The sequence below is a fragment of the Trachypithecus francoisi genome, unplaced genomic scaffold, assembly GCF_009764315.1.
Source record: "Trachypithecus francoisi isolate TF-2019V2 unplaced genomic scaffold, Tfra_2.0 Lachesis_group17, whole genome shotgun sequence".
In the NCBI taxonomy this organism is placed as follows: domain Eukaryota; kingdom Metazoa; phylum Chordata; class Mammalia; order Primates; family Cercopithecidae; genus Trachypithecus; species Trachypithecus francoisi.
In genome coordinates, this window is record NW_022681462.1 from 83,791,278 (window position 1) to 83,923,281 (window position 132,004).

The 132,004-nt window shown below is 44.8% G+C and overlaps 1 protein-coding gene across 1 annotated transcript; it reads right to left on the bottom strand.

The window, feature by feature from the left end:
- Positions 1-65,791: 65,791 nt before the first annotated feature.
- Positions 65,792-109,207, bottom strand: APOB (apolipoprotein B). Its single transcript, XM_033176393.1, is given in 31 exon segments — positions 65,792-67,311; positions 67,314-67,824; positions 68,767-68,938; positions 69,042-69,156; positions 69,561-71,426; positions 71,429-77,131; positions 77,648-78,021; positions 78,968-79,113; positions 79,592-79,779; positions 79,889-80,064; positions 80,961-81,171; positions 82,994-83,115; positions 83,726-83,908; positions 86,836-87,047; positions 87,525-87,692; positions 88,875-89,066; positions 92,112-92,288; positions 93,130-93,367; positions 93,617-93,828; positions 94,894-95,040; positions 95,153-95,270; positions 97,556-97,783; positions 98,501-98,720; positions 100,020-100,105; positions 100,787-100,911; positions 102,302-102,457; positions 103,151-103,304; positions 106,090-106,235; positions 107,507-107,622; positions 108,661-108,699; positions 109,010-109,207. Coding segments are annotated over 31 exon segments (13,662 nt in total). The 5' UTR covers positions 109,080-109,207; the 3' UTR covers positions 65,792-66,220.
- Between the last annotated feature and the right edge of the window lie 22,797 nt (positions 109,208-132,004).

Here is a 132,004-nt window from a genome sequence, read left to right on the forward strand (position 1 = left end):
TGTTCAACGCAGGAAAAACGAAGTGACTTTTTGACTCTCTCCATTCATCCAACCCCGATGCACTTTGTAACTGAGGGAAAATCTGTTATTCATAAAGAAAAACAAAGGATGATAAATTATATGACCTTATAAAATATATTAACATGAATCCACACCTTCTTCTGGATAATTGAATTTAGGGTGACACCAGCCAGAATCTGCTGCTTCTACAGGAATGCCAGTCTCCCTCTCTTGATTTTCATTCTTTTAGTACAATCTCACCAAGACCTGGCTAAGTCCAAGGGCCTCCATTGTCTCCAGGCCAGCACGTGTTGTAATCTTGTCCACAATTTCATTGCTCAGTCTGAGTTAGGAGCTTCATTAAAATGATATGTCTTTCTCAGAGGTGTAAATGACAAGCGACCTTCTAACAAAATGTGGCCTCATTAGATGACAGGAAGAATTAAATGTCACAACGCAGGATGGCAAGATTTTGGTATTTATGAAGGTCAAATCAAGGGTGAGTAATATAACAGAGTATTCCATTTAAAGTCAGACCAGTGTTCCTGGGAAACACTGCTGCTGCTGCTCTTTGGTGCTGTAAGAAATGGCTTTTCTGTAGGCTTTGCTTGTAGTGTAAGTCTGTGGGCTGTTTATGGTTTGCATGAAACAACCACCATATTTTAATTATAACTGGATGACTGGTCTGGGAAAACAAACTGGAAAATGTCCAGAAATAACTCATTTCTGCCAATGGTTTTAATCTTCCATTCTAACCAATTATTCATTGGTGAATCGGCATTTTGCCAAAGAAGAGGCTTCAGGAGACAGGCTGCTTTGCTCATCTGAGAATCCCAGTGATTTGGCTCTGTTGGACATCCTGTCTTTGCAGATCTTGTCTTTATCTCTTCAAGTAATAGGATGAGTCTGATTTTTAAAGCTAAGATCAGTGCAATTCACTGCACTGGGGCTACTCAGTGTAATGACGAAAGGACTTAGGGTTTATAGGAATTGGCATTCTGATTGACCAGATCCTAAGATCTGGAGGCTGTTGAAGCAAGAAGCAAGGGAGAATTGCGAGGATGAAGAATGCTGAAACACACAGGGGTGGTCCATTTCAGGTGGAAGGAGTTTGTCTTATTAAGCCCCCATCTTCCTGGGGACCCAGGAACATGGCCTCCATATAGGATTGTGTAGGTTATACACAAGTGCACCCAGTCAAAGGGATGAGTTGTGGGCAAGTTTTCACCTGTGTTCCAGTTGTTAAGCCCTGGGGCTAGGCTGCATCTATCCAGGGCTGGGCTTGGCAAACTGTGACCCATGAGTTAAATCAGGTCCACCACCTGGTTTTGAAAATAAAAAATATTTTAGAACTCAGGCCCATTTATTGATATGTTGCCTGTGGCAGCTTTTGTGCTACAGTGGCACAGTTGAGTAGTTGTGAAAGAGATCTTAGAGTCCCCAAGGTCTAAAGTATTTACTATCTGACCCTTAACAGAAAAAGTTTGCAGATAACTGATCGAGAGGTAGGGGCATCTTTTTTTAATTTGCAAAAGGCACTCCCTTCCTGCCAATTCCTGCCAATTCAGAGTTAGATCTTAAAGATAGGGTTGCATTTTTCTAATTTGCACAAAAGTGCCTCATGGGTTAGCAAGGCCTTACCGAGGAGATCCCAGGCATGTCCCTCACAGGGTGGAAGCCTCAGAGTAGCCAGGGCAGCTTGCATGGCCTCACCCCAGCCCACCGCAGGCTATTGCTGGACTCTGGAGCTGGTTCCAGGCAGTAGAAGAGCCACAGGCCTGTTGCTCAGAGAGGCTGTTCGGGGAGCCAGAGGCTGGTTGCTGCTGCTCCCAGAGGTAAAACAAAATGCTTTCCTTGTTCGTTTTCCAAATAACCATAAAAGAGAAGGTTTGTTTTTGAATCTTTGTCGCTGGCCACTTCATAAAGAAATGCGAACTGTCTCAAGACTTATCATCAGCCACTTGTTTACACAGCAGGGCTGATTGACACGGTTTCTTTTTCTGCGGTTTTTCTTCTAATCTAAAGTGAAATGTGAACTAGTGAATTCATGGAGTTCGCTTCACCTTTTGCAACCCAGAACTTGCAAGGGAGTGCTGTTGGTCCTTATTGCTGCCCGGTGACTGTTTTTACATGTGTGAACATTGTATGTCCTACTTAGATCTAGTTGCACCCACCTGAAAGGTCTGGCCAACAGTATCTGAAAACTCCAGGATCCCTTGTCCTCCCCAGGGAATCAATGGACCAAACAGGACCAGCGCTTTGTAGAACATGCACCTGGAAGGGAACTCAGAGTTGTCCTGTCTTTTGGAAGCACTGGAATCCCTCCCTGGGTTCAGATAGGAGTCAGCCCTAGTGAGGTACAGCAGCTTTCCCAAGGCCTCACAGAAGTTGGTGGTACCTCCTCTGGTCAGCCATCTGTGGGCAGGACTTGGAGTCCAGGCAGAGTTTTGTGGCAGGAAAGAGATCCCATGGTGGCCCGGATCTCAGGGAGTAGGGGCCTGGTGGGAATAATGGTGTCTATACTTTCAGCATGCCCAACACATGTAATCCCATTGGGTAGCCCCAACATCCTCTGAGGCTGACACTGCTTCCTCATATTCCATTAGTTGTTGTATATATTTTACAGATCATTTCAAATATGTCTATCTGGATGGAAGGGGATGATAAATCTAATGGCCTGTACATGTTAAAGGGACATTATAATGGGAAAAAAGCAAGCATAACAACAAAACCTCTAGTCTCATTAATGCCATACCCTATTTTTAAAAAGTTGACTGTGAGAAATCAGAACAGAAATGTGCTGGGTACAGACAAGGTCATGAGGACAGATCTAGGAGTCTGAGGTTTTGGGGGAGCTTGAATCAGGGATGAGAAGGCTCTTCTTAGAAAATAGTGCCACAAGGGGCTGCATCGCATGGGACAAAAGCCCAAAGCTGTTAGTTGCCTCTCATTGGAGGAGAGAGACATCAAGATGGGCAGCATCCAGAATCCACAAGGTATTTTCAGGCCACTTCCAAGGGCTGCAGCCACTCTCACCAGACCACAAGAAGACAGATTTGTCTTTTCTTTTCCTCCTGGTCTTGTGGCACCAGCCTGTTGTCCACAAGGTTGCGGGAGCCCTAGAGCTTGGCCTGGGTGTGTTATGCAGAACATGCACAGTACCAAGGTCTGTCTGGAGCCTGCTTTCTGCAGGACTTCATGCCATATTGCCACCTTGCCTCCCATATCTTCACCCCTCCCCACTCCATACAAATCCACATTACTCACAGAGACTCTGTACTGGCTACAGGAATCTTTTGTGGGAGGATGGTTGGCTCTTTTTCACTGGACATCTTCCTCATAACTGAGACACATCAACTAGCCTTGCTCAGCAAACGAATAAATTCCCCCAAAGTAAGTTGGGGGAGTGTCATTGATCTTAGGACACACTGAGTGGAGTGCGAGTGTGTGAGTGTGTGTGTGCATGCGTGTAACTTCCTCATGGGAACCTTGTTAGCCCTCTCTGCCTTCACTGGGCAGACTTGCATGCAGAAAGCAAGATGAAACATTTCAGTTGAAACGAGGCAGGGTTTGAGGCCTGGGAGAGAGAACCCTCGCACCTCTCCCTGAAGCCATGTCTCATTCTCTGAATCCCAGCTTTGGAAAAGGCTCTCATTTATTTGGGAATGTTTGTTGGGCTCCTGCCTTGCCTAGTGTCACAGGAGGGATTTGATGGTCTGTAAAGGCCTGTTCCTGCTTGCCAGTTTGTGGTTCAGGGACAGGTAGAAGATAACAAAAGTTTCTTACATTCAAGTTATGAAATCTTTATCAGAAGAACTCAAATTCTGTCCTAAGTTGACTTTCTCAGGTCTATATCACCAATCAGAAGCAATTCTTGAAGGAAGACTTGTCTATGCAGGGCCAGCAGTTGATAAGGATCTTAATTTCTCCTCCCTACTTATGCATCTCTCTTCCTGTGAGTTGGATGAATCATCTAGTTTTGGTGGAGACCACTTTGGCCAGGGCTCCACAGCACCAGAGCTGCAGTCTCTAGAGTCTGAGAGATAGCACTGAAGTTTTGTTCCTTTTTTTTAAGGGATAGACCCAGTCCCTGGGTTGTACCAGCTACAAGAAGGAGACTCTCAGGATTAATTTCACCTGAAATCAAAGCCAAGAACTCCAAGGGTGCCATCCTGTGCAGGGAGGGCCCAGCATGAACCCTGGTGCAGAGTGGGAAGGATCAAAACAGACTTCAGTCTTTCAGAAGGGATGGCACAGACTGGAGTCCTGTGTCATGGAGATTAACCTAGCCATGAAAAGCACAGATGTTTGCATGCTCCAAATCTTTTTCTGAGTCAGACCGTTTTACACAATGGATCCATGCTTTTCTCCCTCTGCAAATATGCTGTGAACTGATGAGTAGAGTCTTCCCACGTTTCCATTCCCCAAGCACTGCCTCTTCAGCTTCCCTCCTTTCTCAGGTCTTTTCCTCTTCTGGAAGTCTTCCCTGTCCATCCCAAGCCCTCACTGGTGTAAGCTCTCCCCTGTCTGAGTGCCCATCTTGGTGATGGGCATAGGAAATAGCCCAGCTTTGCTCTCAGACTTTTCTTAACTGAAGGCCTCTTCTCTCCTAAGCAACTGTCATCTGTAAGCTTGGTCAGTTTGGGGGAAACAAAGGACTTGGACCCAGGAAGTTACCCAGATAGATGGGGGCCAATAAAAGTGAGGCTGTGTATAAATTGGAACACTTCTTCAGGAACTCAGCACTGACTTGACCAGCTTAATTCAAAAGTGTGGCATGTGCCAGGTCTCAGCTGCTTGACAGATGGGTTCTTCCCAGCCTCCCAGGGCCTTCTGTCTTGCCATGGGTATGACAGAAGGTATTTTAGGTCCCAGGGCTACATCTTTGTTAACATCATTAGTATTTTCAAGAGGTTATTTGTAGCAACTGTTCAGCTTTTCCCCTAAATGACCGGACACCATGACCACACTTGCTTTTACCCCTGATTTCCTGTAGCCTCCGGGATTTTGGGGGCTGGCCAGAGTTTCCAGACACTCAGAGGGCTGTTGAGCACTGATGACTGGCTAGGACCAAAGGGCTCACAGAGAATATGAGGCGATGGGGGCCGGAGCATTTGTCCTTCTAAAGACCACATACATTTAATATTTAATCTCCAGATTGTGTTTTCTTATGCTATTGGACATCACCAAACATCTTTGAAAGCAAGAGCAAGATAAATATTAATCTCTTGCCATTTGTTATGAAGATTTCTCCCCTTCTTTCTTTGGGTTCAGTTTCTTCTGCTTTGGATAATGTCTGTGTAATTGAAGGACATCTGACTAATAAAAGAATGTTTCTCCCTGGAGCCCAGGATGATGAGTTCAAAGATAGTCTTTGCCAAGAGTACATAACTACTTAATGGCTGGCATAGGTGACAAGTGCTTAGTGATCTTACTGACAGAGGAACCCATTAGTCCCAGGAAGACGAAAAAGATCTAATTTGGCAAATACTCGTTTGGGTTTCACTCAGACGATGGGAAGATACCAGGACATATTGCCTGGGGAAAGGATGATTTTGGGGGGACTAGTCATGGTCCTTGGATTTCTTTGTGGGTAAGGAGAGGAAGTAGAATATGTGGCCCCAGAGGGCAGGGGTAGGACTGATAGGAGACTTGAAGAGAGGCTGATCTATCACCAATAGAAAGCAGAACTTCCCAATAATCAAAGGGCAGTGATACCTCCAGTCCTGGGGAAAGACAACAGAGGCTGGGGGAGTATTCATCAGTGATGTTTCAACAGAGTTTTCCTGTTAGGTAAGAGACCTAAAAAGCCAAACGTACAATAAAAACATGCAATCTGTTGACTCTGAGTAAAATAACACACACACACACACACACACCCGGTTTTAAACATTTTAATGGTATTGTGCATTTTTAGTGCAAAAATAATGAAGCAGGAGGATAGAGGAAAGAATGGTACAAATTTAGAAATTTGCAAGACATTTGATTATCATGTATCTTGTTAAAGAAGCAATGATTTTTCATCCAAGATTAGAGTAGTCCTAGCAATCTTGGTTAGAACTTGACCCTCTTTCTCAGCTTAAAGGAGAAGAGCTCCCCTTGGAACAGAGTCAAACCAGTCCTGATGGCTCCTGAAAGGAAGGGTTTACAAGCCAGGCCACTCTGGGAGACCAGGAAAGCTGGCTGAGGTCCCCTGTGTACCTGCCACCCACACATGCCTGCTCCGACGCGTATGATGGCAACTAGAAAAAGGGAGCCAGCAAGTGCCTCACTGCATGGTAGACCTCAACAGGTATCTCATGTCCTCCATCGTTCCCCACCCCACCTCCATCGTGTGTTTCTGCATCTCTTTGAGATAATGCTGGCTGCTGGGTTGCAGTCCCACCCTTTTGCTCCCGCTCAAAGGGCACACTCAGGCAACCCAATAATAAAAACAACTCGAAAGGAGACCAGCTGTACTTATAAATAAACATCCCAAGCACATTAATCTGCTGAAGGTTTTTATGAGGGGAAGCATAAAATTTCAAATAAAGGTCTAATGGGAAATATGTCCAAAATGTTGGAATTAGTGATGCTCTACAGTAGGGAACTGCCCAGATAGATCCATAAAACAGAATGTAACTAACAACTGATTCAGTTTTAAGACTCCGGCCCTCTTACTCCCACACCTGAGTTGTATATTTTATCTGAAGGGCTGTTTCATGTTCCATAATCGGCTCTGTTTGCAAGCAAGCTGTCAAAATTTTATGGCCTCAACTTTAAAGAGCAGGACATTTCTTTCCTGGAGAAGAAGGCTAATAGGAGGTAAAATGCAGGGATTATGGGCTCTCCCACAAATCCAGGCTAGCAGATGCTCCTCTTTCTGTAATCAAAATGAATATTTTCTTTGGACCTAGCTAGGAAGGCCCCTTTCAAATGTCCCTGGGACCAGGAGACATGTGCCAGGCCAGATAACAGTTTGGAAACAGATTGTGAGGGAAGCAGGTGTCTAGCTCTGAGTACCTGCTCCTTCAGCCATTCAGGACAGATAATTTTTTAAAAAATGATAGGCGATTTTCTTTTTTTAAGTGCAAAATAGGAGATGGCATATGGTTAGTCTTGCTCCCTGCCCTGCCCTTCACCTCTGTTAACAATCTGCTTTCTTCCTTCTTCTGGGGTGATACTGAGATGTGTTTGACATTTTTTTCTTCCTTAACTTCATATCTCAATGCCCCACCCTCAACCCCAAATAAGAGCCTTTGGAGCAGTGACAAGGACTTGGACTGGGGAGTTAAAATGGGTTCAAATCCCTACACTGCTGCTTACCAGCTCACCAAACAAGTCATTTATCTTCCATGTTCTCATGGGAGGAAAGAGGGAAAGACACCGACCTCACAGGCTAATTGTTGGCATTCCATGAAATGTCCCAGGCGGCAGCTGCTGCTTGAGCAGGACTAGGTTGCTGAGGTTCATAGTCCTGGCTCTACCACTGAATCCTTGATCTCTGAACAGACACACTCCCCTCCCTGAGTCTCAGTTTCCTCAGCTATAGAATAAGAATAACAACCCCTCACAGGGTTGTTAAGAGGATGAAAGGAAATATGTACAGAAAGTGTCTGTGGAGTGCCTGCCTCACAGTGGGAGCTCAACGAATATTTATTCTCCTTGCTGTTATTTAAGCAGAGATCAGGCTGTTTTGTAGTCTCACTCACCCAAGCACCACATGAGCTAAAGTCCAATAAAGGCAAAGCCAAGCCCTCCATACCCTCCTCACCTTGCTCATGATGAAGCCCTTGTTTAATTCCAGTTCCAGCCCATCTCTAACCTTGGGCTTGTTTCTCACTTCCAGGTCAGCTCACATGCGTTGGACTCTGCCTACAAGCTGGGTTCACCATGTGTGAGTGACTCAGCACTGTCTAAGGGTTTTGGCTTGGATCCCCCTAGCTGTATCCATCTCCTATACCTTAGACAGGGTCTTCCATGCTAGCTCCATCCCCTGCACCCCAGATACCAGCTCTGGTCTGCCCAGCTGCCCTCAGGGATGAGGGTGGGATCAACTTCAAGCCCTAATGGGAAGAATAATGATTCACGGTGGAGGGAGAGAAGTTCATCCTATATCTTCACCCCCCCCTCCCCACACTCCTATTCTGGAGTCCAAACGCTAGTTTCATCACCTGCTCTACTCACTGCAGTCTGACGTCAAGACAGAAGAAAACAAACAAAACGAACATACTTGCCAACAGCCATGGGAAGAACGATGGTACCAAAGCCAGTGCCAGTGTTATGATCTATTCCCAGTGCATTGTCTTGGTGGATCACCTTCCACTGACATCGACTCATCTCGGCATCTTTGTCCACATTGCCTGCCTTGTGCTAGCTCCTGTGGTTCTTCAGTTTCTCTTGATTTGGAAGGCACCATCTCCTGAGTGAGACTGAATTAGTGGGGAGTGGCTTCCATGGCCTAAACCTCTTTGTTCCTCTTGTATCTCCCACCACAGAGAAGAACCTTAATAAAGACCAAAGCGAGGAAGCCCAGGCCATGAAGAGAGGGCATGTTGGAGGTGCTCAGGCCAGCAGCCACAGTGGGGGCTCTCCGTCTCCTCCACTGCTAGACCTGTGAGTAAGAGGGCCTCCAGGATGTCTCTTGCTTCAGCCACTACCTGACCCACTGCATGAGGGACCTGAATGAGAACCCACTAGCTGAGTCCAGCCAACCCCTAGAAACATGAAGAATAACGATAACAAATGATCATCATTAAGTACTATCAGGCTGGGGTGGCTTGTTGAGCAGCAATAAATACCTGGGTCACTGATCACCTAAACAGCTCTTTGGCTAATGGCATAGTCACCAAAGTCACAAGTCATGCACCGTGGAGAGGCTTAAAGTGCCACTATTAGTTGGTGATGGGTGGTGGCTCCAGGTGGCAGCAGTACCCCTGCCTTGACTGCGTGCCAGGTCTCAGGACTGACAGGAACCTTGGGCTGTGGGATTCCTCTAGCTGGATCCCTGGCCTGGGGAGGCGTTGGCTGCCTGGCCCTTGTGGGGTGACCCACCCTTCCTTCTCCAGCAGAGCTGGGAAGATATCCAGGGCCAGCTGTGTGCTTTGGAAGGCTACTCCTCGGTTCCTCAGCTCTCTCCCCAGTGCAGGAGTATAGGATTAACCTCCAGTTTCACACCCTGGAACTCCAAGTACCATACAAGGTTCAGTGTTTTTCAGGTGCAAGTTCTTTATTTGGCTTTTAGAGAATGAGTGCAATAACAAGTTAGAAGATGCACGTCCTCAGGGGCTGAATCTGGGAATCACAAGAGTAAAGGGGTTTCCAGTTACCCTCTGGCTTGTGCTCAAAGTCCTCACTCTCCCTGAAGAATGGGTGTGAAGGCTCAGGCCACGCAATGGTCTGGGAATGGAGACTTGGAAGAGAGGACCGAGGTTCTTCAGAATTACAATACATGCCTTCAGCCAGCAAGCAGGTGGTCAGACAGAAAGGAAGGGAGAGGGAGCTGTAATGAGGCTGTGTGATAAGCTTGGTATGCTCTTTCAAGATGCATTGTGCAGCAGTTGTTGGCCTGTGCGTATCTATCAGCCCTGCTATGGGCTGAATGTCTGTGTCTTCTCCAAATTCATACGTTGATGTCCTAATCCTCAATATTATGGCATTTGGAGGTGTAACTTTTGGGAAGTAATTAGGTTCAGATAAGGTCATAAGAATGGAGCCTCCATGATAGGATTAGCACCTTTATAAGGATAGGAAGAGAGCAGAGCAGAGCATGCCTTCTCTCGGCCATGTGAGGATATAACACAAAGACAGCCACCTGCAAACCAGGAAGAGAGGCCTCATCACCTCACCATGCACTGAATCTGCCAGCACCTTGACCGTGGACTTCTCACCCTCCAGCACTGTGATAAATACATGTGTACTGTATAAGCCAGTGGTTCCCAAATTACCAGGGACAAGTTTTCCAGGGACAGAGGGTGGAGGAGTGGTTTTGGGATGATTCAAGTACATTACATTTATTGTGCACTTTATTTTATTATTATTACATTGTAATATACAATGAAATAATTATACAACTCACCATAATGTAGACTCAGTAGGAGCCCTGAGCTTGTTTTCCTGCAACTAGATGGTCCCATATGGGAGTGATGGGAGACAGTGACAGGTCATTAGGCATTAGATTCTCATAAGGAGCATGCAGCCGAGATCCCTTGCATGCACAGTTCACAATGTGGCAATGTGGTTCCTGCTCCTATGAGAATCAAATGCCACTGCTGATCTCACAGGAGGCGGAGCTCAGGTGGTAATGAGAGTGATGGGGAGTGGCTGTGAATACAGATGAAGCTTTGCTCACTCACCCACTGCTCACCTCCTGCTGTGCAGCTGGGTTCCTAACAGGTCATTGACTGGCACTGGTCCATGGCCCGGGGACTGGGGATCCCTGATTATAAGCTACCCAGTTTATATATTTTGTTATAGCAGCCTAAGAAAAGCCATAAGACCCTATTTTTACTTTGTCTTATAGGCGTGGAGGAAGCTAAGTGATCATCTCCTCCAGCCTGACCCTCTTATAGGTGACAATCCCTATGGCTTAGGGATGTGCCCAAGGTCAAACAGCTGGCAGGTGACAGAACACTCTCCACAGTGTATGTGGACTGCATGGAAAGATGTTAGTTTTTAAATCAGAAAGTCATTGGCTTTCACCGGTGGTTCATCAAGTCCATCTACAAGAGAAAAGGAGAGAACAGAGAAAATTACCCTGCAAATCCACCAAGCAAATCCATAAATGTATGGGTTTCCATAAAGGAAGGAGGGAATTTCTTGGTAGGGTTTTGCTTTCTATAGAGATTGGAAAGCCCTGGGTGTGTGCTTGGGATTCCAGGATACTTAGTAGAGACACAGCCTGAGACATAAATAACCATGTCCTTATGTAGCAGAGCTCAATTCCCTTGTAGCTTTTTAATTCACAAGAAACCCAATTTGAGCTCTGTAGACAGCCTACTTAAGTTCAAGTTCTGACTCTGGTACTACTAGCTGTGTGACCTTTGACAAGCTACTTAGCATCTCTGTGTCTCAGTTTCCTCACTGCTTATTCATTTATTCACCTGTAAAATGAATAATAGAAGTACTTACCTTACAAGATTGTCATGAGGATTTTATCTCACCCTCTCTCTTTCTCTATCTCTCTCTACCTGTCTTAGAGTCCTGGTTATTAATTGCAGTGTTATTTGCCATTTTATTTAGCTGAACTTTACTGTTCATTGTAACCAGCATTGGAGAGCTTATAGCCTGCAGAGGGTACACATATTTTGTTTTACTTTGTCGGCATGGGGTTTAACACAAATCTGAATTTGAATGTGTTTTGTGGGACACACGCTCTCTGGTTTGCCTTAGTTCCTTGACACTTATGTTACCAGTCAGGCTCTCTGTGGGCCCTTTTTTTTGCAGGTTTGTAACTTCTGGTCTATTAGGGAGTTAAATTGGACCAAAAGGACATAGCATTCATGGGTGCAAGATCTCTGGTAAAGGAAGTGACGAGTAAAGTCAGTGAAGCCATTTTTGTTGAGCAACATGGTAGGAGTGAAGCCATATCCCTTCCTCTTCTGCTGCTGCTGCACCCAGTGCCCATGACGGAAATGACAGGAGCCAGAAGAGTCTGCAAGCAGCGGCTGCCTGGGTGCAGAAACACACACGTGTGCACCCACATGCACACAGATGCTCCCTTGCCCACACAACGGCACCCCCAGCCCAGGGTGCTGCACTCTGCTGTGTGACTTCTTCAGTGCTCCTGTCTGATCCCTTGGTGGTGAAAGATATTCCTGCTCCCACACCGAGGTGCTCTGTCTTTTGGGCAGTCATCAGCTCCAGGCGTGGAGCTCTGGGGCTGGAGCTTCCTGCTGATGAATGACCCACCATGAGTAATTTCTCTTTGCTGTGGTTTCCTCTGAGGGTGATTTTTTCCAGATTCCAGTAGGACGGACAGGCTATTTCACCACTTGCCACAGTAGCTGGGAAGTGAATTGTCAGGAGGCAGTGGGCTTAAAGGCCCTTTGTCTTCATTGCTGGCTCTGAATTATACCGTATGGGAAGCAGCATATGCATGTCCCTTTCCTCAGATATGTCTGTCTCTTCCATAAGAATTTCATAAAAAGCCTCGCCTTTTAGTTGGCAACGTCTGTCCTTGTTTCGAATCTTTATTTTTTATTTTTTTGCACTTTTCTCTCCCATGTGCTTATTTTTGGCCTCTGGCTGCTCAAAACCCACCATCTTGATGGCCCACAAGGCCTGTCCTCTTCCCCCAAGCGCCTCAGTTCCAAAAGCTTCTTCTCCAATCAACCTGCACTTCTTCCCTTCCTTGATGGCAACAGATCCTGGTTAGGCTTCGGATAAAACTTACACTAAGCAGAGAAGGACAGATGGCCTACTTTACTCATCCTAAGGGTCCTTGTTAGAGATTGATCAATGGAATGGATCCTAATTAGGGAGGTTTTTGGTGGCAGAACCAAGTCCAGTCGACCCTTGAACAGTGTGGGGAGTTAGGGGCACTGACTTCGGCACAGTAAAAAACCCGCATATAATTTTTGACTACCTCACATCTTAACTGCTGATAGCTTACTGTTGACCAGAAGCTACCAATAACATACACAGTCAATTAACACATATTTTGTATGCTATATATATTATATAATGTATTCTTGCAATAAAGCTAGAGAAAAGAAAATGCTATTAAGCAAATCATACAGAGGAGAAAATACACGTACAGTACTGTAATGTAGTTATCAATACTGTAACTGATGTCTCCTGTTTACAAGATGAATTGTCTATCTGAAAGGCAGACAACACAGCTGCAGACCTCAATCTAGGGTACATATCAAGCAATTCAACTTTTTCTTGTCATGTCGTGATTTGTCTCTGCTTCTTGGGAGCGCTTCCAGCATCACCAGTGGCACTTCGTATGGGTCCCATGGTGTTATTCAAGGTTTATGGTATTGCACTAAACATGGTGAAAAATGTATGAGAACCGCAAGAGATCACTTGTTATTGCAATAGACAATTTACTGGAGAGATAACATTCTCACACGGAGATGAATAGCGTCACATGGCATTTTAAGCAGATTCTTGCAATACTTGGGGTCACCACAATAGCAACAGGTGGTGGCTGTGAAATTACAACAGTGGTACGATATGCACTACAGTTAATTTTATGCAGTTATGATTCAATATTGCACTTTACATTTGTTTACGCTTCTCTCCACTGCAAATGGTGTCATATACTGTCAGTAAGAGTTTGTGGGCATAAGTGTTGGTAAATTTTAATTTTTTATAATAAACTTGTGTCTATTTTATGGTAGTAAATTATAAGAGAGACTATTATCTACATATATTTTATACATTCATAATATACCTAACTTTTTCTTAATTTTTTCAAGATTTCTAGGCTATGCGGTTTGTCTGGGCGTTTTGTTCAATTTGTTGCAAATCTCCAAAAAGTTTTCTAGTATATGTGTTGAAAAGAATTTGTGCAGTTCAAACCCATGTTGTTTACGGGTCAACTGTGAAAGGAAGAAGCATGGGCAGAATAGATACAGGGTGGTGGGATGGAGGGGTTGGGTGGGCCTATAATCACAGCTGGTCTTGGGTTGCTGGAACACTTTCTAGAACCTTCTAAAACTCAAAGGCCACTCACACTGTAGCCAAACTTTGCTCATCTTCCCTCTGCACTTATGGCTCCTTTGGCCCGTCCTGGACTGGCTTCAGGAGAGGAAACTGGCTGTCCCTTGGAAGCTTCACTTTGGCTTGATTGTTGTGCCACCAGGAAGACACAGTATCCTGAGGCAAACACCCTGGTTTCCTGGTCATGCAGGACCCTTCTCCCACCTCCCTCGCCCAGCTAGGGCAAGCCAGGTCTAGTGAGAGCAAAGATGTTCTCATTCAATTTAGGGGCCTGGCAGCCAGATTTAATCTAACTAGGCTGAGGGAGGGAGTTGGAGATGGTCTTGGGCTTACCTGGGATGAGTTTTAATTCTACCCCCAGGATTCTCACTACTACGTGACTCAACCAGCATCTAACATATGCCATTTACTTATTTCTGATAATGTGTGTACATGGCATAAAATTCAAAGGACATAAAAGCATACGAAGCAAAAAGCAAGTCTCCCTCTCACCCTCATTCCCCCAGCTTATTTCTCCAAAGGCAACCTGTGTTACCAGTTTTTCATATAAACTTCTACAAGGCCTCTCTCCTTACCCAAGCATATATATTCTACTTTTTTAAACAAATGATAGCATTCTATACAAAAATTCTGTCTGTGTTTCACACAACTTGCAGTTCATTCCATGTTAGGACATAAGGAACTGCTTATATATATTATAATATAAATATATATTTATATAATATATATTTATATATTATATATAAATATAATTACAGTTCTGTAATATACAGAACTGTAATAATTACAGTTCTGTAATGTCTAAATATAATTACAGTTCTGTAATATTTCACTGTATTGATACATTTTAATTTATTGAATTAGTTCTCTATGGGTGTATATTTGGGTTGATTCCAGTCTTTTGCCTTTGTAAGAACAATGGTGCAATGATTATCACATATCACATGTCTTTAGAATAAATACCTTGATGTGGATTTGCTGGGTCAAAGTTATTGCCTTTGGGATTTTGACACCTATTTTGACACCTATTGACCAACCATCCTCTATAAAACTTGAGCCATCTTCTCAGCAACGCATGAAAATGCTAACTTCCCCACATATGTGTCAATGCAGTGTGGTGACAGGGCTTTTTAACTTTTGCCAATCTGATGGGTACATAATGATAGTTCACTGTGGTTTTAGTTTAGGTTTTCATATAATAAAGGAGGTTTTGTATTCTTCATGTATATTTGTGTGTGTATCTGAATTTCCCTTTCCTTGTACTGTCTGTTCATACCCTCCTACCATTTTTCTAATGTATTGTTGCTCATTTTCCTGCTTACTTGTTGGAACTTACTGAAAGAGAGAGGAGAATTCCCCTTCTTGATGTTTTATATTTCTTAATGAAAGGGCATCATTGAATGTAAGTCTTGTCCTCGTCTGGTCTCCTTCCCTTCCCTCACTCTGACTGTGAGCAGGAGAGGTAAATGATCTGATTGCAAGCTTGAGAGGAGGAAGCCTGTATACCTGCCTCGGCCCTTCCCTCTCCCTCCCTGCCCTTTGGGGCCTGCCTGCGGAGAATCTGTGCTCTTGGTGACCCTGGACTTATGACCTGGCCTGCAGGCATCTAGACTTACTTCATCCTGGGATCCAGTATGAGAGGACCTGTTCTGTACATGCCTAAATCACATGCTCAGGCAGATCCACCAGTAATAAAGCTGAGTTTGGGGTTCTGACTTGCCTACTGCCTTGTTGGTAGGGAATTTTGGCAGAAAAAGGGGATGCTATTTATTAGACCCCTCAAACCCTGATGGACTTTCTAAGTATTAAGGGAATTAATCTTTAACCTGTGATATACATTCCAACTATGTTTCCAGTTTTTCATTTATCTGTTCATTTGTTTTTTGGTGGTGTTCTCCTTTAAACGGAAATCTAGTGAAACTGATTAAGTTTACATTTCAGGGATATTGAGGTTTTGCATCATGCTTAAAAACACCTTTCTCGGCCGGGCTCGGTGGCTCAAGCCTGTAATCCCAGCACTCTGGGAGGCCGAGACGGGCAGATCACCAAGTCAGGAGATCGGGACCATCCTGGCTAACGCGGTGAAACCCTGTCTCTACTAAAAAATACAAAAAAACTAGCTGGGCGAGGTGGCGGGCGCCTGTAGTCCCAGCTACTCCGGAGGCTGAGGCAGGAGAATGGCGTAAACCCGGGGGGCGAAGCTTGCAGTGAGCCGAGATCCGGCCACGCACTCCAGCCTGGGCGACAGAGCGAGACTCCGTCTCAAAAAAATGCTAGATTATAGCATATATTTTCCTGTGTTTTCTTCAGGTAAGTGCCTGGCTCCATTTTTCATGTTTAAATTCTTGTGAGTTTCTTCCTGGTGTGGCATGATACAGGAAGCCTGGATTGATCCTAGGGGAAGGGGACTTGGGAGGTGGCGAAATAAGGAAAGACAAGGAAACACAGGGCCATGTGTCTTTTCTTGGGTCAGTGTTGGTTGGTGATGTGCAGTTGTGTCCAGGTGAAGCTTCTAGAGTTGACTGGGCACTTTGGCGGGCAGCTGCGGTCGGGAAGGAGGAAATGCAAAGCCCGAGTAGCCTCCCTTGGGGGCCCAGAAAAGGAAGGGCTCTCCGAACCCATTCTGTGAGTTGGGGTACCAGTAGGACTAAAGCCTAGGTCTCCTAACAACAGGCCTGGGGTTTGTTTTCTGGTCTCAGTGGAGTCTAAACCCACCTTGGTTCCAGTTGAGCCAGAAAGCTCAGGGGACAACATGCCCAGCTCCGAGACTGATGGGCCCCATCCCATGCCCTGTAAAGCCCTGCTGTGTGGCCTGGGCCTGGCCAACCTCAGACTCCTGCTATGACGACCAGAAAACCAAGGCCAGGCTGCGACCTGCGGCCTCTAAAAGGAAAGGGGTGATGTGCCTCCTCTATTCCGACTAAAATCGACAACAGGCTGCAAATGTGGGATCATTTAGAGAACAAAGTCTTCCTGTGTCGGGTGCTTGTTACTCTAAGTTCCTTTCACATGTTATAAAGGAACACACCTTCAGGGGAGCAGAGTTGATTGCTCGCCTCTCTCCCCTGAGCCCTGGGTACTCAATAGGCTGAAGAACAGGTGATGAGCAGCTTGGTGGGTGGCTTCTCACCTGTCTACTAGTAGGCCCCTTCTCTCCCCACCCGCCTGTCCCTGAATAAGAGATAATCCCTAACCTTTTTTTTTCCCCTAAGCATAATTAAACAGAGTTCTTTGGTTGCTCTCTGAAGCTTTTTGTGTAAATTAGTATGAGTCTGCATGAATGTGATAATGCCTTATTACAGGTGTTCACGTGCTGTGTGTATTAAGTCTTATATTTAAATTTTTTAATACATTTAAATTTTATGTCTGAAATCTTAAATTTTCTTTTCCAAATGCTGTGATCAATTTTGTGTGACCTCTGGTCATTCTTTCTTCCTTGCTATCTTCCTTTTCTGCTCAGATAGCCCTGACCAGTCTCCACCAAGGTCTCCATATACAGTTGCACAGGCTGTGCACTGCACAACTCCAGGGCGTACCATTGATTTTTCTATGGGCTGAAAGGTATCTTTGGAGTTGAGGATTATGGCAGCCCTGCTTCCTTCCATCCATCGTGTGGTCACAATTTACATAGTCTATTCTAATTCGTTTGTATAATTAATGACTCATAGGTTATATCCCAGAGCCACATGGAAGTGTTTTTGGGGTTACCTGCCGTTCTGTATTATCCATGCTTGACTCTCCCACTAATGCATGTGATTAAGAGTTACTCCTGCTCTCTCCGTTGATTGAATCAAGGGGAGAAGAGCAAAATGTCAGTACGAGAACAGACTAATACAGAGAGCAAGGAGGGTAGTGGTGAGCAGCAGTCAGGCCATGAAGACGGTATTAGAGCTGAGGTAAGGTCCAGGCTGCTGGGCAACCCTTTATGCTAGGAAGGGCCACTTTCCCCTACAGGGAGGAAATTTGTCTTTGTTTCTGCCCTGAACTTTAACTGTCTATTAAATGGGATTCTGTAACTTCCGGCCAGCTGCTTCTTCGGCCTATGCCTCAGTTTTTCCATCCAGAAAAATGGGGTGACACCTGCCATGCTAATATCAGAGAGCTCTTGTAAGAACCAGGCACATCGTGCTGAGGTCACGGTGAGCCAGCCCTACAGAGAGAGCTCAAGACTTCTGGGCTGAGGCTGAGGGATTGAGGCTTGGGAGCTCCTAGCTTGCATGCGTGCCTCTGCGTGTTGTGTATGATGTGGTGGAACTAGGCCCTGGGGTCATCCAACCTAGTGTGGCTTCAGGCATGTGTCTTGGATTACTGAGCCTCAGTGGGTGAGCAGATGACAGTATCCTGCTTTAGAGAATACGAAGAGGATTTGAATGCCTAATAGGAAAAGAATGGACCAAACATGCTACAAGAAATCCACAAAATGTCACTGGCATTGGCTGGCCTCCTCCCTCTCGTGTGTGTTGACAGGGCTTTGTAAATAGTCTGATTAAGTCCTGTCCTCTTGTGACCTAGAAATTCACAATTTGGGTTTAGGTTTGTTCCCGGGACTTAATGTGTTGGTTGGTTGCAGAGAGAAGCAAAGGGGACATGGAATAGTTTCTTGGACTCACATCAGAAAAACCCTGTAAACAGCTCGTTGGCCTTCAAGAACCCCATTCTGCACACACCAGCAAAGGTGCCCTACTTGGAGATCTGAAGCACCTGACGCTCTATGTCCTGTGGGTTTCCAGCCAGCCCATCAAACAGCCTGTAATCAGGGCTGAGGATGAAACTCCAAAGCCCTAGGAGATGTCACCCACCCCACCTGGGACATGCAAATCCACTCTTTAAATGCCCAGTCCGTTCTTTGCCTCTCAAAAGCAGCCATTCAACATCAAACCCTAAAACACTGAGTAAAAATGGAGGCCTTCAGTAGCAACTTTTAAATTTATTAGGTTTGTGCAAAGTGATTGCGGTTTTTGCTGTCAAAAATGATGGCAAAAACTACAATTACTTTGCAGCAACCCAATATGAACCATACTAATCTCAAACTCTATTTCATATCAACCCTTTCCCCCACAAAATACTAGTTTAGCTCCTATTTGCTGGTACCTCCAGGTGTTTTTGGCTCTCTTCACCCAGTTTACTCCCTCCACCCCCATATCTATCAGAACTTAAAGCTGAAAGGTTGAGGTGACACTAAGGGTTAAAGGCCAGTTGTCATCGTCTGTGATGGCCCCAAACAGTGTGTGAGGCTTGCAGGTTAGGATCCCTCCATCCCCAAAGCTCCCCGCTTGCCCCCGTGCCCCCAGGCACTGTCGCCTAGGGAGAAGGCAGATCTCTGACCCATAGATGCCCTTGCCTTCTGTTTCACCGCCTGCTTCCCCCTGGCCCATTTGCTGAGGACTGTGGGCTTCTGCACTTCAAGGGGAAATGGTTGAGGGGGGGGTCCCCTAGCCTGGCCCCTTAGTCTGGAAATAAATGGACAAAATTCCATTTTAGCTATAAAGCGGAGAAAGAAGGTATGTGCTCAAGACTCACATTTTGGGGACAGTTAATTTCCCAAATCATTCACTTTTTCCTGTAAAAACACACTAAAGCAGTAGTATAGGTATTTACTTACGTGAATTAATGTGACATCATTCAAAATTACTATGAGTTTGAGCTTACAACGTTTTGGACGTGAAAAAATAATCCCCTTCCCCGCCAGATAAGCATGACATATACTCCGCAATTAGAGTACAGGGTGAGAGAATCTGGGGACTGGAAGGAGTCTTTGAGTTTATTTTATAGATGAAGAAACTGAGGCCCAAGGAGGGGCACTGTTTGGCTCTAGCCAAAAGGCAAACTCATGATCTGGTGCCCTCAGGGCACCAGGCTCTTCGGGGGCCATCTCGCTGTTTCAGGAGGGCTCACTTATGAAATTGTCCAGGAAGTCGCTGTCTTCCATTTGAACGCTGCAAGTGGTTCGGACACAGACTGCCAGGGAGTCATGAGGGCCCAAGGATTTGCTGTTTCCTTAGATTTCTAGGTCACTTGGGGCACTCAGTCACTGGCTTGATCGTGGTAGAGAAAAGCTTGTGCTGACAAGCAGGCTATTTTTTTAGTTGTAGTTTTTCGAAGAACAAGAGAGAAGATGGGTCCCACTAGGAAGTAAGCGCTCAGTAAGTGTCTGACATTTGAGCCTTTGTGGATGAACCCCAGCAAATGGCAATGCCCACTGGGCAAGGAAAAGGCATGTGGTTGTGAAGCAGCAGAGGAGGCAGTAGGCTACCAACCAGTAAGCTGCCCAGAAATGGCTGAGAAAGCCCAGGAGGAGGAAAGCCCTGTGTAGGAAGCGGGAGTGGTTCTCCTCTACGCAGGTGCCTTGGGACCAGGCTTGGACCCAGAGCATCAGCCAGTTCCCAGCAGCGTGTGTGCTGTGTGTGTGTGTGTTGTGTGTTTGTAATGTTTGTGGTGTGTGTGTATATGTGCATGTGGTATATGACATGTGTGTAGTGTGTGTATGTGTGTGGTGTATGTGGTATGTGTATGTGTGTGTGTAATGTGCGGGTGTGGTGTGTGTATGTATGTGTGTATGGTGTGTGGTGTGTGTGGCGTATGTGTGTGATGTGTGTGTGTGTGGTGTGGTGTGTTCATGTGTGTGTGGTATCTTTGTGATGGGTGTGGGTGTGTTGTGTTCATATGTGTCTGCATGGTATCTGTGTGTGTGTATGTGGTGTAGGGTGTGCATGGTGTATTTTTATGTGGCATGTAGTGTGTGTATGTGTGGTGTGTCTGTGTGCGTGTGTGGTGTGTGATGTGTGTGACATGGGGTATAGTGTCTGTGTGGTGTGTGATGTGTGTGTGATATATGGTGTGGTGTGTGTGGTAAGTGATGTGTGTGTGATATGTGATGTGGTGTATGTGTGGTGTGTGATGTTTGTGTATGTGATATGTGGTGTGGTGTGGTGTATGTGGTGTGTTTGTGTGTGGTATATATGGTGTGTGTATGTCTCTGCAGGTGTGTGGTGTGGTGTGTGTTTGCTGTTTATGTGTGGGGTATGTGTGTGGTGTGTGTGTATGTGTGTGTGGGGTGTATGGGTGTGGGGTTTATGAGTGTGGGGTGTGTGTGTATGTGGTGTGTGTGCAATGTGTGGTGTATTTGTGTGGGAGTGTGTGTGCATGTGTGTGATGTGTGTGTGTGGTGTGTTTGTTGTGGTGTGTATGTGTGTGTACATGTGTGTGTGTATGTGGTATGGAGTGTTTGTGTGTGTTTGGTGTCTGAGTGGTGTCTTGGTGTGTATGTATGTGTGTGGGGGTGTATGGGTGTGGGATGTGTATTAGTCTGTTTTCACGCTACTGATAAAGACATACCAGAGACTGGGCAATTTGCAAAAGAAAGAGGTTTAATTGGACTTAGAGTTCCATGTGGCTGGGGAGGCCTCACAATCATGGCAGAAGGCAAGGAGGAGCAAGTCACAACTTACATGGATGGCAGCAGGCAAAGAGACAATGAGGAAGACGGAAAAATGGAAATCCCTGATAAAACCATCAGCTCTCATAAGACTTATTCACTACATGAGAACAGTGTGGAGGAAACTTCCCCTATGATTCAAGTATCTCCCACTGGGTCCCTCCCACAATATGCAGGAATTATGGGAGTACAATTCAAGATGAGATTTGGGTGAGGACACAGAGCCAAACCTTATTAGGGTGTGTGTGTGATGCGTATGTGGCATGTGTGTGTGTGTGTGGTGGTGTTTGTGTTTGTGTGTATATGTGTGATGTGATGTGTATGTATGTGGGGATATTTGTGTACATGTTTGTGTGGGGTGTGTGTGGTATGTGTGTGTGTGTGTGTGGTGTACATGGTGTGTGTACATGTATGTGTGGGTGTGGCGTGTGTGTATGTGTATGTATGTGTACATGTAGTGTGGTGTGTGTGTACGTATGTGTGTGATGCGTGTGGGGTGTGTTGGTACAGGGCAAGAAGACTTCCCTTGGCAATGGAAGGGACAGGGCATTTTGATGGGGCCATTTTGACATAGAGACATGTGGCAGTGGCCTTAAGAAAACACCATGAAATGCATAGATTTTCTTTTTTTAATTCCTAAGGAATGTGTGTAACAGTGCTCATCAGCACCCTTGCTCAGACACAGGTGAGGTGAGACTTGGGGACTAGGTAATAAAAGGGGTGTTACTCACATGTGTTAGTTAATAAAAACAAAACAAAAAAGACAATAGAAAACTGGAGTTTTGATATATCGGAAGGGACTCCATGCGGAAGTCGGCAGTCACAAACTGCGGCATCTAAATCTCTAGCGTCAGGCCTCAGCTTGCCAGCAGCTCTGGGGAAGTCCAGTTGAGAAGCTGCAGCCCAACAGCCCTCCTGGGCCCATTACCAACAGGCAGGTGCCCAGCAGCAGGGCTCTCACCTCCCTGCTCAGATCTCTGCACCCCACTTACCCCCATTAGGCCCTTGGTCCTTTACCACAGGACTCCATCTTCTGATTGATTTTTCCCTGGGGGCTTCAAGGTAGGCTGCGAGTTGGAAAGGCAGTTGTGGGGAAGACTTTGGACAGGCAGGTCAGCCTGGGTGTCCGAGGTTACTGTGGTGGTTAACCCTTCCTCTGCTGGCTGTAGGGCCACACAGATCTGATCCTTGGGTCCCATTTCTCCAAAATCAGCACTAGTGATATGTCCTGGGCCTTCAGCTGCTTCTGAATCTTGCAGATGCCTGAGAATGGCTGCCTGTAGGGATGTGTCCACATGGCCCAGCTGGGCTTGGGCTCCTGGAACTGGACAACAGAGGTCTTTATCTCAGGAAGGACTGCATTTGGGTAAAGTGATTGAGTCAGAGCAACAGGGCCTCAAATCAGCCTTGAGGCACTGGGAGTGTCTTAGTTCCCCTCCTAAGCATCCTAGGTCTTTGCTCTGGATTTGGTATATGATTAAAGAGCAGGAGAGGGCGTCCTTGCCATCAGACCTGGACTGCTGTTGCTGTTCCACTCCTTGGAGCTCTCTCATTCACTGGAACCATAAACCTGGCAGAGATACAGTGAGGAAGGAGGAGATAGGCACCAGCCAGAGCTGTCCAGGCTGGGGGACTGGCAGGCCGGGCAGGCCAGAGTGCCTGCGTGCAATAGGGGCATCATTCATACTTGCTGAATGGAAGAGAGCTGGTGAGGCAGCAGAGGGGCTTCTCAGGATTCCAGCGAGCTCTGCTCTGCTCAGGCACCAGGCTACACTGTGTGTGGAGGCCTGGTCTGCTGAAACGTATGCTTGCCCAGAAGCTGCTGTCTAACCTTCTCTGTCAGGGCACCAACTCCAGTGCCATAACCTGACACTGAAAGATTTGATCGTATTGCTTCTCATTCAAAAACCATTGCTGGGTCCCCGTTAGCTTCAACAGTGTTTCCTGGAGTACATACGAAGGGATGTTTGTCCCATGAGATGTTCCTTAGCAGTTGGCTTCAGTGGGCATGATTCCCTCTTGAGGATGCAACCCAAGGGCTCTGTGGAATCCTACAGGGGCGGAATGGGTTTCCTAAGCTTGACCATGGGACACTAGCACTCTGTCTTTTGTTCTCTTAACACCTGTTGCATATGGCAGAGTGTGGGGCATACTTTGGTAACAGTAGCCCATAGCATAAAAGCCAAAGTGGTCTTGCATTCAATAGATTATAAAATCTGGACTCAGTCTAAGGTTCTCGCCATCTTATCCCCTGCATTGCTCCTCCTTCCTGTGCCCCATGGTTCCCCTTCCCTGGGCATGCTATGTGTCATGGACTGAATCACGTCCTCCCAAATTCACATGTTGAAGCCCCTAGTTCATCAGAATGTGACTGTATTTGGAGACATTGCCTTTAAAGAGGTGATTAAGTTAAAATGAGGCTGTTAGGGTGGGCTCTAATCCAATATGATTGGTGTCCTTATAAGAAGAGCCAATTAGGACAAAGAAAGAGACAAGAGATATGCATGTACACTGAGGAAAGACCACAGGAGGACTCAGGAGAAGGTGGCCATCTGCAAGCGAAGGACAGAAGAACCAACCCTGTGACACTTTGATCTTGGGCTTCTAGACTTCAAAACTGGAAGTTTCTGTTGTTTAAACCCCCCAGTCTGCAGTACTCTGTGATGGCAGCCAGTGTGGATTGATCCCCTGTGCCATCCACTGCCCCACAAGGGTACTCTAGGACCCAAAGTGTTCCATCCCATAATATGTTTATGCTCCCTTCCTCCCGGGATGCTGTGCTTTGCCACCATATTTCTCTCTGCAAAAACCAAGCAAAACCACATAAAATAAAATATAATTCTGCCTGTCTTTTAAGGCCTCACTCAAATGCCTCCTCATCCAGTGAGCTCTCCCTGGTCAGTTCAGCTGAAGGGAGTGGTCTCTGTGCCTGCGGAAGGTCAGCTCACGCATCTCCCACTGCCCTCTGTTATGTGGAGTTGTGCGCAGTGACTCCTGCCACCACACTGCTGGTGTGGGCAGTGAATGTGTGGGCACCACATTCTTGGGGCAGAACTCATTTATGTCTCAGTTCCTAGCACGGTGCCTGCCACTTAGGAGGTGCTCTGTAATTATGTTCTGGATGCAATTAAAACTATGCCTCTGCAGGGCCTCGTGCCTGCCTGGTATCTTCCAGCTTTTGTGATGCCAGGACCCAGACTGCAGTCTCCACCCTGGCTGCTCAGGGAGTTGTGGAGTGGGGAGGTTCTGAGATGGGCCTTGAAGGGTACAGAAGAGGTGAAGTCACGTCTCAGTGACAGCGAGGAGCAGAGAGCTGCCTTATCTGAGTTTCCGTGTAACTGCATGTGTGTCTGACCTGAACACACAGGAACTCTGGGCCTTACACGTGGAGGGGACTGTACCCACACGATGAGGATGGAGACGGGCAGTCCGCCAGCAATCCGGGGCTCCTGGCTCTGCTCTCCAGGGAAGTTTCTTCCAGCGACCCCACTGGAGCTGGGAGGCGCAGACAACTGAGCACCAGGTGGAAGCTGGGACCTCCTTCTGGAGGCCTAGGCTGGGTCAGTGTGTGTGTCGTGCTGCCAGCACCCGAGCCACCGACCCCTCACGTGGGGTTTGTCAAGCGTCCCTGCGTCCCTGGCCTCCGGAAGAAGGGCCCCGGTGGGAGGGGAGCGTTGACACCCTCCCCTCTGATCTGAACACAGGTTTCTAATTTTCCAGTAATTTGCCCTTTCTCCCTCTCCCCGGTTGGCTTCCCTGTCACTTCATTTCCTGCCGTGTTCTCATCTTACAGCAAAGGTGAAGAGAGTTGACCTCTCCTTGCCCCAAAGCGGAATAAAATCCAGAACAGATTCTTGTGAATAAAAATAGGCTTGAATACCCTCAGCCAGCCACCTTGGGCTCTGCTCAGCCCATCTGGCCTGTGGAGATCTCTCACCACCCAGCCCACAGGGCAGAGCTGCGGAGGGCAGGCCGATAGCCAGCCAGAGCCAGAGCCAGAGCAGGCCCAGCCGGGGGCTGTTGGACAACTTTATCCTCTCACATGGGGGATGGCTGCCTTTGCCAGTGGACTAGGAAGGAAGATTGAAATGTCAGCACCTGGTGGGAAAAAAACAATTTCTGCTTAGAACATTTGGGAAAATTCCAAGAAGGAGGCAACTGATCCCCCTCCCCCTCCTAGCGGTTTCAAAGGGATTGTGGCTTCAGAGCCAGGCAGACCCCAGGTCTGGTTCTTGCTCTTTTGTGGTCAGCTGTGTTATCTAAAGTAAGAAACTTCATCTTGGGCTGGGTGTGATGGCTCACGCCTGTAATCCCAACACTTTGGGAGGCCGAGGAGGGCGGACCACGAGGTCAGGAGATCGAGACCATCCTGGCTAACACGGTGAAACCCCGTCTCTATTAAAAATACAAAAAAATTAGCTGGGCGTGGTGGTGGCACCTGTAGTCCCAGCTGCTCGGGAGTCTGAGGCAGGAGAATGGCGTGAACCCTGGAGGTGGAGCTTGCAGTGAGCGAGGCTCCATCTAAAAAAAAAAAAAAGAAACTTCATCTCTACGAACCTCAGTTTCGTCATCTGCAAAATGGAGATAAGGATGTAGATTCTGCAGGTAGACTGGGAGATGAGCAAGACAATCGCAGGTGTTCAGTGCAGGATCTACCTATGTGACCTTCTTCCCATTCAGGTTTCAGCTTAAACGCCAGAGGGGTGTGATGCCCCCTCTAAATGCAGTGGCCAGCTCTGGTCTGTCAGAGCGCCCTCTATTCCCTTTCCATGGTGGGATGTTTTCTTGTTTCTTTGTTTATGCGTGCTGTCTGGCTCCCGGTTCTAGCAGGAAAGACTGCCAGAGCAGGAACACTGCATTGGGGCACCCAGTGATGATGGCAGACAGAGGGCACTCGAGAAAGATTTATTTAAAAAGTGGGTGCAGAAATGACAGCTATTATTTTTATTGTGTCAGGGTAACTTTTTAAACATATGAGTTGGTGTTTTTACCTTTCCCTGTATTTTCCCAGTTTTCCATCCTGTTTCAAGCAGTTAGAGGCCCTGGGCATCCTTGTCTCAGGGGACGTTTGTGGTGGCTTAAAAACAAAAGTTGCTGCGAGGTATGCTTTCCTTCCTGGATTTTACTCCCAGAGAGTCTGAAACTATTGAAAAGATGGTGCTGGTTGTCTGGGAGGTTTGAGGAGAGAAAGAAAATGAGAGAGAAGGGGAGAGATTTTGGAAGAAACATGAAGAAAGAGGGACTTCCCATCTTCCTTCTCCTTTAATCCAAAAAAGATTTCTGGCAATGGGTGGAGCAGGAGGAGGGTCCGAGGGTTCTGTGAGCGGCAGCGGATGCCCACACACCCGTGAGACAGCATCCTGAGAAGGGAGCCAACATGCGGAGGAGATGGGGATCACACACTGAGCTTCCCCAGGGGTAGGAGTGGCACCAGAGCAACAGAATAGCCCGGTGTGACAGGCTTGTGGGCAGGGCCAGCTAGGGCTGGTGACCAATGGGCCTCCCTGGCACCCTGAGGCTGCTTACAACCCTGCAGAAGGCACAGCTCTAGAATGACAGAAACTCAATCAGGGCTTAGAATCAGAACTGAGTTCTACTCTCTGCTCTGCTTTATTTATTCAGAGTCCTTCAATGATGTGCCCTGGGCCGGTGTTTGGAGAAAGGCAAGGGTGGGTGTGAGCAGCAGCACTGCAGGTTCTGGACACCTCAGAGGCACAGCACTCCTGTACCTACCATCACTCCTGGGCTCAGGTCGGCTCTGCGCAGCCAGGTCTTCACACCAGGTGTACATTCCCTATCCCCCTACAAAAAGGTAGTAATTCTTTGTTTTTCTACAGCACAACTAAATCTAGTAGAAGGACTCTTACCACAGTTGATGTCTAATATCTGTTGCTTTTCACGGCTCCCTGTCCCTCATGGTCATGTGAGAACCCCAGGGCTCTGTGACTCAGGAGAAGTGTGGTAGAGCCCAGGGCTGCAGATGTGAATGGAGATGTGCACAGCTGTGGTTTCTGGCCCAGGCCATGTGGTTCATTAGAAGACAGCTGGTTTCACTGTCAGCCTTGTTCCTACTCTGCCAAGCTCTGCAAGGGGTGCTTCCAGGGTAGGCTCAGCCCTGATGCTTCTAGCCACATCTCCATGGCACCTCTGGCAGGTCCAGCTGCTCCCCGACTCTGTGTGCAAGTGGAATAGGGACCCTTCCGCCCTCCAGCCTCAGGATCCCACTCCCTAGAGGTGGGCCTCTTCCCCTTGTCCCTTGAAGAACCAGCTTCCAATTCCTTCCCAGCTAGGACAGAACCAGACAATTCTTCTTGTGGCCTTGGTTTTCCAAGAGAAGGTCACCTTTGTCTCACCTGGTGATGTCTTCCCTAAACCACAGAAGAGGATCACGAGTACTTGTTTCAGAGAAAATGACCAAAATCTGTCTTAGCTTCCCATCGCTGCTATAACAAATCACCACAACTTGTTGGCTTCAAAAAACACACATGGATCTTACAGTTCTGTAGAAGTTTGCAACGGGCTTCACTGGGCTAAAATTAAGGTGTTGGCAAGGCTGTATTCCTTTCTAGGACTGATGTAGTTGGACTCTGTGTCCCCACCCAAATCTCACATTGAACTGTAATCCTCAATGTTGCAGGAGGGGCCTGGTGGGAGGTAATTGGACCATGGGGGCAGATTTCCCACTTGCTGTTCTTGTAATAGTGAGTGAGTTCTCATGAGACCTGGTTGTTTAAAAGTAGATAGCCACCTTGCACCTCGATCTCTCTTGCTTCTTCTCTGGCTGTGTAAGATGTGCTTGTTTCCCCTTCACTTTCTGCCATGGTTGTAAGTTTCCTGAGGCCTCCCCAGCCATGTTTCCTGTGCAGCCAGAGGAACTGTGTCAATTAAAGCTCTTTTCTTTATAAATCACTCAGTCTCAGGTAGTTCTTTACAGCAATGTGAGAACAAGCTAATACAGGGATGAATTCATTCCTTTCCCTTTTCCACCTTCAAGCGCCTATATTCCTGGGGCCCTGGCCCCTTCCTTCATTTTTGAAGCCAGCAGCTGAGCATCACTCTAACCTGCTCATAAGAAAATGGCATTCTACTTGAGTAGCAGACAGGTGAACCAACAAATACAATTTCATGTGGTAAGCAAAGAATAGGTTCAGGAAAGAAGCATGGTCAAAAAAGGGCCCAGTACCCCGGGTGAGGCAGGGATGGGTTCTCAGAGGGCTGCTACTCGAGCCAAGGCTTGTCTGGTCCTCTATCAGACTGTGGAAAAACTTGAAGAAGTAATTGGGTATAACTCATCTTCTTATTTTCCTTGATGCTAAAATCACTGCTTTGCAATCTGTAGACACCGAATAAATATCACTTGCGATGAACCAGTTCTTTTCAATCTGAGTCATTTTTCTCTTCTGGGATACAGTTGCAGATGGGAGATGAGAGACCAGTGCCAAGCTAGAGGGCTGAGCTAGCATCCTCAGGGCAGAGCCCTAGCTTTAGAGCTTGGCAGATTTTCTTTATTGTCATACATTTTCTTCCCCTAGCAGAGATGAATTCCAGAATTGAGGCAGGAAGCTCTCTGTTTAGTTGTGGGACCTCACCAGGAATTCACCCCAGACATCAGGGAATTAGATTTAAAATCCCGCCCTTGCGTTTAAGCAGGGATTTAGTATCACTTGGGGGTTTATCATTGATAGATGTCTCCTCATTTGAGTTTCTTCATAAAATAACATGCGGGGAGCAAGGGAATGAAATTGAGCAAGTGAAATACTTGGCAAAGTCTCAGGAAAGACGTTAAAGTAGATCTATGAGCTGTGCCCCATGGCGGGGGAGTTGCTCCTGAGTCGGGAGGTGCATGGGTTGGCGGCAGGAGGAAGCGTCATGGAGGCTCTGTTTCTGAGCTCATGCATTGAGATTCCGGCCTCTAGTCAGAAATTCCCCTTGCAGCTTCTGCCTGGTCCAGCCCCTGAGCTGTGAGCATCTTCTGGTCCTCTTGCCTCAGATTGTTCCCCATTCACTCTTCCCATCTTCTCCTTCACACGAGCTTCAGGATCAAGACCCCACAGAGGTCTTGGAACTTGCAGGCTGCAGGAGAAGGCTGTGGATGTTTAAAACCACATGTCACCACCTCCTGGCAGGGGCTGGCTAAGGACAGGACTAAACTCTCAGTGGTGAGTTAATGTTTGGTGAGGGAATGAATGAAGGAATGACACAGGCAAAATGAAGCTAAATTATCTGTTGAGGTTATCTGTGGTACTTTCCCTGGGCCACGATTCTCCCTCTTAGATGGGAGGGACTCAGCTCCCTACACCCCTCCTAAGCTCTTGCAGGGCCTGTAGCACCCAGGGATAAAAGAGCAGTGGGCTGGGGCAGCCTACTTTCTTTGAGGAACCACTCTCCATGCCACCCTTTGAATCAGCACTGGTGGCCAATTAGTAGAGTATGATATGAGTAGTGGATGAAGACCTGTCTAGCACACACACACACACGCACACACACACACACACGAAGACAGAATTTAGAAATAAGGGTAAAAATTCTAAAAATTTAGAAATAAGGGTACAAATGCTTTGTAAAAATGTGCTGCAGTTTTGCACATGATAGTATACTAAAAGTGACTTGCAATGTTAAATGTATTTCTTACCATGGTTCAAGGTAAAAAAAAGTTAGAGCATCCAGCATCTCAGAATTGCTGAGGGCTCCCATGCTCCCTGGGGGGAGATGCTAAGGTCTGACCAGGCAACTTCAGTTGTAAAATAAAGATGCCTAACCATCCACAATGACCTCTTCCTGAGACCTTGGGGGCAAGTGGAGGAGGACTGGCTGGGAGTAAGAGGCCAGGGCTCTGAGCTTCTATCTGTGTGTACTCACTGTGAGCCTTGGGCACATTGCTAATCCCTCTTCCACCTGTTTTCTCTTCCAGTGTGGAGGTTACAGTGTGTCTGTGTGTACTGCTGCCCTCTGGTGGTGAGCTCTATACTTCACTGCAGCCACGCCATCCAGCTTGGGTTTGTTGATTGGCTTGTCGCTGTTCAGATTTTCCCATCTTCTTGTTCTCAGAAGGTAAGCCTTACCCCAGGTGGAGTAGCATCCCACATGTGTGATGTGAGTTTTCTGCAAAGGCCCCTGCTGTTCAAATGCCTTGCCTGGAGATACTCTCATGAGAGAATGTAAATGAAAGGTCATAGCTAATAGGGAACTACTTTGTAGCCAAAGTTTGATGAGGTCCACCTGCTTCAGGGTATGTAGCTGTATGCCAGGTACTCTGGATGCATCTGCCAGCTCTGAACAGTGTTTTATGAAGCTGTTGAGAGAGTGGGACTGGATGTTTAGAAAGAAGAGCTTGTCTTGTCACTTCCCTCAGCCCCTTCCTTTTTTGATGGTATCAGCACCTCTTTACACTTCCAGTTAAGACTCTAGTTAAATTCCCTTCAGTAGTTGACTCAACATTTTGCAAGAGGTAAGATAAGCGATTTTCCAAAAAAAAAAAAAAAAAACAATCTTACTTAGCCTGCTGCATTGTTCTAAGATTTATTTCTAGTAAGTCGAAGGGGGACTGAATGTCCCCTAGCATTATCCTGGGATTGATGAAGGTCAATTGTCCGCAGAAGTATGAACCTGAAGTCTCTCCAAGGTTAGAGGTTCATATTCATGGTCAATGCATCTTCAAATCCCCCATAGCAAATATCTTGGACCATTGCGTTTAATAGGTGCTTAATAATTGTGTGTTAAAAGGTTGAATGGATGAATGAACGAGTGGAGTCTCAGAAATGGCACTTCAGATGAAGTTTCTGAGCTATGAAGTAACAATGTACAGTGCACCATGCATGAAGCAGATTGGGCAAGGGAACTCCACTGTTACGTGGTAGGATTGGTTGGCCGGGAATCAAGTCAGGGTATTTAATCGGTTGAAAGACCCAAGTAAACATTTAGCAAAACTGGAGTCAAAGCACATTTCAAAACAATCATTTAGACTGTTAAGCTGCTATCTTACAGAGTTGGGGGCCTGAAGCAGGGAGTGTTTTATTTTTAAACAACCCGCTTCCCTTCTGACTTCAAGAATCCCCATGATGGTTTGGTTTTGAGGACATTACCAGTCAACCGCAGCCAAGAAGTGATTAGCAAATGCCTGCTCCATAGACATGGGTCTGACTTCTGGGCTGAGTTCAAAGTGGAGTTCTTAGTTTAATAATGATACAGCATTCGCTTTCCTTGAAAACTTCCTGTGCTGGAACCATTTTGAGAAAAACAGAAATAATCATGGAAGTTTGGAGGCGCAAATGAAGACGGGGAGAAAACATTACGTGCATCTTTGAGTACTTGTCCACAACCCTCACAATGCATCCTGGAGAAGATGTACCTCCCTTATTCTCTTGATAGGAGATGACCACTGTCTACAGTGAGGCAGAACAAAGCAGGGGCTTACTCCCTCCCCAATGCCAATCAATATGTTGAGAGCTGGCTCCAGTGCTCACAGAGCCATGGATCAGTGTTACTGCCTTGAAAATCGTTTGTTGCTGTGTCATTGAAAGGAATCTGATTACAGGTTTGAAAGAAATACTAGAATTCTACAAAATAACTTTGAGCGGCATTTCCCAAAATCATGGACAAGTACTGATAGTGGTTTGTGAAATGATTTTAGCTGAAACATAGATGAATATTTTTATTTTAATGGTTATGTATTAACACATATGGCAAATATATACAATTAACACACCTTACCTGTGATTTCATGAATAATTTTGCTTAGGGAAAGACCAAATAAACTAAGTAAAAATAATCAAAACAGAAAAGAAAAGACAAGAAAAGAAGGCATTTTAACTTAAAACCAATAATAGTAGATAGTAAAAACTGTGAAGCTGGTGCTTAAACAATGTGGTTCGGGGAACAGACTGAAAGAGCGCATTAAGTTTTTGCAGTACTATTAGGAGCAACTCTGCAGTATGATTCTGCAGTGACTTTTGGGACAAGTATTCAAAACTACTACCTCAGGAAGGCTCAGGCACTGTGGTTGCACAGGGAGGAAGCCTTGGGGCCATGGCCACTCCCTTCTTTTCATAGGGAACGTTTTGACAACAGAGTCTTTCTAGTGCCAAGTCTCTGTGCCCCACCAGTGAAGACCCCAGCAGGCAATGATGACTGTGCTTGGAGCCTCCACACTGGAAAGTGGGCTGTTTCCCAGACTTGAGCCCAGCAGCCCTCAGAGGGAAGTGGATATCCCCAAAGCCTTCCCCTCTGCCCACCTGCCAGTGCGAGACTTCCCACCAGTGCCATCAAACCCCCACAGTGCTTCAGAGTGTAGGCCAAGCTAACAGGTAAGTTTCCCGTGAACTCAGCCTCCTCTACCATCTGGGCATGCAGGCTAGAGCATGAGCCCCTGCTGCATCTCTTTCAGCATAGACATTTCTGAGGTTTTCCTGAAAGAGAAGTGGCCTGGGAGGGCATTTAAGAAGACAGCTTAACTGTCCAGGTTCCTTTTCTGTGGACCCTCATCCTGAATCTTGAATCTTGACCCAGGGAATTCACCCCAGCCTTGTGCTGGACTCCTTAGGGACAGAGATGGGACATGAGGTGTTGGCTCTGGGGGAAGCAAGTGGAAGTCTGATCTCACCAAGTGCTCTCCTAGAGAAGGAGCTCAAACCGTGCCCAGAGCTGGTGCTGGGATGCCATTTGGTGGTCTGGAAGTTGCTGATTGCTTTCTCTGTCACAAAGCCTTTGATTTCCACCGGCTGATATGTACACATGTGGGTATTCTTGGTGGCCTGGCCATTGAGCATAATTAAAAGAAATGATTGGCCTTCTCTTGATGCAAACATCTGGTTTTACTTGAAACAAGATGACTTAGCTGTTTCAGAAACATTCTTGTAACCCTGGATTCACATTTTCTTCTTAAAATATATATTTTCTCTGTTCGGAGAGTATGTTAATGTAAACACTCCGTGTAACTGACAACCGACAGTTTCAGAAGTACGTGGGGCTCCAAGCACCGGAGGAACCGCAAGAATGATTGCATTTTTGATTTGATCACTGGAAATCTGTTTCAACAGTCACTCTGATTTAAACAATTACTCCGATTTATACTCCAAACGCTGTAATTTGCAGAAAATGTAACCATGTGAGGACATTTTTGTAGAGTATGTCTTGGCAACTTTGTGTTGTTGTGATGTCATTCACTTCAGTTTTAAGGAAGCACAGAGAAAAGAGAAGAAGGAAAACAACGTCCTTTTTGATGTGCCTTCCTGACCTCCAGGGAAAATGTTCTCAAGTCTTCCTGGCTTACCACTCCTTACCGCTCCCAGCCCCAAGGCCAACACTGAAGGGATATGAATGACACTGAGGAGAGAAACCAGAGCCAAGACTTCCTGAAGGCCAACGAATTAAGTTCAAGAGTGGGGGCAGCTGGTTTTGTTATCCCGTCTGCTGTCTCTACAGTTAAGACAGGATAGGTGGGATGCCAGCTCTTGAATCATTCATCAAAGCCTAGGTTTGCAGAGCTGGAAGCCTAGTGGAGAGTGTGAGGTTTAATACCTTCATTGCCTACAAAGAAAGATCCAGATAGGTTAAAGAACACTGCAAAGGTTCTAGAGCAAGTTAGTGTTAGAGTCAGGGAAGGAACCAGCGCTCTGGTTTTCTGATTCTTTGCAAGATTGTAGCTATTGCCATGTGATTGCAAGTTGGTGCCATAATACGAACAGAGAAGGTGTCTCAGCAGAATAGGAACAGAAAGTCATAAATCAAAATAATTAGGTGGTACATATTTTGTAGGATGCAGCTTAAGGGAGCTAGCATAATGGAAGTATTAGTTCCATTTATACCCTGCCCTCCTCCAGCGAATCCAGCCAGGCTGATGCTGCTGGGGAAAGAGCCATGAGGGCGCAGAAGGCGCTTCTGCGGCTATGGGGGCAGAACGCCTCTGTGGATGGTCCCATAATTCTGAGTGGCAGCGGGGTGCTCAGCCCCTCTGATCACATCTTCCTCCACCATCTGTCCTCAACCTAGTCCCAGCCCCAGAGAACCACAAAGAAGTGGTTCTGTTTAAAGTGTATCTCCTTAACATCTGTGTGCTTCAGTTAGTTTTTCAGTATCTCCTTCAAATTGACTTATTTCTGCCCATTGCTGAGGAGCGGTGCACTGTTTCAAGTCCCAGCTCCACCTGTGATTTGCTGTGTGAACAAGAAGGCGTCTCGTTTCTTTGCTGTGCTTCAGTGCCCCCACCAGTTAAATGAAAGACAAGAGCAGAAAGTGCCAAAATCTCTTCCAGTTTCATCACTCTTGGAATCTGTGGCTCTATCATTTTGTGTATTTGTTTTTCTTATTTAAAAAGTGATACAGGCTCACGGTGACAATTTTTTCTACTTGAACCTCATACCTTGGGAACGTGAAGCTCTTCATGTGCATTGCCCCTTTCAGAGAGCTTTGGGGTACAGGGACACTCAGCCACAGGCGTGCCCCACAGCCTGGCACTCCTCCCTGGACTGTCCTGAACAACACTCTACCACGAAGGTGGGTGTCTTGCATGCTTCTGAATGATGGGACCTCTGCTAAATGATGGGAAGCCCATTAATTCCTCAGCGAACACAGGAGCTGCCACAGGCGGCACTCAAAAATTGTTCATTGGCCAGGCGCAGTGGCTCACGTCTGTAATCCAAGCACTTTGGGAGGCCGAGGTGGGTGGATCACCTGAGGTCAGGAGTTTGAGACCAGTCTGGCCAACATGGTGAAACCCCATCTCTACTAAAAATACAAAATTTAGCCAGGTGTGGTGGCTTGTGCCTGTAGTCCCAGCTATTTGGGAGGGTGAGACATGAGAGTCGCTTGAACCTGGGAGGCAGAGGTTGCAGTGAGCCGAGATGGTGCCACTGCACTCCAGCCTGGGTGTCAGAGTGAGACTGTGTCTCAAAAAAAAAAAAAAAAATTTGTTTGCTAAACAGCACTGGATTGGACATTTGACTAATATGTCATGCAACAACAAGTTTATCCATGCTAACCACACTGACAAAAGGCGTGGTTCTTTCTTTATTTTCCTAAAACTGATCTGATATTCCACATGAGCTCCTACTCACTGGGTAATATGGCAAAACAAAACCAAAGTTTGGTTCAATTCAATAATTCCAAATCGATTCCTTTATTTGAAGAGTTTCTTTAGGTAAATGCCCTGTCCTTCAGCCCTCCTCCCTTGCCCTTTATCTTACCCCACATGGCATTTGGGTGTGTGAGGAGGGAGGAACATGAGGCATTGGTGAGCTTCAGTTTCCAAGGCAGCGTCCCTTGGCCTGGTCACTGCTTGCCTTGCTGGCTTTGGTGGCTGAGGCCAGCAGTTGGCAAAGCTTGTAATTTTTACCTCTCTTTTCCTGGTTGTCCTCCCTGTCTGACTCAGGGTCTGCTGCCTTCCTCATCCAGCTCCAACCTAAGAGGTCCACCTCTGTGGTTACTGCTGCAGGGCCACTGTGCCACTTGCCATGTAGCCCACACAGACTGTCTGGCTCCCAACTCAGTTGCTGTACAATCTCCCTTGGAGGGCCTGTGAGAATGTCTTGGTCCTAGACATGCCACAAGGAAACATGGAGGCTCAGAGAAGATAACCCGCATTTCTGAGCTTCCCTCAGTGCTAGCACACAGCACAATTAGATTAACTTTGGTACGGTTGCCACCATGTTGGTGCACCAGTAGACTGCAAGGAACGTAATCCAGAATTTACAATGGGAAATAAGGCGAAAGCCTCTTCTTTTTGGCCTTTCTTTCCAAATTTCCAACATATTAGAACCCGCCCATCTCAGCCCCGGATTTTTCTGCATGCTCCTCCTTCTGTCCGTAGTCCTTCTGGACAAGAGGGATGGATTTCTGGCGTTATTTTCCTCCACAGAAATTCTCCCCCTAAATTGAGCAGCAAGTCTCACAGCCTATTTATATTACCAAAAAAGTTGCATGATCTGTTTTGTCAATGGATGTGTGGATCACTCTTTTACATTTATACGTATCCCCTGCCTAAGTCTCTACTCAGAAATCCAGATTTGAACATCCAATTGCTTTCTCAATCTTTCCACTTGATGTCTAATAGGAATTTCAACCTCAACATCACCAAATCAGACTGCTTTGCTTTGCTGTCCCTGCAACTTCATAGCCTCCCCCTGCTCCAGGCATTTTTCAACCTTGGTGAATGGCATTGTCATCTACTTAGTTGCTCAGGCCAAAAATTGAAGAATCATCCTTAACTCCTTTCTTCCTTTCACATCTCATGTCCAGTTCATCAGCACATCCCATTGGCTGTAACTTCAAAACATATTGTGAATCCAGAACCCTTCTCACCATGCTCACAGTTAGCATCGTATTCCAAGCTACCACCTCTGTCACTTGGACCACAGCTATGGCCTTTTAACTGGGATTCCTACTTCTTCTTTTGTCCCCACAGAGCAGAGGTTCTCATCCAGGAGCCATTTTGCCCCCCAGGAACCATTTGGCAATGTCTGGAAACATCTTCGGCTATCACTACTGAACAAAAGGGGGAGAAAGGCAATTGGCATCTAATGGATAGAAGCCAGGGATGCTGCTAAAAATTCTACTATGGACAGGACAGGGACAGCCCATCACAACAAAGAATTAACTGGCCCAAAATGTCAATAGTACCGAGCAACTGCCATGGAACTTATTTTCCCACCACAGGGAAAATCAGCCAGGGTGATTTTTCTTTCCAATTTTTTTTTTTTTTTTTTTTTAAGATGGGGTGTCGCTGTGTCACCCAGGCTGGAATGCAGTGGGGTGATCAGATCATAGCTCACTGGAGCCTTGAACTCCTGGTCTCAAGTGATCTTCCCACCTCAGCCTCCCATGTAGCTGGGACTACAGGCATGCACCACCATGCCCAGCTAATTTTTATTTTAATGTTTCTGTTGAAATGGGGTCTTGCTGTATTGTGCAGGCTGGTCTCAAACTCCTGGTCTTCTGAAGTGTAAATTAGGTTGTGTCACTCCAATGCTTGAAGGAATAAAGTTTTCTATTGCAATATGAATACAATTGAAATTATTTGCTTGTTACAAGGCCTTACAGGACCCACCCCCATCAACTTCTATTTTCTACTTCTCTATTCTGCTCATTTGCAATGTTCTGGCAGCACTGATCCTTCTTCTCTTCTCTAATTGCCTAAACTTCTTCCTGTCTTCAGGCCTTTGCACTTGCTGCTACTTCTGCCTGGAACACTGTTCTCCAGGCCTTTGCCTGGTTTCCGTCTTATAACTCTGGTCCCAGGTCAAACATTGCCTTCTCAGCGAGTCTTTCCGATCTTCCTATATTATCAGCCTCTTCTGCCCATTTCTCTGAAACACGCCCACCCACCACTGACTCAATTTTATCTTCCTCATTCCTTTTGTCAACAGCTAAGATTATCTTACTTTTGATTGTTTGTGGTTTGTCTTTCTTCCTTAAGTTTTTTGAGAATAGGACTCTTCTTTTGGAATAGTACGGAGAAGGGGCTTAATACATATTGCTGGCTGCTTGACTGATTGATGGTTAGTATGTGAATAGAAGCTAAAGTGATTTAGCACATCCTTTCTCTCTTGTCAATGCCTTGCTTTCAGGCCAATTGATTTACTGTGAAATCTTATTTCAGTAATATGAGCTGAATATTAACCCTCTATGCATTCCTGTTCTAGCAATGCTAGACACCCTGACCCCATCCCACTCAACAAATATGTGTCTTAGCTGGCTAAGAAATAGGTCATGTACAGGAAAATGCAAAAGAATAAAAATAGTTTTAAATTGTTATTTTTCAAAATAGTGCTCTGTTACAAGTGGAAACACACACAAGTGTTCATTTATTATGAAATGTAAAGAAAACATCGCTTTCTCCAAGAGGCAAACCCCACTCTCCCTTCTCTTCTCCCAGTGGGTGACAGGACCTGCCTTAGCTGCGTGGCCTGTTTGCACTGGCCCTGGTGGCTGAAAGATAGTCAGCTGCCCACTTCCCTGTGGCACAAATATTACCTAAGATTATCTCTGTACTGGTGAACAGGATTTATTTTCCTGCAAGTTAGCTGAGAAGACCAAATGCAGAAGTGCTGGATTCTCAGGAGCCATTTCAATAAACAGGCTGTTCTTTGCCAGTGTAGAAGCATCCTGAGGTTTCACCCACGCAACTAGGCGAGGCTGGGTGAGTGTGCTTTTTGTGCATTAGTGTGTATCACAGTGAGTGTGTGTGTACGGGCCTGTAAGTGTGCCTCAGGTGTATATCTGTGTCTACGAATACACCTCAGAGGCCAAAGATTGAAAATGGGAAAGGTCATTTTGTGGATCCCCCAGGGAAGGGCAGTGGGAGGAGCTCATTTCACAAATCTAGTGTTGGTCATGTGAACTAGTATCATGGGGACAGGCCAAAGTTATCTGTAGCTTTTTATAATTTATTTGCAAACAACCTAGGTTCAAATCCATTTTTTTGTTTGTTTTAGAAGAGCTAATGAATTTTTCTGAGCCTCAATTTCCTGATCTGAAAATTATCATTGAGAATTTATTTACAGTGGTCCCAGAACTATCAAAAGCTTACTACACACCACCATCAGATGCCTCCCGTGTCCTGCCCTTCCTGGCTGAGAAGCATCTGTGTTTTGCTGATTGTTCTGGGGTCTTTATTATCCAGACCGGGAAGTGTGTGTGAGGGTAAAACATGGAGGCTCACAGGGTTTCTATTACAAACGGTTGAAGAACAAGGACAAAGCCATAGGGGGAAGGTGGATGGGAGAAGGAGCCAAGACAGGCTCAGTTGGGGGCACTCTTCTTGCCACTCGGGATGAGGCAAGAGAGAGGATTTGGGGGCATCTGCCAAGATGTGAGACATGATAATAGAGGGAAATAGAAGAAGATGATTTCCAAAAGATTTTCTGCGTGTTAGGATGGTGACACCACTTAGGTATTTCCTCGAGGGACTGCAGTGCTGATTAATACTGTTCTCCTATCATTCTGGCAGCCAGACCAAGGTTTCTTTTCTGAGGCCTCTTATGAGAGGCCTAAGAAAACCAGACTTTATTCAAGTTAGAACCAATTTGTGCTGTTGTCGTGAGGGTTATATATGGATTAAGTGCTATTTTGTGTATAAATCTTTAGCTAAGGTTCTGGTAAACATTAATCACTAAATAAAATGACAATTTTTTTTTTTTTTGTACAAAGCTACAATTAGGATGCTAATCACTGTGTTGTTTCTCAAAAGACCAACCCGAGTCTTAAGTGTGCACACTGTCGTTTATTTATTTAACACTTTCTGTTTGCCACTTATTTAGTAACTGTTTTTTCTGATGTGGATTGTCCCTCAGCATCTCCCACCCCAGGTCCTGTTGGCTCACAGCTGCTCATGAATCTAAGACTAACTTATCAAGGTTTTCTTGAGATGCAGAGAAATGAATGCCTAGAGTTGAACCCCAGTTCTACCAGTTGGCAGCTGGTCACCCTGAGCCAGTTACTGAATCTTTTTCATGCCTCAACTTACTCATCTTTGAAATGGCAATATGAATGATGTCTGCCTCATAAAGATGCTATGAGCTTGAATGAGTTAATATTTAATTCTGCCTGGCATGTAGTGATTGCTATGTGAGGGTTTGTGGGGGTGATGATGGCAATGTGATAAGGAAGATGAAGATAACTCTCTTCTCTTGTGCCTGGCAGCATTCAGCACAGGCCTGGGCACAGAGCTATTCTGAAAAGATCTGCGAAGACTAGGAGGACCACTGGGAGGCCCATGTAATGCTGAACTGACTCATGTGGTAAAATTTCCAACAGCACAAGGGACAGTTTCTTTTTGGCTGTGAACTCTCATTCCTTCCTGGGAGTAGGCTGCCTATGTTATTGTGAGAATAACTAAAATATCTCTCGATCCAAATATTTGGAAGTTGTTGACCAGGGCGGTCAAAGGGCTGGGCAAGAATGGTTATGTCTCACTGCCAGGCTCTGTGTCCTGAGAACAGTGGTGAGAGCTAGCTTGCCAGGTTTCCTTGGTGGGGGAAAATTAAAAAGTTCCAAAAAGGCACTCCATGCCTGTGTCAGGAGGGGACTGGGCCCTGCTGGGGATGGACAGGGTGGGAGGAAATAAGCAGGGGGCCCATGGAGGGAGGTTGGATTCCCCTAGAACCCTTTTTGGGTCTTGAATTAAAGCAAGCTTAATCTAAATTCTCATTTTCTTCTTCAACGGACTTTTCCTAAATGTTATGGATTTTTGAGTCAAGAATTTGCTGGGTGGCTGGTGACCTTGTGGGAGAAAAGAAAGCATTCGAAGCATCTAGGCAAGAAGACGCTAGAGTAAGACCCAGGCCTGAGGTTGAGAACTGCAGTGGCCTTTCCCCAGGAAGGCTGTGTTCTGGTTCTTAGCCCCACAACAGCTGACTATAGAGAGGATCTGGCCTGTGAACAATCTGCAGGAGACACAGATTTCTAACTAACACTGACCTGAATTGATTAGAGAATTTACATGTATTATGTTGACTTCAGCTCTCTCTGGGGACCCAACACCCCTGCTATGGTCCAGTGACCCCAGCTACTTTGCTCAGAATTCCATTAGGGACTTTAACTTCTATGGAGTTGAGGTCTTCTATGGAGGGAAGATCTGAGGTATGTTCCCAGGAATGGCTGGTATAATCTCAACCTTAGACAGAATGGGTCACAAGGGAAATCCCAGAAAGAGGGATGAGAGAATTAAAAAAAAAAATCTCACATTCACAGGAAAGTCCAGGTGAAATGTATGGGACTGGAGGGAGGAGGAGGTTGACACTGACTTTTCTGAAGCAGAGTCTCTGGTCTGGTTAGCTTGAATGCAGCTTTGATCCCATTAGACAGTGAACAGGCAGGAGACATCCAACATTAAGTGCAATGAATCACATAACTTCATTCTAAAATCCAGGGGATCCTTTCTTGGCAAGAGAAGGCTCTGTCCTAAAGGGTTAGTGTGAGCCAACCTTAAGAATACAGTTTCTGGCTGGGCGCAGTGGCTCACGCCTTTAATCCCAGCATTTTGGAGGCTGAGGCAGGTGGATCACCTGAGATCGGGAGTTCAAGACCAGCCTGGCCAACACGGCAAAACCATATCTCCACTAAAAATACAAAAATTAGCTAGGTGTGGTGGTACATGCCTGTAATCCCAGTTACTTGGGAGGCTGAGGCACGAGAATCCCTGGAACTTGGGAGGTGGAGGTTGGAGTGAGCTGAAATGGCATCACTGTACTCCAGCCTGGGTTACAGAGTAAGACTCTGTCTCACAAAAAAAAAAAAAAAAAAAGAAAAGAAAAAAAGAAAAGAAAAGAATATAGTGTTCCTGGCTGCGACAGCCCTATGCCCTACAAGCTGCTCTCCAGGCGTTGCAGAGCTTTTGTTGGTATGGTTGGATATCTGTGGCATTTTGTGATCGACAACGATCCTGCTTGAGTAGTTTTCCATGGTAGCAGCAAGATATGTATACAGTGAGGAGTGGTCACAAATACCCAGGGGAGAAGTACAGGCTAAGTTGTGCCAGAGGCTCTCAAAATTTAAATTTTAAATGTGACTCAAAACAACAACTATTTGTTTACCTCATGATTCTGCAGATCAGCTATTTGGGCTGGGATCATCTGCGCAGAGCTCTGCTTGGTGGATTCTGGTTGGGTGCTCCCATGCATCTGCCATCAGAGACTGAACTGGTTGTCTAAAATGGCTCTGTGGGATGGCTCAACTCTGTTCCATGTGGTCTCTCATCCTCCATCTGGCCAATCTAGACTTTATTAAATGACAGTGGTGGTGGAATCCCAGGAGAGCAAGTGGAAACGTGCAAAGACTCTTGAGGCCCAGGCTTGGGACTTGGATGACGTCACACTCTCTGCATTCTATTATCTAAATCAAACCACGAAGTCAAGAAATACTTCTCGATGGGAGAGGCTGCAAAGAATTGTGGCAATTTTTTGCAATCGATCACAGGTGTCCTCTGTGCTTTTGTTAGCTTTAAGGATTTACTTCCAGCCTTTTGAAGTCCATCAAATCATTCACGAAAGGAAAACTGAGAAGAACCCCAGTATTTGAGAGATTATAAGAATTCATTTGTAATGTCAAAAATTTCCAAGACCCTCGGAATAGTTCATGGATTTCTACATGAACTCTAGAACCATACTCCTGGAGTTTGAAAGATTACTTAATAACTAAAAGTTCCTATACATTTGAGGAAGTTTTGAAATAAATTTGTATCTTTTAATCATAGCATCATCAGTATGCATTAATAGTAGTAGTTAGCATTCACATGAAATAAGATCTATTAAGGCTACAGGCATAGATTAATGTGCAAATAGCCTCGTGGGCCCTTTGCATTCATAATAGCTCTGAGGTATGATAAAGATCCAGAGCTCATAGGGTGGGAACCACTGTTCTAAACCAAATGAAGAACTGGCCTAATGTCATTGAATTTTGTGTATCTGTGTCCCCTTGGGCCATGGACACTTACATGTACTTTCCATTTGTGGAGACTGCACTAGAAACTGCCCTGGGTCCTTTATAAATCTCTTCTCTCTACTCCCAAATCATCTTTCCATCAAACCAACCAGTGAGGTCTGACATTCCACTATGGAAAAGTCACATCTCAAGTTTACAATTTCCAGGGTTAAGATGCAATTGTCCTGGGTGCAGGGGCACAGTGTGTGGTCACTAATGGTGGCTTACTCTGCAACCCCTCACTAGAGTAGGAAGGTAGAAGCAGTTCTGCTTGGCCACTGAACAGTGGTGGGAGTCCTCTCCCCAACTCTGGACTTCTGTTTTCTTGCAAAGAAATGAGAATTGAAAAGGCCCTTTTAGGAAGGTCAAGGCTGAAATGAGTGTCAATAAAGAGATGTGTTTTCCAGGGCCAGGCACAAATAAAAACTAGTTGTCTCTTTCTCCTTCATCTTTCTATTTGATCTTATTGTTCTGCCCCTCCCTAATCTCCTGGCAGTGGTAGAGCCACCTCCTCCACTGGAAAAACATTGGCTTTGAGAGGCACATCCCTGCTTCACATTTGGGGATCTGATAGCGAGTTTAATGCACTAGGAACCTGCAATTCCGGGACAGAGCATCCTAGTGAGTGCCTAGGGCCTAGTCACCCTGTGGCACAGCCTTCTTAGATACGCAGGGCGAAGCAGAGGCAGGAGACCACAGCAAAGGAGCCAGGAAAACAGCAGAAAAGAACTGGGGTCTCTGTTTCCATGGGCGTTCCCGTTTTCAGCTGGGTGTCTTGGTGGCCAAGCTACGCTTCTGCTCTTTGATGCAATGAGATACTCTGTTACTGTCCAAATCATCTCCCTTTTGACTTAGGGCCAGTTTGAGTGGCGTTGTTGTTGTTGTTGTTGTTTTTTCCTGGCAATCTTGATTAAGACACATTAACTGAACAAATTAAGACATATTCATTTGACGTTTGTGCATGCCAGGCTCTGGCAACTGCAATGCTGAAGCCATGGCCTCTGCTCTCCGACATAAAGTCTGGTACAGGAGACCAACACATGAACAGATAATTACAGTGTAGTGTGAAAATGTGGCATATGGGAGTCATGGGTTGATGAAGAGAAGAAAGCATGTAGACAGGAAAGAAGGAGTCAGATAGCTGGGTTTGATGGACCACCAGGGCTCAACAGAAGCAGTGAGATCACAAACAAGGAGCTGGGAAGCAGCCGTTCTCAGAACTGACGGGTAGGGGGGTTGGGTATTGCCCTGCTGTAGATGAAGGCAAGTGAAGGTGTTGAGAAGCTGAGGCCAGGTCAGCAGAGCTAGGTGATCCAGAGCTGCTCAGATAACTTTCTCAAGCTTGCTCTTGGCTCGTGACTGCTGAAGTACAGAGATCGGAACAGGTGTAATTTCATTTCCCATGTTTTCATCAAAGGCATACAGTTGAACAGTGGTCTCATCTGAACTGACAAAAGACCATCACCAATTTATAAAATAGCACCCTTTAAAACACTCCCACCAAATGTTCTCGATATTGAACAATAAGATTTTGGAATCAAAGCAAGGTAGAAACAGGCCTCTTTCATAAATGGTTTCCATCTTTGCTGCTTCACCTCCATCACTCACAGATACCCCTCACTTTATAAGCAAAGACAAATGTTTGGAAACAAGAATGAAAAATGGTAAAAACGTTCCTATGTTGGGACACTGTCATCATCCAACCACGTGACTTGGCCAGCATGCTGTCAGATGTTTAGGGCAGCAGTGGGACAAGCTCTGGAGGCTGCAGAGTGCGTCTCCCCAAGTGAGCAGCCACACTTCCAAAGTACGAGGCTGTTATGAAGACCTGGGAAATGAATCTCCAGCCCTCCTTGGAGAGTCCCACTTCTAATGCCACCTCTGTCAGCCAAACTCGTGTTAGCATCAGTTTATCATAAAATATGGAGCAGCCTGTAACTTTCATTTTTCTCTTTCAACTGGGTTATTAAAAGAGGCTTTAACATTTCCTCCAAAAATGCATTTCAGAGTTCACATTTCCTCCCGAGGGCCTGCTCTGAATGAAGACGCCTCATTTCAAGCTTTATTTAATCCAGGAAGTGCCTGGGAATCAGATAATGCCAGCAACAACCAGCAAGTTAAAAAAGCTGCTCTAAAGGGCTTCTTTGCTGCATTTCTGCTCTAAAGGACTTCTTCCTTATGCATTTAAGTTGGGGGGGTCATCTATAGAATGCTTACCTCCTGCTATCATCTGTATACCCATTATTCCTACTGCCACCACCGCCTGTGGCACCATCCCCACCATCACATCAGGATCATCACCACTGTGGACTCTATAGTCTTCCCTCTGTGACTTGCCCCATCATGGAAGGCTAATGAACATGAAGGACATACCATCTACAGGTCTGCATCCTTCCTCTCCCCCTCATTCTCCTGCAGAAACAGAAGCAGCTGAGCTTGGTCTAGAAACTCCCTGGGGTACCACATAGAATGAGCTTGTCCCCCTGGGAAGGGGATACGGGTTAGGAAGGTATAGGGCCCACCTTGCAAATAGAGGCTGACCAGCACTATCAACCCTTGAATGCAGCAGCTTCTTGTTGATTGGGGAGTCACGAGTACTGAACCCACGTTTCCTGGATCAAAAATGGAGTGACACATGTCCATTGATTGGGCCAATAGGACAAGGTGTTTAAATTTCAGCTTTCTTGGAAAATCTAGGATGTTAGGATATTGAGGAGAGGGTCAAGTAGAGTGAGTTCTGCTCCCAAGAAGACCATGGTGATTGCAGGCCTATGTGTGACTTCTCAGCTTTTGGATCTGGGTAAGTTACTAGTGGCAGGCCCTCTAGAGACTATTCAGAGGAGGCACCTGGCTGACTTCCTATTTCCTGTTGGAAACAAAGCTGTTCAGCTCATAGAGACGGAGTCCTGCCCAGGGAGATGGCGAGATTGTGTCCCTCTGAGCAGTAGTTCTCAATCAAGGGATTTTGTTCCCCAGGAAACATTTGGCAATGCCTAGAGACATTTCTAGTTTTCACTATTGGCGAAGAGATGCTGCCAGCCTCAGAGGCTGGGGATGCTGCTAAACATTCTAAAATGGAAATGGACAGGACAATAGGAAACTATCCAGCCCCAAAAAGTAAAACCAGGGGAGGGAGACTGAGGCAGTACTGGCTTCCCCACAGCCAAGGTCCTGGAACAACATAATTTGACAGCCAGCTTTGAAAATGGGAAGGAATTTACATAGAAAGAAGCCAAGCAAATAAAGAAGTTACAACAGAACCCTGTTTTTATAAGTGCCTGAAGGGCAGCTGGAAGGGCCTGGGTCTGGCCTCCCTGGGGCATTAAGAGGACATGAGTCTAATCAGCTTCCAGTGAGGTCTCTACCAAATGAGGGCCTGAACTCTGACTGATGCCTGGAGAGTTAGCCTCAAGGAGAGCTTTCTTCTCATCAAAAAGTCAAGTGGCTGGAAGACATGGCTTCTGGCACTACACACCCAGGAGCTGACTATTTTCAAGAGTAGGAGGTGTGTGGGAGGAGACTTAGGGATTTGGGTCTTCATGCATGATGAATAAATACCACCTCTGCACCCTGTAACCCCAGATTTCAGAGCCTGGCAGACTACATGCCCCACGGCAGATATTCTTGACTTGGCCAGGACAACGCAGCCCCTGCTGTGCCCTTCTTCTTAGCCACACAGACCCAGTGAAGGACTGGGTGTTACAAAGGGCAGTTTCCCTTTTCCTGGCCTTATACCTGGACAAGGAAAGGAGTCACCTTGTCATATGGTCTCAGCAGATGCAGAGTGCCCTGCTCCCACACCTGCCCTCCTCTTTGCTGCCTGAAAACCCTCTCCTACTCTAGGGAGGGTCAATGTCAGAAAGAAGACCGCTGGGAAAGACCCCAGTAGCTTATCCCTCCTCTGTTTCTGGCTATACCGCTTGGGTGAGATTTGAGAACACTGGCCCCTGAGGAATGTTATGTGGGCTCAGATTGTGAATTCTTTGAGTACAAGGTAGCGACTCAGTGTTATTTCACTTTGTATCTCCAAGCCCAGTGAGTCTAGGAAGGGTGATCTATATAAGATTGGATAGATGGATGGATGCATGGGTGGATTAGCAGAAGTGTGGATGGATGGATGGATGGATGGATGAATGGATCTGTAATGAAAGAATGAACAACTCTGCAAGCCACTTGTTAGCCACCTTCAGGATGTATGATATTTACCTCCTTTTCCTGGTAACCCCATCCCAGGAGTGTCTGTGGGTGAGAGGAAGGATTGAAATGGGAAGAGAAAGAGTGTCAGGAAGAGAGCCAAGGATGATGCTGGGCCATGGCCAATATTCCAGGATCGCTGGGACAGTGAACAGTTTTGAAGAAGTAAAAGTCTTCTTGGAGAATGATGCTGCTGCTGGCAAATGCCTCTGTGGGTTCCTGGGCCTGGGCCTGGTTGGAGGAGGCTGAGATGAGTGGGGCATGAGAGGTACATCCTAGTTGTGGAGTCAGGTCATGAGCGTGTAAAAAGTTAAATAGTCACACTAAGCTTTTGGCTCCGTTGAGGATTATTTTATGATAAGAAATAAAAATTACTCAGATGAACTGAGACAAAACAGAGGAATAAAGAGTAAGGACAGAGGACTGCTAAAGTGCTGCCAGGCCTCCTGGAATGTGGCAAACTATCAGGTGGTACTTGTCCATCTTTGTCCCTTTGTGTCCCTCTGGGATGGCATCGCTACCCTTCTCTGCTTCTTTCAGGTCAGGATCCTTCTCTGGGGCTTCCTCTGCAAGGAACTTCATTTCTGTGGTCTTAGAATTTCAGGATTTCAGCTCTTCCAGAATTTGGGTTTGCTCTGGAACCTAGTGTGACCCTAACTCTACATGACCTTTCTGTGCCAGTGCCTTAAACTTTTTGAGCTGTAGTTTCTGTATCTTTTAGTTCAAACTCTGGAGTGAGTAGGAAAAAGGAGAGAGATCAATTAGACTGACTTACCTTGATCATATGCTATCCCTCCCCTCCCACTACCAATCCCAGTCATGCAGGCCCACAGCTGGGGCTGTGTTGAAACATGAAAGGGACATGGGCAGTGGGGATATTTCACTGCAAGAGACACTGCAAATGCATGTTGAATGAGGGAGGGGAATTCCCAGGAGTTCTGGCTGACCTGTGACATGGCGGGAGGACTCCAAGGTGTGAAACTCATGAGATGGGGAGTATGGAGATTGGGAAGTTCACTAGGTTCAGGGGTTAGTGTTTGGGGGATAATGGGAAAGTTGGTTTGGGACTCACTGAGTTTGACAAACTCTTGAAATAGGCGCTTCATTCAATTGAGTGAAGTTTATGGGGCTGCAGAAGCTGCATGCACACTTCCCTCTGAGGGATGCTGGGATATAAGGATAGGGTTCCCAGGACAGACACCTGGGACAGGTGCTGTGGGATGCAGAGATGTAGATTTGAAAAGGTTAAACCACAATCACTCACTGTGAGTGGGGAAAGAATCAGGCCAGGTTTCCTCTAGTTTGGCCCCAGGAAACGTGTTCCGAGTTCCTTAAGACTGTTGAAATGGAGTCTGTTTGTTTTGGGAGCCCCCAAAAGACCTCCACTTATTAGGATCATCTGAAGTGTGGCTGGAAGCCCAGCTAACAATTGGGAAAAGCCTGGTTTCAAAGTCAATTCAGAGGTAAGAGGGTAACAACAAGGAAGAAGTCCAAGAGGCAGAGAGAGAGATGTTCAAGGAAACAGGGGAGCAGGGCAAGTTCTACAACCGTAAAGAAGAGCATGTGAGCTGCAGGGCCCTGGAGGAGAGGGAGAGTCCTAGGGGCTTGGAATCCAGTGACTTTTCAGGATGGGAGCCCAGGGTCACAGGTCACTGGGATTGTTCTCTAGGGTCTGGAGTGGTGTCGAAGACCAAGGTAACTCAGAGGGAAGATTGAGCCTATGACCTTCCTAACACTGTCCAGGAGGAACTCTGCGCTATACCAGATGAATCCAGTTTAACTCAGAAAATATTTTAGGGAATGAACTGGTATCAGGAAGAAAGCCAAAGGCACATTGAGCAGCTGTTTGTCTCCTGGAAAAATCCATCCAGTTCAGGTGACGACAATGAGGAGGGCAGAATGGGTGCAGCTTTTCCCCTGGTCTGGAAGTTCTTGGGCATCCAGCCCAGAAGCACCTGCACAGACACCAGCCCTGACTCTTTCCTGGCTCAAGCAACTCCCCAGGGCCCTGGACATGTAGGGGAAGCTGTAAGGAAAGTCTAGCTAGCAATGCCTGTTGGTGGTAATTGATCTGTCTGGAGGGTCAACGTGAATCATTAATTGAGAACTTATGACAAATCTCTGCATGTTATTATCTTGTATTTGCGTTTGAAAGTCATCCTCCTGGGCTGTGACGAAGGGGTATGCTCAATATAGAATTTCTGCTCTGGTTGAGAAAGTAGCTTTTGGCTGTGAAAGCGACAGACTGTCAATTGTCTGTGTTTCAGCCTTCACATTGCATTTCCTGCTCTGCTGTGAGGCAGTAATCAGCCACGCACCCCCTCTCAGTCTGCTCCGTGCTGATCAGAAACATTCCTGTCCCTCTGTCGAAGCCATGACAATTCTGTTGAGGCAGAGGCCTGGATTGGAGCCCCTCTGCTTCCCTGGCCAGGCAGAAGCTCCACCTGTGGAACTCAGCCCCAAAACTTTTTGGGAGAAGAACAAAAAGCAGTTCTGATTGATTGAGCAACTGAGGATTGCTGTGGCCCAAATCAATGCTTATTGTCATGGTGACGAGCTCAAGCCAGGAGTGACTGGGCCTGAAGTGGATGGCAGGGGATGGATGGAGAGTCTACAGACATAGCCTGGAGCAATTAAGACCACAGGTTCTGGAATTAGAGTTGCGTTCAAATCCCTGCTTCACCATTTACTAGCTGTGTGTCTTTGGGCAATTTGCTGAACCTCATTGGGTCTTGGTTTTCTCATTTGTCAAACGGGAATAATAACACCAACATCAGAGGGTTGCAGTAAAGATTAAATGGAAAAAATGCAGACAAAACACTGCTCCTAGAATGTACTCAAAAAGCATTAGCTTTCTTAGTGTCAACATTGCTGGTGCTACATTTGCACTCTGCTTGATTCTCAACGTCTAGTGTAGGCAGTACATGGAGGCAGAGAGAGCTAGCTGCTTGCTTTAAATAACATACGTGAAGAATCTGTCATGTTTTGGAGATACCAGCCAAAAAACATCTTATTTTCAGCCAAGCACTTTGTTTGTCCAGCTACAGAGTATGACCTGTTTATCAGAGACAAGGACACCCTAGTCCCATGTTTGTTACTTCTCAAGAAGTACAGCCGGGCGTGGCAGCTCACACCTGTGATCCCAGCACTTTGGGAGGCCGAGGTGGGCGGATCACAAGGTCAGGAGATTGAGACCATTCTGGCTAACACAGAGAAATCCCATTTCTACTAAAAATACAAAAAATTAGCTGGGCGTGGTGGCGGGCATCTGTAGTCCCAGCTGCTCGGGAGGCTGAGGCAGGAGAATGGCATGAACCCATGAGGTGGAGCTTGCAGTGAGCTGAGATCGTGCCACTGTGCTCTAGCTGGGCGACAGAACGAGACTCCATCTCAAAAAAAAAAAAAAAAAAAAAATACAGCCAGAGGAGAAAATGAAGTTGTGGCTTGGTTGCATCCCACGATACAGACATTTTCCTTTTTGATAGGCACATTCGCCTTTCCAGTGGCCCAGTAAAATACGCAGGAACTCAGAATCACTTATGGTCACCGGAGGAACTGATACCCTTTGAAAGAGGGTTGAGAACAATGTGAATGTTATGTGATATCTGCTATGCATAGAGTAGAAGGAGCAAACCAATTAACTAATGGAATATGGAGCATCTGGGGGAACTGCAGGGACTGGAAAAGCCAAGAAAAGCCACAAAATGATCCCCACGTGGATAGGAGTCTGCTGCTGAAGTGTAGCCAGAACTAAAACTCCAGTGGCTTTGACAAAATCTGGATCGTTCTCCCAAGTTCTCCTTATTTTTGTTCTAGGATGGGCACATCCCTCTTTGAACAGTTAAGTTCTTATATCAGAGCCCAAATGCCAACCTTTATTCCTCTCTTTCTGAAATCCTGAGACTCTGCCCAGGAAGGCTTTGCTTTCATGCTTTCTTCTGCAGCAGGTGCACCTGGAAGTAGCTCCTCCACTGAATTGCCAGCCCAGGCTAAGGACACTAAGCGTCAGCCAGACTTGAATCCTTGAGACAGGAGCAGACTTTTAGTGGGTGTCTAGCACATCCAGTGAAGGATCTCTGGGAAAGTTGTGCAATCCATGTCTTCCATGGATTGGGGCACACACTGCATAGGTTAGCCAGGAAGTAGTGCCTGGTAAGTGATTTAAAAATGTTTGTAAAGCAAAAAAACCAAATAAATGAATAATGAGTAGAAACAGGTGAGGCTTTCTTAGTGTCAACATTGCTGCAGGTCACATGAGCGGTTTGTTGAAGGCATAGACTACACAGCAGTCTTTGGATTGGCAGCTAAGAATTCTTTCCCTTTGTATGATTTGCTCTAACTCTTAGCTCAAAGCATGGGGGCTGCGAGAAATCACCAACAAAAGGAGGGTAGAAGAAAGAGGGAAGATCTGGTAAAGGCCAATGTTCTTTCTCAGCTCCTGTTTGATCTGGTCGGAAACAGATGCATTTGGACTCAGCCTGGGGAAGAAACCTCTGCTTAAAAGAGACAAGGTAGGCTAGGGAGACTCCTGGCTTCTCTACCACTCAAAAAAAAAAAAAAAAAAAAATTGGATGCAAGAATTTCCACTGCAAATTGCTGGTCACATGTATTCTCCATCTAGAAATCATTTGTTAATCAATGAGTGCAGTTTTTTTTCTTGGTATGTTGAATCACATCTGGAAATGATCTATCCCCATAAATGGATGCTCAGGAGATGATTACAAAATTCTGATTGTGCCCAAATGAGCATGGAAATGTTTAATAAGGAGCTGGGATCTTGGGATGCCTGTGAGGCACATTCTTGAATCCTCATGGTCTGGACCTCACTTTGGGCAAAAGAGACCAAGTGGAGGATTAGGGAAGTGCTGGTTCAGTTTCTGTTTCCCACTGTAGTGGGCAGCAGGAGTCCCCTGCTCCCCTGCTCGCCCTTCTCTGTCCATCTGGAGCCCTATTTTCTATTGCTTTTTTCCCAGGAAGGACGAAAGGCAGGGAGGAGAACATGGGGATGAAAAGCCTTGGCATCTCACAGAAACACCACGAGGATCTTGGCATGTGGGGACTGTGATTCTGTTTCACCCTTGGAGAGGTTGAGCCATGCTATAAATCTTTTTGAGCATACAGTCCCATAGCTCTGACTTGCTCAAGGTCATGTAACAAACTAGAGTCTGATTACTAGACTTCTAGTACGGTGCTTTTTGTGTGATGAGCTCTTTGGAACCCTCTGTCTCCTGAGCAGGTCCATGGAGTGGCTCTTCCTGTCATAGGACCAAACTATTGAAATTTGGAAGACACTGGGCGTATGCATGTGTGGGGGTGCATCTATTCATGTATGTGTCCATGCATGCATACATTTATGCAGATATGCGTATCTGCACGTGCATGTGTTTGTGTGTGTGTGTGCACAAGCCTGTGACTGTATGTAGGCATTTCTGCATTTCTGTGTCCTCCGTGTGCATGTGTTGGGCCAGGAGTCAATATAATGTGTACACCTACATGCCTGTGTCTATATGCTTCGGTTACCTTTACCAAGGGCCCTACTTAGGATGTTTAGTACCCAGCCTACCACAGTCACTGACCAATCAGAATAAACACTGTCAGTAACTCAGCATTGGCTGGAGTCCTGAGAGGCCAGAGGGTCCCATGGGAGAAGTCAGAATGACTGGGGTATGTGTGAGAGTCTGGGGAGCTTGGGGGCAGCCCCTATACACCAAGTGGTCCAAAAGTATTTCAATACTTTAATGGCTGGCATGGCCTTCCTCGTGCTATTTGGAAGAATATCAGTTCTTCTGTCCTCTGAAATAAACCTAGGTAAGCAATTAGGAAGATGTGTTCTGGTTAATGTTTGATTTTCAACAAAAGGACTGACACAATTGAATTTGACAAGTTAGAGTCCCTGTTGGCTCTAGACAAGTTATTTAATCCCCCTGAAAAATTGGGATGATCATACTCACCTTTGTATAAGTTGGTGTAAGGGTGAAATGAGCTTATACCCATACAGTGTGCCTGGCACGTGGAAGTTGTTACTATTATTGGTGTCATCAGTTTTATTATAAAATGGCACAGTGAATGTTTCCAGGTACGGTTTTGGAGATCACACAGATCTGGAGTTTATGTCTACTTGACTGTTCATAAGTTTTAGAAGTGAAGCTACTTAACCTTTCTGAGTCTCAGTTTCCCCATCTGTAAAATAAAGACACAGGATGTTACTATGCGTTTGTTGCAGCACCATGAACGTGACCTTACAAGAAGTGATCTAGAGCTGAGCTCTGTTAAATTACTCCTGATGATGATGGTGATGGTGGTGATGATACTATAGGGGCTCCCCTCTGAAGTCTGCCGAATCTGAAGGCCTTTAGAGATCACTTAGTCCTATTGTTTCTTTGCACAGATGAGACTCATGGGGTCTGTAGAGGTGTGACGGGGGCCTGACCTCAGGCCTCCCTGGGGCTGTGACCTGAGGGCCCACTGAGGCATGGGCAGCCTCCAGCTGGGAATGGCCTCCCCATGTTGCTGAGCCCTGGGCTGCACAGCAGACTTTGGGACTTGGAGAGAACATCAGTGCCGGATGATGTGCGTTTCATTACTTTCAATAGATGTGTAAGTTGTTGCTGACGACTGATAACTTGCTCCCGTTCACCACATGTGTGCTGTGGCAGACACCCTCCAGGGACCTGGGCTTCTAGTGACTTCAGGGTGGGAGAGGAGAAAAGAGGGCATCACTGGACCTTTTCCCTGGTGGATGGAACAGCAGCATGGCTTGTCCACGTTGGCAGGCTATGCTGGCCTGGTCCCCTGAGAAAACTCCTCCCCACATTTTGAGGCCTGAATATATGCTGCCCTTAAGCATGTATGGCAGAGGCAGGAACTCAACATAGACATAGGCCTCCCAGCATCAGGTACCAAACATGACAGAAACCTATTGCAACTTCAGGAGATGGTGAGAGAGGTAGAGGTGTTTGGTACTCAGGGATGATCAGATAAAAGCACTTAGACAGCATTTACATTGCATCAGATACTACTCTAAGGAGTTTACACAATGAACTTCTAAATCTTCACCAGAACCCTCTGAGGTAGTGCAATGATTATTCCCGTTTTATATATACAGAAGTGGAGGCACAGAACAGCTCCCTAACCTGTCCAAGGTTATCCCTAAGTGCACAAGAGAGCTGGAATTACAACTCAGGCAGTTGGGCCTGGAGTCTGTTCTTTCCATGTCCTCAGTTAGAGGCCGGGACAGAAGGACAAAGCCTCTTTCCCTTGGTGAGATTTGGGCTGAATGCTGGGAAACTGAGCATGGACGTTTTCTCCAGGCAAAGTGAACAGCCCTGGAGCAGCCACACTCAGTTGCCCGGTGAGCCCCTGGAGAACGCCAAGGCATCATCAATCACAGCGTGGTCCCTCCTGGGGACTGGCCCCGCCTCACCCTGCCTCTCCTCACTCACTTGCTGAGTTCTCACGGAGAAAGGGACGGGAAGGGAGCACAGACTTCCGTTGAAGCACAGGGTCATAGCATTCATGAGATGTGTGGTTGGGACCAACTCTGCCCTGAAGCTCATCACCAGGGTTATGTTGAGCCACGGTCAGGAGCTTGGGACCCCAGTCATGGGCTATGGAAGGGACAAGACCTGTGAAACCCAGGCCCAGCCAAGGGAGGGCACAGGACAAACTAAGAGGAGGAAAGAGGACAGTTGGCTTAGAGGGGAGGGAGGTCTGCAGGTTGGGAGATTGGGGGTCCCAGAGGAGGGGGCCTCTGGGAGCTTTTTTGGGGCAAGGAAGTGGGTGAAGAGGTGGCATGTCACTGAGAAAAGAAAGGGAAGGGTCTGGCTGCTGCCAAAGCCCTGGAGGCACATCTGCTGAGCCCTTTTCCCCAGATGTCAGAAGGGCTGGCTGCTGCTCAGGGGGCAGGGGTCCTGCCAGCTGGGGCTGGCCACAGAGCCCCTTCCTGTGTGCGGCGCTGAGCAGAGAGCAGTGTTGAGCTCATTTGCTTATCCTCGTGTGTTCACCTCCCCCAGCTCCTCTGTGTGCCCCCAAGGTTCATGATAGGCACTGGAGATGATGTATTGAGGGAATAAGAAAAACTAAGGAAAAGTGACCAGGGGTCTCCCTACTCTGACCTTACTGTCCCAGCAGAGCTTGCCTGGGGCAGAGGGTTGGCTGGAGGAGTTAAGTGTGGGCTTTACCAGCTCCCACAGATCTCTAAATTTGTGTCTGGGGGACACAGGACTATTTTGGTGGTGCTGCAGGAATGTGTCAGGAGGAAGCCTCAGCCCTGACCAGCACCTTTAACTCTTCAGCTTTCGGGGAAGGGCACTCCTGGTCCAGCCTTGGTTTACACTGACCTCAGTGTCTGATCCTCAAAGCAACACAGCAGAGTTTCCTGGGAGGCAGGCCATGGCAGGAAGAAGGCCCCCACCTGCTCCCCGAGGGAAGACACAGATCATCGGGGCCACCCTCTTTCCCCTTCCTCTTCAGAGTCTGCAAGTGACCAGAAAGGAGAGCTCATCAGGCTTTGCACACTCTGAAGGACTGTAAGTTTGGTTTTCTCTGTGTGAACAGCTGGAAAAGCCAGTGGAGAGTTCCCATCTCAGTGGGCATTGTGCTCCTTCCTCCTGGCCCTGAGCAGGCCTGGCCTCGCCCTAGCCTGAGCAGTGGCAGAGGAGAGGCCCAAGGGGCTGGATTCTCAGGGGTTTCCAGACCTGAAACTGAACCTTTCCTGGGGCTGTCTGACAGTCTCACCTCCAGCTCTCTGTTTCGTTCTGAACCACTCACATTACACTTTAGCACTTAATTCAACAGTCATTGAAAATATGCTGGTTTTCGTTTTTTCATCGTTTTGACCTAAGGTCGTGTCGGTGCCAATTTCCTTTAAAATAATTCCCTACCTGTGGGCCACTGGTGTGAAATCCCAGCGGCAGCTCCCGCCGACCCTCCCTCCATAATTCCACGGCCTCCCCTTGCTCACGCTCCCCTCGGGGTTCCTTGGCCTCTGTGTTTATACACTAATGTTTTTTCTCACACGTTCATTGTGCAGCTTTCCTTAATTTGGTGTCCCGCTGGGTGCCGGCAGGAAGCCACTCAAACATTATGTCAGTGATCTCAAAATTGAACCCCAGGGCTTTCTTCTGCCAGCAGATGTGTGGCACACTTTATTAACTCAAGTACCCACGAGTTGAAAATTTCATTAGTTTGAGGGGAGGGCTAAGTCCCATCAAGAGACCTGGTCTGGACAGATTCTTTGTGTCAACCTGACCCCTAGCAAAACGGATTATTGTTCTAAGTGAGACAAGTGACCTAATGTTCTGCCTATTATGCACACATGGTCTGTAACCTTTTAAAATACGAGTGTGGGAAAACAGCACATTCTGCCACATCCCTGACCAAACATTCCTGACAGGTGGCAGCCGGCCTCTTAGCAACGCCACCAGGAGCCTGGAGTTATCCAGGGGCCACGGTGGTTCCCTTAGGCCAGGTACAGGGTGGGGTCGGGAGACCACCTGCTGGGAGGAAGGAACCCATGCAGGCAGCGCTCAGGCTCCAGTGCCGCCCTGTGACAGGTCAGGGGACAGCCTTGCATGGGCCATGAGAGCCCACGTCCTATGCCTCCTTAGGGTGGGTCCCCGGACTTTACACCAGACTGGGAGACTCACAGGGAAGCAGTTTGCTTGCTGTGCAAAGAAAATTTTCCAAGCCTCCGTGCTGGGCACTGAGTGCAGCCACATCCCTGCACAAGGCCCCCTTCTCACCTGCTCACCCAGGCCCTCTCACACTACCTTGTTCCAAGTGGCCTGATATTCTGCCTGCTAGGCACACACAGTCTGTTCCCTTTTCAGGTACAAGTGGGGAAAAAGGACACTTTCTGTCACGTCCATTACCACAAATTCCTGACAGGTGGCAACCGGGCTCTGTGGAGAAAGGAGCAACGTGCTCAGCTGAGCTCAGCACCCTGAGGCCGCCTTAGCAAGGCCGGAGCCTGGCCTGTGGAGGAGACAGGTGTCCCAGCTGTGGCCCAGAAGTGTGCAAAGGTTGGGGATGAGAAGGTGGAAAGACTATGGGGTTGGGCAGGGAGGTGTAATCTCTGCTTGGAGCATGGCTGGAGGACAGCAGGAGGGACAGGGAAGTCCCCCAGGAAGGAGGGCCTGAGCAGGGCGTGAACAGGCCAGAGGAAGAGGGTGAGGAGGGGTTCTGGGAAGGAAGAGGGTGAGGAGGGGTTCTGGGAAGGAATGGGCCAAGGTGTGGGATTTGGGTGGAGTTTCGGGGGATGCGAAGCAGAGGCTGTGATCATGCACAGCACGCTTGCTCTGGACTGTGTTTCGGGCTCAGACACAGAGCAGTCCCTAGGCTGACAGACCCCACCATAGTGGGGACAGGCAACATTTTTCATGGTACCTCAGTCTCCAGTGGGCCTGTTGTGGGGATGCATCTTCTGCCAGACCCATCTCTTTTGGGGCAGATGAGAATTTCTGGAGATCCAGGGATGCAACCTTTAGGCCTGGGTTGGTTCTCCCCAGAGTCTCTGTGACCTGGCCTCCCAGAGAGCTGAGGGTAGGGCTGCACTGGCCCCTACCTTCTGACAGACACAAAGCAGAGCTGGTTGTAAAAACTTAATTAAATGAAATATTTTAACAAGAAATTCCTAGAACGGAATGCCTTGCTCATAAGCAAGCCATCACAGAAATAAAAGCTGACAGAAAGCGTGTGTTCTGTCCAGCAAGAGAAAGTTTCTGCAAGAAGCAAGATAGTGCAGAGAGCTGGCCTGTGCTGGACCAGTGGCTGAGCAAGCTGGCTCCTGGAGTCAAAGCCAGGCAGAGTCGGGACACAGCCCTGGGGATGTGACTACTTGGCTCAGGAATGCGTGAACTCCAGATCATAATTCATGCATTCCACAAACTCTTCCTGAGCACCTACTGTGTGCTGGGCAGTGTGCCAGGTTCTGGGCGTACAATGCCTTCAGCGTTCACTAGGTGCTCCTGTGAGAGGGCTATTTTGCAAGATGAAGAAATGGGGGCTTAGGGAAGTGATGCCACAGGGTACCACTGAGGCAGAGCTGGGTCAAGAACTCAGGTCTGCGAATCTTCAAGTCCAAGCTCTTTACCATCTGACCTACTCTTTACACCATAGCTCAGTCAGCAGAGGTGCTGAAGAGGAAACTCAACTGAGTTTGCAGGCTGCTAAATTGTGGCTGGCCCCATGCAAGGCCACCTCTGGGGCTGGAGTGTGCCCGCTGTACCTTCCTGGGGGGTTGCAACCAAATCCTGTCCTCACAGTGGACTGAGAGTGGACAGAGACACTCATTCCCATACTGAGGAAAGGGCCTGCAGATCAGAGTTTGTAGCTCGCCCAGTGGACTTCATGGAGGAGGTGGCACTTGAGAGGACCTTGAATGTTTCTGTAGAGAGTCAGGGAAGATGTGCCCCTACATAGGAGGGGAAAGGGAGTAAGACACTCCTGAGAGTGGGTAGCAGAGCATGGAGTGATGCTAAGTGGCAGGAGGAGCCTGCACTGGAGGCGAGAGTGCAGCCTGGCTTGGGGACTGACTCTCCAGGGAAATGTTGCCCTCTGCATGTGTCAGCAAGGATGAGGTAACAAACATCTCCTGCTCCCTTGCCCATCTCGTGTGAGTATGAGGAAAATGCATCACACGCACAAGCCAAGGAACTGGCTTGATATCTCCTGACTGATTATTTCCCAGGCTAGAAGGATTTCAGGAACAGCAGAGTCAAATCCTTCCTGCCACCCAGTGCCTTTGTCGCACACCATCTTCCAGTGGTCTCAGTAGGACTTGGCTCAGGACCAACCTAATTTTACAAAATTCTGTCAAAAACCCTGACATCTGCAAAGAAGACTCATTTTAGGTAAAATGGTTCACAGGGTAAGAGGAAACTTTGTTTTACAGGAATATTCTCCATCAGGTTCTCTTATGTTGTAAATTTCAAATATTCTTTGATTTATTCAAGGAAATGCCCAAACTTTACAGGATATGATGAGTGCGTAAAGTGAGACAGGGCTGTGTTTGGTTCAGAAATCAGCTTACAACAAGTGCCTCTTTTTTGCAGAAGAGAAATTGTCTTTACATTCTATCCCCTATGCTCCCCCAAGAACTCAGCCCCCTATTGCCCGGGGAGTCTGGAGAACGAAAAGGGAGTCTAGGGGTGGGCGAGTCCTATGTTTGGATGACTCTCTGCCTCCAGTATTATTGGGAAGTTGGGGTTGTGTGTGCACTCTGTCCCAGCATTGTGGCTTTGCCCCATTCACAGAGCTGAGGGGAGACCCTGCATCCCTGGCTTATCTCTGTACCTGTCATAGGAAAGAGTCAGCCCTGCATGGGCAGCGTGACCTGTGAGTGGGGAGGCAGGGTGCCCAGGACGGGGAAGCAGAGGTGGAGGCTAAACCCACGCAATAGAGCATGACAGCAAGCCAGTCAGCCTTGTGAAACTGCAGACCTTTCCATCTCCCATCCAAACCTTTTTCTGAGAGAACAAGCCTAGAAGTGCCACTTTAGTGTGTGTGCTTAGCCAGAGGACGGCAGCACACAACAGTGCTGAGTGAGTTGTCTCAGAGGCATCCATGAAGGGAATGATTGTTTTCAGGGAATCCCCAAGAGGAGGCCCTTCAGCTACCCAGCCACAGGGTGAGACATGGAGGAAAACTGACGAGACCTCAGGGGAAACCCCTTGGAAGGGCCTGGTTGATTTCAGTTTGGCCTGGGGAGTGACACAGGCAAGGACAACTGGATCAAGGCAAGCACATGGCCTGGGTGTGCTTCAGTAGGGATCAGAGGGGTCTTCAAGGACTGAGAGACATTCTTTGCTGGGTCTTGGAGGAGTTTTGTAGAGAGAATAAAAAGAAGCAGTCACAGAGGTGAAAAGCTTAGATGGTATAGGAGGACCCGGGCTCATTCAGTTCATCTGGAGCACGTTATTGTTCTCTGAGTTCCCATTTTACAGATGAAGTAACTGAGGAACAGAGAGGCGAAGTGACTGTCCCAGGACCCCATGGCTGGTGAGTGGCACACTTGGAACTCACACCCACGTCTCTCTCCCAAGTGTGTTCTGCGACCTCCTGTCTCTTCTGTCTTTATGATCCCAGGATCCCTATAAGTCCTCTTCATTTGGGTCCCTCCCAGACTGAACACCATGTCCAGCCTCCTACGGCAATGTCTTGTTTATTTCTCTGCCCTGAATGCTTAGGAGAATGCCTGGCCAAGAGAAGGGGCTTGATAAATAGCTGCTGAAGCAATAATTTTGCCTTGAAAAGGAGGAATTGATCTACCCAAAAATCTCAGGTGAAGAGGAAAAGGAAGCATGAAATAATTTAAGTGTTTCATAAAAACCATGCACTTAAAGGCTTTACTTTTTCCTCCTTTGTTTTACTTAATTAAATAAATAATATAACTAAGTCAATTAATAGCACCATAAGCACCTACAAACTCACCCCCTAGCATGAGAATGAGGGCATGAGGATCACCCACATTGACCCACGAGTCCTCACCCTCCCTTCCCTGCCTCTCCCCACCAGATCGTAACCTATCCTGAATGTCGAGTTTAGCATTCCCTGGCTTCAAAACTATAATCCTAGAAAACAAAGCGCTTTGTTCTCGATTTTAACTTTATTAAAAGAGTCTGGCAGCTGGGCTCGGTGGCTCACACCTGTAATCCCAGCACTTTGGGAGGCTGAGGTGGATGGATCATGAGGTCAGGAGATTGAGACCATCCTGGCCCATATGGTGAAACCCCATCTCTACTAAAACACAAAAGATTAGCTGGGCATGGTGGCACGTGCCAGTAATCTCAGCTACTCGGGAGGCTGAGGCAGGGGAATCGCTTGAACCCAGGTGGCGAAGGTTGCAGTGAGCCAAGATCCTGCCACTGCACTTCAGCCTGGTGACAGAGCAAGACTCCGTCTCAAACAAACAAACAAACAAAAAACTAAACCTAAAACAAAAACAAACAAAAACCAAAAGAGTCTGGCACTGCGTTTCATTTTCCAGGACTTGCATTCTTATTCTCTATTATGTTGTGGTCAGATTCCGCTATGTAGTTGAGTATAATTGTAATTGTACATCATTTATTTTGACTTCTGTCAATAGAAAACCATCGATGCATTCATTTGCTGTGTGCCAGGCTCCATGTATGTTACCTCATTTAATCTTTGTAACAACTCTGTAACATAAGAGGGGACCAATTTCTCCTCCTGCTCAGAGTCGCTCAACCTATTTTTCTCTCTTGATCTCCATTTTAATGATGAAACTGAAGGTTAGGAAACTCAAGTGACTTTTCTGAAGTTAAATAATTCATGAATGATGAAGCTTGAATTTGAGAGTGGGGACTTCTTTTGAGAGGAGGGAAGTATTGACTGCCTTGGTTCCCAACCTCAGCTCAACAGAGCTACAGGGCAGCGGTCAGCCCTCTCTATTGTTCTTTCCAGGATCATCCAGCATCCCATGTGATTACAGAAATGTTCTAATGACCCTAGCTCCAACCCCAGTGCAAAGGCTTTAGGTCTCCTGGAGCTATCCTGAGCTCCATTACTCTAGAAAGACCTTGGCACAAGCCTGGATGAGCCCCACCTGATGGAAAAGCAGAGGAATGGAGAGGGAATTGGTGGAGCTGAGCTATTGGTCCAGCTGTGCTTTCCTTAGGCACTGTTTCTGGGTTAGAATCTAAACTCTGGATGCCTCTGCCCACTGTGGTTTGGTGTTCGTGCTGCACAGCTGACAGCCCAAGCCACAGTTGAAAAACAAGTATGGGGACACAGGTCTGCAGTTCATGAACCAGTCCACCGTCAAGGCCTGAGTCATCTCTCTCACCCCAAGGATGGGCTTTGGTGGTGTCAGTCCAGGGAGTAAAATGGACATAAGTGTCATTGTTAGTGCCTAGTGCCCTGGCATTGTTGACCTGAAGCACTGTTCAGACCTGGGGAAGGCATGAGCCAGTCTATGTAGCCAGAGAAAGGCAGGGCCCTCTCCTTGTGGAAACATGTGCACCTACTCCACCAACTTTTATGAGGCTCTGGAATGTTATTTGTTGGTGACCACCCAACCATCCCACCAACAAATGGAGCACTCTGAAGGGAGTTATAGCTGACCTCTTAATGTGAAACAGCATACAAAGAGATGAGCTAAGAGGTAGGGTCTGTTTCTGCACATTTATCTCTGGTTATTAGACACTTTTAGAGGGAACATCTGTTTGTCCACTCTGGCTCCCATATTGCAGGCCCCATTTGAGGGCCAGCTTGGCCCCTTCTCTGACTGAATTGGGACTAAGTCATAAATTACAGTCAGAAGGGGACCTAGAATAGGGAGTTAGAGGGGGCTTTGCTCAACTCACCAAAAAAAAGGGGGAATTGAGCTATTCAACTGACCAGGCTTCAAGTGAAAAGCAGAAGAAAATGGAGGTAGCTCTGAAGACACCTGGTGGTGCTAAGTCCCATTGGACCCATTTCTTATCAGATTTATCCTGAGGACAGCACCACTACTCTAGGCGGGACCTGGGAGTCAAACAAAAGCACACAGCTTGATCATGCTTCTGAAGCCCCAGGGACCTGGGCTGGGCTCAATTATGTGATTTCTCCTTTGGTTGAAAACTTCAGATATTTGTTTAATGGGAGGAATATCTGTGTTTACAGCAGGACTTTCCACGTCACCTCACAGTATGTTCTTAGCAGATGTACCTGTTGACTTACTCCCAGGACAATAGGGCAATTAACAGTACAAAAGGAAAAACTCTTTGTTTTCTTGTTAGGTTTCTAAAGATACTTATACAAACATAAAATTAATGCAATTATTTGTTAAAATCCTCCTTTGTCCCTACTCCTTTGGATAATGTTTCTCTAGCCTGCATTTCCAACTGGCCTGCTAGATATCCCCGGTTAGACACATCATTGCAAATGGAAACTCACTATGTGATCCCATAGTCCCATTCCAGCTGTGATAGTGGATGAGTCCACGCCTTATACTAATAATCTCCCACTCAACACATTCCTCCCGTTTCTACTGAGGCTCCATAGTCCTTCAAGTTACACAGGTGCAGAATTTCCTAACTCTGAAGTCTGCTTTACTCATTCTTCCTTGTTCTTCTCTCTCCTACAACCCCTCCTCCAATCCCTGGCTTCAGTAACTTACCAAGGCAACTCCATTTCTAAGAGCTTTCACACCCATCCTCTATGTTTTACTCAGTCAGCCACCTGTTTCTGTCAATTCTGCCATCCCAATCTTCTTTTATCCTACCCTCCTCACCATTCCCAACCATAGGACTTGACTGAGGTACTCCTCATCTGTTACTTGGACCCTTACACAATCTCATAGATGTGGTTTGGGTCTGTGTCCTCATCCAAATCTCACGTCAAATTGTAATCCACAATGATGGAGGTGGGGCCTGGTGGGAGGTGACTGGATCATGGGGACAGATTTTCCTTTTGGTGCTGTTCTCACGATAGTGAGTGAGTTATCATGAGACCTGGTTGTTTAAAAGTGTGTAGCACCTCCCCATACTTCCTCCTGTTCCAGCCATGTAGGATGTAACTGCTTCCCCTTTGCTTTCTACCATGATTATAAGTTTCCTGAGGCCTCCCCAGTCATGATTCCTGTACTGCCTGAGGAACCATGAGCTGATTAAACCTCTTTTCTTTTTAAATTACCCAGTCTCGGTATTCCTTTATAGCAATGCTAGAATGGACTCATACACTCATATCCAGATTCACCCCATTACAATTCACTATCCATATGCTATCATATGTTGGTTTTCCTAAATCACAATGCATGTCACCCTTCTGCTCAAAAGCTCACTGGTTGTCCTTCAGCAAAGAGAGTGTCATCTTTTCACTCTGACATTCAAGCCCTCTACAGTACTACAGATCTGCCTTTCCAATCCTCTCTCCTTCTTACCTTTCCTGTGCTTTGGCTAAACTAGACAATCCAGTGTCCTTACAACACACCCATCTATCTTTCTTTACTCATCTTCTTCCTACATTGCCCTCTCTCCCTTATCTGTTTATTAAAGTCAACTTATATTCGAGATCCATTTCAACCTTTTCAATAAAAATCCCCCGATTCACAAACTTTCCTCTTTTAAATCCCTCATAGTGCTTTGTTTATATCCAACATGAGACAACACATTTCACTTTTGATAGACAAACGGGCAGATAGACCTCCAGGAACTTCATCTTATTGATCATCGTCTCCTCTACAGAGCTACTGCACAGTGCCTTACACATAGAGGTGTTTTATCAATGTTCATTGAACTGGACACGTAGCCCTGCCCCCATTCTTTCTTCTTGCCATAACCTCATTTTAATAATCATCTAATGATAATGACATTTTGTTTCTACAGGACATTAAAGGTTACAAAACTCACATATGTTATTTCAACTGATTTTCATGAAAAATTCTGCAAGGCAGGCAGAATAAATATTATCTCCATTTCATAGGTAAGATAACTGAAGCTTGCAGAAGTGAAATAAATTGCCCAAAGTACAAGCAAATAAAAAATGTGGCTATTAATGTAACCCAGAGAAGTATCCAGATATACAGTAGAAGACCAAAGAAGGGAGTAGGCAAAGTCCAAGCCCCTACAAGGATCCCTTCTTCTTCCAACCTCACTCAGTACAACAAAGACATTCTGAGCTCATCAGGGGCCCTTTGCATGAGGGACACTGGTCAAGGAACTGGGCAGTGGATACTATGTGACTGCACAATCATTTTGGATTTGTGGTGGCTGTTTTTTTTCCTTTCAACCCTAGATAGATATCAACAAATGAGCACTGGGAATCTTGGACTCCCTCTTTCCCTCCAAATTATGCCACAATTCCAGGCCTCCTTTCAGTTTGATTTTTGCTGCTTATAGCTCATCAGGGAAACTCTTGCAGAACTATTCCTGGAACTATTCCATGTGGTGCCCTGGGATTTGGGTCTAATTCCCTTGTTTCTCTCACTCTCAAAACTGACCCATCACTTATCTGCTCATTCATTTGCTTGCCCATCCATCCATCCATCCATCCATCCATCTATCCATCCATCCATCCATCCATTATCCAACAGACTTTCCTTGAGTACCAGATTCATATGCTACCATGTATTATAGCTCCCTAGACTCTTTCTTGCTCTTCAGTTCAGTACACAAGAATATTGTTAAGGCTATGTGTTTCCTTTTCCAGGTAATGCCTGTGCATTTTAACAGTGGGCTTCACCAAGAGAATGTGAAGCTTTATGAAAGAATGGTGGAGGCTGAAGTATTTTTGAATTAAAAAAGGAGGTCTTTTCCAAACAGACCTCACATAGGATTTGGGAGGTGGTGACCTCTGATTTCTTATTGCCCCCAAGTTACACTCTCCCTTTGCTCTTCAATGTCGTGGAAAAGAATGTGCTGTTTTGTATCTACCCTTGTCAGTGATATGAGTGCGAGTTTTGTTGCACAGGTTTTTTGCAGCTTTCTCTTTCTGGAGCTCAGCTTGGAGGCTCTGACTGGACATTTCCAATGTTTAAAATCAGAGTTTGAAGTGAGTGGATGTGGCAGGAGAAACCATTGGGTTTTTATTACACTTGGGATTGTTGGATATTACATTTGGAAAATTAAGGGTGCTTAAGAGCCTAAAGAGCATACATGTATGCTGGGTTGCAGAACTGTTAGGAATCTACATCTCCACCCCTCCTCTCCCGATCATACTTTCTTTGCCTTGAATGGATCCTGGCAGAGCTCCAGGGAGACATCTGGGGTCCTTATTGCCATGAAGCCCTTGGGGCTAGGACTTCCTAGCCATTCCTTCTCCACTCCTGGCAGGCTGAGTGAAATAAAGGACCTGTTGTTTCATCTCAAGGCCTACCCAAGAGCCTTGCCTTGCAAAGGCAGACTGTCAGTGAGGAAGACTATGCGGCACATGAAGACGCCAGAGGTGTTCCTCAGAATCAAAGTATGTACAAGCCTTTGTGAATATTTTTTCCTTCTCACTTGGCAAATCCAATTCCTGAGATCAATTACCACATCTTTTAAATTTTTCTCTCATCTTTTTAACTATTCATAAAATATTGAATTATAAAATATTTAATTATAAAAAAGACAATCACCTCATCTTTTAAAATATTTTTGCAAAATATTTCCCTTTACAATCTCTCTGCTTCCATTTTTATTCTGTAACTTAAATCACACTATATGTTCTAGAGGTTTTGCTGTGCCCGAACATTTGTGTCAATGCCCTCATTTCACTGTCTTTCAATACAAGTGAGCCACATTGAGTGGTATGATACACAATAAAGACTCCATTTATTTGTTCCTCCTCCCCCAAGTTTAGCAAAATAACTCAGATCCCGATTTTCTTTAACTTGCAAAAAATGCCATCCTTCTGAGTTCAGAGACCTTCAGAGCCCTGGTGCCAGCTTTGGTGCAGGTCCAATTCATATGTGTTTCTGCTTGTAGCCTACTGCCTACTGCAGGACTGGCTCACTGTATGGTTTTATCGATATAGGCAGTTTGAATTTTTTCTGTGCTATGTGAAAGTTCAATTGGAACAGAAGGATAAATGAAGACTGCTTTTAAAAAATTAGAGGATGATAGTAAGTTCTCCTGGAGCAAGCTTCACATAGGGGTTCATGAGTGTGGTTGATTGCAGCTTTTTCAGTAACTCCATGATGTATAGCAAAAATATGTGGTAGTTTTGAATGGACAGGTCAATCAATCTTTTGGATTCAGCAATAAATTTTTCATAGTAATCAGAGAGTTGGTCTGAAAAATTTTGCAGTTTATATCTAAACTGCTGATGGTAATCAGAAATTATTTCCTTCATCGCAATGGCCTGGCTTTTCATTATTTCCTGAGCAGTGGCAGAAAGCTCTGCAATCTTCTCTTTCCCTTTTCCATCTGGATCGGTAAGGATGCTAAGATATTCCTGAATATTTCTGTGCAGAAATTGCTCAACTTGACTTGAGAGTTGGGAAGTAAAGTCAGAGGCACTGACAATATATTCAGAATGGAAGTCCTTAAGAGCAACTAACAGGTTCTTGATCAGCCTGACTATCTTTTCTTCAAGTTCATAATATTTCACTGTCCAGCCGACTACACTTGGATCAAAATATTCTTCACGAAGGGCCATAATGTATTGATGGATCTGCTGTAACTCTTGAGAAGCTCCCTGAAGCTCGTTTTGAATAAATTCATTGAACTTATGAAGATTAAGGCATAGGTTTTCTTTCAACAATTTAAAAACATATGGGATATAATCGTTGAAAATTGTGTTGATCTCATCTTGGATATAATTAATAAGATAAGTAAATTTCATCTCTTTCAGCTGTTTAATGTTATCTTCTATTAGTTGGAAAATGAATTGTAAAAGGTCCTGAAGATTACGTAGCACCTCTGTGGTCTTGAGAGACTGAATGTCTTTAAATACCTCTTGGGCTTCTTTTGATAAAACTTTCAACCATTCCCTATACATTGAGATTACATCTATTAGTTTATGTCTCCTTAACTCAAAAGGAAGTGTAATCACTAGGTCTTGGAAATAGGAAAACAGTATTTCTGAACCATTGTGGACTTTCAGATATACCTGGGACAGTACCATACCTACCTCCCTTATGAACATAGTGCAAAGTTCCTCTCGAGTGTATGTCCCAGGTTTCCCTGGGAACTGGAATCGGGGAAGTTCAGAAAATCGATGAGTGAGTCAATCAGATGCTTGACTTTCATATGGAATTCTTGAGTAACTCGTACCAAGCCATCAAACACCTTATCCTTGAGTCCCTGGAAACTGGTTTCGCCTTCCTGAGTCAACAGTTCTTGGTACAGATTCTGGGCCTTGTCCTTCCACTCTTGGTAGGTCCCAGTGGTGCCACTGGCTGCTTTCCAGAACTGCAGGTCGATATCATCAATTTGCCTAATGGCCCCTTGATAAACCCATTCAGCATTGCTCTGCAGATTTCTTCTCAGCTTTGAAGACGCTTCTCTCAGGGTGAGTCCTGTGTGTTCCCAGTGGTACTTGTTGACATAATCATAAAGGGCCCCTGTGGCCTTAGGCACGTTGTCTTTCAGAGAGGTTAGCAAGCCAGAAGCTGCCTCCTCTTCCCAATTAACTTTGATCTGAATTTCCTCATCAGATTCCCGGAACCTCAACTCAGTTTTGAATATGGTGAGTTTTTTATCTGGAGAGGACTAAATGTAGAAAAAAAAAAAAAAGAACATGTTTTCAATTACTCCGATTACATAATATAGTACACTAAAACTTCATTAGCAGTTAAAAATAAAGATCAGAGAATCTTTCATATACTGAAAGGGATTTATCTTTCCTATGTCCGTTTGTGTGTTTTGTTTTATGGTTAAATAAGTCTACTGTTGTTAATTTCTCTTTATCACATGCCCCAGAGAGGATTTAAAAAAATGCTTAGTGTTTGGCATTTACATTGTGACACTTAACATTAAAACCTTCCTGGGACTGAAAACTGGAAGAGGAGGAGGAGGGGGAAGAGAAAGAAGAGGAGAGAGAAGAAGAGTCAGGAAATGACAGATAGGGAAAGAAGAAGCAGCAAAAAAGGCAAGTTGGAGCCCACCCTGCAGAGACCCAGAATCCCAATATCAGAACGCATTCTCCAAGCCTATGACAAACTTTTAGTAACAGTAATAGAACTATGTTTGGTCTTCTCCTCTAGTAACGTCACCATTGATTTGGCCCTGGCAGAGCTTGTAAGTGACATGAGAGGAGTTCGATGTATCTCATCTAGCAATTCTATTGTGGGGAAGAATTTTAAAGTTTTAAATACTTCAGAAACCACCACTCTCTGAAAAACAGACCCTGCATATCGCTGAGCTTTCCTATGATTTAGATGATGAGGTATAGCCCTCATCTTTCTGGATTTGTCCAGAATTAATAAATAACAGTGCTGATAGGATGTAATGTGTGCATCTAAAAATTAAAATCTATCAAGGACTCATTGTAATACTTTCTAGAGAATATTTCCTCAGAGAAGAAGCTGCTTACTGCCTGTCTTTCACCTAGTTTGGGGTATCACTGAATGAATATTTGCTCTTGAATTAAATGTATCTGCCCCAGTTCTCCACTCTCTCTTGGAGGCGTGTCACTCTTTAGGTGGTATTTACCTGAGGGCTGTAGTAGATGTTCCATTTGGAAAAATCCACATCCATGCCCATGGTACCTATGGCTGGGGAGGCTGCTGAAGTGGAGACGCCTTTCTTGTCTTTCTGGTAGCGCAGATGGAGATCGGTGAATGCTGGGCTTTTGATATCGAGGTGCACTTTTCTTTCCCATTCTCTGAAAGCAGAAAAACAGATGAGCCATCACGAAAGGGGTATGGAGATGATGAAAATCACTCTGAGTTTTCAAAAGGGGGAAAGTTTCAATAAAAGCTCCATACCGAAGTCCTTCGTATTTGCCATCTTCTTCATATTCTGCACTGAAGTCCCGGTGTGCAAATGTTCCTTTAGTCTTAGAGGCTAACATACCATCTTCGATTCTGTGTGTTCCCACAACTGTATAGGGGAGATTTTATATTTTATTAGATTCATAACAGTAAAACATAGACGTTTTCATTGTGAAAACCGGGAGAATTTTATCCTAACCAGATACTTCACTTATGTTTAAAATATGCAATGTACAGCTCATGGTTGTTTTAAAATAAATAGCTAAAAGACATTGTTAGTCCTAAAATAATTACATAAAAATTCATTTTCTTTAAAGCTGTTTGTCTTGAATGGCACTAGATTTTCTACAGTTTAGTTTTTACATGTAGGGTACACATGTATCTCCTTTCTTACTTAAAATTTTGTGATATTGAGTAATTGTACATCTACTCACAACTAAATACATAATTATTTACTCATAACTCTCATTGAAAATATACAGTATCTAGAAGAGGAGGCAGGATATTTCTTACCATTTAGTTTATATTCCAGGAACTGTATGGTTGAGCTGCACGTGGAATCCAGGACTGTTTCGACATGATCTGCTTTGTTTTTCAAACTGGCACTCCAAGTGGCATTGTACAGGGGAGAGTCTACCTCAAAGTGTGCAGTCAGTGCTTGAAAGGAAGGAATGAAAATTCCAGCAGGTACAGAGAACTTAATGGAGGGAATCTCAATAGTCTGCTCAGGCATGATGATGGTGGGCAACTCAAAGTCTGCGATCTTGTTGGCTACCGCATTTAGATCCAAAACAGCACTGCCAACTGAAACACTTTTTGGAAGTGTGAACTGGGACACAGTTAACTGAGATTCAGGCACGGTTATCTCAAAAAAGGGAATCAAGGAGTCTTCTGGTTGAGAATATTTTGTTAACACATCAACTTCAGGGAATTTTACCTCAGGGAGTGCTGGTAGATTGAGGGCAAATGATGAAGTTCTCAGCTTCTTATAGATTTTTATTTCTCTGAAGTCAAGTTTGTAGGATGGAACCTGAAGATCTGTAAATGGGACATGGAATGTAGGCATGACAAGAACTGAATTTAGATCATTTAGTTTCAGTCCAGGAATAATGAATTCATCAGCCAAAACTTTTACAGGGATGGAGAATGAATAGCCATTGGGGTTTTTGGTGTACACAAAGGCAGTTGAAACACGAAGATGCTGCCTCCTACCAATGCTGGTGGTTACATCCAGCTTTAGGAAGTCCCATAAGCTCTTGCCATAGACTGGTAGGATGATATTTTTGAGGAATCTTAGGTGTCCTTCTAAAGATCCTGCAATGTCAAGGTGTGCCTTTTCTTGGTCATTGGAAAGCTCAACATGGTTCTGGAAAGACCCAGAATGAACCCGGACTTCATTTTTCCATCTGATCTTCTGGTTCTTAGTGTTAGTGTTCAGGGCCACTTCCTGGCCAAGGTGGAGGATATCAAGGAAGGAATTGGGCTGACTTGCATGGACCTGAACAAAAGCTGACATTTCCCATGGAGAGAGTTCCAGGGTGGCTTTGCTTGTATGTTCTCCATTTGTGAAAAAGAGGCCCTCTAGCTTTAAGTGGTTTTTCATACTGTGCTCCCAGAGGGAATATATGCGTTGGAGAGTGGCTTCTCCAGCAAAATTTTCATTTACTTCAAGGTTCCAGATATCATCAATTTTGGAAGTGCCCTGCAGCTTCACTGAAGACCGTGTGCTTTTGGAATTCAAGTAAGTGTTGGCCTCACTGGCAATAGTTCCTGAATAATCCCGTGAAAGAACCGAACCCTTGACATCTCCTTTGGTAGATGACTCAATGGAAAAGTAAGAGGTGAGGCTTTCCAAGATGAGCTTATGGTCAACTGCCCCTTTAGCGGTAGAGTACAGCATTGAAGAATTGAAATCATACTTAAATTCCATGGAGGAAGAGACGGTAGGTTTTGACTTGGTATTTCCATTAAGTTCTTGCTTGAAATTAATTCTCAAAATTGGAATTTGGACTTTTGCAGTTGTTGCCACTGACGCTTCCATATTTTTCTTGGTTAAGCTCACAGTACTGTTATGACTACCCTCCACAAATTTGTTGCTCAGAGACAGAGCTGTGGCTAACTTCAATCCCCTTTTTCTCGTCAATCTTGTGGTGCCCTCTAATTTGTACTGCAGTGCGTCAATGACAGATGAAGACGAAGAAAGGAGATGAGCAACAATATCTGATTGGTTAAAAACTTCAGCATTGGTATTCAGTGAGATGACACTTGATTTAAAGGAGAAATCAAAGGTAATATTGCCCATGGCAGGAATAAAAATATGGCTTATGGTACACAATTCCTTGAAATCTGGAAGAGAAAGCTTGAGATTTCTAGGGACTGAAGGACTGGCAGTTCTAAGGATGGGAGGATTAATGTGTATGAAGGCACACGGATGTCAGAACCTAGGATGGTAAAACTAGGCATGCTGACTGCTTTTGGAATCACATAGCCAAATGCCAACATCTCTACAGTGAATGGAGACACTTCAACATTGACAACTGGAACAGTGTATCCAGGAATTTGAAAGGTCCTGGGGAGCTCGTCATGAGATTTTTCAGCTTTGTACTTATCAAACTTAATTTTTGCATCATTATAGGATTTGGTGACAAAATCTAATGCATTGTTTCTGGCTTTTTCAAAATGCTTGTCAAAGGATTTGATGTTCTGACTGGTAAACTCATAAAGCACAGCCAAAGGATTTGTGATGGAATGCCTGTGTTTGTTTTTCTTATACTGAGCTTTTACACTTAAATCAAATGATTGCTTTGTTGTTTTCAAGAATTCCTTCAAGCCTGTTTTTTCCCATAGAGAGAAATCTTTCAGTGGAGGAGTTGTGATTGTTGTGTAAGGCAGAGGCATTTCAGGAATTGTTAAAGGAATGCTTAAGAAATCCAGATTTGCTTCTCCATTTATTCCTACGTGGGCCTCCATAATGTTCTGGTTGTTTCCAGCAGAGAAATTTTGGTTGTACTTATACTGATTGAACCTAGTACTTACTTGCCAACTTGCTTGCTGGGCACTGGGACTCAGAAACAGTGCATAGTTATTCAGGAAGTCTATCTTCCCTGTTAACCTTAATGGAAAACTAACTTTCAAATTCCCTTCATTGTTTGTGGATGTCGTGATCTCAAATGGCTGGGCTGAAAAGAAAAGAGAATTTTTCAAAGTTCCAATAACCTTTCCATTTAAATGAGCATCATGCCTCCCAGTAAACTCTGCCTTCCCTTCTCCAAAAAGTGCCGTGCCTTTAGCAGTTAGAACACTGCGGCCCACATGCTGGGAATCAACTTGTGATTGAATTTCAAGTTTAGAAAAGTTGAGGGAGCCAGATTCATAAACCAAGTTTTGGTTTACTCTTAGGTGCTTGCTATTGATCTTATTGGACAGTCCAAAGGAAGTGAGGGGTCCTTCTATGGTGAAACTAATTTGTGATTCATGTGTTCCCTCATCTGAGAATCTGGGGCAGGCCCATTTCCATGACCCTTTTCCAGAAGAAGTCCATGCTATGTGGCCAGCTTCCAACAGTGTCTTGATCTCATTGCGCAGGTCAGCCTGACTAGAGAAGTCCAGTTTGGGGATGTTCAATTTGTGGAAGTACTTAGTGTTGCTATCCAGGGTAAGCTGATTGTTTATCTTGACAATCACTCCATTACTAAGCTCCAGTATATTTTTTTCCGTGTGTAAACTTGCCACTGTGTTTGATTTTCCCTCAACAGCATTTCCAAAAAACAGCATTTCACTCCCATGCTCTGTTCTCAGGTACTTGCTGGAGAACTTCACGAACTCCTTCAGAGCCAGCGGATTAATCTTAGGGTTTGAGAGTTGTGCATTTGCTTGAAAATCAAAATTGAGAACTTCTAATTTGGACTCTCCTTTGGCAGTGATGGAAGCTGCAATACCTGCTTCGTTTGCTGAAGTGGTTCCATTCCCTATGTCAGCATTCGCATCTAATGTGAAAAGAGGAGACTGGATTTTCAAAATACTATATAGCTTGCCAAAAGTAGGTACTTCAATTGGGTGTGAGATGTGGGGAAGCTGGAATTCTGGTATGTGAAGGTCAGGAACTTGAAAATCATTAAGGTTGAGATTTGGGATTACAAATTCTGGAATTGCGATTTCTGGTAAATGGAAGTCTGGCAGGGTGATTCTCGCTAGAGGAATGTCCTCCACCTTCAGATCCCTGAGATATACTTCTGGAATGGGCCACTGCAGCTCACTGTTCAGCATCTGGTCAATGGTTCTGATGATCTTTACTTTTATTTCTACAAAGTCAATTGTAAAGGAAGGAATGTGGAAGGTGTTAAGGATGGTAAATTCTGGTGTGGAAAACCTGGATGGGATTTTTATATCTTTTAACTCTTTGAAGTTTATCTGAACTGATGGAATCCTCAAATCTGTTAGGGGGACTATGAAATCAGGTGTCTGGAAGGTAGCTTTCTGAAGAGCCTGAAGACTGACTTCGAAGGCAGGCATGGTCCCAAGGATGGTCTTAATTTCAGGAACAGTGAACCCTTGCTCTACCAATGCTTTCACATGTTTAGCCCAATCTTGGATAGAATACTGCTCTGCAAAGTCAGTAAGGTTCTTAGCAGCAAGAGTCCACCAATCAGAAATGTAAGTGACAAGTGTGCTATAAACCTGGCCTACCAGAGACAGGTATCGTTGAAGTTCCTTCTCAATGTCCATTTGATATATTCGGTCTCGTGTATCTTCTAGGGTCTCTCGGAATTTGGCCTTCATGTGAGCCAAAGATGCTGAATTTAAAGCATCCTGTAACCAATCGATGATTAAGGTTATTTTGGTGTTCTGTAGGCTTTCCAGATACACTGCGACTGTGGCCTTGGTTTCCTCTAAAAACAGTTTTAATGCTTCAGCTTTTTGTGGTAGTTCCAGAGCCTGAATTTCACCATTGAGTCTCTGAGTCAGCTCATGAATTTTGTTATTTGTTTCATCTACAAACTGATGGTAATCAAATGACTTTAATTTCTTTATCAACATGTCAAGGAATTTGTTTACATCTTCAATGAATGTTTTAAAAGATAATTCATCAAGTTGCTTGACAGCATCATCAATAAATCCAACCAATTTCTCAAAGTAATCTTTTATCTTAACTTGTTGTAGGACATTGCTTAGCTTCTGAATAGTCTCCTTCAACTTGTATTGGTGGGCCAACTCTACTAATTTATCCATTAAAACCTGGATTTGTTGGTCTACTTCATACCTCTCAATTAACTCATGGACTTTGGCTCTGAAGGCATTGATTTTCTCAGCTACTTCAAAATCCCCAATAAGATTTATAACAAAGTGTTTGACATGCTCAAGAACATCATTTATTCTTTCAAATGAAATTGTAGTTCCTAATTGATCTAAAAGCACTCGAACATCAATAGCCTCAACCTGTTGTTTTAACTTTCCAGCTAGGTGCTGGATGTCTATATTCTGTATGTGTCTCTTAAGATGCTGCAGTTTTTCTTGTATCTGGATTCTGATTTGGTACTTAGTATCCACATTTTGAATCCAGGATGCAGTACTACTTCCAATTTTGTTAAAATCTATATTTTCAATAAACACATGTAGATCATGGATTGTTTTTACTAAATTTACACGGATATGATAGTGCTCATCAAGACTTTTTAATTTTTCAATGATTTGATCAATAATATTAGCAATAGCTATTTTCAAATCATGTAAATCATAATTATCTTTAATATACTGATCAAATTGTATCATATATGTCTGAAGTTGAGATAGTTTTTCATTAAAGTTGATTTTGGCATCATCTAATGCAATTTGTATATCATTTTCTGTAATTCTATACTTTTTTGTAAGAGCAGTCAGTTTCTCCTTGGCACGTGAAACTTGTCTCTCCCAATTGAATGAATTCAGATAATCATTAGCTTTCTGTGGGAGTTTTCCCAGGGCTGCTCTGTATTTTCTTACAAATTGATCAATATTGATGCGCTTCAGGTGTCTCTGCATGTTTTCCAGTACAACTATAATAGTTCGTTGATTCCTCTCAAAATATTCTTGCAAGGTCTCAAAAAATGGGAGGTTAATGGTGTGAACTTCTTGGTTTTTATCATACTTTACAAAAGCAACAATTGTAAATTCTTGGGGTTTCTCAACAGCATCTCTCATCTCTAAAGCATCAATGACATTGACGGGCTCACTGAGTAAAAGTGGCACTTCAATTGGGTAGTCTAGTAGAGTGAGGTCAGCCAGTGCTCGTCCACTAAGCTCCACACCAATTTTGTCTTTAGTGTTGTAAGCATCTAAGTCCTGGCTGTATTCATTGTTGTTAAATTGGGTCTTGAGTTTCCAGGTGCCTGTCTGCTCAGCTGGAGTAAGTAGGGCACTGACTTTGTGTTCAAGAGATGTACTGATGCTTTTCCTAGACATGAGATGATGACTCGTGGAGCCTTTGTAATCATGAGAGAAAGTAAATGCCAGAGGTTCTGCTTTCAACAGGAATTTGCTATACAGCTGCCCAGTATGTTCTCCCCAGAGAGCAAGTTTCCCGTTGCCATTTGTATGTGTATCAATGGTCATGGTAAATGGAGCCATTACAGAATGGAAGACATTGCTGAAATGCAATGAGTCTGAATTATAGTTTGTGCTAATGTCAATGGCTGAAGCCAGCCCAGCGATGTCTGTGTTGAGCCGATGGCTAAACTCCACACCCTGAACCTTAGCAACAGTGTCTGCTTTGTAGCTTGCTGATAAGGCAGCAGAAGAGATGGTATAGATGTGTTTTATTTCATTATTTTGGTAGGCTCCTTTTAGATTACCAGCCACATGCAGCTTCAGGGGCTCTAGCCGTAGTTTCCCATTGTTGGTCAGATCCAGAGCATTGTATTTCAGGTCATTGTTTAAAGTCGTTACCAGAGAATAGGGCTGTAGCTGTAAATTAAAAGTTTGCTTATAAAACTTGTCAGAGCTGTAAATGTTGTCAAGTTTTGAGGAGAAGTCCAGTGATAAGCCTGCAATGTTCAGACTGTTTGTGTGGTCAAATTTCATTTCAGCATATGAGCCCATCATGTCATTTGAGAGCTTAAGTCCTTCTCGACTGATCTTGAAGTTGAAAACGTTTTTGCTGTCAACACCCAGAATCATGGCCTGATAAGCACTTCCCAGTGATAGCTCTGTGAGGGCGGCTTTCCCATCTAGACTGAATTTTGCATTGTGTTCCCTGAAGCGGCCATTTGTTGTTAATTTCATAGACGCCCCAGAGAGGCCAAGCTCTGCATTCAGCTCGTTCTCCAGCACCAGGGGACTGTACTTCAAGTTGGTCGTTGCACTGGTAGATACTCCGTCTTGGCCAATCCTTAGTGTTGCCTTGTGAGCACCACTGTTAATTTTGTCAGTGCCCAAAATGTCAGCATTTAACTCAAGACCATGAGAATTTAGTGATCCAGAAAGTAGGCTGAAGAACCTCAATGACTCGTAATCGGCCTGATATTCGGAACGCAGCAGTGCATTTTGCTTAGAGAAGGTCATATCCATCTTGTTAGAAGTGGCAAAGTTCTTATACTTCCCATTGGTGTCAGATTTTAAAGTCAGCTCGTAGTTCTCGTACTTCAGAGAAGCAGTATTTTTAATGATGCCACTTTGCAGATCAGAGGTGGAGATCAGGGAGAGGGTTCCATCTTCATATTTTCCTGTTATCTGGTTGGTGCCTTGGAGGTAGGAGGAGTTAAATCTCAGGTTGGACTCTCCGTTGAGCCGGCCAGTATTAGGATCCCTCTGACAAGACAGGCCATATGTGCCTTTAGCATAGAATGAAGAGACTCTGAACTGCCCATCAATCTTGACTTCTTTGACAAACAAATGCTGTTCCTTTTTTGAGTCCAAATGAACTGAAGCAGACATCTGTGGTCCCCAGGAACTAGATGCATCGAATATTAGTAAACCTTTTGAGACTGGGTTGTTTCCAAGTTTTTCTACATGACTGAATTTGATATTCGAATCTAGAAATTTGTGGCGTAGAGATCCATCACATGATAGTGTGAACGTACTCTTGTGGTCATATGTTGCCTCTCCCGATCCTAACATAAAAATGAAAAGACATTAGTTAAATTAAACAATACATTTCCAGAGAAATCTCTATGTGAAAGTCTTTCAATAATAAAGTCCCATTTTTCTGGGCCAGTTGTGCAATAGACTCCTCTACCTGTAATGCAAACATAAAATCTGATAGCAAAAGGCACTCCTCCAGGAAGCCTTGCCTGACCACCACAGGCTTTGTTTAGGTTCCCTTGCTGAGTGCTTCTACTCTACCTTATACTTATATACTACACTCTATCTTAGCACCTCTTACACTGAATTGTAATTGCTGGCTTATCTGTCTACTTTCTGTTACTGCCTACTAGAATATTTAATACATGTGATATGTTTAATAAATATTTCTATTTGTTGAATAAAATAAAAGATTTAAAAGACTTCCAAGTAGCAAGGAAGATTATCTGCTAGAAAGCCAAAGTCCTTTCCTCCCTGGAGGAGGCTCTCCTCTTAGAGCCTGCCATGAACTAGCCCTGTGCATCCTTTACCTGAGCATAACTCACCTTGCACATTGTAGGAAAGCAGGTCAACCACAGAGTCAGCCTTGATGTGGTAACGAGCCCGAAGGCTGAAATGGTCTGTGCTGGTGTTGCCACCAGTGTAGGAGGTGGACCAGTTGTACAAGTTGCTGTAGACATTTGTGGACAGGTCTAGAACACCCAGGAGAGGCACCTGCAGTTGATACAACTTGGGAATGGTAAAAGTAGGGACTTGAAACTCCCGAGATGGCAGATGGAAATCCACAGACTTGAAGTGGAGGGCTGGTGTCCTAACAGTCTCTAACATCTTTAGATCTCTGGAGGATTTGCCACCAAAAGGCAAAGGAATCTCAACTTTCAAACTGTTCTTGTTCAAAATATATTTGACCCGGCCATCGCTGAAATTAACAACAAAGACAACATCCCCACAGTCAGACATCAGTCATTGAAAGTTCTCTGCCTCTGACCTTCACAGCAATATTGTTCCTGCCTCATTCCCGAAGCCACTCTGCACTTTTCCTTGTGCTACTCCTATGCCTGGACTCCTTTGCTCTTACCTCCACCTATCAAACACTCAAATCCTTACAAAGCTCTTCTAAGAGCCACTCATTATCATTACCATCCCACCTAAGTCATAGCCAATTTGCCTCATTCTTACAGTTACATAGTCCCTTGCACCTTTCTCAAAGAGCATGTCATAATTTTGCTTATGTAATTAATTATTTGTCATTTGTTGGTGTCTACATGGTATCTTTCTGAGAGAAAGGACTATATCTTATCCAATTTCTATCTTCTCACTGTACCTAGTCTAGCATTTTTCACATAGGGGATACTTGATACAAATTTGCTAAACTGAATTGAGGCAACTTGATTTGTGGAAAGAACATAGGTGTGGAATTCAGTAAGCCTGGGTTAAAGTATTTTCTCAGAATGCTGCCTCCATTTAGTGCTCAATGGCTGTTCTGACTCTCTGTAACTTAACAGTAAGCATGTAGTCAATAATGCCTCTAGCCATTCTGAATTCTTCACAGTCAGAGGGAGAATTTGCTTATAATGGAAGAAAGCTGAATTACCTTCCAATTCAGGTTGTATTGATAAAATATCTTAGGATGAAAGTACCAGAATCCTCCAATTACTTTCTTAGATTCTTCCTGACAGGGTTGGCATTCTCATGTTTACTAATGCAAAAATGCCACAGTGTTTGCACTACAGTTATTAATCTCCTTAAAATGCTTAAATTATTTCCCTTAAAAATTTAAATTCAAAAAATGTCTAAATCATACTATGTAAAATCTTTCATTTACTTTGCATGGTTCAAGAAGCTTTGCCAGTTTCTTCTTTTACCTTTTTAAGAAGAGGTTTTCTGGGATGTGGAAGTCTGGCAATCCCATGTTCTGGAGGTTCAACTCCTTCAGGCTATTGAGGTGGTCTTGCAAAGTCTGGGTATAAGGAAGACTCCCAGATGCCTTCTGAAGCCAAGAGTTCATTGCCTACAAAATGATAGGAGATTTTTAAGGTAATGGGCATGGATGAGCCTCAAAGAGCAATGAACATTAGGCACAAATCCAGATTTGACAAGTTAATTATTTAGCAGGACAATGCACTGAATGTTAAAAATACGTAACAGAAAATTATGAATCTTCATTGACAGTCACTGATCACTGCCCATATTTATAAAAGGAATGTCTAACATAGTCAGCCTCCTAGCTAGTGTCCTGAAGCTTCCTTTGATACCACCAGGCAAAGAACTGTTCTGCTTAGTAGCATCTCCTTGATATGTATCATATTCAGCTTTGTGTAACTGGATAACTACACATGTGTGAAAGTTTTTTTTCTTCCCAAGAATTCCCTGGGGGGCAGGAAGCATGCCTTATACATCTTTGGATACCTTCCTGCACCTAGCTCAGAGTTGAGGATGTAATTAGCACTTATACCCATGTATTTATTGACTGGCAGACTCATACTTACAACTATTAATCTGGAACCCATGTGCCGGAAAGTCATGTCTGTTTGAGGGACTCTGTGATCCAGGAGTCTATCAGCATACATATGTAAGCTCCTAGGATACTCAGAGAGATCCACAGGGAAATTGGAAGTCATTTTTTTGGTATCTACATTGGTGCCTGTGTTCCATTCAAATTCAATCTTCTCTTCATCTGAAAATACATAGGAAAGAGTTGTGAGTGGTACTAGGTCAGCCTGTAACCACAGGTCTCAACAGCTGCATTACTTTGGAAGTGCTCACACAGGGGAAGAGACACGTACCGTAACGCCACGCCACCCTCTTGGAAACTGTGGAGCCATAAGCTGTAGCAGATGAGTCCATTTGGAGGAGCAGTTTGGCAGGTGACCAGTGGGTGAGGATCTCACTTCTGGCTTCTGCTTGCAAACGGGGTATGGAAATAACACCTTTGATTTTTCCTTCTTCCTTTGTGTCAAAACTATGGTAAAGAAAATCAGTTGGCACCAGTGATTTTGTCCTTTCAAAGGAGATATGCAGGATTAAACAGAAGTTCCACTTGCGGTGATCAAAACCAGATACAAGGATGGTTCAGAGAAATGGTCACAGATCAAACTCATTAACTTCTGAAGCCAACATTCAGCACAAATTAAGGACTTTGCAAGCAGGTTTAGGAGAAAGAGAAGCTTTTTGAAAACTGAATCCCGTTCTGCTATTTACTAGCTCTATGACTTTGGCCAAATGATTTAAACCCTCTGAGCTACCATTTCCTTATCCATGAAACAGGTAGACTCACACTGATCTTGCAGTTTATTGTGAGGACTGAGATACTTTCTTTAAAGCACTCAGCACTGTGCTTGATACATGAATAGTAAGTGCCTGATAAATGGTAGGAAAATCCAACTGGACATGCACAGAGGCTTAAAATGTTGAGGGCTTGGCCGGGCACAGTGGCTCATGCCTGTAATTCCAGCACTTTGGGAGCCCAAGGCAGGTGGATCACGAGATCAGGAGATCGAGACCATCCTGGCCAATATGGTGAAACCCAGTCTACACTAAAAATACAAAAATTAGCTGGGTGTGGTGGCACACACCTGTAGTTCCAGCTCCTTGGGAGGCTGAGGCAGGAGAATCACTTGAACTCAGGAGGCAGAGGTTGCAGTGAGCCGAGATTGTGCCACTGCACTCCAGCCTGGTGACAGAGTGAGACTCCGTCTCAAAAAAAAAAAAAAAAAAGAAAATGTTAAGGGCTCTATCTGCCACTCTGATTGTAGACTGGGGTGAACATGGCTTGGTCAGGTATAAAGTAGAAGAGGAATAATGAAAAGAACCACCCAGGCCTGCAGTGCAGGTCAGATGACTCTCAGCCTTCCTTACCTTAGGTGGCCCATGAGGGTGACCTCAGTAATTTTCTTGTTCTGCATGTCCAGGGTGAGTCTGTAAGACTTTCTGCCCTCAGCAGATTCATCATTAACTCTGAGGATTGTTCCGAGGTCAACATCAAAATCCGGAATTTGGACTTCACTGGACAAGGTCATACTCTGCCGATTACATTTGAATGCCATGGTAGCCTCAGTCTGCTTCACACCTGGGCAAGCATATAAGAGAATCAAGAGATGTATGGTAGGAAGCTATGTTTTGGAAGGAAAGAGAGGAAAAGGTAGAGAAACTCCAAGGAATTAATGTACTTAAACAAAAACACAATTCAGGATTTTACTGAAAATTTTAAACTCAGTGGTATTCATCTATGCAAGTCTTTATGGATCGCCTATTATGAGCCTATTATGTGCTGGACACTGTTCTTGGCACTGGGGAGTCTTTGCTTTCATGGGGCTTGCCTTCTAGTGGGGGAGGTGTACAGGCAATAAACAAGTAACTTGCTCATGTCAGATGGTAATGAATGTTATGAAGAAGAGTAAAACTGGATACAAGGATAAAAGAAAGGGATAGAAGAAGTGTTATTTCATACTTGGTGGTCAGAGAAGTTCTCTCTGATAAGGGCACATGTGGGCAGAGATCAGAATGAAGAGAGGTTGGAGCTATGCTGAGTTCTGGGAGGAGCACATTCCAGGCAGAGGGCCAGGAATACAAAGGCCCTGAAATGGGGAGCACTTAGCTTGTTTGTGGAACAGCAAAGGCTCACAGTCCTTCTGGGCCAGGAAGACACGACATCCCTATATTACTTTCCATCCAAGATGCCTTTCCTGGTTCCTTGCTGCCCTTGCCCTGGGCTCTGTCTGCCCGACTCCCCCTTTCTTTGTAACAAGCTTCCCAGGCATCCTTGGATCCATAGGCTCGTCCATTTTATATCCTTTGTAAAACAATGTTTACCAAACACGATTTCCCCAGCATGCCCTGCTCCCCCAGTGCTTTCTCTCATGGGATTTTCTTCCTACTTTAATTTTGTGATACGCTATCCCTATATAAAAATTTTTCCAAAGAGAACACCTAAATTTGCCCCATTCCCTAAAACCTGCTCCTCCAGTAGCCCTTTCCATCTCAATAAATGGAAGCTCTGTTTTCCAGTTGCCCAGGCCAAAAACCTTAGGTTTGTCCTCATTCCCCTTTTCCTCTGACACTCAACATCCACTGTATCAGCAAATCTTGTCAGCCTAATCTTCGAAATATGGCCAGAATCCAACCCCTTCTCATATCTCCTCTACCATTGCCCTAATCCAAAACAGCACTGATTCCTGCCTGGATTATTGTGATAACCTACACAGTAGTTTCTCTGCCCTTGTCTCCCCATAGTCTTTTCTCAACATAAACATAAATCAAATCATGAGGACTCCCCAGTGGCTTTCATTTAATTCATAGGAAGAAGCCAAAGTTCTTACCATGGCCTATGAGGTCACCCTTCCTTCACCTCTCCGTATCTCTCTGTCCTCATCTTCTACCTCTTTTCTCCCTGGTCTTTCTGCTCCAGCCATACTGGCTTCCTTCCTTTCCTTGAAACATGGCAGCAATATGTCAGCCTCAGGGACTTTGCACCTGCTGGTCCCTCTGCCTGTAACAGTCTTACTACACTGCTTCTCTCCTTATCTCTGTTAGGTCTCCTTATACTCACTTTACCAGGGAGACTTTCCCTTATTATTCCAAATGCACTGCTTTCCCTGCCCTTCTTCCTCCCTCTTACTCCTAGCCTTCCCTAGACCAGTCTATGCTCTGTTTTCCTCCCCAGTACTGATCTGACACTCCAAATATTAACTTGTTTGGTTGTTCACTGTAACTTCCATGAAGGCAGAGACTCCATTATTCACTGTTCTAGCCCCAGGTCTTAAAATAGGACTGCCACTTATTGGGTACTCAGTTAATATTTGTTAAATAGGTTAAATTACATGTGTTCTCCTCATGAATTCTGAACCTGAGACTGCGAGCAGAGATGAAGCAGCTGTGTTTTGAATACTCACCTTCTGCTTGAGTTACAAACTTCAGGGTGTCCACCAAGGCTCCGTCCTCTCTCTGGAGCTCATAGGTTGCACTGACAGAATACTGCTCAACCTCTCCTGTAGGCCTCAGTTCCAGCTCTAATCTGAAGATGTTACAATGAAGACAGTGCATAATGTTAGAGCTTTCAAGGATGGAGATAATGTCCCCAAAACAATTCAGCCTCAAATGCAACAAAATTATGGTCCCTATTTTAACATTGTCTCTTGCCCTTAACTAAGATGATCTTTTTGATCCCTCAGTCCTACAAGAACCCAAGGCAAGGGCAGACACCAGGATTCCCAAGACTTTGGACAAGCAGAGCAGGAGTTGGCTGGTTGTTTCAGCAAAGCTGAGAACAAGCACTGGAACTTGGGGGCTGAAGACAGGGAGCCACCTAAGTATGGTGAAGGCTTCAGCCTCATTGATGGGCTCCAGGAAGTTCATAGCAATGGGTCTGGAGGCTCAGAAATATGGACACTGAATTAGGAGCAAATTGGGATCTGTGCTGTGATCCTGTCCTGTATACAAGGAAGCAAAAGGGGACACCCAACGTGTTGGCCAGAGGACCCTGCTTTAAATACCCAAAGATGGTGCAAACCCAGAAGGCTAGTGACAGGGGCTTACAACACAGAGCATTTTTTTCCTGTGCCATGCTAGGTGGCCATGATGTAGAAGGTGAGAAAATGCTGGGCCAGGCACTGAGCATCTCTAACCTGGTGTCCCCGGTCAGCGGATAGTAGGGGGCGGAGTCTGTGGAACTGGCGTTGGTGTAAGCGCTTGAGGTGCAGTAATTCAGGCCAGTAAAGAGCTGCTTGCAAACTGACAAGGACTGCCTGTTCTCGATGAGAGGTGGGATCACCTCTGTTTTGGTGGTAGAGACCAAATGTAACGTGTTGCTGGTGAAGAACAAAAATACCTGAGTTATTGCCAAGTCATGAATCAAAATGAACATCACAAATTCTCAGGGTGTAAATACCCCCTTATCCTTGTCTTCCCTCAGTCCACACCTATCTCTGTTTGATTTACTGGGAAACAACTAATATTAGAACATCAATATGACAAGACATGAGAGTGACTCTGGAGCTTCTGGCTGAGTTCTTTCCATCTGTTTCCTGTAATCCCCACAATAGTAGGCTTATGGTTCTCATTTTACAGAAGCAGAGGCTCAGAGATGTTAAGTTCACTGGGGCTGAACTTCAGTGTGCCCCTTCCTTCCTATGATGCAGGGCAAGAGAAACTGTCTCTTTCATATGAAATCCCCTACTCTCTACTGCTTCTTTCCACCTGCATTAAGCACACTCAAGTCTCTTCCCCTGTGCCCCTCACCTACGCTCCTTTCTTTCTTTTCTTGCTTTCTCTTGTCTTCCTCACCATCAACAGTTGTCTGCCTTTGCAGTCTCCACTTCCTCCCGATGTGCTGCACTAAACTGTGTTCTGATTGCTCATTCCATCTTCTGAAAATGCTTTCATCAATGTCTCTAATGCCCTCCTTGCTCCTACATCCAATGGGCATATTTAGATTTTATCTTCCTTGTCCTCCCAGAAGCCTTCAGTAGAGTTGCACACTCATGACCAGACTAAGACCCTGGAGCCTCTCACATCTGAAGAGATGATGGCACCTTCCTTCCAAGTGTGTCCTTAAAAACTTAGTATATGTAATAAAGTTCAACATTGGCCTGTTTTTTTCTAAGGATGCTTTCTTTGAAATAGCACATTTTCCTACAAGTATTGCTCCTCCAAGTTGGGGGTGCCATAAGACCAAGCTTTGCTGATGTGCTGGAGTCCTAATGCCAACTTTTGCCTACCCATGGGGTGATCTCCCCCATGGCTGCTCTTTGGCTTCTGCGACCTTTTGTGGCTTTGGTTCTCCTTCTGCTTCTCTGGTCACTTCTTCTAACTCATTGCTGGTTATTCCTCTTCTTCCTTTACATGTTCGTCTTCTCCATATTTCTCTCCTCATCTCTCATGTCTCACTCTACACCAGTTGCTGTTTAACCACAACAACCTCTGTATACTAATGATTCCCAAATCCATATGTGGAACCCAAGCCTCTTTACTGGGCTCAGATCCACAGGTCTATTTGCCACTAGATTTCTAAACTGGTTGTTTCATAGGACATCAAATGCAGCACATCCAAAACTGAATTTGTCACCTTCCTTGAAACCAGAAGCTCTCCCGCTATAGTTCTTATTTATGTGGAGGGCGCCTCCTTCCTCTTTTCTTCTTTCTTTTTCCCTGTCCCCATACCCAATTAATCACCCAGTACTTATGATTCTGCCTCTTAGAAAGTTCTAGAATCTGCTTACTCCTTTCTATCCCTGGCTTTCCTCCATTGCAGACCATTATCAGCTCTTAGCCACACAGGATCGTAAGAGATGCCCAATGGTCTCTTCGTGTCCAGCTGTGCCTCCTTCCCACCCATTTTCCACACTGGAGTCAGAGTATTTCTTCTAAAACACCACCCCTATCTTATTTCTGCTCCCCTCTTCAACTCCTGTGCCTTCAAAAGAGTCCAGACTCCTTAGGATGGCTTCCATGGTTGGGGATGGTCTCACCCCTGCCTACCTCTCCCTGTCATCTCTCACTTACGTTCCCTGAGCACCTTAAGCACTTCTTCCAGTTCCTTGAACCATATTCCTTTACCTTCAGGCCATTACCTGCTTTTCCTTTTGCCTGGAACACTCACTCCTTTCTCCTTTGTCTAAATGACTCTGACACAATCCTCAGTTATCAGGTCAAGTACACTTGCTTCAGAATGCATTCCCTGACTAGCACAGGTTACATGATATAAAATTTCATGGTATTCTAATACTTTCTATAACTTAGCCCTTACTCTATGATTACTGCTTGCTTTATTGTGTGTCTCCTTTATAAAATGTAAGCATTCAAAGGTCAGGGACCTTGCATGTCTCACTCAACATATATGGCACATATTAAGCAATTAAATATGCTATATTTGGCTTCTGTGAGACAGGGTCTTGCTCTGTCACCCAAGCTGGAGTGCAGTGGTGCAAGCATGGTTCACTGAAGGCTTGAACTCCTGGGCTCAATCGATCCTCCCATCTCAGTCTTCTGAGTAGCTGGAACTACAGGCATGTGCCACCATGTCTAGCTAATTTTGTTATTTTTTGTTTTGTAGAGATGGGGTTTTGCCATGTTGCCCAGGCTGCTCTCTGAACACCTGGGCTCAAGCGATCCATCCACCTGGGGCTCCCAAAGTGCTGGGATTACAGGCGTGAACCACTGTGGCTGGCCAATTAAATATTATTTTTGAATGAACACATGAATGTATCTAAAATATGAAAACTAAGGTAAATCAATGGTTGAGGGTACCACTTAAAATGGAACTCTCCATAAGAGTCTGTATCCCATTATCACGAGGTTAGGAGTTTCATGCTTTACCTACTGAGCTAGCTACCTCAAATCAATATGTTCTTAGGTAATTTTTGGGGTGAAAAATAATTCATTTCCCAAAGATGATCTCTCCGGAGCTATTGTTTCTTCATTCTCAAAACAAATAGATAACAAAAAATCACAAGTTAATAAAAACTAATTAAGCAGTAGGTCTTAATAAGTCTCAAAGCAGAAAGATAAAGGACAATTTAGTAAAATGTGGAAAGTAGAAGAAAGGTAATTATGTAGTTATGTAGTAAGTGTAGGCGAGAATTAAAATAGGTAACCCGGAATCTCTCCTCTCTATTTCTCTCCCACTTCCTCAGGACCTGAATGATCTCAATCAACTGTTTAGCCTAGCGAAATCCTGCAGATACATTCTCTGTTCTCTCTTTCAAACTGGCTAGGCAGACTTGGCTGAAAGAATTACCTTCCACTTAACAGCTTGACTGGTCTCTTTGGGGAAGGAATGATAAACTTCAGCTGCCCAGCTTTTAGGGCAACACGAGCCTCCAGGCCTGACTCGTGGAAGAAGTTGGTGTTCATCTGGACCCCGCTCCTAGCGAAGTCTGGAATGATGATGCCCATATTTGTCACAAACTCCACAGACACGGAGGGTTTTGCCACCAGTTCAGCCTGCATCTATAAGTCAGAAAACAACCCATTCAGATTCATTAAATACTTCAGTCCCCTGTCAGTCAGATCAACCACCTTTCTCACCTCCAGGCAAACACTTCCTGGATAACTCACACCTTTGGAAACATTACTGGGATTTGTTTGGAAGAAGGAAAGCAAGTTCTCAGTTCTCTAGAGTTGGACTACACTACCCAGAACTAGAAAGTACCTGAGTTAACAGGCAAAATCAGTTTAAAAAGATGATAGGAGTACTCATTTATTGAGAGAACTGAGTTCTTGTCTTGTGGCCATACCCCTACTGGAGCTAGTGAGGTGGTGCATTCTGGTGGAAGCTTAAAGTTTTTCATAAAAAATAATAAGATGATTACACTGATGATGCATTTTGTCTTGAACTGAAAACACATTTTAAAATGTGTTTTGACAAGATACCCACTCTGGAAGAAAATAATAACCTAAGAAATCAAAAGGCAAACAGAATCTTACATTGGCTACTTCCAGTTTCACTCCAGCCTTGATTCCAGGAGCAGTGACTCCAGATGAAGATATTTGCAACTGTAATCCAGCTCCAGTGGGGAGTTCAAAGGCATTCTCTATGAAGATGTAGTGAAGAAAAAAGTCGTTCTTTGAGCCCTTCCTGATGACCTCTCCAATCTATAGACCCAACAGGGGAGAGCAAATAAAAGTAAGTCTTTTTAAAGTCAGTTTTGTTAAATGCAACCTTCCATACATTGGAGAGTAATTTCTCTTTATCTAGAAAGGAAGGACTAGCATATTTTGATGAGCTGAATAGGTTGATAAATAAAGATCAAACTGATGTTTTTACCATTTTCAGTGAATCAGGATAGAAGAAAATTCACTAGATAAATATCATGTCATTTTCAATTAGATTCAGAAGGCTCTTAAGAATATTGCTGGGCCTCAGAGCTTTATGGACTTTAAGTATCATATATGCCATGGCTTAATTCTGGTGTTCTGGAGTCTGACTGTAAGTGAAGGTGTACTTGAAATATATTATGATAAAATCATTTTTTAAAATATCAGTTTGCATTGGGTTTTATTTTTTAAATAGTATTTCCATAAAATAGCTTGAGACCTGTTTTCTTAAAGTCAATATTTTTTTTAATCAAGCCACAGGAATACATTTATATATTTCCTTTTATTAATAAATTAATAATAAAAATTATAGCAATTTAGATAGTGAATTATAGTTTGCCAAATACTTTTTTTTATAATCATTATATCATTTCAACATTAAAAGGACCTTCAGGCCGGGTGCAGTGGCTCATGCCTGTTAGCCCAGCACTTTGGGAGGCCTAGGCTGGCAGATCAGTTGAGGTCAGGAGTGCGAAACCAGCCTGGCCTACATGGTGAAACCTTGTCTCTACTAAAAGTACACAGATTAGCTGGGCATGCTGGCGTGTGTCTGTAGTCCCAGCTACTTGGGAGGCTGAGGCAGGAGCATTGCTTGAACCCGGGAGGCAGAGTTGCAGTGAGCCGAGACTGCACCACTGCACTCCCGCCTGGGAGCAAGACTCCATCTCAAAAAATTAAAAAAATAAAAATAAAAATAAAAGGACCTTCAGCAAAGGTATACTGAACATTGTTTTCCAGATGAACAAATTAATGCTCTTAAAAATATAGCTAACATTATGAATAGCTTAATTTCTAAATGTTAACAGCTCCTTGTGATCCAAGAGTCATCTTCAGTGAAATTCAAGGTGAACCTGCATCTTTGAAGAAAGTACAAGCATCTTTTCTGTCTTGTGCAGTTGTGATCATAAGGGCGTCTGGGCGATCTAAAAAAACCAATGTCTGGTCTCATGGCTGACTTACCATCTGAGGGATCCCCTGCAGAGTGCGGGCACCCATCAGGAGCAGTTTTCCAAGGAGCTGGAGGTCATGGAGCTTGGCAAAGCCAAGCTCCTCTCCCAAGATGCGGAGGTAGGCTCTGGCTTCCGGGACTTCTTTGGATTTCAAATCTTCAATCAGCTTCTGAACACTGAACATCATTCCATTTACCATGTCCTGAGAGTTTAGTAATAAAATGGCCAGTGAGATGTCAGCAATGTCAAACACCTTTTAGTTCCCAATGTGGGACCTGTCTGCTGCAGCCAGGATGGGCCTAAAAAATGCTTCAGGTGAGGAACAGGGAGACACTGAAGTCCAGGCTAATTTCTCTAAACAGAGATGAAAGAACTAAGGTCTCGTCAGGGATAGTGGCACTCTAAAAGCTATTCTTAATTTAAAAATCTGTAGACATAGTAAGATGTGGTGGGGTGAGGGGAGGGGTCCCTGCTCTCCAGTATGCCAGGATCCTCAAGATTAGAAGATCCTCTGTCTCCCACCCATTCCCTGCTTAGCCTTCTCTTCTTTGACCAGTGAAGACTACAAAGTGTTTCTTTCTTTTTTTTTTTTTTTAAGGCAGAGTCTCGCTCTGTCACCCAGGCTGGAGTGCAGTGGCCGGATCTCAGCTCACTGCAAGCTCCGCCTCCTGGGTTCAGGCTATTCTCCTGTCTCAGCCTCCCGAGTAGCTGGGACTACAGGCGCCCGCCACCTCGCCCAGCTAGTTTTTTGTATTTTTTAGTAGAGACAGGGTTTCACCGTGTTAGCCAGGATGGTCTTGATCTTGTGACCTCGTGATCTGCCCGTTTCGGCCTCCCAAAGTGCTGGGATTACAGGCTTGAGCCACGGCGCCCGGCCCAAAGTATTTCTTAAGAAAATGTAGCTGCTATGTAAATTTACCAAAAGTTTGAAAAACACTTGATCCTAGACAAGTTCTTCTTAGAGAGAAGAAGAATCTCAGAGATGGATGCCCAGGCATTGGGGGAAAAAATAATGTGAAATTGACAGACTCAAAGCAGATCAAAGACCCTCGGCCTCAAGTGGGGGTCAGGAAATTAGAAGATGGAACTGGTGCTCAACAGTGAGCTTGGAGGGGTAAATTACTGCCTTGCTCTGCAAACTTGAATGTGCATACAAGTCACATGAGGTCTTGCTAAAATACAGCTTCTGATTCAGTAGATTGTGGGTGAAGCCTGAGAACCTGCATTTCTGACCAGACCACACATTGGGTAGCAAAAAATTCAAGAATAAGCTCCAGATCATACAGCCTATTTGCTCCATAAATAGGGGCTCATTACTAGCTTCAAAGTGGAATTTTGGTCTCATTTGCTAGTGCACTGATGGCAGTGAGCGCCAAAGAAAGCAGTTAATAATAATGAAAATATTAATTTAAAACTCGCAATAGTGTCTGCTTATTGAACAATCAATGCCCGCATCAGGCACTGCACTTGGAATTTTAGATGCCTTATTTCATTGTCTTTAAATAACCTTGTGAGGTTTGGACTATTATTAGTAGTCTGGGATGCAGACAGAAACAGATACACATAATATCAACCAACTTCCCCAAGTGCACACAATTTCAAGACAGGGAAGTTAGAATTAAATCCATGCCCAGAGTTCATACTTTTTTTTTTTTTAAAGACAGAGTCTCACACTGTCACCCGGGCTGGAGTATAACAGCATAATCTCGGCTCACTGCAACCTCCACCTCCTGGGTTCAAGCAATTCTCCTGCCTCAGCCTCCGAGTAACTGGGATTACAGGCGCCCACTATCATGCCTGGCTAGTTTTTTGTATTTTTAGTAGAGACAGGGTTTCACCGTGTTAGCCAGGATGGTCTTGATCTTGTGACCTCGTGATCTGCCCGTTTCGGCCTCCCAAAGTGCTGGGATTACAGGCTTGAGCCACGGCGCCCGGCCCAAAGTATTTCTTAAGAAAATGTAGCTGCTATGTAAATTTACCAAAAGTTTGAAAAACACTTGATCCTAGACAAGTTCTTCTTAGAGAGAAGAAGAATCTCAGAGATGGATGCCCAGGCATTGGGGGAAAAAATAATGTGAAATTGACAGACTCAAAGCAGATCAAAGACCCTCGGCCTCAAGTGGGGGTCAGGAAATTAGAAGATGGAACTGGTGCTCAACAGTGAGCTTGGAGGGGTAAATTACTGCCTTGCTCTGCAAACTTGAATGTGCATACAAGTCACATGAGGTCTTGCTAAAATACAGCTTCTGATTCAGTAGATTGTGGGTGAAGCCTGAGAACCTGCATTTCTGACCAGACCACACATTGGGTAGCAAAAAATTCAAGAATAAGCTCCAGATCATACAGCCTATTTGCTCCATAAATAGGGGCTCATTACTAGCTTCAAAGTGGAATTTTGGTCTCATTTGCTAGTGCACTGATGGCAGTGAGCGCCAAAGAAAGCAGTTAATAATAATGAAAATATTAATTTAAAACTCGCAATAGTGTCTGCTTATTGAACAATCAATGCCCGCATCAGGCACTGCACTTGGAATTTTAGATGCCTTATTTCATTGTCTTTAAATAACCTTGTGAGGTTTGGACTATTATTAGTAGTCTGGGATGCAGACAGAAACAGATACACATAATATCAACCAACTTCCCCAAGTGCACACAATTTCAAGACAGGGAAGTTAGAATTAAATCCATGCCCAGAGTTCATACTTTTTTTTTTTTTAAAGACAGAGTCTCACACTGTCACCCGGGCTGGAGTATAACAGCATAATCTCGGCTCACTGCAACCTCCACCTCCTGGGTTCAAGCAATTCTCCTGCCTCAGCCTCCCGAGTAACTGGGATTACAGGCGCCCACTATCATGCCTGGCTAGTTTTTTGTATTTTTAGTAGAGATGGGGTTTTACTATGTTGGCCAGGCTGGTCTCAAATTCCTGACCTTGTGATCCACCCACCTCAGCCTCCCAAAGTGCTGGGATTACAGGTGTGAGCCACCACGCCCAGCCCAGAGTTCATACTCTTAATTGTTATCCTAGAGTACTTCTCGGATAAGAGTCTTTTTTCTGGGCACACTGAATTTCAGGAGACCTTTAACTGCTGAAGATTCTGGCCCTTATCCTAGCAGGTCTGGTTGATAAAAACCATAGTTATCACTTCAGTTAGATAATATTTTGATGACTTCCTTGCTTAGAAAAGAATTGTTTTTGCATTGAGACCCAAAGCTTTCCTTAAGAAGATACTTGACAAATACACACCTGCTCACGTTTATCCTCTTTGGTATAGCCAAAGTGGTCCACTAAGACCTTAGAGACACCATCAGGAACTTGACCGTTAACCCAGTACAAAGCTTTGTTGACACTGTCTGGGAAAAATCCTTGCTTCCCAAAAAGAGCTTCCAATGTTGGCTCAAAGCCTTTTCCTTCCAAGCCAATCTGAGAAAGAAAATCAGACAAGAAAATGGCATCAGCTTTCTTTGTTGTATGCCAGCCTAGTAGTTCCCCCTCTTGATGTCCATTTATCTAAACAAGTATTTGAATACCACAGGCCAAGAGCTGACCTTAGCACTTCACAGGAGCTGCTTTATTAAAATCTCACTAGAATCTTGACCTTATTACTTGCTTTTTTCTAGAAGAGGCAGCTAAGGTTCAGAGAGGACAAGTAATTCAACCAAGGGTTCAGAGTTGGGAGTGAATTTGAGATTTGAAGCAGATCTAACTAGGCAGCACATATGCTTCCTTGGCTTTGGGACTTAAAGATGAGACATCTGCATTTCAATTTTTTATTTTTATTTTTATACGGAGTCTCACTCTGTCGCCCAGGCTGGAGTGCAGCAGTGCCATCTCTGCTCACTGCAAGCTCCGCTTTCCGGGTTCACGCCATTCTCCTGCCTCAGCCTCCCGAGTAGCTGGTACTACAGGTGCCTGCCACCACGCCTGGCTAATTTTTTTTGTATTTTTTTAGTAGAGATGGATTTCACTGTGTTAGCCAGGATGGTCTCAATCACCCGCCTCAGCCTCCCAAAGTGCTGGGATTACAGGAGTGAGCCACCTCGCCTGGCCTGCATTTCTATTAATGTTAAGAAGTCATGCTTCAGGTGACCCCCAGCGGGGAGAGAGGAAGGCAGGGAAGGAGGGAAAGAAGAAAGCCTCAGAGTCATGGTAGGAAGTGCCTGGTGGTTCTTGTTTTCTTCTGGCTAGCTTCTGGCTCCCAGGGACTCTCTGTTTATGATGCTGTACAGAATGGGCTAGAGAACCTCGAACTCTTCACACTTACCTCGAAGAGGTCAGCTGAAGCAAATCCAAAGGCAGTAAGGGTCATTTTCAGCATGGTTTCTTTAGGAAGGTAGTTATTTGGATCAAATATAAGATTTCCTTCAATTTTGGCTGAGGCTGGGTCAAGTGATGGAAGAGAAACAGATTTGGAGAGTTGATAGTTCCCAGAGAATTTTCTGAAGTCCATGACAGTTGGAAGTTGAGATTCTTTCAGAGCTTCTTTCACTAACTTTTTCAGACTAGATAAGAAGAAGGATATTTTGAGCTGACACACCATGTTATTATCCTTTGATTCTTGCAGCCCAAGTAAATATGGATTTCCAATCACTACCAAAATGTCTGGATTTCATTTACTCTAAGGCTTTGGGTCTAGGTCTGCTACACATTTGCACAAGTGTTTGTTTCAGAAGCAAGGGCAGACAGTGGCTATGCCAAAACCTAGCGTTGGAATTCTCAGTGGTACATGGGGGAAAATTGCTCTTACTTACTCTTGGATATCCAATTCTTCTGAGTTCAAGATGTTGGCAATATGGGAAGCCACAAAGTTTTTCACTTGCTCATTCTGTTCCCATGGTAGAAGTTGGACAATTTTGTTAATATCTGCCTGTGAAGGACTCCTCATCAGCATGAGATAGGCAGCCAATCGCTTATCTCCCGGAGAAGCATCATCAAGGAAAGTCTGAAGAAGCACCTCCTGGTCCTGCAGTCAAAAGAGGAGATGGTTATCACTGTCCTATGGTCAGAACACAGAACGTGCCTGGCAAACACTGGCATTGTCTGCTAGCTCTTTCTTAAGCACAGGTCTAATTTCTCTGTAATCACGCTTCAAATGCTGGTATTGAATCTTCTTGCCAATGTTTCCTAGAGCACTATCAAGTAAGGGTTCCCAGAAGATGCCTGTGGAATGCCTGTTGAATTCAATTCCATTAAAACACATAAATCATGGCCAAGTTATGATTTGTTTCACTAAGTGAAAATAAAGTTGTTTTAACCTAAGTTATTTTAATGTGAGGGTAAAGATGAGAAGGGGTAGTAAGAGTTTGGGGCTAATAAATAAGGTAGTTTCCAAAGCTCTGGAGTCATTGCCACCTAGAGGGGGCCAAGTTGACTATCCTAGCCTAAGGTTATTGGGGGAAAATTAAGCATGTTTTTCCATGATGAGAGGGATGGTCAATCTGGTAGGTGGATGGTAGGTAGCAAAAACATCTCACATTCTGCATGCTGACATAGCAGCAAGGTCAGGTATTTCTCTCATGTCACATACTACTAGGCAGTCAAGTCAATAGGCTTGTTGAAATTTGCAATTAGAAAACAGTAGAGGCCTGGTGCAGTGGCTCATGCCTGTAATCCCAGCACTTTGGGAGGCTGAGGCGGGTGGATTACCTGAGGTCAGGAGTTCAAGACCAGCCTGGTCAACATGGCAAAACCCCGTCTCTACTAAAAAATACAAAAATTAGCTGGGTGTGGTGGCATGTGCCTGTAATCCCAGTTACTCAGGAGACTGAGGCAGGGAGAGTTGCCTGAACCCAGGAAGTGGAAGTTGCAGTGAGCCGAGATCGTGCCACTGCACTCCACCCTGGTAAATAGAGTGAGACTCCATCTCAAAAGAAGGAAGGAAGGAAGGGAGGGAGGGAGGGAGGGACGGAGGGAGGGAGGGAACAGCAGAATAAAGTCAGTAGATGAAATTTAGAGTCTCATTTCCCCAGTACCTTCCAAATCCTTGTTAATGAACTTTCACTTTCAGACCTCTTCTTGTGGACTTTACCTTGTCTTTAGGCTCCATTTTCCGCAGGGCCTGGATGGCAGCTTTCTGAATCATCAGTGATGGCTTTGTACTTTGGACACAGTTCAGGATTGAAGACTTGAGTTCTGGAGTTAACTGCTCCATGGTTTGGCCCATATTTCCAATGACCTGCATTAAAGAAAAGAAACAAGAACCCATCAGGGTGCAGGAGAGGGAAGTAAAAGGTATCCAGGAAAAGCACTTCTGAAATGATCTATGTCATATAAAAGACTGAGATTACCCGCAGAATCAAATAGGTGTAATCTTCATCCCCAGTGCAGTCATCTTGAATCTGTTCCATCAGGTAATTAGCAATGTCCAGCAGTTCCTGGGTCACTGTAGGGTTTGTCTTATGATAGCTACAGAATAAGAGAAAAGAGTCAGGACTCGGTAACCCCAGTTAGGTTTGTCTTAAAATCCAAACTTGTGAATGAGAAAAAATAATTATAAAATTCATATGGAATCCAAAAAGAGCCTGAGTAGCTGAAGCAATCTTAAGCAAAAAGAACAAAGCTGGAGGCATCACATTACCTGACTTCAAATTATGCTACAAGGCTATAGTAATCTAAACAGCATGGTACTGGCGTAAAAATAGACACATAGATCAATAGAACAGAATAGTGAACCCAGAAATAAAGCCACATACTTACAGTCAACGGATCTTTGACAAAATTGACAAAAACATACACTAGAGAAAGTTTTCAATAAGCAGTGCTGGGAAAGTTGGATTGCTATATGCAGAAGAATAAAACTGGACTGCTATCTGTCACCATATACAAAAATCAACTCAAGATGGATCAAAGACTTAAATGTAAGACCTGAAACTATAAAAGTACAAGAAGAAAACCTAGGGAAAACTTCTCTGGACATTGACCTGGACAAAGAATTCATGACTAAGATCTCAAAGGCAAAGACAACAACAAAAAAATAGACAAATAGAACTTAATTAAAGTAAAAAGCTTCTGCACAGTAAAACAAATAATCAACAGGGTGAACAACCTGCAGAATGGGAGAAAATATTTGCAAACTATTCATCCAGTGGGGTACTAATATCCAGAATGTACAAGGAATTCAAACAACTGAACAAAAAATCCCCAAATAATCCCATTAAAAAGTAGACAAAGGACATGAATAGACATTTTTTCAAAAGAAGACACACAAATGGCAATAGGCATATGAAAAAATGCATAACATTACTAATCATTAGAGAAAAGTAAATTAAAACCACAATGAGATAACATCGTACAACAGTCAGGAGGGCCATTATTCAAAAGACAAAAAATAATAGATGTTGGTAAGGATACAGAGAAAAGGAAACAGTTAACCACTGTTGATGGGATTGTAAATAAGTACAACCTCTATGGAAAACAATACAGAGATTTCTCAAAGAACTAAAAATAGAAGTACCAATGAATCCAACAATCCCACTACTGGGTGCATACCCAAAGGAAAAGAAATCGTTATATCCAAAGGATACCTGCACCCATATGTTTATCACAGCACTATTCACAATAGCAAAGGCATGGAATCAACCTAAGTGTCCGTCAATGGACGCTTGGATTAAAAATGTGGAATGTATAGGCAATAAAATACTATTCAGCCATAAAAAGAATAAAATCATGTCATTTGCAGTAACATGGATGGAACTGAAGGTCATTGTCTTAAGTAAAACAGGACAGTCACAGACAAATACTGCACATTGTCACTTTATAAGTGGGAGCTAAATAATGTGCACACAAGGACATAGAGTGTGGAATGATAAGACAATTGAGACTCAGGTGTGGAAGTGGAGGGAAATGGATGGTGAGAAGTTACTTAGTGGGTACACTATATGTTATCTGGGTGATGGATATCCTGAAAGCCCTGACTTAACTACTGCATAATCTATTCATATAACAAAATTACACTTGTTCCACATAAATTTATATAAAAATGTAAAAAAGAAAAAGCAAAAAAATTTCATCAAAAGAAAAAACTGCCAGCCTGAGCAACATGGTGAAACCCTGTATCTACAAAAAATAAAAAAATTAGCCAGGGCATGGTAGCATGCTCCTGTGATCCCAGCTACTCAGGAGGCTGAGGTGGGAGGATCACTTGAGCCCAGGAATTTGAGGCTGCAGTAAGCCGTGACTGCGCCACTGCACTCCAGCCTGGGTGACACAGTGAAACCCTGTCAAAAAAAAATTTAAGAGGAAAAAACTGCTAACTAATATTGAACTGAAGTTAATAATATGCATGCTGAAGTACTTAGGGGAAAGTGTGTTAATGTTTATAATTTACTTTGAAATGCTTCAGAAAATAAGATGAATTAATGGATGGATGTATATGTGATAAAGCAAATATAATAACACTTAAATGGTAGGAGATAGCTGGTTTTCCAGGGGTTTTCCCTCTGAAATTCTGTCAACTTTGCTATGTTCAAAAACTTTTATAATATAATGTAGAGAAAATATTTTTAAAAATTCAATTTGTATTTGCTGATTTCTTATTTTAAGTCGTTACTCCAAAAATGGTCAAGAATAAACACAAGACTAAGGAGCAGAGTTTGAAAGTGGAAGGAGGGGTTCAGTTTTAATACAGAGACTCACAGAAGTGCAAGATGTTCCTCTGCTCCTAGGAGGATAAATACAGTGTGGAAACTCACTTGTTGACCGCGTGGCTCAGTGCATACAAGGTGGCTCGGCTGCGCTGCTCCCTCGCCATGTTGAAGATCTCTCGCAGCTGCTGTGCTGAGGGCTCGGGGATCAGGGCCACCAGGTAGGTGACCACATCTATCAAAAGGGGGGTGGCATGCACACGTTTCAGCCACTGGAGGATGTGAGTGGAGCACTGGGGCTGTCCACACTGAACCAAGGCTTGCAAAGTGATGGGGCTGAGAAGAAAGACATGGATAAAGTTATACAGACCACCTTCGGGGCACATAAAATATTGCTCATGGTGTGTCCTCTGCCAGGAGAGCCCTTAATCACCTCATTCACTATTCAAATCTAACCATCTTTCAAAACCCAACTTGGAGCTCAGAGCCATGATGCTTTCCTTAGGAATATTACCCACAGGAGAAGCCCCATCGAGGAAAGTCCCTTGTGGGTCTGTAGCGACAAGAAGACTGTTATCACAGCCCTCTGGCCAGCACACAGAATATGCCTGGCCAACATTAGCTGGGTCTCATTCCTGGCCTCAGTCCCTTCTCTCACCTTCATAGCGCTTAAAGCCAGTGCCTTGAAGGGTAGAGAAATCATATAATATTTTTTGTCTGAGTTCTCTCTCCACCAGCCTATAAGCTTCTGGAGAGCACCTGCAATAGAACTAGGAATTAAAAGATACCCATCAAAACGTGGGAACTCTTCTCCTCCTATTTTAACACACAAATACATAGCTGCCTTGAACACTGTGTGCGTGTGTGTGTGTTTCATGGAACTCTTAGCACATCAGCTGATATTTCTCTATCCACCAATCATGAACTGACTGACTAATTGATTAACTGGATTGCTATCCAAAGGGTCCCTGAGATTCTCCATTTGGCCAAGGTTTGAAAGTTTAGTCAGTTACCATCAATTTTATAAAAAGTTGAGCTGTAACCATTAAATACCTGGACACCTCGATCAGCTGTGGCAAGAGAGATGTGACTGCCTCATCACTGAGGCCTCTCAGCTCAGTGACCAGCTTATGGAAGAGATTAGCTCTCTGGATATTTTGCTCAGAGATGGTTAGTTTTTTCAATTCCTGCAGAGTCTTCAAAACAGCTTCGGCCTGCTTTAGAGGTGATGTGGATTTGGTGCTCTCAAATGCGAGACCCACCTTCTTAGTACCTGGAAGATGGAAAGTGTCAAAGGAACTCTAGCTTATTTCTTCATCTCAACCATATCTTTGTCTACTGGAAGCTGGAAATTGTGGAGTATCAGCACAGGGGAAAAGGGAAGAAAACGATCATGTATTCAATGACTGCTAGATCTGGCTCTGCCATAGGTGATTGACTTAATTGTTTTCACTGACTCATGATCCTGTCCCTGTGGGTTGGCATTATTGTTCAATTTAAAGATAAATTCAGCCCTGCTTCAGAGACCCACAGAGTTTTTGGGCAATGTAAACTGCTCTTCCCCGGATCTCAGCTCTGAGTCCCAGAGATGAGACAGAGATGAGACCCAGAGATGAGGAACTGCGACCCAGGAATGAGCAACTTACTTTTGAAGAGCTCTTAGGGTCTAAGAGGTAGAGCTGAAGTGGAATTCAGACTTGTCTGAGTCTATCATCAGGTTACCCTTAGCTTGAAATATTGGTGAGGAGGTGCTGCTATTGACATGGTTACAACTAGGACCAGGCACATTGATGTCCATCACCATTTCTTCTAATTGGGTCTAGCAGCAGCTTGTGGGGAGGGGAGACACTTTTGTATCCTCTCCACCACCTACTATGACCTATGCCAGGAAGAGAGGTAAAAGTCCTCATGGAAGTGTGGTGTAATGAGAAGAGTCTTGGCTTAGATTGCAACCTGGGCACTTATTTGCCCCCTCTAATATTCTACGGCCTTGTCTACATCAAACTCTAAGCCTCTCTGTGTCACTTTCCCCTCTGTAGAATAGGTAAAAAATCACCTCTCTACCACCTGACGTCACTGGTTGCTGTGAACAAAAAGGACAATGAGGTAATGTACAAGAAGGAATTTGGACAGATATAAATACAATACAATGCTGGGTAAGGGTTGGACTCAAGATTGCTAGAGTTCCTTCTACCTCTAAAGACTGACTCCTGAGGTTACTATCTGGGCCGGACTCTGAAGGTTCTCTCCCACTTGGTCCACCTCATCTGGGACAGCTCTGGGTCTTATCACAGGATAGGTGATATCAGTGCTACCAAATACGTCATATTAAACTTAGGATTCCAGTTTTCTATTTACAAACGCCTAGGTAGCTTTGGGAACTTCTTTTTCTTTATGCCATTGCAACTTGACATCCTGAGATGAGTTTGCTTTCTCATAGAGGTAGCTAGAACACCAGTGTCCATATCACTTGTTAGTCAGCAGACATTTAACAGGGCCCAGCAAGTGGCTAAGCCATGATTGGCACATCTTAGGTAGATTTTCCAGCAACTGTGTGGACAAAAAGTCTTACCTTCATCAAAGAAGCGGCTGTTGATCTTTGGTGTGTCTTCAAGTTTCAAAGTCTGTGTCACTTGTACTCCCATCCCATACATATTCCTGGTAACCAAGGAAGCACGTCATGTCATGGATGGCCAGAACATACTATTCTTTCCATGTTGAAGGTTTCCCCTGTCTCTGCATCTACCCAAGTCCTGCCCATCTTTCAAAGCATGGGTAAATCCAGCCATTGTTGGCCCCGAATGAATAACATCCACCTCTTCTTGGTCACGCTAGTCATCCTCCCATCAAAAGGACATGCGTGCCTTATACTCTCCACTAGTCTGAGTGGCCAGACATAGGAACTAGTACAATGTCTCGAAATTCTTTCGTATCTTCCACAGCACAGAACCAAGAATATGGCAGTTACTCAATAAATATTCACTGATTGTCAGTTTTCAAAGTGGATTTGGATATACAAGTTTCTAGTCAATATCCCAAATCTTCCATGAAACCTTTTCTAACCAGGGTACCCTGCAGTGATCCCCAGGTTTTCTGGATCTACACCCCTTAAAGACTGTGTCTTAGATATCTTTTGTTGGTCTTCGGTTGTTTTGCATGCCTAGGACTTTTCTGCCAAATGTCCTGTTAGCTTAAAAAGGGGGACAGGGAGGGATTGCATGTTATCCTTCTCCATACCTCCCTCCCAGGCACAGGTTTGCCTGGAACAGAGCACTTGAGAAGTGTTCAGTTCACACTGACCCATTAAATGACAAATCAGTAGTGCATCAGGTGACCTACTTGTAGGAGAAGGGCAGGAACAGGTGCTGCTCCTTGCAGATGGCTTCTGCCACATGCTTCCTCTTGGCGTCCAGGGTGTACTGACAGGACTGGCTACTGCTGATCAGAGTTGACAAGGGGTAGTTCTGTGAATGAGATTGGAGACAAGCATTTTGATCGGTCCCTGTGTCTTCTCTCAAAAGCATTTACCTTCAAGGTAGAAGGGAGGAGGGGTCCTGTACCACTAGATAAACTCGGAGAAAGAAGATAGCTGGGTACTTGACATTTAGACCAGGGGGTGCAACATGTCGGCATCCCCAAAGCTGAGTCAAGCTATAGACTCCTCTTTTTCCACTCCCACTGGACAAAGTCTAAACTTTGTATCCTCCACATGCCCATCCCACCACATAGCCCCTCACACACCTGCTCAGTCAGTTTTCTTTACCCAAAAGCCCATTCTTGCATGTCTGTTTCATTTACACATTCTTTGCATTTTTCGGGTTCTTGCTCCACATCTTCCATGAAACGTTGCCCACTGAGCTACATGAATAATACTTTCTCCTTCCTGGTCAGGCCCAGGATTTCTTGTCTGCACTGTTCAGCGTATCACCTTATTGAGTATACAATGTATACTTTATTGACCTTGCTCCTGCATTAGACTGGAAGCATCCTGAGGGGAAGGTCCATGGTTCATCTGCCACTGTCCGTTCCTTGGTGCTGCCCAGAGTGGGGTTGAGCACACAGCAGATGCTCAGAAAGACCCCTAAGCCAGTGCATTATCCTCTTCTGACTGTGGCACTCATGGTCATCAGACTCCCTGTTTTCAACCCCAAGGACTATGACCAGGAACAGGGCCCGGCATGACAGTGATTGCTCAAGTTCTTCATGTTCACTGAGACAGCCTGGGGCTCATATCAGGGAACATGTTGCAGGGGTCAGGCAGGCTCAGGTAATATGGTGCTCCATGGCCCCACTTAACAGAGAGGAGAGGGTGCTCCAGGCCAGAGGCAGAGGGGTCGTGTTTGGTCAGGGTGGTACTAGGGGTGGGAGGACAAGAAGCTGGAGCACTCTAAGTCACTCCACTTCATGGGATGAAGGAGAGGGGGAGAACACAGGTCTTGGGACTTCTTCAAAGGCCAGAGGCTTGGAGCTGGCACAAGGAGTCCTTCTGCAGGAAGGAACAGTAGGTGGTTTTGCTACCCTACATCCATCCCCGGAGCCTTCTCAGAGATGAGCAGTCGTTACTCTCAAGTGATGAGAGTAGAGGCGGTTTAGTGCCAGTGACAGAAGGACAGGAGGAAAGACAGAGCTCTGGGCTGGGAGGGAGGAGCCTGACTCAAGTCTTGGCTCAACTGATCCCAGGCCGTGAAGCCTGGGCAGACCTTCCCATGCCTGCTCAGGGTCCTATCTGTAGTCTGTATAAAAAACAGACTGGGCAGGCTGTCCTCAAAGGTGCCCACTAGCTTGAAAATTTTGGAATGTTATTAATAAGAGGATGCTCCTTGGTGTGCATGACAGTGCTGACATGGGACTTACCATGCCCTTGATGAGAGCAAGTGGGCTGATGCCTGTACGGATGGGCTTGAAGCGATCACACTGCCCCAAGTCTCTTTCAGTGGATATTTCTGTTGCCACATTGCCCTTCCTTGTCTTGACGGTAAAGTGAGTGGAGCAGTTTCCATACACGGTATCCTATGGGGGCAGAAGATGCAACCACATATATTCAACATGGGAAAAGTCCTTGGGTACTTGGGAGGGATGGGGTGGGGATTGTGAAAGAAAAGGCAGAAGGAATCTAGCTTGGGAAGGGACTTTCTTTTTCCTCCTATGCAGAGTGTGGTCTTGCTAGTGCCTGGCCAGCCCAAGTTGGGAGAGAGAAAACCAGTTAAGGGTGTGTCTGCAGAAAGGCTCTGCAGGATGCATCGCTGTCTTCTCCCAGTATGGTGTCATAGAGAAATTAGAACAAGATAAGGGCACAAAAGTGCTCATGGGACTGAGGTGAAATGAATTCTGTCTCACATTGAACCCTGAAATTCGTAAAAGAGACTGGCAAGAGATCCCATTATTTTTGGTGTTTAAAATACACACAGGATTTACTGTGTTATACCATAACCCATCAAACACAGGTGAACAGCATTAAACAAAAGTGGGGGTGGGGTGGCCAGGACGCCTCAATAACTCTTTTAAAATTAGACCCAACCTGATCAGCCTGCTTGGAATGATCTGTCAGTGAGCCCAAGGGACAGGAGGAATCTCGGGCACCAGTATGTCACGCCAATCCATGGCTTCCTGACTCAACAATCTGCTTTGCATATGGTAGGACTGGCCTCTAACACGTGAAGATGAGTTTCAAGGGCCACTGCTATCAGCTTTCTAAATCCTCACCAGAAACAACACTTGCTTGGTTTCTTCTGTCTCTGGGGGAACCAGGAGGGCAGAAATGATGCCCCTCTTGATGTTCAGGATGTGTGTAGGTTCATCTTTCTCCGGGTAAAGGAAAACCTGCTTCCCTTCTGGAATGGCCAGCTTGAGCTCGTACCTGTCCCAGAGAGAGGATGGTCATGGGAATGTCCTTCTCCATTACAACTTGCTGGAAGTAAGCTGGGTGGCACTGAAGTTGCTTTTCTCAGTTTTTTTAACCAATTGTTCTTCTGACATCATTTCTTTGTAAACATAGAATATAGCTACACATAGACATACATTTTCAAAAAAGCATGCACATATACATATGTTTTGGTGATTCTTTTTCTTTTTTTGAAATGGAGTCTCACTCTGTTACTCGGGCTGGAGTGCAATAGCACAACCTCAGCTCACTGCAACCTCCACCTCCTGGGATCAAGTGATTCTCCTGACTCAGCCTCTGGAGTAGCTAGGACTACAGGCATTTGCTGTCACACCCAACTAATTTTTGTATTTTTAGTAGACACAGGTTTCACCCTGTTGGTCAGGCTGGTCTCGAACTCCTGACCTCAGGTGATCTGCCCGCCTCGGCCTCCCAAAGTCCTGGGACTACAGGCATGAGCCACCAGGTCCAGCTGTGTTTTAACGTTTTTTGCTTGGCTCACCTAGCCCTGCTCTGTTCTCCACCCATATCAATCTCTTTGCCCATCCTCCCCATATGGACACCTGAGTGGTTGTTCCACTTGTTTCTGCACTCTCACACAATCCTCTGTAAACATGGGTGAGTGCAAACAGAGTCATACAAAGATTTTGTCATTGTTTGTTTTATACAAGTGGCATTGTATTGTTCGTACTTTTATCTTGTTTTTCTCAATTATACTTCACAAAAACCCTTCTGAGTCACTTGGTATAGCTCTAACAGATTTTTTAAAAGCTGCATGCTGAATATCCCATTCCATGGCTATATGTAATTTATTCACACATTGCCCCATTTGATGGCATTTGCCTTCTCTCTTTCTGGATTTTTTTAAACCACGCAAACAATACCAAAACAAACATCCTTATGCCTATCTTCACACATTACTGCTTTTATTTTCATGGGCTAGAGTCCCAGAGACTAAAATATCTGTGTCAAAGGGTATTAAGTATTCTAAATTAGAGTAGATATTGTCTGATGGCTCTAATTTCCACCAGCAGCTCAGGACAGCACACTTTTCCTCACTGGCCTGCCAGCAACAGGTGCTATTGCTGTTTTCCAGTTTTGCAGTCTGATGGGTATACGTGGATAAATATCTTGTTACATTCATTTGTATTTCTTGACTACCAGTGAATTGGAGCTTCTTTGCATACACTTGTTGGACAGTCACTCTTTTGTATAGTGTCAGGCCATGGCTGAAGCCCATGCTGACTGTGGTCTCAGGGACTCCCCATTGGGTACTCTCTGAGTTTCCGAGGACCTGACTGCAGCCACTCTGGTTACATCAGGAGGAAAAGGTGACAGACTCATCTCCCACAACCTACACCCTCTCAGAAAGTTCCCAACATGAAGAAACAATAAATGTTTGAGATGATGGGTATGCTAATTGCTCTGATCTGATTACCGTCCATTACATGTATCAAAACATCAATATAGTCTCAATAAATATGTATAATTATTATATGTCAATTTTTTAAAAAGACAGTTAAAGTCATGAAAATGCAAACCTGGAAAGCCCTCCTTGTCAAGAACAGGAGTCTCTTCTGTATTTGGAGAAGACCAAGGACCAAAAAATAACCACTCCTTCCTCCTGCTACCATACCTCTCACCCTCATATACAGTTAAGTCTTGGAGAAAATAAAGCATATGAAAGAAAGCAGCCTCACAGCCTATTTTGGCGAGAAAGGACTGGCATCTGAATCTAACGTTTAGTAAAACTGAAAAACGGGCAAGGATGGTGATATGGTTTGGCTCTGGGTCCCCACCCAAATCTCATCTTGTAGCTCTCAGAATTCCACGTGTTGTGAGAGGGACCCGGTGGGAGGTGATTGAATCACGGGGCAGGTCTTTCCCATGCTGCTCTCGTGATTGCAAATGGGTCTCAGGAGATGTGATGGTTTTAAAAACAGGAGTTTCTCCGCACAAGCTCTCTTTGCCAGCCGTCATCTACGTAAGATGTGACTTGCTCTCCCTCACCTTCCACCATGATTGGAGACCTCCCCAGCCACATGGAATAGTGAGTCCAACAAACCTTTCTTTTGTAAATTGCCCAGTCTCAGGTATGTCTTTATCAGCAGCATGGAAACAGACTAATACAGACAGAGTTTTCTGATGCTACCAAGTTAACAACTCTATCCTGCCTGTATTCACACACACCTAAGACCCTACAAACTGTGACTGAGGATGAGGCAGGGGTGATGTTGAAAATATTTACAATGGGTGCGACACAGGCCCTGATCAGTCAGCAGAGATGCAGCTGCAGCGGCCGATCCGTGTGCAGTGGCTGAATGCCAGCCTAGGAGGGGGAGCCACTGAAGCCTTGGTGCTCCTCTGCCCTATGCTGAACAGACCCTGCCCCGCCATGTGCCCGCCACAGCAGCCAGTGCCTCTGGGACCCCGCACCGAAGACCACCAAGCACTGGTCTTATTTAGTTCTTTAAATAAGAATTCACTTGTTTAAACACAGCATCTCAGTTTTATAATCTCAGGAAGTTTAAAGCATGAGATTTTTAGAAACACATTAAAATGATAATTAAAGGAACCTAACTAGGGAAGGGTAAATAATGCTTTTCTCTTTTTGATGATTGTGAAAACACAGCAATTCCCTGATCCACGATGAATATGGAATACAAATACTTAGAGTCACATCCGTGCCTGGTGTAAACACACAAGTTCACACCTCAGTGGACACACACATATGTGTGTGCTCATGTACAACACGCCTTACCTGGACATGGCTGCAGCAAACTCCTCGGAGTTCTTGGTTTTCTTCAGCAAGGCTCTGCCCTCAGGGTTGAAGCCATACACCTCTTTCAGGGTGCACTGGCTGGTCTTCAGGATGAAGCTGCAGAGCTGGGGAACCTCCAGCTCAACCTGAGAATACAGGGTAGCATAGCATTGAGGTTGTCTATCAAGAATGAGAGGCGGGCTCTGAAGCCCAGGGCTTAATCTCTAATCAGAGCACCAAAGGGAATTCTGCTGGGAACACCACTGCCTGCTCAACACCACGTGCCTTATCAACATGCCTCCTGGGTTCTCCGTGCACCAACCGAGTCTTAGTCCTATTGCTGGCCTTTTCCCCCTCCCGGGGTAACACGTTTCTTAAGTGTGCCTCTATGCACAGGAAGGAGGATGTTCTTTTATTGGTTCTAAAGTTACTCACTTCAATTATAAAGAGCTGTGGTTAAATAGAAGTGCTGCAGACTAGGAGTGAGAGTGAAGGAGAAAAACAGCAGGAAGAGGGCCATCCTCAGTTTCCACAGCAAATGTCCCCTTAATGTCACCAAAAAACTGGTTATATCTATTAGGGCCTATTTAGAGCTTCACATATAGCTGGAGTTTCAGCGGATCCCTACTTATTATCCAGCACTGTTCAAATAACTTTAAAGAAATGTTGTACATGTGTGTTGTTCAATATGGGAGCCAGTAGCCAGGGTGGCTGTTGAGCAGTTGAAATGCAGCTAATGTGACAACGAATATGAATTTTTAATTTCATTCCATTTCAATAGTCCAATGTGGCTCATGTCTACCATATTGGACAGCACAGACAAGAGCTACAGCACTCTCTAAAAAAGGTGACTGCTCAGCTTGACTTCTCTTCCCCACCCAAACCCCAACAGAAGCCTATAGATCTGCTCCAGACGTATGTGACATGAGTACAACCAGTCTCAATAATAAGCAAAGTTTTGTTTTAGAACAAACTGTGTGTTTATATTTTTTTTTCTTCTTTCTATTCGTTTTTCAGCAACAGATTCTGTTGGACTTAGACTATAAAAACTGCATTTCACAGTGCGATTCTGAGATGCCTGCCTCCGTTAGCTCACCTACTGGGCTTCTCTCACGCTGAAATCTACAGACCCACACTGCTGCTAATCTAGATCACGTACTCCTATTGCATCTGGGAAGTTAACGGGAAAATACATCTGGCTTGCGAAATTTGGCGGGGGCAGACAACATCTCAGCAATGTGGCTGACTTACAAACAGAGGCAAAGTCCCAATGCTTCGATCAGATTACAACAGTTCTGGGATGTTCTGCGTTTGCTCAGTACACAACCTCCAGGAAGGTCGCGTGTTGGGCACCCGCTGGAACAGGGCTAGGGGCAAGCTGTGGGCTCTAGGTCGCTCCCGCCTGCATCCTCCATACCTTGCAGTTGATCCTGGTGGTGCTTCTTGAATCAGCAGTCCCAGGGACTCCACTGGAACTCTCAGCCTCATAGTTGTATGTGTACTTCCGGAGGTGCTTGAATCGGGTCGCATCTCCTAACGTGGGGAGAAATACGTCAGCCACATAGGAGAAATAGCTCTCCCAAGGACAGCCAGTTCTGGGCAGAGAGGCGCAGTGGCATAGAAAATTAAAATGTAATTAAACTCAAATTAGTTTTTAATTGACTTTACATTATACTTAATTTTCCTTTATAGATTTGACTTCTCCATTATGTTTTTGCTGAGGCTAATGTTTAAATTAGCTGGCATGTCTTGAATATCTCGTTTGAGGCACAGGGGAGGGAGTGACAAGTGTCAAGTAATGGGGCTCAGAAAATATGCATGAGAGACCCTTTGGTAAATTAAGAGATGACAACATGACGCAAATAGTACTCTCTCTAATGCTTTTTTAGCTTGAAAACGCCTTAATTCCGTGACTCTGAGACTATCAAATACTTGAGGCAAAGTTCATTAAGCATTAAGCGTAACTAACTTAAGAAACTCCTAGGAAGGAGTTTCTGGAGGTTTCCACTGTAGTTGAGAGGAATTTTCTGAACAATTGAAGAAAAAGAACATCTGGGTCCTAAGCCCAGCTGCAGTGATGGCAGATGTCCACCAGATGGCAGCGCTGCCTCATCAGACGTCCGCCCCGCGGCTCCAGCACACAGGGTCCCCTTGGAGGCCAGCTCCTTTGACCCCCAGGGATCAGGTAAATAGGAAGGGGGTGGAGGTCCGATTTCTGCACAAAGGTTAAAGTCAGTATTTCCTCACCCTCACATGCTTCGAATCAATGACTAGTCACTGATAAACAGGACAGTGATGTTTCTTCAAAGTGTGCGCAGGCCAGCTGGGTGTCAGTGCCTTCCTTCCCCCGCCCCCAGGCTGAACTCTTGGGACAGAACAGAAGGGCAGGTAGAAGAGAGTTGGCATCCCTTAAGTGTGGGCAGAGGCTCAAGGAACTTGCTTCCTGGGGTCAGAGCAGGGCACACCGCGATGCCGTCTCAGCCCCTTAGAGTGGGAGGACCTCAGGGACCCGGGTGTAGGAGGGTGCACGGGGCCGGGCGCCCTTCCACGCCCCATGCGCAGGTGCCTTACTTGGACAGACCACGCTGACATTTTCCAGCATTTCCTTTTCTGTAAGACAGGAGAAAGAAATCTGTGAGCTTCCCACGTCTTCCCAGCGGGTGCTAGGGCCCGACAGGGGGATCACAGGCACAGGTTTCACCCTTCAGGAGGGAGGCAGGCTCCGGAGATCCCCTCCACAGCCCCTCCATCCCGCGTCCCCCATCCTGACTCTGCAGGGGCCGCCAGCTGGTCCAGTCCGCCCCCGCCCTGGATCCTGTGGCTGCCCTCCCTCTGGCCTAGACCCAGGCTGCCCCGGCCAACCTCGTGCCGCCGGTTCCCTCCCGCTCTCTCTGAGCCCGCAGCGCAGCCGCGCACTCACCGGCTCTGGCGCCCGCCAGCAGCAGCAGCAGCGCCGGCAGCGCCAGCAGCGCGGGCCTCGGCGGGCCCATGGCCAGCTGCGGTGGGACGGCTCCTGGGCTGCGGCCTGGCCTCGGCCTCGCGGCCCTGGCTGGCTGGGCGGGCTCCTCAGCGGCAGCAACCGAGAAGAGCACTCAGTCCCGCGGGTCCCGGTGGGAATGCGCAGCCGGCGCCCGCACCCCATTTATAGGAAGCCCAGGTTGCAAGAGCGTCCGGATTGCAAAAGGTCCAAAGGGCGCTTCCCGGGCCTGGCCTGTTTGCTTTTCTACACTGGCTTCTCTTTGAGCCTTGAAGAGCTTCAGGGGAGGGGGCTCACCTGGGATGCAACTGCAGCCACCCGGGGGCTGGGTCCCAGGTGGGTTCCCTTCCCCGAGCGTCTTCAAGGCTCTGGCACGGCCCTTCCTGTATCTCAGTGGGGCCATGGCCAGTGCCTCAGGGTCTGAGATGCCTGCCTTGACCAGGGGTGCCTTCTTCAGATGACCCACCACAGGGACAAAATCCCTGCTTCTCCTGGACTGAAATGGGAGCCACGTGGAGAATCAGTCCTGAGCGCTGTCTTGGTGGAGACATGTTCCCACTGGTTACTTCTCTTCCATTTTGGTGGACCTTGGATTTGCACTGACACCCTAATCCTGATGAGTATCTGTGGCTTTGGGGTTTAGCCTGTGCTGGGGGAGGAGAGAGAAGGGGGATGCAGGGAGGTCTGGTGAGTGACAAGGCACTGCCCCTGAGGGTGGGCGGCCTGCCTGGTCCCAGCAGGAGTACAAGTGTCTGTCTTTAAGAAACCCCAGGCCGGGCGCGGTGGCTCAAGCCTGTAATCCCAGCACTTTGGGAGGCCGAGACGGGCGGATCACGAGGTCGGGAGATCGAGACCCTCCTGGCTAACACGGTGAAATCCCGTCTCTACTAAAAAATACAAAAAACTAGCCGGGCGAGGTGGCGGCCGCCTGTAGTCCCAGCTACTTGGGAGGCTGAGGCAGGAGAATGGCGGTAAACTCGGGAGGCGGAGCTTGCAGTGAGCTGAGATCCGGCCACTGCACTCCAGCCTGGGCTACAGAGCGAGACTCCGTCTCAAAAAAAAAAAAAAAAGAAAAAAGAAAAAGAAAAAAAAAAAAAAGAAACCCCAGTGAGGAGAGGCCTCTGGGGAAGAGCAACCTCCCAGGGCCCACCTGTTTTGCGCAAAGTGTTCTTGGGATGTTGAGAGCAGGCTTTCCCTACCTGCACCAGCTTCTGGGTTTCTTCCAGTGGTGGGGAGGCCGATGAGGAAAAGCAACGTAGTGGACAGGACGTGTCATATTCCTCATAGACATCTGGAATCTTCTCATGCATCGTTTCCTTCTCTTCTAGGCACTGCCTGTTTCCAAAGGAAACTTCAGCCCGCGCTCGCTGCCTCTGCCCAGCTGTAGGGAATCAGCCGCAGTAGAATTTCAGCGTCACTCAGTTTACTAACCCAGGGTCACTCAGAAGGGGTTATTGATGGGATGGCACTATGATGGGCTGAATGAATGTCTGCGCCTAGCTGTGTCCCCAAGGCACCACCAATCTGGTTAGGGAGACAAGCTGTGTCGGCAGGAAACCGCTGGTGAGCAATTGTGGTAGGATAGAGGCGGCGCAAACCAGGTAGGTATACCTGCTGGGGGGCACCCAGGAGGGCGAGCGGGAGGCGGCCAGGAGCAAGCTGGATGAGTGCGAATGGGAAGTGGACAGTGCCTGTTGCAGAAGTCAGTGTGTGCTCATTGTTACAACTTGTCAGCTTTGTTTGAATTATGAGATACCTCCAGATGTAACAAGCTACTGGTGAAGACTGATGATTCCAGAAGGATCAATTCTGAAACAGTAACTATGTATAAAGATGCAGTTCCCTCAGAGGAGACTCACAGAAAGACCTTCGCCTGCTTCCTGCACCTGGGCTCCACCTGTCCTTATTCAGATATTGTCCTTAGCCATGAACTCCTATGGGCAGCTAAACTCCCTCCAGCGATCAGTTGCTCTGCATCCACGGCGTATTAATGTTACTAAAGATGGATATTATAGAGGTCTCAACTCAAGGCTGGTCATACCTACACCACTGAATTGTGAAGGGTCTGGAAAAAGTAATTGCTCTGAAACCCCGTTTCTCTGAACACTGTATTTGAATTATTCTATGTGGACTGACTTTCCACAGGGTTCGCTGCTGCTCATGTGTGAGGAAATGGTCCTGCTTCCATGCATATTCACATTAAGGAGAATGGGTAAGAATATTCAGGTATAGAGAAGCCAAAAGGAGGTGTCGAGCTTTCATTTACAAGCACAAGTCAAAACTTACTCTGTTGGGTGCGGATGAAACCAGGGTCCAATGGTCAGCATCAATAGAGACCACATATTTTGAGATGGAGTCTCCCTCTGTCACCCAGGCTGGAGTGTAGTGGCACAATCTCGGCTCACTGCAACCTCTGCCCCCCCAGGTATAAACAATTCTCCTGCCTTAGCCTCCCAAGTAGCTGAGATAACAGGCATGCGCCACTACGCCCAGCTAATTTTTGTACTTTTAGTAGAGATGGTGTTTCCCCATGTTGGTCAGGCTGGTCTCGAACTCCTGACATCTTGATCCACCCGCCTTGGCCTCCCAAAGTGTTGGGAGAGCGTAGTTTTATGAAATAGGAATCAAAAATGAATTCAATGACTTGGAGTCAGGGAAATGTTGTGAGATGCTTGGTTGTGCTGAGAGGACTGTCACCATCTTTAAAGGAAGAAACCTGAGACTTGGCTTCCTTCTTTTCCTGATGGTCTTTGGCAAGTCTTCGCTGGACTGGGCCCCAGCCAGCAGTACTTATCCCCTGACAGGGTCTAGCACACAACCCCATAGAGCAAATGTTGAATTGTTGAGCTGACTTGAGTCCACTCACAGAAATACTGTAAAGATTAATGCGTAGTTTTTTCTTCAATTACAAAATCCACTTAGATCCTTTGTCAAAGACTACATGGAAATATATTATTTGTGACCAAAGATATCACCCTTCATCCCTTTTCCTTTAGGTAGAGACACATCTGGTGTCACACAGATTAATCTCAGCTAGTGACTGTGACTTATCATCTCATCAATGCAAAGTCCTGTTGGGTGCACCATCAATCTGGGTAGTCATAGGACTCTGGGTACCCATTGGAAAGCCACCTGACTAGAGGAATTTCAAGGCGTTAGATAATGCTGAATGTCCCAGGTACATTCTCTAGAAGCAAAACTATCCATTGTGCCTATCTGCAGCTGACCAGAAGGGTCTTGGCCAAGTTCAGGAATCATGGAAGCTAATAAAGGGCCCCAACAGACCAATATTCTGAGTTTAGTGCTGTTCACATACTGAAGTAGGTGCTTAGAACATAATTTGCTGAATATGAACGAATGAATCCGCACCATTCATCTATACCCCATTTTCTATTTATGCATAGCAACCATGATGCTAAATAAATATTTCCAGTGACATAAAGCAAGGAAATACAATCTATACCAATTATTCCCAGCCATGCTGTTCCAAAATCTCATTTGGCAAATAGGGATCCGTGTTGACAATGATTAATTAGCCTATCTCTTTTCTGCCTATGACAGCATTATAATTGCAAATGATGCCCAGAAGCTAGAAAGTAAACTTCAAACATTGTAGATGGAACCGTGCCCAGGGTGGCCTGTTCACCCAGTGACAGCAGGCATGTGTGAGCATGTGCACGTGCACACACACACACACCCCACACACACAAATGAGAAATACCGAAAAAAATGGCACATTTAGGTGAATGGTTCAGGCGGAAGATGATAGGGTGAGCCGGTGTCAACCAAGTGTGGGCATTCCAAATGGATGATTAACCCCTGTGAGAAGCAAAAAGAAACTTTCCTTCTCCATCATTCTGCTACCCAGGAGATAAGGTCAGAATATTGAGTTGCAGTTCCTCCTGGGAGAGAAGCCAGAAGTCAGCAGGGTTCAATGTGCAGTGAGGAGCTGCGTAAGTGAATTATCACCCTCTTGCTAGGTGGATGTCATCCTTCCACCCGCCCAGGGCTGGCTGCAGCCCCACCTACTGCACTGAGTCTTTCTCTGGGACCAGCCCAGTTAGACTTTATGGCTTGTGACTCTGATTCCCTGTCATTCAGTTTCTAGGCAGGACAACGATGATGAAAGGCCTTCATACAAACCTGCTGTTGTTGTCCTGAACTTACATTTTTCTCTTATAACATTATTTGATTTTTCATGTGTTTACTTGTTACCTTGCCAATGATAGAGAGAAGCTGGGAGAGCGAGAATCCTGTGTAGTTCACAGATTTGTATCCCTTGTCCTCTCTTCCTCACTGACGCCCTTGCTAGGCCAGGCAGATGGTAGCCAAGCGGTAAACACTGTAATTATCATGTAATATGGTCCATGTGAATAGGTTTCTTTCATATGCACACTTCATTTTTACTCTTGGGTGTTGCTGCTTATGTTTACATCTTAATTTAGAATGCATGGTGAACTTGGAGCTGCAGGAGAGAGGAAGGGTCTGGGAACTGGGGCCATGGGACAGTTTCTACAGCTCTGGGTGGCAGTCCTTCATCTGTGTGATGAGAAGACAGGACTGGACGATCTATCTCTTAATCCCATTCAGCTCTAACTACTCTGATTCTATGGAAACTCTGGGACTGAAAAAACAAACACATAAATTATTCTGGGCTCAAACCCCATGGCTCTTAGAAGCTGTGACTGAGGATCTAGAACCATCAAGCAGGAAGGATTTTCTGGGAGGCCACCGACCTCTCCAAAGACCTGTGCCCACACTGCCCAAGAAATAGAACCCTTCAATCATTTTACACAGATTTCCAAATCAGGTGAGGGCACACCCTCCTGGGGATACTGGGGCACAGGGAACCGCAACTCTCCGGAAGTTCTTCCCCATGTCTAGCTTTAGGCTTCATCTTTGCCTGACCTCAGATAAGCTTTCTTAGATATAACTTAGCATTTCCTTTGAAAGGGTTTTGGTCAGCTTTTGTCAGCCACTTCTTACACTTTTAAAAAAAGTTTTCTTTATGTTCTCTCAAGACTAAGGCTCAGAATGCATTACCTCAGAAGGCCTAGACCAGTGCTGGTGCCGGACAGCTGGGTGGATAAACACACCTCACCATTCCCACACCAGCACTGCTTCTCTTCACGTATTATGGAGCCCATGAGCACGCTCCTCCGAGAGCTTCCAGACCAGGAGAAGGGCAAATCAGACCTCACAGCTAATAATGAGCGTACTTAATGTGCCCAGTGTGGGGTCTACACAGTTAGACTATAGTGGTACGATGTGCGTCTCTGGGGTCCTGGAAGGGTGAGATTGAACTGGCTCTGGGATGGTTGGCAGGATTCAGGTAAATGAAGAGGGAGGCACACTGAAAGTGCAGTGGCAGGAAGCTGGGAACATATTGGATGTGTCTGGCTGCCTGTGACAACGCCAGGCCACTGGAGTCTCTGGGGAGACGGGAGACAGGGGGATAGTCAGAGGGGGATACAGTTTGCTATGCCCAGGCCAGGGACAGAGCTTTCAGGCTAATGAAGCCTTTGACTTAATTTGACACTAAATGTAGTACCTATGGCGTTGAAACTCTGGGTTGTGTAGAAGGCCATGAGAATTGGGCTGAATTCTCCTTATCCAGAGCTATGAAGGGAGATATAGCAACAGGTATCTATAGTCTCAAACATAGACCGGATCATAGAGACCAAATCATGACTAATATTCTCATCTTCTAGATACAGAAACTGGGGCCTCGACAGCCTAAGATGTTTTGTTTCATTTTGTTTTGTTTTGTTTTCTTGACAGGGACAGAGGTAGGGTGAGAACTTGGATCTTCAGTTTATAATCTAGGTCATTCATTCTACTCTAATTGAACTAAGTCTACATTGGCTACACAAAATTGCTTGGAGATTGCTCTTTGGGTCAAGCACAGTGCCTCGTGCCTGTAATTCCAGCACTTTGGGAGGCCGAGGTGGGTAGATCACCTGAGGTCAGGAGTTCAAGACCAGCCTGGCCAACATGGTGAAAACCCATTTCTGCTAAAAATACAAAAATTAGCCGGGCATAGTGGTCGGCACCTGTAATCCCAGCAACTCGGGAGGCTGAGGCAGGAGAATCACTTGAACCCAGGAGGCGGAGGTTGCAGTGAGCTGAGATTGTGCCATTGTACTCCAGCCTAGATGACAGAGTGAGACTCCACCTAAAAGAAAAAAATGAATCTTTGATATCACTGTATTCTCTTGTGTATTAGTCTGTTTTCATGCTGCTGTGAGGAAATACCTGAGACTGGGTAATCTATAAAGGAAAGAGGTTTCATTGATTTACAGTTCCACATGGCTGGGGGAGGCCTCAGGAAACTTACAATCATGGCATAAGGTTAAGGAGACACAAGGACCTTCTTTACCTGGCAGCAGGAGAGAGACGAGTGAGGAGCGAAGGGGAAAGAGCGCCTTATAAAACCATCAGATCTCGTGAGAACTCACTCACTGTCACAAGAACAGCCTGAGGGAAACCACCCCCATGATCCAATCACCTCCAACCAGGCCCTTCCCTAAACATGTAGGGATTATGGGGATTACAATTCAAGATGAGATCTGGGTGGGGACACAGCCAAACCGTATAATCTTATAATCTATTTCTTACTGAAAGTGAAACATTTCATTGATTTTTTTTTTGTGGGTTTGTATTTAGAATAAATATGATTATGTAACTCATTACATAGAATCATAGAGGTTCAGGGCCTACAAGGGCCATAAGGTTATTGAATCCACCTCTTTTCCATCAATCTGAGAATCCCTGGGCACTCAATAATAGGCTGCCTAACTGGTCGAATTTTATGAAATTAGTTCATGTTCTAGGCAGCATGCAATGAAGAGCTTCCAGAAGGGAAGCCTCTCCAGCCTGTCTATCTACAGATGGCCAGATGGAGCCTGCACATGTGTGTCAGTGCTCTGTGGTCATATGTCAGGTCTCTGCTATTTCTGTCCCCAATCTGGGGCACAGACCGTCCATCACAGGGAAAGCTGGGAATGGTCAGTACTGAGGTGGAAGTTTTTCTGACACCATCTTTACCTAGATTCTGAAGTTAAAACCAAATAACTACCAGAATGGCCTGATACTGTTTTCATCTGCATGTTTTTCCCTCTCTGATAGCATGGAGAAGGCTCATGCCATCACCAGAGCCCAGACTGCTTAGGTTACTTGGTCTCCAAATAAGAAAGTGGGTGGAAGTGGGTCATTTAACACCAGGAGTTTCTTGGGTCTCTCTTTTTAGTGGTTCACTTAACTTCTAATAGAGTTATTTCAAAAAAATAATGGCCACCTTTAGGTGTTCTAAGGCCCATCCTGTAGAGGAACTTTTAAAAAACAGCTTTATTGAGATAAAATTCACATAGCATAAAGTACATCAATTTAAAGTATGCAATTTGATGGGTTTACTTATCTTTGAATATACTAATGGATTCGCAACAATTTTAGAATACTTTAATCACCCCCAAAAGAACTCTGGTACCAATCAGCCATCACCCCTTAAGTTCCCTACCTGTCCAGCCATAGGCAACCACAAAGCTACTTTCTCTCTCCACAGATTTGCCTGTTTTGGACATTTCATATACAGGGGGCCAAACAATATGTGTTTTTTGGTGACTCCTTTTTTTCACTTCCCATATTTTCAAGGTTCATACATGTTGTAGCCTTTTATTCTTTTTTTTTTTTTTTTTTTTTTTTTTGAGACGGAGTCTCGCTCTGTCGCCCAGGCTGGAGTGCAGTGGCCGGATCTCAGCTCACTGCAAGCTCCGCCTCCCAGGTTTACGCCATTCTCCTGCCTCAGCCTCCCGAGTAGCTGGGACTACAGGCGCCCGCCACCTCGCCCGGCTAGTTTTTTTTTGTATTTTTTAGTAGAGACGGGGTTTCACCGTGTTAGCCAGGATGGTCTCGATCTCCTGACCTCGTGATCCGCCCGTCTCGGCCTCCCAAAGTGCTGGGATTACAGGCTTGAGCCACCGCGCCCGGCCCTTTTTATTCTTTTTTATTACTGACTAATATTCCATTGTTTAGATATGCCACATTTTATTTATTCATCAATTGAGATACATTTGCGCTGTTCTACTTAACAGCTATCAGGAATAATACTGCTATGAATATCTGCATTCAAGTTTTTATGTAGACATACACTTTCATTTCTCTTAGATGTATACCTATGACTGAAATTGCTGAGGAATATGGTAATTTTATGTTTAATCATATGAGGAACTGACAGATTGTTTTCCAAAGTGGCTACACCATTTTACATTCACACCAGCAATATATGAAGGTCCCAATCTCTCCACATCCTTGTCAACACTTGTTATTATCTGTTTTTTTTTTTAATTATACCCATCCTAGTGGATATGAAGTGGTACCTCATTGTGGTTTTTATTTGCATTTCTATGATGGCTATTGATGTTGAGCATCTTTTTGTGTTCTTCCTGGCAATTTGTATCTCCTTTTTGGAGAAATGTCTACTCAAATTCTTTGGATTTTGAATTTTTAAATTGGAGTATTTGGACCTTTTATTATTAAGTTGTAAGAGTTATTTTTGCCTTCTGAATTCAGGTTTCTTATTAGACATAGCATTTGCAAATATTTTCTCTTATTCTGTGGGTTTTCTTTTTACTTTTCTTTGAAGTACAGAAGTTTTTAATTTTGATGAAGTTCATTTAACGTTTTTCCTTTGTTGCTTTTCCTTTTGATGTCATATGTAAGAAACTGTTGCCTAAAACATGGTCAAGGAATTTTACTCCTGTGTTTTCTTCTAGGAGGTTTATAGTTTTAGGTCTTATGTCTAAGGTTATGATCCATTTAGAGTTAATTTTTAATGTATAAAGGAATCTTTTTGAGCCTTGCTGTTAGAAATTTCCAGGTTCTGTGAGCCTGTAAGTGGCCCTGAGTTACCTCTTCTGCCTCCCTGCTAATAGGGTGTGACCTGTTCCCAATGCGGGTGACATCAGCCCTATTGCTCAATGAACAGAATCAGTCCTTATCAGGGACTGTTCCTCCCTGGGGCTTTTCAAAGAAGTGACCAGAGCCCCAGTCACTGAGAGGACAGGCCCCGAACCCTTGCCTTTTTAGATAAAAAAAAATAGAGATATTCTTGGTCTCCGAAGCCGAAATCCCAAGCTTCTTTTAGAGTCTGTAATGTCCTGATAACCCTTCTTCCCTTTTCATTCAGAAAGTGTTCAGTGGTTAGAGACATAAGGCTTACTCTGTATCCAAAACAGCTTTACATATTTTACAAGGAAACATACAAAATTAGCAACAGATACATTTTTTAAAAAGTGACATCAAACACCTTGGAATGGTTGCTTTTGGTGTGAATAAGAAGAGTTGGGAGTGGGGATGTGGAGTAAGGATGGGGAACGAGAAACAAGCCGACAAAATGAGATAGCAAATTTCACAGACCAACAGTTGCAGTGTGCAGATGTTGAAGAGGGTGAATACTTCATCTCTGCTCCTCAGTGGCAACAGGAAATTGACCTATCATTGTAAATATATATATTTTTAAACCCTAGTATTTCTCAAGCACCAAAAAACAGACCCATCATTGTGATAGTTAAACTTTCATAAATGATCTCATTTGACATTCCAAAAAATCTGCAAAATAGATATTTTAACCAGCCATCTTATAAATGAGGGAGCCAGGGTTAAGTTGTACATAACTAACTAAATTCTATTGTCTTCATTATATAAGTACAGGTACCTAGAAGGGGCAGTTATGAATATGTAAGATCAAATGACCAACATAAGATGGAGTCTCAGTGACTTTGGTGTAAGCACATGAGTTGCCCTCTATCTGGAGAAATAAGCTACTATCTTATTAGCAAGATCTGCAGTCACACAACGCTTTATGATTTGTAAAGGCCTTTGGTTTCCATTATTTCTTTTAATCCTGGTAACTGTGAGTTTTACATTACACATCACAGGTGAGGCACCTGAAGCTTCTTGGGGTTAAAAGACTTCCCAGGATCACCTGGCATATAAATAGCTGCGCTAGAACTCAAACTCAGGTGTTGTGATTTTACATCCCATGCAGCTCATGCTCCACCATCCTGAATCTCAATGAGAGGATTAGGAAACCTGAGATTCTTTATGGCATTTGTTAGAAAAATAAGGCAGGGAGGGTTCTGAGCCTCAGTGGGCTCCCAGGGAGGAGATGCAACATGAAAATATCACAATGATTCGCTGCCAGAGAAGGAAATGGGAGTTAGAGGCATTTCCTAGGGGCTGCCTTTGATAATATCCAGATTTCTGATGAAATGTGCTTAGGGAAAAGCATAAACATGCGGAAATACCTGTGCTTGCTGCTGTTTGGATGTGTTCTTAATGTAAATGCTGTTTATTACAACTTTTTTCCCTTCTGTATGTCTTCATGCATTTTTCCCAAGTAGGTAAGAAGCCGGGCTCAGCCAACTCAGTTGTTTTTTAATACTTATCATGCACGTGTCCAAACTGTGGCTTTACATGGCTGATCCTACTGGATTAACGATCTGGAATGTGAGATACTGCATCACACCCAGAAAATACCTCTGAAAATGAGTGGGTATGAAATGATGTGTCTGTCGCTCATTTTGGACCAGGCCCTGGCACTGGAGTCCGTCGGGGAACACTGGCCAATGGCCTTCTCCACCACTGGCTGACCCCCAGGCAAAGCTGGAGGCCAGCTCAGTCATTTAATTTGAACAAATCCAATAGAAAATGGTAAATTGAGGCAATTAATTAAAATCATTCTGTTCTTCTTGACTCTTGCACCTTTTCTGCCTGGACAATTTAGTTGAAAGTGGTGATGGATGCCTGAATTATCCAGATAATTACGTCTTTCTCCCTTCATTAATAACAGCCGTGGCTCCTTGTGAGAAGGCAGATGAGCTATTTGCTCCCTTACTGGTCAGAGAAGTAAGAGCCTTCCTGAAAGGAGGGAGGCTGAGAGGTGGGAGAGTCAGGCGGCACAGGCAGCTTCTGAATCTGCCTCACTGAGGACGAGCCCCATCCTCAGCGCAGGTCAGCTCTGGTCTTGAGCCTGATTCCCCTCCCAACACCGCTTGCTTCTCACCCCCATCTCACTCCCTTTCTCCTCTCTTTCTCTCTCCACGGCACTCACTCTCTCGCCCCAACACCAAATCTCAGTCACAATCTCCACCCTCATTGGGAAGATGGTCTGTCCTGTTCCTCCTCTTTCTCACCCTTGCATTCTGGTGTCCCAATATCTCTGAATTCGTTGGTTTTCTGAGTTATTTTGTGAACGGGGATGCTGGCACATGTGGAATTCGCTACTTGGCTTCCTTAACAAAGTACCACAGACTGGGTGGCGTAAACAATAGACACTGATTTCCTCACAGCTCTGGATTCTGGAAGTTCAACATCAAGGTACTAGCAGAATTGGTTCCTTTTTCCCCTCATTGCTGGATTCGGGTTTTTGTTTGTGGTTGTTGTTTTGTTTAGATTTCTGTTTTGTTTCGAGGTGGTGTCTCACTCTGTCACCCAGGCTGGAGTGCAGTGATGCAATCTCAGCTCACTGCAACCTTCGCCTCCCGGCTTCAAGCAGTTCTCCTGCGCCAGCCTCCTGAGTAGCTGGGATTACAGGCAACCGCCATCACACCCAGCTAATTTTTGTATTTTTAGTAGAGATGGGGTTTCACCATGTTGGCCAGGCTGGTCTCGAACTCCTGAACTCACGGGATCCACTCACCTCGGTCTCCCAAAGTGCTGGGATTACAGGCGTGAGCCACCATGCCTGGCCTGGATTTGTTTTTTAATATTTAAGGTTTTTTGGTGTACATATATTCATAAGTTAAATGGGGCTATATTTTTTCCTATCCTTTTGATTTTACTTTATGTGTTTATAACTCTGATAAGCAGCATGTAGATAAATACTTTTTAAAAATTTTACTTTTTAAATTGATGAATAATAATTATGCATATTCATGGGGTACATGTACATGCGATACATATAATGTAATCAAATTAGGGTAATTAGCATATTCATCATCTCAAACATTGATCATTTCTTTGTGTCGGGAACAGTCAACGTTCTCCTCGCTATTTGAAACTATGCAACGTAACATATTATTGTTACCTATAGTCATCCTCAGGTGCAGTAGAACACTAGAACTAGAATCTATCCTGCTGTAATTTTGTATCCTTAACAAATCTCTCCCTATCCTTCCTGTCCCCCATCATTCCCAGCCTCTAGTATCCTCTGTTCTACTTTTAACTTCCATGAGATTAGAGCTGGATTTTTTCTGAGGCCTCTCTGCTTAGCTTATAGATGGCCATCTTCTCCCTGCATCTACACGTGGTCTTCCCTCTGTGCATGTCTGTGCCCTGAGCTCTCCTTATAAGGACAACAGTCATATTAGATTAGGGTTCATCCTAACAACCTCCTCTAATCTCGTTACCTCTCTGAAGATCCTATCTGCAAATATGGTCACATTTGGGGTTAGGGTTTCAACGCATGCTTTACTTTGCTCGGGCTGCCTTAACAAAACAGCTTCAACGACAGAAACGTATTTTCTCACAGTTCTGCAGGCTGGAAGGTTGAGATCAGAAGGAGGGCTGTCTCCCTTGCTTTCAGACAGCTGCCTTTTCACTGCATCTTCACATGGAAGGAGGATGAGTGGGGAGAGAACTCTCTGGCATCTTTTATAGGGGCACTAATTCAATCATGAGGGTCCCACCCTCATAACCTCATGTAAACCTAATCACTTCCCATGGGCCCCATCTCTATATACCATCACACAGGGGGTTAGGGCTTCAACATATGGATTTTGGGGGGGCAGAACTGAGCCCCTAATAGCCTGAATGGGAACCGCAAACAAAAATACGTGAGCTCCTTACAGTTGGAATGGTACAGGTCTACACTTCTGGCATTTCCTGAGAAAGGCTTCCAAAATCTTTGATAAGACTCTGTCAGCTGACTAGCTGACCAGGCACAATGGCCCCAGTGGTCTTGAGAGTGCCTCGAATGTGGCCTGCCCGGTGTCTGAGTGCTTCCTGAGATGGGCTTTGGTCGTGGTGTGTGCGGCAGTGGAGAAATGTTGTTGGAGGTTGCCTCTAGGGCACAACACTGGCAGATTTGCTACTGTACGCTGGTGACCACACAGCCATGAAATCCTGTGGCATTCATTCCAGGAGTAGGACAAATCCAGAAAACTACTGCTCTAGGACACTCATAAAGCCTTTGAGCAGCAGCAGAATAACCCAGGAAGAAGAATGATAAAACTTGTTGACTTTTGGCCTTTGGAGGCTATTTTTCTTCTAGCAGAGTAAACGCATCCCTAGGGGATTAAAGGCAGGCTCCAGAGAGCTGTGGACTCCCACGCACCTTCAAGCCAGCAATCCTTTTAGCTCCAGAGATAACACGGCCACTAACCTTGGCCTTCTCAGGAAGGGCAGGTCAAAGCTTTGATGCTGTGAGTGATTTGGTTGGGAAACAAGAGATATAAGGGTGTCCCTTGCACAAAAGAAACACACTAAAATAACTATAAATTAGAAAAAGATTTATTTACATGAGATATTAGACTTCTTCAGGAAAGTACTGGAAAAATATTTTTGGCTATTTATGATATTTTTAAAGTGACATAAGAAGAAAGGCACAATAATAATATATCTGGTAAAAATGGTATTAAACTAAGACAAAAAATTACATTGCTTGTCTAAGTAGTGTGATGAACACAACAACAGTTTGACTCCATTATGGTCAGAAAATTTACTCTCTGATTTCAATCTCTTAAATGTGTTGAGGCTTGTTTATGGCACAGAAGGTGGTCTATACTGGTGAACATTCCATGACCACTTGAAAAAAAGTACATATTCTGCTGAGTTTGGTGTAGTTTTCTGCAAGTGGCAATTAAATCTTGTTGGCTGAGGGTGTTGTTGACTTCCTTTACATCCTTGTTGATTTTGTCTGCTGGTTCCATTAATTGCTGAGAATGGGGTATTGACGTCAGCACTTATAAATGAAGCTGGGGCTCAAAAGCCAAAACCAAACACACTGTGGCCTCCAGCTCTCAATCAATCAATAAATCAGTGACAAAGCATTTATTGGTTAATTTTAGCATCCTTGGCCAGATCCTGGATGGTGAAGGAAAGAGGAGACATAGGCTTAGTTAAGAAAACTTGGTATTTACATCACGTATGAAATAGATATATACAGGTTCATGCTGATGTGCAGAAACATTTGTAAGTTCCCTTTCTAAGGATTTTTTTTTGCTCTTGTTGCCCAGGCTGGAGTGCAATGGTGCAATCTCGGCTCACCGCAACCTCTGCCTCCCAGGTTCAAGTTATTCTCCTGCTTCAGCCTTCCGAGTAGCTGGGATTACAGGTATGTGCCACCACACCTGGCTAGTTTTTGTATTTTTAGTAGGGATTGGGTTTCTCCATGTGAGTCAGACTGGTCTCGAACTCCTTAGCTCTGGCAATCCACCTGCCTTGGCCTCCCAAAGTGTTGGGATTACAGGAGTGAGCCACCGCGCCTGGCCCCTAAATAATTTTATATGTGTTCAGTCAATTCATCCTGTTAGCCTGACTTGGTTCTAGGTAACCATATAGAGCAATAAGAAGAAAGCCAGGCCTTCCACATGCTGGGTGATCTATGGAGCAGCTTACCTTTGTTACAGAACAAGTGGATCCTACACAGACTCAGAAGATACCCACCATTTATGCAGGGCTAGGCACTGATGCTTCCTTTGTTCATGCATCTCTTCTTTTTAAGGATGTGGACTACCAGCGTGGCTAGGAATGCAAGCTCTGAAGCCAGGGGCATGTTCAGTTTGGCCACTCACTAGCTGTGTCATTTGGGGCATGTTATTTAATTCCTTGGGCTTCTGTTTCCCTATCTGTAAAAAGGAGATCACAATCAATGGTACCTACCTGATAGGGTTTTGTATTTATTAAATAAGTTAATACAGATAAGATACTTGGCACAGTGCTGGTACTTAGTTAATAGTCCATAAATATTAGTTATTATCATTGGTCTATCAATATATCCTTTCACGTTCAGTTCCCTTTCTTCTATGGGTCTGGGACCTTCCGGTGTGCAGACATAACATCCACTTCAGACTCTTCCCCAAGGATACCAAGATGAGTACAAAGTGTTTTTCTTTTAGTTTACTTTTAGTGACACCTATATAGATAGTCAAACTATAAGACCAAATATCACCTTAAGAGAGGTAAAGTGGCTTCTTGAGTCATGGGTGGTGGCCAAGTAAGATGAACTGTTTTTACAAAAGACCCCAAACCTCTGAGAGATTTTGCACATCATTCCTTTGGAGGCTAGCAGAATGGTCAATGGACATTTTTGTGCTACTTTTGTTTTACTAAATATGTCCATGTTGTATCTTTTTTTACTAGGTGGATTTCACATTTTTAGTGGAAATGCTAACTTCTTACTTTATAAAAAATTTGCTCTTCTTATTTGATATCTTTATATCTTTAATGTAGTTTCTGCAGAAACTATGAAACTTTCAAATTATTTTTTCAGGTAGGCTATCCCTTCATCTCTCTTTAACATCTATGAAAAACAAGTAATAATCTTCTCACATAATGTATAAAAAATCATCCAAAGCATAGCTATGGGATAGCATTTGCAATTCAATTAAAAAAATCCATGGTTGGGCTGAAAGTTGAGTTGCCTTAGAACGTCCCCAGTGGTGTGGGGGATGTGCAGGGCTGCCCTGGTCACCAGTATCCAGGACCCCAGCCCCCAATCAGGGGTGGAAAGTAAACCCTTACAGTGAAGTCTGTTAGAGAGTATTCTAATGTTAAGGAATTTAGAGCTGGAATTCGTTTTATGATTTGTTATCGTAGGGAAATACTTTCAATGTTTTAGTTTCATTAAAGATGAATACTACACGACAAAATGCCCCTCCCATCCACTAACCCTATCAGTTGTTCCAAACCTTCTCAAGGCTGTGACTCTCCCAGATCTCCCTCACAAGGGAGAAAGGACTTTCAGCTCTTGGGGAAGTTTCTTAGTGTCCAATAATCTTCTTTACTTCACTCCCCAAGTATAGGGGTTTAACTAAGGAAGCCAAGATTCTTTAATTTTTATTCTCCCTCCTCTCACCCTCTGAATTCTACATTAATTATTTTCTGATTGTCACAACTCTTTTAAAACCACATTATCATATTATTCAAAAGATGTCCATTACAGGGTCTGGTTTCAACTTATGCATCTGTTCTCAATATATATTTACGGACCGTCAAGGCTTTTGTATGCCAGGTTAAGGATTCTAGATTTCCCCATAAAAAGGAAGATTCAGTGAGGGATCCTATATATGGAGAGATGAATCCTGCAGAAACAAATACACTTAAATGGAGGACAGGGAAAACAGGAACACAGAAAAGAGAGGCCCAAGAAATAAGAAAATATACAGAAGAGAGTGGTGGTGCCCATCTTGCCTGCCCCAACCCTCTCTAAGTGGAGATGGCCATTGAAGGCTCAGGTCTAGGCTCTGCCCACCTGGGCTCTGAGCCCATGAGACCAAGGCTCACAGGATCTGTCCATGAGACACCTCTTCCTCACTAATCCGTCAAGCCAGTAGTGGGTCTTCCTGTCCTAAACCTGGTTCCACTGTGCACAGAGAGCCCTTGAGTCCCATGTCCTAAAACATGTGAAGGTTGATTAGACCAATTGGGTCATTCTTGTCATAGTGAACGAAATAAGACTCCAGGGGCCAAGGGGAAAAAGCACTTGGGGCACAAAGCACCTGCTCCAAGAATTAAATTTTCTGCAAGCCCGGCTGCTGAAACAGCCTGGTGTAACCCTAAGACCAGTTTTGCCTAGTAGCTGCTAAAACAACCTGCCTCTAAGATTAATTTTACCTACCACTGTCACTCACCAGTCAGAGCTTGCCAGCTCCCAAAAGCTCCTCTAGCGCCAAAGAGTTTTCTGTCAAAACAGTATGTGGGCCGGGCGCGGTGGCTCAAGCCTGTAATCCCAGCACTTTGGGAGGCCGAGACGGGCGGATCACGAGGTCAGGAGATCGAGACCATCCTGGCTAACACGGTGAAACCCCGTCTCTACTAAAAATACAAAAAACTAGCCGGGCGAGGTGGCGGGCGCCTGTAGTCCCAGCTACTCCGGAGGCTGAGGCAGGAGAATGGCATAAAACCCGGGAGGTGGAGCTTGCAGTGAGCTGAGATCCGGCCACTGCACTCCAGCCCGGGCGAAAGAGCAAGACTCCGTCTCAAAAAAAAAAAAAAAACAGTATGTGACATTTCTCTTTCTGATAAAACTCCCAATCTTCACTTTGTTCTTCAGGCATGGGGAAGACCAGGCAGTTTGTGTGTTTACCTTGAATTGCAATTCTTGCTTCCCAAATAAAAGGTTTTAAATTTGGAGATTTGTCTCTGTATATTATTTGACTTCAGCAGATACAGTCTCTGCAAAAGCAGTGGTGCAGCACAAGGGTTGAGAACCGTGGCATCTAAAACTAGCTGGCCTGGGCTTGAGCCCTACTTAGGCATTTATTAGTCATGTGATTTTGAGCAAGTCACTTGACTTTCTTATGCATTAGTTTCCTCACTCTAAAGATGGGAATAATCACAGCCCTACCTTATAAAGTTGCTCTTGTGATAAGAATTAAATGAATTAACATGGCTTAACAGCATCTGGCAAAAGTAGGTAAGGACTTATACAAACATTAGCTGTATACATTGTTGTTATTGTTACATTGTTATGTGTGCACAAATCATGGTTTGCAGGACATCTCCACTTACTGGAGCTTGCATGCCTGATGCACCGCCTAGCCCTTGCTAGCTCCTCTTCTGTTGCCCTCTGCTTCCAGCAGGATGGACTTTCTCTGGAAGTGAAATGCCAGCACCTGTCTATTAGTTTGAACCATGCATGACATTGCCATTTTTTATAGGTCACAAATTATTGAACATTGAAGATTTTCTATGGTTTAATCTAAAATAATGCTCTTGGTATAAACCTGCAAACCAACCTGCATTCACACTCTGAATTATGATCTCGACCTCCGTTTTGAAAACCAGCTCTAGTGTCAGCTCTTTGAGTCCTAGACTTGCCCATTTTGGGCTTGCTACCTCCTCTGTTAACCCTAGGGCTGAGGAATGATAATAATGATGATAATAATAGAGGATCCTCTATAGCTAAAGGGTATATATGATAGTTGTAAGGGGGACAGAAATCACTCCAACTTAGAATAGTGTGACTGGCATATGTACCCTCAGATTAGAGTAGTTATAACATAAGACATAGATGGCTACATAGTAGCCTTTCACCCCATCTGCCTCATAAGGATCCCTAACTTCAAAAGACTAATGTTAATTAGTAAGTGATAGTGGTCAACTTCCAGTTTAACATTAAAATATTTACATATCATGGGGCTACTTCCTAGTCACACAGCAGATACTGTCACAAAAAGCTGTTTTTTCCACCCCAACAGAAATGTGGGCAAAGCATATGAACAGACATTTCCTGGCAAAGGACATAATTCTTAAACCTATAAAAAGGTGCCTATTCTATCTTATAATAAGAAAAAACGACCAGATGCAGTGGCTCATGCTTATAATCCCAACGCTTTGGGAGGCCGAGGCAGGAGGATTGCTTGAGCCCAGGATTTCAAGACCAATCTGGGCAACAAAAAGTTTTTTAAAAAATAAAAAACTAACTGGGCATGGTGACACGTACCTGTGAGTCCCAGCTACTGGGGAGACTGAGGGGCTTGAGCTGGGGATGTGGAGGATGCAATGAGCCATAATCATGCCACTGTACTCCAGCCTGGGTGATAGAACAAGACCCTGCCTCAAAAACAAACAAACAAACAAAAAAATCTAGCCATAATTACACTGAGTTACACATGATCAACTTCCTAGGAGTTGGAGAGTGATACATCCCTCCAGTGAGATGTGAGGGAGGAGAGGACTGATATTCCTATTGACTCACTTCTCTAGACCCAACTCCTATTGTTTCTCCAGACTCAGTTTCAGGTTTGAAGATAAAGCTTCTTTAAGAGCTCAGTTACAGAATGCAAGATTATCTTGTGTTTATGTGCCATATGCTCTCTTTTCATGACTCTCATTCATCTCATATCTCATCTCATCTCGTCTCATCTCGTCTCGTCTCGTCTCATCTCGTCTCATCTCATCTCACTGGTCCTGTCCTGAGTCCTGTTAAGTCCTCTTTGCTGTAGTAGCCACACAGGAAAGACATACATGACACTATCCTTGCCCTCCAAAAAAGTCAGAAAGGCAAACAGTAAGTAGAAGAAAATGTTAGGATTCTGATGCATCTTCTTTGCTCCTGATTCAGGGTTCAGGAGCTTATTTTCCCCCAGTTTTTGGATAAACAGCCAAATAGTTGAATCTCATATTCTAGAGGGAGTAGAGAGACATCACCTTGCCATAACACACCAGCTTTCCTGGGAGTAAAGTCAAGTTGGAATGCTATCTGTCAGTGGCAATTCCACTGAATATATCAAACCTTGCATCTCTCTTCTCACCCTTTTTTTTTTTGTGATGAGATTGATGGAGTAAATATCTCCTTGGTACTTTGAGAGCCTGCAGAGAGATGTGTTTGCATGAGGAGGCAGGACCCTATTCTATTTGGATTGAGAACTTTTTGCAGTCACAAGTGATGAGTAATAGCAAAAAAAAAAAATGTTATGAATTACAGTTTATGATTTCCATTACTCTTCCCACCTCCCCTTGGGCTAGGAACTTCTTTCCTGGGCAGAGACAGATACCTTTTTCCTGTCTGGCTCTGTTTGTGGTGTGTTAAGAAGGCAGCAAGGTGGCCCCTAAGGGTTTCTTTCCATCCTGTGATTTGTATATTCCTGAATTTGCTCACATGTTTCAGACAACAGACTAATTGCTCTGCCTTTGTTGTTCTCCCTCCTGCTATTTCATGTGTTGTGCCCTCTCTCTCCTGTCTCCAGGTTCTGCTTGTTGGCAAGATGGTCATTCCAAGCGTTGGAATTAGGCTTGGGTGTGCCTTCTGCTTCGGGTCTCAGCGATTGGGATGGCAATAGGCAAATTGTTTAATTTCTTAGAATCCATTTTCTCATCTTTAAAAGATCAATAAGAACCTTCTTATTACTGCACAGATTTTGAAACCAGACATTTGGTTCCATTTTGGCTTTGCTGTTTCCTAGCTATAAGCCCTTGATATCAACTTTACTTCTCTGCTCCTCAGTTTTCTCACCTGCAAAGTGGGGGTGATCATGCCACTAACTTCATAAGGGTTGCGAGGATTAAGTGAATAAATAAATGTAAAGTGCTTATAACAATGTCTGGCATAAATTAATTATTCAATAAATGTTAAATATCATTATTATCTCTCAGGGTCATTCTGAGGATTAACTAGGAAAAAATATATAAAGTGATTAGAATACTGCATATAAAGCATGCTACGTTGTTTCCACATGAATCTTGTCAAATCACTACAACCTTAAAAGTATTGTTTTATCCTGAATCCCTAGCCACTCCTCTCTTTATTCCTCCTGAATTTTCCCACAATGTACTTCTCCAAAATGTAGATCACACACATTGTCTCCATTTTCTCACTTCCATTCACTTCTCAGCTCAATGCAATCCAGTATAGGAAAGGCCCTCTCCATCACTCAAAAACATGGAAACTGTCCTTTTAATGTTGCCAGAGCTCATTGGACAAATCCAGGGGCAGCATCTGAATCTTTATCCTGCTTGATCTGCCCACAGCTTTTGACCCTGATGGGCATTGTATAATTCTTGAAGCCCTTATCTCCCCTGGGTTTCATGTCATCACTTTCTGCTAGTCCTCCTGCCATCTTGCATGCAGGATCTTTGCGGCCTGCTTTACAGCTGTTGCTCTCCCTCTTCTTTAAACATCGGTCTTCTCCTGGCCACTGTCCTTGCTACTCTTCATTTCACGTATTCTATGGCTTCAACTTCTACTTCTATGCTGAGAGCACCACATTTATAGCTTCAGCTCAGTTTCCTTCTCTGAGCCCCTCACCTAACAAATATAATGGACAAACCCATCCAATTGGATGCCCTGGAGGCATCTTAAACACAAAGTGTTTAAAACTGAATACATCATCTCACCTACCCTTGACTCTTAATACATCTCTTCCCTGTGTTCCTTCCTTGTATTAGTAAATGGTACTGCTGTCCTTCATATGTCCAAGCTGGAAACCTAAGAGTCATCATAGTCTTTTCCCTTTTGTTTTTTTTTACTGTTGCACCCATTAATCATTAAGCCTAAGAAGTAAGCTTTTAAAATGTCTCCTCCAACCCTTCTCTGCTGCCTCTGATCTGAACATGGCTCTCCTGTGTTATTATAATAGTCTCCTTGCACTCCAGCTACAGCTACACAAGTCATTGTGTGGTCTCCTGAATATTTCATGCTCACTCAAGGCTCTGAGTCCAGGATGATGCCTATGTCTGTCTGGAATGGCTCCTTCCCATTAGTTTGAAAAACAGTATTAAAATCTCCTCTAGCCTTCCCTGATGTCCCCAGCACATTTAGTTGCTGCTCCAAATGCTGCCCCTAGGCCTTGAATGTATTTCCAATGTGGTAATATCTAATTTTACTATAACTATTCATTTGGCTGTCCATCTGTCCATTACTATGAGCATCTTAAAAGTGAAGGCAATGCCTTTTCATTTTTGTCATCTTAGTGCCAGGCACACCAAAAACTTTCCATCTGGATGTCCCACAAGCATCTCCAATATGACATTCTTGCTGAATGACTGGATGAATGAATTTGTTGAACAAATCTTTTCTATCTTCTGTGTTTTGAGTGTTGGACACAACTGTCTTCCTCACTTTTGGTGACACATATTTCATCACCTCTTGGTTGATAGAGATGTTAACTAACACTAAAACATGTCAGTTCTCATTGGCCATTTATAACTTGTCTTTTTCTCAAGCCCCAGCTCCTATAAGAAGTGATAAATGAAACTCTATCCAAGGTAGTTCCATTGTTCCATAGAAAGAGCGTCCTTTGAACTAAAGCACAGCATTGATAGGAGTGCTTCCTGGGTGCACAGTTGGATTTGAACAGGACGTTGGTATTTCAGAGTATAGTTTTCTTTTTACCTGGCATGTATTTTGAAGGATTAATCAAAACAAATTGAAGAATTATTTGCAGGTCACTTTTTTAAAGTTCTGTATACAAACACAAACACACACACACATATTTCATTTGCAAATCTAAAAACATTTACTGAGCTACCATACAATCCGTCAATCCTCCTTCTGGGTATACATCCAGAAGAACTAAAATCAGAATCTCAAAGAGATATCTGCACTTCTATGTTCATTGCAGCATTTTCCCCAATACCCAAGATATAGAAACAGCCTAAATATTCATTGTCTTGACAGATGAATGCGGGTAAAGAAAATGTGATGTATGCAAACAATTGAATACTATTCAGCTTTAAAAAAGAAGAACATTTTGCAATAGGTGACAACATGGATGAACCTTGAGGACATTAAAACCAGACACGGAAAGATAAATACAACATGATTCCACTTTTAATGAGGGATATAAAATAATCAAATTCATAGATTCGGGGTGGGATGGTAGTTGCCAGGGGCTTGGGGAAAGGAAAAATGGGGAGTTACTAATCAACGGGCACAAAGTCTCAGTAAGGCAAGATGAATAGTCTCTAGATATATGCTGTACAACCTTATGCCTATCATCAGCAATAATGCTTTACACACTTACAATTTGTAAGAAAATAGATTTCATGTTAAGTGTTCTTGCTACAATAAAGTAAAATACTTACTAAATATCAAAGGAAAAAATTTCACATCTTAGTGCAGTAGATGGTTCTTAGCAATTTCTACGATCTGTTGGGTCACACTTAACATAAAGAATGCTCTTTCATTGTGTCTTGTGAAATTCATTCTAGCTCTACACTTTATACAACTTTGTTATACTCTCAGAAAAGGCAGAGAGTCCACTTTTTAATTCTTTT